Source organism: Ptychodera flava, chromosome 12 (genome assembly GCF_041260155.1).
Source record: "Ptychodera flava strain L36383 chromosome 12, AS_Pfla_20210202, whole genome shotgun sequence".
Taxonomy (NCBI): Eukaryota; Metazoa; Hemichordata; class Enteropneusta; family Ptychoderidae; genus Ptychodera; species Ptychodera flava.
This window is the reverse complement of record NC_091939.1, coordinates 42,441,839-42,586,017: the sequence shown is the minus strand read 5'-3', so window position 1 is coordinate 42,586,017 and position 144,179 is coordinate 42,441,839. Positions and strand designations below refer to the sequence as shown.

The following is a 144,179-nucleotide window of genomic DNA, read 5'->3' as shown; positions in this document are numbered from 1 at the left end:
TGACCTGATTGTTTACGGCCCTGTATGGTGTTGCTTTCACTTAGCTTGGTTGAAGCATGATGTCGAAGACTAAGCGAGTTACAGGTTGTCGCAAAAAAAAATCAACGATGAGACTGTAAGTTGTTGAAATTTAACATATTTTAAATTGTCTTTGTGCTTTTTGTTAGAGAAGATTTTTATAAGAATCCTCATCCGATCGATTCGCTTGACTCCATCAGTCACAGGCTCTTGACTCAATGCAGGCGAACCGCTAGCCGTCACTGATACAATAAAAAAAGATTTTTATTGTATCAGTGACGGCTAGTTGCCTGCATTGGTTCGCCTGCATTGATTTTTATTGTATCAGTGAAGGCTAGCGGTTCGCCTGCATTGAGTCAAGAGTCTGTGGACTCAGTCACCTTCTGGATGTCTCAAGTTTCCGGAAGATGTTTGCAGTTTAATCCCCTTCGAGTCCGGTTACTCGCCAATTAATTATTGATGAATCGCTGAAAGTCGACTGATCGTACAGTTTTGGCGCTTTGTAACTTTCTGGGCCCGAAGCGTTTGTCGATACGGCATCTGTACTTTTCTATCGCTGGGCTGTACTTGATAGATTAATATTGAAATCATATTCGCATAACTTTCACATTGATAACTTTCGGTGCATGCTGTCACTGTGTTGACCTTCGTCGTCGCGATCGGCTAACTTTGATCAAATTGTTGTCGTGAAACAAAGTGAAACATATTTCATTGACCCTGTTTATGCCGAGTCACATAATTATGTTTTATAGATTCTCAGACTGGAGGAATTTGATCGAGTGGTTGTGTGCGGCAATTTCATGTTTGGGTAATTCGGTACTGTAGTGCAAACTCCGTGGCAAAACAAAAAGTAAAATGTAATACTTTGATAATTTCCTTCTGTTTATCAACGACATCTCCTTATCCTACTCGTTATCAAGCTAGTACAGGCCTTGGCACAAATCTTACGAAAAATGACGTTGGAAAAATGATCACAAAATTGTTGCTGACATTATCGATTTAGCAAGTTCCAATTCAAAACGGTATTACCGTTGTAAGGCATAAGAAATCTCATGCAAATATGTCAGTGTTTTCTGTATGTAAATGTATTCTATGAGAATAATCAATAACTCGTGTTTTTATGACTACCGTAGACATATTTGTACTAATTCACTTTACAGCCACCTTTATACCGTCTAGTGTACGTTATCAATTCAAAGGTATGAATAATGCATAGTGCCTGCTTTGTCATCAAATCAAGTGACTTTCAATAGAACCTTCCATCCAGTGATTGAAGTTTAGGTCATAAATTTTAACTCATGACCCAGAGATGAGGTTTATGCCTATCACCCCATTTCCCTCTCTAGAGGTCAAACTTTGTCATAGAAAACGATGGGATTGGTTCAAACCACAATAGTGAAAGGATCAATACTGTGAATTGCTTTGAAGCATTGGCATTAGACGAACTAGACATATTGTCTAAATCGAGGTGTTGCCAACACTGTCAGGTGCAATTAACAGCTAAGCGGTAACATGAGTCGATCATAAAAAAATCAACTCTGCAAAAGTTGAAACATTGTTTAGCAGGAGGTCAGACGTAGTCAAAACAACACCACCCAATTCCACACACATCACATCTGCCTTGAACGCCAGTCACTTGTTGTTGCTCAGTTCAACAAAATATAACACTTCGACGAATTACAAGTACATTACAGCATTGCAAGTTTTAACCGGCACGCAATCCATGCACTGCAAACGCTAATAAATAAGATTATTGGTATTTCACTTCAACACAACAAACTTTAATGCTAAAGGGCTTTATGAAAAAGATACAACTCGTTAGTAACGATGCCTTAATTTCTTAGGCCTGAACAAAAAACTTTAAAAACCAAAACGTCTTCATAAAGTTTAGTCTTGCGCAATTTTGTGGAAAACGATGCACAGGTTAAGGGGCATCATCAAAAGTTCAATATAATAAATCTAACTTAATTGCTTAAGTTTGGCCCCAGAACCCCCCACCCCCCCTTCTAACTTAACTGACCTAAAATTGAAAAACATTGCGGACTCATACTCTGTACTATTTCTTTCAAACGACATACCAATGTACCATTGAATTAAATAAAAATCGAAAAACCATTATAAAGTAACTAAATACTTTTATTGCAACCCAGAACACAATAACAACAACAACAACAATAAATTTGCACATAAGTCATAGACTCTCCACAGTCGCTATGCCTTGATTAAAGGATCAGGCAGAAATCTCTACTGGTCGCTTGCAAGAATGTCAAGACGCTGAGATTCCGGTCTCCGCGTGTTCCAGCTGATACACAGGGAAGAATCAAATGGCAGGATCTCTTCCAGACTAATAAAGTCACTAAGTGCTTGGACACAGCTTCACTTCGGAATCAGCGAACCAACATCAGCCCCTGCACAATGCAAACAAATTAATATTATACAATAAATATTCAGAAATATGGTGCTTTCTAAAATGTATTAATAGCCATGGAAATATGAATTATGTTCCTTAACTTACAGTACAGTGTACTGGTAAGGAATATAATTCACAATTTCATAGCTATTAATTCATATTTTTCTCAGACATGTATCAAAATTTTGAAGGTTACATAGTTAAATTAGATATACTATGACACTGATATATCATCTAAGTACGTTTAGTGTTCGCCAGCACAGTTTGAATACTTGAAGGGTACAATGTATGTCCCCGCATGGACATGTGGGAAATAGAATACAGGCATTTCCCTCACCAATGTACATGTGAATTTTTTACAGGTCATTGAGCAAGTATCTAAAACTACTATTTATGTTGAAGCTAAATTTCCATGGAACTTTTCATGCAAGTTACTTTTACTGGCAATTTTAAACTATACTACAATGTACTACCCTATGCTACAAATTTCAGAATCCTGAGGAAATCCAGAACATAGATTAACATTCAAATATGTCGTGTAATACTATGCCAGAGAACTGACAAAGTATAACTTACCTTGTGCCTGCTAGAAGCTTGAAATTTGACATGCTCTCTCTCACTTCTGGTTTCACTGGATCATTACAGTGCTTCTTTTCTTGTATTTCTTCGCTCATAATTTAGAGTGGCGGGTGGATTGTCTCTCAAAGTGTTGTGTTTCCTGTTTGTGTTTTCTTAAACCATAGTAGGTTTGACAGCTGAAAGAAAATATATATATATATATTTGAATTAGTATCAATCATGTAAATATCTGCAATAAACAGTTCTTTTTTAAAAAAACAAAGATGACAAGTTTTTCATACCTAAACTGACACTGCACTCCATCCACCAGTCTAAATTTGCACACCTAGTCATGATCACTTCTGGTTTCATTTGCATTTCTCTTTCTCTCTCTTCTCTGGTTTGAAGCTCATTCTGCCTCTCATTGTAATGAACCAGGAGTTCATGTATTTCCCCATCAGTTTTGGATTATATTACATACATACAGCTCCGTGGACACAGCTTCACTTCAGACAGAGATGGACAACCAACATCAGGACCTGAACAATTCAAACAAATAACAATTATATAATAAATGTTTCAGAAATATGATGCTTCCTGAAATATATCAATAGCCATGAAAATATGAATTGTATGATTTTTAATTGCACTATTAAGAAATACAATTCATATTTTCATGGCTATTCATGCATTTCATAAAGCATCATATTTCTCAGACATGTACAAAAATTTTGAGGGTTGCATAACAAAATTAGATATACTTTGACACTGGTATAACATCTGAGTAGGTTTAGTGTTTTTCAGCGCATTTTGAATATTAGTAGGGTATATGTACAATGTATATCCCATGATTAATACATGTTGAATACATGCATTTTCCCTTACCAATGAACAAGTAAAATTTTAACAAGAGCAAGTATGAAGTTGAAGCTAATTTAAACTTTCATGAAACCTGTTTACTTTTACAGGCAATTTTTATAATATACTTTTGTTACAAATTTCAGTAGCGTGGGAAATCAAGCACACAAATGAACATTAATTCAAATCTGAAATGTAAACCTACACTACGCCATACAACTGAAAAAGTACAACTTACCTTGTGCCTGCTGTTTTAGGTGCTTGATATGATTGGTCACTTCAAAAAATGTCATGTAGTGACCACTATGGACGGCACTGAGAGTTGGGGTTGGTAGCTTGTTGATAGGGTTTATTGAACAGTGAGTGCACATTGGAGAAGTACATTTGGTGAATTCCAACATATATGTTCTCCTAACACAATGTCTTTGGAGAAATATATACTCTTTTCGAAGCCTTTCCAGAGCTGGTGTCGCTCTGATTTCACGGATTCCCTTTTTGAATAGCTTTTCCACATTTTCATGATCACTGTATGGTGTGTTTGTTTTCCTTCAAGGCACAGAAACTGGTATTATAGGAAAACCATCGTGATCTTTTCTCCAAAACTTATTCAACATTGAAATGGCATTATCAAACACATCTGCATTTTTTTTCAGTTTTTTCTGCCTCAGATAAATAACTCTGCTGACATGGAGGTTTACTTTCTCCAGGTAAAGTATTAGGGAGAGTTACAGACACCAACATTCTAGAAAGAGGGGACCATTCTGCATAACTGGTCGTCTATGACAGTTCTCAAGTGTTGGAAACACAAAACCATCTGTTTCAAAAGTGCAGCCTTTTCTACAGCTGTCTGAAGCATACCTTTAGAAATAGTATTTAATCTAAGCTTAGAAACGTTTGCAAATTGTTTTTTAGGTCAGATACTGCTGTGTAGATGGCGGTTTCATTTGTTGATACTGTTGTTGAACCCTTTCTTTTAGGGTAAAGTTGTATGTAGTCCGCCATGGTCTCCACGTATAGAAAATACGTCGCCCAACTATGTCCCACGATGGGGACATGAACGATTGGGCACCGACAACATCGGGGGTTAAAATTTAGGATGGACCGAGTTCTAAATCTGATAGGAAACTTTGAATCAATCGCAGTCGGCTCTCACTAGTAAATGCATCCTGTCGTGATTGATCAAAACGAACGCCACTGGTATTCGGGGCTTTTAGGGGTGTACCTTCCGCATTTGAAATGGGAGACCTTTCCTGACTACGCTCATCTGACTCACGATTACCAGTAGCCCTGCGTACGATGCTGTGTGTTCCGCTACAGCTAATCGCCCCGCTCACCACATGAGCGGGCGATTAGCTGTAGCGGAACACACAGCATCGTACGCAGGGCTAGATTACCAGCAACACGTTCATCGGAAAAATATTTCAAAATACCGGTAGACTGTTTCGGCTCGACCTCCTGGGACAAAAACTCAACCAAAGATCGTCGGTCATTTTTGAATTTGGCATGCCACAATTTCGTTGCGCTCTCCTAGATCCTGTGCATCAGCACGGGATTTTCCCTGTTGTTTTTTGATATTTAACTCCCAAATCTTGTTCGTTAGTTTCTGAAAGTCGTTCGTAGGGCATTTATACATTGTGTGAGGAGAACATATGCGAGAAAATTCGAACTCACCAAATGTGCCTCACTGTCCAAACCCGCAGCCGCTCAGCGTTTCTCAAGGCTAAGTAATGTGTGCGCACGTGCACGTACACACCGGAAACCACCGCGTCCAAGACCCCCATTTTGTAGCGCACATCTCAAATCTCGTATGCTGAACTTCGACCGGGTGGCTGGATCGATTTTAGTGTACAAAAAGCAGCCTTGAAATCGTAAAATTTGCCAAAAAGACGTTAAATCGTTTTTGACGGCACAGAATAATTTGGTCAAAAACCCCCCACCCCAAACTTAAGCAATTAAGTTTTTTTCAAACATCGATCTTTTGACGGCGTCCCTAAGAGCAAAAGATGCATTTATCGCGTTCGAAAAGTATCCCACTGTTGACAGTTCAAACATATCGTTCGTACGTGAAACAAGAGCTGTTTAATAGGAAAATGTTTATCAAACCAACAATGTCCAAGAAAAGCGACAGCCTGCCTTCCAGTTTACGCTTCTTCATCATCTGTCAAGGGTGGGGGAGGAGGGGGATATTGCTGATCTGGGGGTGGTTCCAGTGGCAATGGTGGAGCTGACCCGCCAGATTGGTGCGTACTTGCAGCTGATGACATCTTTGTGACGTACATCGAGGGAGTATGAGCTGAAGTGGTTGGTGAACTCCAAGCAAACTGGTACGGGTAGTATGGGTACACGTATGGTTGTGGGTAATACTGAAAAACTGGAGTTGTAGGGGTTGACATACTGCCATGCATGTAGTTTTGATCACCATTTCCGGGTATTTTCGTTGTTATTCTGTGGAGAAACCGGAGACGTTGTAGAAGGCAAGGTTGAAGTACGCACTGAAGGCAGCTGCAATCGGTACTTCGTGGGGTTTTTGTCAATCAGTATCTCAACTGGACTTTTCTTCTTTTCACCTCGTTGAAAATCAATACCTTCTGTGAGACGGCGAGTTTCGTTGTCAATAATGGTTTTGAAAGTTTTCATGGCTATATTCAAGTCGGTTGGAAGTCTGCCCTTGTAGTGTTTATTCAGGATGCCTATGTCAGTCTGCAATTGCAGATTGTAGAGACGCCGTCCTGAGCGGTCGACCATATACTTTGCAGGGTTGGAACGAACTAAATATGGCTCTATCCTCTTGTGAAAACTATTATTTACTCTTTCGTAGGCTTTCATTTTTACGTCAAGCTCCATCGCGATTCGCTTCACCTCCTTTTGTATTTTCTCCATTTCCTGATACACCGAATTAACTTCACTCTGTTCAGCCTTATGATTATCAATTTCTCCGCACTGTATGTACCGCCGATTCACATGCTACACTTGGACAGTTGTTTTTATTGTGTCCTGTACCACGTAGGTGGCAGTTCAGACAGCGTTTCTTGCGTTTATCAACATGAATAGCAGGTTCGTATTTTCGTTTTAAGCTATCATAGATCTCTCTGTACTCTCCATATTCAATTTGCTTCGTATTCAATTCAGTCTTTTTCATGTCGATGTCTATTTCCATTGGCGACCGATACGTAAAACATTCATCCGATTCAGACAATGTCGGGTCTTGATGTTGACGATTCACCTGTAACGGTGGAGCAGAGGACGAATGTTGCTTCTGCGGAAATAAACCACGGCGCGTTGTTTGGCATTCATCTTTTCCCAGATTTTGCGTTTTCTTGTTGAATGGAGACGCACCGTCCACAACGCGGAAATGAATGGTGGCAATATCAGATGACTGAGATTTGCGAGCAACTTTTAAGATCCTTGAAAAGGAAGAATCGGTTGCGTCGATCCAGAGTCCGTTGCTTTGATAGCATAACCGAATACTCTCCATGCGGCCAACATACGATATTCTCTTTCTCAAAAGTTCAGCGAATCCTTCGCATCCCATTTTTACAAGGTCCATGGCATTTACATCAAGGGGTGTACATCTCTCCTCGCCATAATAAGAATAATGGACGATGATTTCAATTTCGTCTTGCTCTACTCCCAATGCTTTCGAAAATGCCATGATTACTGGCATCGACAGGATCCGGTGTATAGTGTGGCTGTATTTTGAGAATGTCCCGCGCTAGACTATTTGCATAAATAGACCATACCATTATTTATTTTGGGAGGGATGCTCAGAGAACAGCTATTCAGAATACGAATACCAGATATAAAAAAAACAAACATTCATTCTGTTTCAATAATTTCTTTCAACACGGAAAGTTGTACTTTAACTATCAATTTTTAAATAGCTGATCTTCCTCTTCACCGATGGTGTGTATGCGGCCGGACGACAGAGGCCCATTACCTCATTTTAAAGTGTGATCACCTTCAAACCTGTCAACTTCTGCAATTCAAACAAGTGTCTCTGGCAGCGCCGCAGCGCTACACATGTTCTAAGCATAGACTGCGAAGCGGACTTCCAAGTAATGATGGAGCTGGTCTCGAATCGAGGGAGAAGGTACATTTCAGGAATCCCACTCAGTATAGACTATAGAAATATGGTTTTAAAATCGTTGCAGGAAGCCGGAGCAAACGCCATAACTGGAGAAGTCCCCAGAGGTAAAGTTACAGAAGTTGCGCAACAAACAAAAGTCACAAGAATGACCGTGATGAAAATATGGAAACAGTTTGTGAAGGAGGGCAACATCAACCCTGCACCGAGACGTCATTCTGGTGGGATAGCACAGAAGCTGACCGATCAAGATGTATTATACATTGAAATGTTGAAAAGGGAGAGACCCTCCATCACTCTGGCTGAAATACAGGAGCGACTATTCCTGAATGCGAATGTTAGGATTTCTACCTCACGTCTGTGTCGCTATGTGAAGTACAAGATCGGCGATAAAGAATGGACACGTAAAAAAATGTGTAAACTAGCCGTTGAGAGATTTACTGAGCACAACATGGCTTATACACAGGCATACTTGGACTTTTTGACACAGTGTGACCCATTTAATGTCAAGTTTATGGATGAAACGGGCATACAGATGCCAGCAGTAGGGATCGATCATACGGCCATTCGCCGAAAGGGGAAACTTGCATAGAACTGCAACGTTACGCTAAGTCCCCGAACAAGACACTTAATATGCTTGTTGGTATCAACGGAATCTGCTACGCTAACGTTATTCAAGGGCCATCAAATACCGATTCTTTCTTGCAGTTCTTTGGAGAAGCATCAAACGCAGCAGCACCAGACGGTGAGCCTGCAATTCGACCGGGTGACATTATCGTAGTGGATAATTGTCCCATTCACCACCATGATGGAGGCCGTGCACTCGCCGTGTTTTTGGATAACATGGGAGTAGAGTACGTTTTCGCTCCGGTGTATTCTCCGGACATAAACCCTGTTGAATATCTGTTTAACGACTTGAAAATCCGGCTGAAAATGTATCAATACAGAGACACGCTGCGACGGAACACCGAATTTGCTGTTTACCATGCACTGTCCACTATCGGTGCTGCAGAATGTTATGGATATTATAAGCATGTTGGAATCTTCCGCTTGTGACTGAGATACCTTATGGACTTACGAATTTCTTTATAGGATGCTTTCAGTGTTGGCCATGTAAATTCAACTGTGCAAATCTAACATTGCTTAAAAAGCATGCTATTACGTAAAGTGTTCCAATGCCAGGGAAATTCTTGCAGCCTGCAACTACATGGGCTGGTGGTAGAGTTACATGGAGTTCCACTGTAAAGCGACGCAATATATATACCAACACTCCGAGTTGTATTTTTTTAGTTTTCTCGCATTAAAGTTTGTGTGTTGAGAAAACACCTGCTTATTTATTGAGGATGCATGTGTGTATGTTTATGAGTTCCAAAAATTGAAAATGCGAAAGGCGTTCTGACCCCATACCTGGCAGCATACGTACACGTCCTGGGCAGTTAGCAAGCTGTGTGGTGTTGTTTTGACTACGTCTGACCTCCTGCTAAACAATGTTTCAACTTTTGCAGAGCTGATTTTTTATGATCGACTCATGTTACCGCTTAGCTGTTAATTGCACCTGACAGTGTTGGCAACACCTCGATTTAGACAATATGTCTAGTTCGTCTAATGCCAATGCTTCAAAGCAATTCACAGTAATTTCCTATGTTCACTTTACATTGGTTTCAGACAGATTACAGTACCTGTAACTTTTTAAAACATTGTTTCCACCACTTCATATACAAATTATTGAAGTGGAATGGATTGATCAGTAGATGACTAGTGATCACACATTTATTGCAAAAGGATATTTTCCAGTGAAATCCTTCTTGAAATTGGAAAGTGAAGCCTGTATTCCACAGGAGCAAGAATTAGTTATATTGAGGCAAAGTAAAATATGTATGTTTTGGTGCACCCAAGCTACCCTACATACCATCCTCTATTTTCTTTTCTTAAAAATCCAATATAATTTTGCCAAATGTTCAACATGTCACACTATATTCACAATAAAAAGTAAAATATGTTCCTAACCATGTATTCTTCCTATGTTCTGAAGGCATGTTGATGGAAATGCACATAATTTAATGATGGCTGTAGCTAATAAATGATAGGCAACAATATTGTTACCAATGTACCAATGGCATAAACAACAGCCAATAATATTAGTGTGTTTATCTATCACCTGTCTGTTTGATCAGTAGATTCATTAGGGAAGGATGTTTCAGGAAAAAAAATGTATTCTATGAGAATAATAGTTCTTTATATAAAGCCAGATAAAAAAATGTGATTGGTAACCCAACCTACTCTAATTAAAATCATCTGACTATAAATCTAATTTTGCATCTTTAAAAAGATGTATGATTTTGACAAAATTTTTAATGGGTGGCACCCAAGTAAAACAAGATAGCTGACAACTCACATGTATATCTGACTTTGTCTGTCTGTCCTGTCTGTATGTATGCTATTGTGTTATAGTTTTGTCAATACCAGTGAATTCTGTGATGTTATTGCTCCAGATTATTACTAAAAAGGTATCCGATTATCCAGTATTGTGGCCTCAGATGCTTTCTACATCTACAAATTCACTGGCAATACTAAAACTATAAAATAAGAGAATTTATGTACTTCTTCCTGGCCAATAATGGATTTTCAAGAGCAAACTATGCATTCTATGATGTGCCTTGTACATTAATCATCCAATGTTTGCTTTTGTTAATTATGGGCCGGGGAGGTGATATATTATTGCATCAATATCTGTCTTAGATTCTACAAGCACACGTCTCTCTGTCCAGCCAGTGCATTGTTCTATTTCTCCAACCATTCATTCCTTTCCATAAGATTTAATTGTTGTAGGGAAAGTAGTTTCAGCTCAGCCAAACCCGCTTTAATAATATAGCAATTTAGCAACTCTTGCGGTATGTGCTGTTCTTTTTCATCTTCCAGAAGTTATGCACTGAATTGAACTGATGTTCAACATGGTGAATGTTGAATCAGGTTCAGACACTGACGCCATTCAGCCAGTCCCTTGGCATGCCAAGGTAAGCAAATGTACTTCTCTGAACTTTCTGAACTATTTCATCCCCCCTCCCCAGAATACAGATCTGGTTGTAATCAATAGAAAAGAAAACATGACGGTAAACGGGTCAAACTCATACATGAGAAATCAGAATGGTAAAAGTCAATAGAGACACAGATCATATAAGATAAACAATTATAGTCGTTTATTAAATACATTCTGTATGTGTTTGTTCAGTTAAGACTAAGAAAAGTGACATTATCTCCAGGTTTCTCAAATCCAAACAGAAGTAAATACTGTCAGTCACCTTTTGTTTAACTAAATTTTCACATTTTACATCCATTTTGTAAACAGTCACAAATTTTCATGATAATATATCATTCATGTAATTAAGCTGTTTTCAACTTTGTTTGCACTGCATGAATCCATTTTTAGCCATGTTACTATATAGAGGTCAAACCCCCAGACAGAATTCCATAGGATAACACAGCAAAATTTGTATTGATGACACACGTTTGCATAATCCCAGAGGATGGTTTGTAAATCTACTGTAATTTTACTCCACACAGGTATTGGGATGGATCAGAAAGAACCTGTTATTGGTTCTGACAGTTACCGGGGTGGTGCTTGGCATCATCCTTGGACTGTCCCTTCGTACAGTCCAACCATCGGAGACGGCCATATTGCTCATTGGATTTCCAGGGGAGTTACTGATGCGTATGCTGAAACTCCTAATATTACCCCTTATAATATCCAGCCTGATTACAGGTATTGTTAGTTTTTTTTATTATTACATGTAGCTTGTGTACTGCTATGTACTTGAGTACATCTATGCAGCCCTATCTCTATAAACACATTGATTTTCTGTCATTCAATATTCAACAAATTCAGCACAATACAACAAAATAGGGTCAAGTTATTACAAAACACATGAACAGAGAAAATTATTGTGATGAGACAATACACAAACTAAATTATTCTGTGATGCCAAAATTATAGGTCATGGAAAGTATTCCAAGGATATCTGAAATGAAATTTGGCCATGACTAACACATCAGAGTTCGCTTTTAACTTTCAGTAGAAAAGTTTTCCATGCTGGCAACTGCATCTGTGAACAGTGCCCTCTACATGTATGTACAAGCACGTCAGTAGTGGTCTGGTGGTTGCAATGACAATTTTCTCTGCAGAGCCATAACTGTTAGGCATTAAAGCAATACTAAGATGTGAATACAGGAAAAAAATTGCATTATGATACAGATGATGAACACTCCAATCATTGACCTGAGTTGAAGTTTTGTAGTGTATGACCAGTGCAACAAGCAGCAAGATCCTCAATTCTTCTTGTGTTGTGCTTGTTTTAGGTTTGGCTCAGTTGGATACTAAGTCCAGTGGCAGAATGGAAAGAAGTGCCTTAGTCTACTACTTCTATACAACTATGTTTGCTGCCATAATGGTAATTATCTTGGTGGTTTCCATCCATCCCGGCGACCGTTAAAAGAAAGAGCAACTGGACATTGAAGAAGGAGATGAAAAGAAAGTGGACACCCTTGATGCCATTTTGGATTTATTACGGTATGTCCAAGATTTTGATCCAAGAAGTACAAACATAATTTCACAAATATGGCTGTTGAAAAAATTTTCATAAAAAGGTCTGTTCTTCCAGGCAAAATTGTTTGCAGAGATTACTTATGGCAGGTCTCTCCCTTAGCAGGTTTCAAGGGGGCTATTCTGATTCTTTTGATAAATCTATTGATATGTTCATAAGCATATGCAATTCTCTATTCACACTAAGGCTAGTCTACAATCTGTGTGGATCGGTTATAAGGCTTATGGTAAATGTCTAATTTCATAGGAAATATAATAATAGAGTCAAGATTTATGAAATATGATATAATAGTCAAGATTTGTGAAATATATATAGAACAGTAAAGGTAATTTGTTGTTGAAGATGAGGAAGCTGGCATATCAGCTATGTTGTCTTGCATTTCCTTCCAAGACTTTATAAATCCTCAGAAGAGTTCAGAAATTATTGTTTAACTGCATATAGCTATTTATTTTCCTTTTCAGAGCAAATTGCATTTAATAATTGAAAGATTTGTGTATACTAGTTTTATTACAACAATGTGCTTTTTCACATCACTCACGTCTTAAACTTGTCTCTTGCAGAAACCTGATCCCGGCAAATTAGTGCAAGCTTGCTTCAAACAGGTGAGTAAAAAGAAGTGCTGCTGAAAGATAAGTTATCTATCCTTATGTGACCCTTGAACCCTACCCATACCAAACTTGCCGATCTGCACTTAGCTGTCACAGATCATTTTCAGAGCTGTGGCAGTTCAATGCACCTCAAATGCTGATCTGCACAGAATATTTCGAGCTGTTATGTGTCTGCTGTAGACTCAAGTATCTCCAAAAGACGAAATTCAGCTTTGTGCAGCTCTTGGCAGATTGAGCAACAACCGTGCAGCTTAAAAATCATCTTAGGTACAACTTTGTCGACACTACACGTATCCACAGATCATGGCAGCTCAAAGCGGCTCTATGCAGCTCACTGACAGCGAGCTGGCAGAGGTGGCTGATGAGTTCGTATTTGGAGTCTAAAAGTGAGGTACTGGTATACATGTATTGAATGAATTCACTCCATTCACAAATGGAATTTCTATGTGTCTGTTTTTGCAATCTCAGCTCAGAAAATCAATCGTGAGTAAATTGTGAATCCACGTAAAATAATCTGCCGCGTATATAGCATAACGCAGGAAAGCCGAGCTAGCTACAGTAGCTGTGTTTAAGTTAGTATCAGTGTGCTTTCCTTCAAACAACTGTTCATTCTATGTCAGTGTTTATATGAAAAGTTTGCTTCATTTTACCTTTTTAATTTGTAGTTTCGAACAAAAAGCAATTCATGACAGCTAGGTACTTGGTCCGATGGTCCGGACATTGGTGTACACACATCGTGCATGCACCAGTGAATGTTGACGTGTATGCAGTCAGTTACAGTGACATCGTGCTCGTGACGTCATTTATCATGTGATAAATGACGTCGAAATGAGCACAGGTTACGAGATACAACAGTTCAAATGTCTGCCAGCTTCCGTGTTTAAGCTGAGGGACTCAAGATCAATTCAACCGTCTGATGGTTAATTGGAAATACATATAACTAGATGGACATGAACCACAAGTTTGTAGGCCCTCACAGTCTAAAAGTTAGCAGTATTTTGTTTTTGTAAAATGTGGTCCATCATCAGTCATTTGTCTGCCGAACATGAAGTTTACTGTTTGACTTTGCAGACAAGTAAACTCTCAGCTCTGCTTGTAATTGTAAGGTTAAAGCCCCAATAGCTGCTAATTTTATGCATTATTTTCATGATTTTATTTTCAAACCAAAGTTGGTTCATGTGAATGCGCTAACTAAAGGACGTGTATTGAAGTATCACTGCTCGCTGATTTTGACCATGCCTACAGGTTTTAACAGGTTTAATAATAAACGGGTGCCGCACCCATAAAATGGGGCCCCTGCGGGAAAATACAAAAAACAATATTTCCTGCACATACACATCATGATCATACCAGAAACAAGCATGATACTATTTACCTGAATGCACAACACACGATGGCCAACATTTTGTTGTTGTAATCTATATTTTTTCTGTCATATGATTAGTTTTTGAAAATGGCGGGAAATCTAAAGTGACATTAAAACCTTTGAATGTACATGCCTATTTTGACACTCATGGCAGCATTATACACTTTTTTTAGTCTCTAATAGGTTTTATTCAAAGAAAACTCTTGGAAAAGTAAGGATATTTTGGGATCGGTTTAGTAAGCATTTGCAGCTATTGGGGCTTTAATGATGTAAAATTAATGAAACACTTTGTAAAAAAGTTCCTCTATATATCTACTGGTGGCTGTTGCTTTTCTGTGAACTTAATTTGCAGTCCAGCCATGCTGCGGATGAATATTTCTCCGTATTTTCAACTCAACAGACACAAACTACGTTTGAACCTGTCCCCATCCTTGCACAACTTGCAAACTTGACGGACTTAGACAGACCTGGAGTATATCGTATCAATGGAACAAACATCACATACGTTGAAGAGACCATCACCTATGTAGTTGGTGAAACGACCAAACGGAGCCTTGTTTTATCAGATGGAATGAACGTGCTCGGTTAGTATGAGTTCCAAACACTGTAAAATTTTTGGTTGAAATATTAGAAAGTTCAAGTAGCATACAATATTTGTTTTTTTTTTTCTGGTATGTTTATCTGCTTCATATGATCTACTCCCCAAATCATTTTAAAATATTGTTAATTCAACTTAAATCAACACAGCCTGTATGTTTGAAGCATTGTTTACCGCCTAACTCTAATCTTGAGTGTAGTACAATTTCAAAATCATATTACACATAGTGTACAATGCATTCTGTTGAAGGCCAATAATTTGAGGAAAACAAGAAATTAATCCGTATGTACTTGTATTCAGAGCACAAGCAATGAAAATATTACTGAAAAAATCTGTAGCTTTTGTGCTTTTACTTTTCAGGCAATATTCTGTTGGCACTCATTTATTCCTCTCTGGATATGTTATGGGAGAGGAGGGGAGAGAAGAGAAACTTTTTTCAAAGTTTAATACAAAGGGCAAAAGGTCTACTCTGCTTTGCTTTGTTTTTCAGCAATAGCTGCAAGGAAAATTTGACACATGTTTGCAAAGTAATATACATCTCTATGATACCCTGAATGATGAACATTCTATGGACAAGTCATCGTGATGATAGACATCTTGATTTATTGAGAAAATGTTCCATTATTTAATTTTTATGCTTCATTCTATCTAAAAAGAAAACTGGCAAAATCATGATTCTTGTGACTTGCGTATTGATTTTCTCTTTTTTCTAGGATTGATTGTGTTCTGCATCGCCTTTGGTGTCTTGATGGCCAAGATGGGCAAAAAAGCACATGTTATGTGTCAGTTCTTTGTGATCCTGAATGACATTGTCATGCAGATGGTTCTGATTGTCATGTGGTATGTACCAAGAAGAATTTTTATGCTCAGCTGTCAGCGACATGGGGCTTGTCAAATACGTTGATTGTCCATCATCGTCTTTCAGCAATTGCCAACTTCTCTGAAACTGTATGTCCCATTGCTTTGAAATTTGATATGCATTTCCATTGGGGTATTGTTTCTCAAGAACTATTCATCTGATAACTTTGATATTTAGTATACAGGTTCCTACAGATTAAATATATATGATACATTGGAATTCTGATGAAATCAGCAATTTTGTATTTTTGGGGCGATTACTCATCTGATAGCTTTGATATTTGGTATACAAATTTCTAGAAATGATCAAAATATAGTGAAATTATGATAAAATCTGCAATTTTTATTTTTTTTTGGGGGGGGGGGGGGGGGGGGGGGTTTTGCCATTTTTGGTCAAAAAATTGGTATCTCAAAAACCATAGCTTTGATATTTAGTATACAGGGCCCTACTGATTAACTTAATGAAAAGTATTGAAATTATGGTGAAATGTTTAGTTTTGTATTTTGGGGCAATTTTTGCCATTTTTTGTCAAAAAATTGGTTTCTGGAAAACCTCTTGTCTGATAGCTTTGATATTTGGTATGCAGGTTTATAGGGATTATCTTAATGTGATATATTAAAATCATGATGAAATCGTTAATTGTGTAGTTTTACAGCTAATTTTGCCACTTTTATTCAGGCCATCCTGAAATGAGCTATCAAAGATTTCCACCTTCTTCATCAGCATGTGTGTCACAAACAGTTATTCTCTTCATTAGACAGTGGAGCTCTATCAACCATTGGGTTGCTTGTTGTCCCTGATATATGAATAATAAAGTTGCCTAAGATTTTTGACAGCCTGCATGTGTTTTTGTGCATGCCCACTGGTGTCTGTAATACACTGGTGCAAATGAAGTAACGAATAACAAAATATTTGTTGTGTCTTGCTAAAAATTGTATAGTTTTACTGTAAATATCTTATCATATTTTGTTTATCAATTTAGAAAATATATCTACTGGTGTTAGCTTCTCAAAAACCTCCCAAAATATTGATCAAGTATTCACTTCCTGCAAATTAATTCATGTTCAGGGCCACTTGGTAAGATTCCAACTGTGTATAACACAAAAATATCACTGCTATTTTCTCATCTCCACAAATCAGATCACTGTATTTTTGTTATTAATACACTGGTCATCTCCAGAGGAGATCAGAGTATTTAGGCAAAATTCACACTTCTTTCTGGAAAAGATGGTCTCAAGATTACCTCAACACATTGCGTGAAAGAGATCGGTGTAATATAATTTGGTTTGGAGCTCACATTGACACAAATGTTATTTTCCTGTAGGTATTCACCAGTTGGTATCATGTCCCTGATTGCTGCAAAGTTGCTATCCATGGGTGATCTGGAATCTGTACTGGCCCAGCTTGGCATGTATATGTTGACTGTGATTATTGGACTCGTCATTCATGGATTCATGGTACTTCCAGGACTGTACTTTGTGATGACCAAGAAAAATCCATTTGTTTACTTTTTTGGAGTGCTGCAAGCATGGATAACTGCCCTTGGCACAGCCTCCAGGTGAGTTATTTATCAATTTGCACTTACAATAGAAAGTCTTATGATGTCTCGATTTTGTGAAAATCAAAACTTGTATCCTAGAGTTACCATGTAGTAATTGGCAGCCATTTTTAATTATGTAGGGCTAATTAGACCTTTTGGTCGCATCAAAGGTTAAGATTGGAAATTTTATTTCTATCTGAAGATGTACAAGCAAGGCTGACATGGTCAATGATTGTATTGATTCATGATTAGTAATAAGATAGAATAAGATAGAATAAAATAGAATTAATTGTTTCTTGTTATAGTAGGACCACTATGAATTGCGTAAACAATTCAAACATCAAGTTATCCTCTGGTGCGAGCAGCTCACATGCTAAAACCTGGGCAGGTATATATTCTGTTTAGTCTGTCAAAAAGTTGGACATAAATTTGCAATTTTACCATAATAGCAATTAACTTATAGTGTCACTGTTTAATAACGGACGTGACGTATTATGCTATCATTATCATGTTGCAATAGCAACTGTACTGCCAACTTCCATGAGCAAGCTGACAACCAGCGTTTAGTATAGGAACTGGCAATTTTTGCATCTAGCCATTGACACAGAGGGCGCCCTTCAAATTCAATCCCAGCATTCTTGGTGTCAGTCCCTCATTCATATGCACAACAGATTTCTCTCTCTTTCTGTTTTTAAGGCGTGATAGTAAAGATATTTTGTTATCAATTACAAGGTGGAAAATAATATTTACTTGCTAATAGTAGCATTATATTTTATCAGAGTGGAGTTAAACAATAATACTTTGCACATTTCTTATTTGTTTCTTTATGTGCACCCAAAAAACCTGGCAGTGCCCATGAATTTAATTGGGTACATTGCCGGTTACTCGCATAATATATTGAACTGGTGCATGCGTAGTCAGCTGCTGGCGCGACTATTAATATTTGAAATTTAAGGTAACATGTTTTTTTAATTTAATTCATTGGAACCCTGTTTTCATTCTTGATTGGTTTAAAGAGAATGGTAAATTTCCTCCAGAAATGTTTGAGAAAAAGTTGGAAAAAGTTGAAAAAATTTTTCATTTCAAGGCACCTAACTTGTAAGACCAGGTTTATGTTTGATTAAGAAACAGTATTTCAGCATTGACTTAAAGCCCCAATAGCTGCAAATTATATGAATTTTTTCATGATTTTATTTTCAAACCAACGTTGGTTCGTGTAAATGTGCTGACTGAAGGACATGAATAGACGCATCACTGCTGCCTGATTTGGACCACACCTACGTATTTTAACAAGCTAAATAATAAACGGGTGCCGCACCCGTAAAATGGCGCCCCCATAGAAAAGTATAAAAAATGCAGTATTTTGTGCACATACACATTGTACTCATCCAAGAAACAAGCATGATGCTATATACATGAATGCGCTCACACGATGACCGACAGTATGTTGTCGTAATCTTTACTTTCTCTGTCCCATGATTGCTTTTTGAAAATGGCGGGAAATCTAAAATGATGGTAAAATGTTTGAATTTACAAGCCACTTTCGACACTTATGACAGTGTTATATACACCTTTTCAGTTTTTAACTGGTCATATTCAAAGAAAACTCTCGGAAAACTGACGACATTTTGAGATCGGTTTATTACACATTCGCAGCTATTGGGGCTTTAAATGCAAGAGAAATCAATGATTCTTTCTGTCATATCAGACATTAGGTACAGGATTTGTTGAAATTGAAAGAATGAAAAAAATTAATATTGCCATGAAATCTTCAGTGTATAATTATAAAGATTAGTGGTGGTGGTGATGAACATTGATGGGTTCTTTACAGATTTCAGAGTTGATGCTAACATGATGTTAATTTTAACTGTTGAATAATTTACCAATGGCTCACATGGCCACCAGCAATACTGTAGAGGTGATTGCTCAGTATGGGAGATGAATAATTCTACTTTGTACCTGTATAGTTCTCCACCTATTCTGAAAACATGGAAATCTGAAAGTGTTTTCTCTTCAATCTACACAACAATTAAGCTACTCTCTGCCAGCAATTACTCCACAATGACTTTATAAAAGTAACACACTGTGTTCATACAAAGCAATCAATAATGTTCATCTTTTTCATCTCACACAAGTGCGGGTACTTTGCCGGTGACATTCAGATGTCTGGAGGAGAACAACAAAGTTGACAAACGGGTGACACGCTTTGTCCTTCCCATTGGTGCCACAGTCAACATGGATGGTACTGCCTTGTACGAAGCTGTAGCGGCTATTTTCATTGCTCAGATGAATGGAATAAATCTTAGTGCTGGATCCATCGTAACTGTAAGGTGTGTATTAACTATACAGACAAGCTTTTTATTTTGGCTGGTTATGTTTTAATATATATTTATTTGAAGAGATTTATTCCAAATGAGATCAAACACAAAGAGTTGTGTCAATGAAATTCAATTGAAATGAAATACTTAGCACGTTATTTTTCTCTTTTCTGTAGTTTGACTGCCACCTTGGCAAGCATTGGAGCTGCAAGTATTCCAAGTGCAGGATTGGTTACAATGTTGCTAGTTCTGACAGCAGCTGGATTACCCACTGGTGATGTCACTCTTCTTTGGACAGTTGATTGGTTACTGTAAGTGTCAAAGATCATGACCTATTGACCTTAATGTTTATCATGCTTGACTGCAGAGTGACATCAGTAGGTGAAACGTATGTGAGCTAGGTGAATGAGAGATCAGATACAGAAGAGCAAATGATGCAGAAATTGTGTGAAAAAAAGCAGAACTAAAAGTTTTGTCATTTATGTATGTTGAAACTTTGAATATTGGTTTGGTGGTTAACAAATACTTACTTCAATTGTTTTCACTGCACTGTGATGCAAAAATGACGTGAGAACCTGCAAGTACCCAGATGGCCCACGAAAGAGAAATTTTGCTTCTTCCAAGTAATTTCCCAAAGCATAAGCTTAATGTAGAATTTAATGTGAAAGATTTAATTTTTCTCAAATTTTCTGCCACAAAACTTCCAACCATACTCTTACCGAATCAAGTGTAATAATCAGAAGTCACACATTTTGATGCTAAAGAGACAAAAATACCTGACATTCAACAATATTTCCAATTAAAAATGGCTGCCATTGTTGTGTTAACTCTAAGGGGAAAAAATAAAGTTTTGATTGTCACTAAATTGCAGCAATTGAAGTTTTCCTTATGCTCAAGGGGCTTCAAAACAACCCCCCACCCCTAGTGGTAGATCAGAAAAATATTGTAAAAGTTTAAGAATCTGCATAAGTGTCCCAGAGGTGCTATTCTATTTTAACCCATTCATTACCATGGTTTGCCATAAACCCATTGTTATCAATTGTGATTCCAAGCCAGTTTCCAGCAAATTGTAGCTGAACAGGTCAAGAGGAAAAAGCTGTACTTTCAAAGTATGTTCCTTTCACAATTAACCAGAAAACCAGAAAACCTTTCCCCATAAGGGTATCTCTTGTGTCAATAATAGAATGTAAATAGCTAGGAAGGGATTGTTGACAATGAATAGGAACAAGCTGACATATTTTGCTAAGTAAACAATCATTAACTGAAATGGTTTGATATCTTGATGTGTTTCTTCTCAGGGATCGCTTCCGTACTTCAGTGAACGTGTTAGGTGATTCCTATGGTGCTGGGATTGTTGCTCATCTGTCAACTGTTGAGTTGAAAGACATGGATATGATGGAAATGGAGGAAGGCATAGACAGTGATAGAATTGCCGACTCAGATGACAAGTCCAAGTTACAGCCAAGTGTCAGCAAGGGTGACTCTGATGACAAAGTCAATGGTATTGTCAATGCTGAAGATCAAGAGTCCATCACCTTTATCTCAGAGTGATATGAGTGAAAAGGCATGTCATATTGTAACGATGCCTGGCGTTACAATAAAAAGAACTTGAAGTGGCAGCCTAGTTTATGAATAAAATTCCCCCATTTCATGAACAACTAGGGGTTCCATTGTAACGATGCCTGGCGTTACTTGGAAAAGAAGTTTAAAAAGAGCTAGCTGTAAGTTTTATAGAATTTCCCCATTTCATGAACAACAATGGGTCCATTGTAACGATGCCTGGCGTTACTTGGACAAGTTAGAAGTGCTAGCATAGTTTTGAAGAAATAAAAAAATGATTAATGATAAATATTTTGGTCCAATGTGTGTGTGACTAATGATAAAATCCAAGACTACATATAGAGTGTCACTTTAGTGGATTCAGACCTTGATCATGTCTTCATAATTTTAGAAAATGTTTGAAATATTTGGAAAAGGGTATCAGTCTGTACTGTGTTTCATTTACAGCGAATGTTTTGATAAAATGACATTGACATTGTAGAAATTGTATACATGGAGATAGAAGTGTAAATTTGGCCACGATGCACAGAAATAACATTGATGGGTCATTTTCTGGTAACCATGTGACCATCATGTGACCATGGCAGCCTCCTAGTGATAGAATAATATTGATGGGTCATTTCCTGGTAGATCATGTGACCATCACGTGACCATGGCAGCCTCCTAGTGACAGAATAACATTGATGAGTCATTTTACGGTAACCATGTGACCATCACGTGACCATGGCAGCCTCCTAGTGACAGAATAATTTACCTTTATTGCAACAAGTCGACAAGTTTTAGCCTTCAGAAAAAATGCATAAGAAGCAATTTGGATTAATCCCTCTACCAAATTTTGTTGTGTGGTAAAAAGAGAATTTGGGGGAAAGGGATTTTATATGATCATTGGCAATCATGACCTGGCTATTGAAAATGGTGGACAGTCTCCAGAACCCTAACATCTGTATGATACTGTTACTATGATGAGGATTGTGAAAATGAAATACAGACCCTCTCACTCTCAGACTGTTCAAAATATAAAATTCAAGGACACCTCTCTCTCATTGAAAGTTTGTCCAACAAAACACATCAAAATCAAGTTATTTTTTGGGTGATGGAAAAAAATGCAAATTTCTTTTTATTGCAAGAGATTTATTTTACATTTATTCTTGTATTCCTTGATTCTTGTGTAAAAGTTTACCACAAATGCAAAATCTTGTTGTATTACTGGCAATTCTCATTGTAAGTATTAAAATTGAGGTCAGAAAATTTATAAAATGTAAATTAAAGTGCTATATTTTTATGTAAATTATTGTTATCATTCTAAACTATTAATGTTTACTTAGATTTATATTTTAAATAAAAGTATATTTTTAATACATATCCATCGTTACTCATATTTACATAGTCAGTTGAGTATGTCCCAGTAGGTTAGAGTATATGATAAGACACCATCAAATCTACCTGGTTAGACATGTTTTGAATGCTGCACCATGTGATTGCAGATATCCTTGAAATATGGCATCAAACTTTCATAATCTAGTGTATGATAGTTGTCATGACAACAAGCAGGTCTTTCAGTAGCCATTCATGTTTCCGGCTGGAGTGATCACTGATCCTGAATGTCCTACAGGACAATCCTTTTGTAAATGACATTCAAATAGGATTTATTCAATTCTGTCAGAATCATTAGCTTTTGGCTGTAGCTCTGACAAAATTATTCTTACCATTCTCTGAGAGCAAAATATTTTGCAAATTAATTTGCAATTAATCTTTGGACTGGTACTGAAGGAAACATGGTTTGTAAAAATGTCACATTTTGCTATTTCTAAAATTAAATGAAAAAAAATATACAAGCAAGCAAAATACATAAATAAATAAACACTTAAATCAATAAAATAAATCAATAAATAGGCCTAGCAATTAAGTTTACATGCTGGCTCATACATACATATAAGTAACGCACACTTACAATATCATTGAGTTTCCACAGACTTAGGACTATTACAACTACCAGCACTTCAAATTCGTAAATGAGAATCAATATCACCTCATTATCTTATCTATGTCTGATCAACACATATTTTGTACACCTTTCTAAAGTCCTATTAGACTGTCCTATTGGAAAACTTAAGCCCAGAATGCATTTGGGCGGCTGCAGTGCATTATGGGCTAGCATCATCAAAACAAGATGGCCGCTGCAGAACAGACAAAAGGCAGTTGTAGCTCTGAAAAATGACTGTGTGGCAGCATATCAGGGTGTTGTACAGCTTTTATATCACTGTAGTACAGCAAGGTTAGGTAGGACAGATTATTGTATGTCAGTGTTTTCCTTTTGAAGACTGAATAGTTTCGGAAATAGCCCGGTTTACAATAGTCCTTTGTCTACTTGCCTGCTAATGATCAGTGTATGCCCATTGTGTGACTTCTAGCTTGTTGACTATGGCATTTCAGTCCACACAAAGAATATAAACAGGAGTGAAGATTAAAGCTAAGGTAGTAATGTAGTTAATGATTAGATACATACCGGTATGGTCCAAAATGCATTGATATTTATGTGAGACAAAGGAGCAATGGAACAATGGGGTTGGACCCCCTGTTACATAACAAACAGGATGTTGATACCTCAATGATTTCTGCTCATGTATTGCCATCATGAAACCTGAATTGTTTCTATGCTGATAGAGCTCATTTGGCTATTGAATTATTAAAATTATGATACTGAAAATTGAATGTTTTGTGTTATAACTTTTGGATACATTACATAGCAGCATCAAATGAACTTAATCACCTAAAACAAGAGCCATATAAAACTGCAACTAAAAAATTTCATGAAGGCAGAACTTAATTTCTATGTGTAATAATTATGCTTCCGTAGTCTCAGCTATAATAGTTTAATTAGATAATTGTTACATACAGCTTTGTATAATATTTTATACTTCTCTTCAATTTCCTGTCATTCTTTCTGATTATAGAAATAAAGTTTCTTTGTTCAAAAGTATATCCATTGCAAGTTCTTCTTTGCTCCCTAATGAACGTTGAAATACCCGCTATATAGCTTGTCTTCTTAGCGTCTTTATGTGTAAAATGCAAATTGTTATTGTTTACATTTTAATTCTAGTCCAGACCAGAATTCATTTCTCAACAATAACAATGTCTACACATGTACACACTGAGTTCAATGGAACGTTCTAATGTTCCAATTGGTTTACCATAGGACTGTCTAATAGGACATATTATTATTAGACTACCATGGGACTGTCTAATAGGACATGTCTAATGATCCTATTGGACTACTATGGGACAGTCTCGTAGGACAGGTGTCGCATTCCTATTGGACTACCATGGGACAGTCTCATAGGACAGGTGTCGCATTCCTATTGGACTACTATGGGACTGTCTCATAGGACAGGTGTCGCATTCCCATTGGACTACTGTGGGACTGTCTCATAGGACAGGTGTCGCATTCCTATTGGACTACTGTGGGACTGTCTCATAGGACAGGTGTCGCATTCCTATTGGACTACCATGGGACTGTCTCATAGGACAGGTGTCGCATTCCTATTGGACTACTGTGGGACTGTCTCATAGGACAGGTGTCGCATTCCTATTGGACTACCATGGGACTGTCTCATAGGACAGGTGTCGCATTCCTATTGGACTACTATGGGACTGTCTCATAGGACATTGTCTCAAAATACTATTGGACAATCCTATCAGACTGATTCCTATTGGAGTCCAATAGGACTTTTTTGTAAGGGGAGGGCTCTTTATTGTTAGTTCACAATGTAATTGACAAACCTGTTACAGAAGGCTAGAATTTTTATTGCAAACCAAAGTAAACAAAAAAGTGATTGAAAACATTTTCATTCATTTCCATTATCACTTGTTCCAATATTTTGTCTTACACTTGCAAGTTAACAAATTGCCATTATTTTCATCAATACCACATGCCCAAGCAGCGCTCTCACTGACAAGATGTGCTGCAAACAACCCAAAATGGTTAACTGGGACACTTCCAACTGTGGTGGCGCTCTCACTATGAAAGTTGGAATGACGGTAAAATTTCAAAAAAAGAGATACTTTCCAAGTTGATGGGCCTTAAGGTAGTACACGCCTCGAAAGGGAAAGACTTAAACTTTTGTACAACTTTCCTAAATGAAACTTTCAACCATTATCTTACCAAATCAACAATAAAATCGGGGAGGGGTGGGGGAGGGGGTCACCCTGCAAAGTTTGGAACTAGCGAAACATCAATAACCCAACATTTTGCGATATTTGAAATTGAAAATATCCTCCACCCCTGTGTTAACTCTGTTCGGGAAAATTGAATTTTCGATTTTTGAAAAACTCAGAGAGTGAAAATTTTCACAACACTTAGAGCTTTAAAATAAACCCCCACAAGTGGTAGATCAGAAAAGTTTGCACAAGTTTAAGAGTCTGGATATCCGTCCCCGAGGCGCGATCTACCTTAAACTCAGTCGTATCCTTGAATTGCATCATTGACAATATGTTTATTCTCTTCTCAAAGACCGTCTGCTTTACAGAACATTCCTTCGTACACTTATTGTTTTCTATTGTACAGTTATGTAGTCTGCTTCTAATACATGTTGATAGTGGACATATCTACACCTATACCATCAAAAGTTTATTGGCGAGTAAAATTATCGTACAAAAATAAAACAAAACGTGGGAGTACAAATACACAGAATAGTACATCGCCCAAAGTTCATGAGTCTGCGTGTTTGGTCAAAGACACATACTAATGTCAAGGCTACACATGGCTCAAAAGTTTATGTTGTTGGGAACATATTTGCGTACCAGTGTGTTTATGAGTCATTTCTGTAGCTGAGGAAACAATTGACATTGTAGTAGTTTGTGGTGAAGTTTTCGACGTGTTGCAGTTTTCTACAACACGTAAGTTGGAAAATGGAATCATGACAGTTTTACTCCTTTATTTTTGTTCATGTTTCCGTAAGGCCCTGGTTTTGATTGCCTACTCCTTGACATATAAGCATTGTCGAATCTAATAAACAAGTTAGAAATTCTGACTTTGAGAGTTTTCCACTGTTTGGAACTAATCTGTACACATAGAGGAGAAACCTGAAACGAAACGTCAGGGTGTTTGGATTTTCACCCACTTTACCCACGTTTGTTCTGACGATGCCGGATTACAATAATCCGTTTACGTGGTAAACTGTTTTATAAATCATTCATTTCAGAGTATTATGCATATTCAGTGCAGAAAGGTCAAAGTAAAACAAAACCTTCATTACAAGAACACTTGAAATATAGAATTCTGATATTCGGGGAGTACATTGGAACCGTCCGTCGAAGGGATTGGTCAGAAATTAGGTGGGGGAGGGGGGGTAGGTCAGGTGTTTTTGAGGTGGGTCGCCATTTTTCCTGTAAGCACTTTAAAGGGTCATGAAATTTCATGCATCCCTTTGGGGAGGGTCATCTTTTTTTTGCGCAACTATCGCAACAATAAGAAGGCAAGATGTGGCCGATATAGTGCTTCACCCAAAAATCAATTCACAATTCATTGGAATATACTGGGCAAAATTTTAACAATATTCCCAAACAAAACACGCCATATCTGTACATTAATATGTTTGACAATTTATGAAAATGTACTTTGCTTTAAGTAGGATATAAAAAGTGCGTGTGTGTACAAGAAATCTAATTTTTGGATTCCATCAAAAGTGTTGATTCACAATACATGGTTGTCTAGAAAACTTTTCATAGACCTCACACGTCCGCCCTGATTGCGACAATGCCCCTGCCAGCTCTAAAGGTGTATCCCCTAAGGCCACAAATCCATCAATATCAGTATAGTATGACCAATTGGTCGGTGAGGTTGGAAAGATTTATGAAAGATTCCGCCGGTAAATAAGCTTATTCAAATCACTTTATTTCATTGCTGTTAGTCCTATATCGCAAAACAAATCGAAAAATGTTAGTCTCTCATATTCCCATCCCTGAACACAGTCTGCACAGGAAACCACGCAATCAATATTGCTGAAACATTCTCAATTTATAATATTTCGTCATCGGTTATGAAATACATTGATAATGTTACTTATTGACTATAAAAACTTCTTTATACATTCTTACATAGTTCATACTTCTGGAAATACATTCGATCAGTTCTCTTTGTCACGTGATAACCAGACGTCGCGTACGTGTAGCACAAACGTTCGGAACGTCAAACGACACTTCTTCGTGAAATAATAATTACGAGTAATATTTTTTAGATATTCTTGATTGTTTCTGTAAATTTAGACACGCAACCTCGTAAAGTATCGTTGAAAATTTGCAAACATCTTTGATATCAGAAAAGTTGTAATTCTTTTCAGATTAAGAAGTTATGTACCACAACATATTTTAATTTTACTATAGGCCCTATAAGGCTTTCATTCAACCCATTCTTGCATATGGTCTGGAAGTTTGGGGTAGCACTTACTCATCCTACCTTGAACCCATTTACATCACCCAAAAATGATTGTACGAATCCTCACATTCTCTGGGTTTCGAGAAAGAAGTTCACCTTTATTCAAAAAATTAGGTTTGTTAGATATATATATAAACTTCACTCGTAACTTTTAGGAAAGTTTATGTTTGATTTACAACATCATAATTTGCCACAAAGCTTGAGTGACTTCTTTGAAAATGTAGATCATTGTCACAAAACACGTTTCAAACAAGGTTCAAATTTGTATCTGCCAAAAATGCGTACGAGAACTGGTCAGTTTGCAATTTCGTACGCAGGCGCCAAACTCTGGAATAATTTACCACGTAATGTAAAAGCAAGTACTTCAAGAAATGCATTTACACATTCCCTAACAGAGCATCTTTTGAATATGTACAATATCACGTAGATATCTGTCTATTAATTTCTTGTCTTAACATGTTGTATCTTTACCAGTAACTGTCTCATTTAAGCCCTCGTATTATATAATGCAATTTAATAAGAGATGGGGCCAGACTCGATTAGCTGTAAGCTATTACTTCTGGCTTCCAATATTGCCAGTGTTATTTATAAATGCATATCGGATTTATTACATGTTTTGTAAAATTTTAAATTGGCAATAAAGTAAAGTTAAGTAAAGTAAATATTTCGTAGAGTTTGCACCAGTACAAGAATTACTTGCTATAATTTCCTTACATGAACGAAATGTTGTAGTCTCAGTCCACTTTTTATCTGACGCCAAGACAAGATTTCTTTAATGCCCATGAATAACTGTATAAAAGAAAATCGGTAATTTTAATTCGAGGGTAAGCTTACAACGATCTATTAAAATGAGAAAAGTCCTCACGTAGAGAAATTAACTTTTTTTATGTTTCGCTTGTTTCTGATAAAACATGCAGCAATTTTTTCGGGAACGCACAACTAATATAAATCAAACAACTTGAGTCTCACGTAAGCGTTGGCTCATACTCTTGTGAACAGCGAGGCTAGGTCTGGATGCGATGCACTTTAAAGGAACATTTGAAAAAACTACGCTGAAAGAAAATTACCATGCATCCTGAAGTCTGGAATTTGTCATATCTTACTATGAAAGCAGAGGGTATAGGTGTAGTTCCATACGTTACAACTCCAAAACTCGGGAAGGCTAAATGTTTTTATCATGTTTCTTATCTACTAAACTCAACCAGCATATCATATTTATAAAGCATGTATATAGATACAATGATAAGAACTTTAATTATGGTGTAGTCCTCAAATGTAAATATTGAGCAAGTTCCGGATGTACCAATCTGCACAAAGTTCGTAAATGTAGTATACGAAGAAAAAATAACTGGGAAGCTTTGTAACATCATGCATATTAACTGATATATCATTTTCTTCTTTCATCAAATAAATAATACAGAAAATTCCATTTTTTTAAATATACAATGGTGAGCAAACACTTTGATAAGAACGAGTGTAGTTTTTTAATCTTAAGCAATTTTAGCAATTTTTGTATCCTCTTCTGCGTACAGCGATGCAAGAAACGGTCAACCCCTTTAAGTTTACTGTACTCAAGCGCCACCCAGTGTGGCACTATTATAGTTTTCTGATGTATCGTTAAGTCAAATTTTGGACATCAATATTCATATAGAAATGATGAGACTCGTCATTATAAGAATGCTTTTGATTTTCTAAATGGCATTATGGGTAATAAATATTGTATGGCCAAGGTTAATGCAGAAATGTACTTAGGAATTCTATCCAAGGGAAAATGTTTGTGTTTTAGTAGAAGTTGATATGAATTTTAAATCAATACAGGTTCCTTTGAAAAGGATAAAACAAGGCCGATTCAAAGAGCGTTGTCAAGTGATACAGGTGAGTGTCCATAACTATCCATTCGGCATTCACTGGTCACAGTGATGTTAGCCCCGGGCTTTTCCTAGCGTATTTGTATCACTATATTGTGCGTCTCTCTCCAAACAAATAAGGCGTTTGTCAAAGCCGCGGGCTACATTACTACTGCTAGTCAGAATACAGATACCAAGATTTATGAGAGCTTCTTAAAGAATGCGAAAACAAAGAATAGATACCGATCTTTTTGAGAAACCTATAAAACTTATGTACACGCATGAGTTTTCTTACCTTTTTACATAGACTCTCGAGTTAAATCGAGGGTCTATGTTGTCAATGTCTATGTCGATTGCCTATGTATATATATATATTTTTATAACACGTGATTCCATGACCACCTGGGTAATGTTGTGAAACGTTTGGCAATAATACAAGGGAAAGGAGGTAAATGGAGTTTAAAGATAATATCAGTTTCATTTCGTGATCTGCATAATTAAAGCCAGTAGAATATTTCGCGATATTGACTTTACTTTCGGTCCTGGTTACGTACGTATCACTGCTGCCGAAGAAGTTTGCAAAGTGAACTAACAATTTGAATTTTTAGTCATTTCTGCCGACTTTCTTGTAATTATTTTCATGATGCAAACTAAAAGAATCAGATGAGATGTAGTCCTGTGCATGTATCCCCTTCATTTACTCATTGAATTCGATGTGATTAGAATCCAAAGATAATTTCAAAGGGCAAATAAACGTATGGACACTTTTATTTCCATACAACTCTTTTTAAGTTTACACTTTTGTGGAAAAAACTGTATCTCCAGCTGGATTTTGATTTCAGGTAAGTGTGAGAGATATAGATTTATAGCTTTAATATATGCAGAACACCTACCCGTATCTGATAACACATTTCTTCGCGTGTGTTTTAACAGAGCTATAGAACTCAATAACGATTATTTTTGGTTAATTCACTTGATAAAAGGTAATAGAAATTTGTACATCATTTTTTGTTTTACTCGGTCTTGCATAAAATCGTACGAAAATGATAAGACAATGCTGTTTGTAACTCATCCCATCTCGCGCAATTATTCCATACACCTTCGATCGCGTACGAAGGAAACAAACAACAAAGGCTTGACAAATGACATGTCAACATTTATTTTCCTATGTGACCCTTTGAAGGTTCTGAGGAAAAACAGTAACTGCAACAACACAAACTTTTTCGTCATTTCTGACTTTTCGTCCGACATTTAGGGTTCTTTTCCCTTACTCTTCGTTGTCGAGTTGAACGTTGAACACGCTTCGGCACCTGTAAAACACAATCAATTAAACACGTGAAAACTAGTTAGTTTCGCAGGGAAGCTTGACAGGGCAACTTTGTTAGTGTAAACTGGAAAATCCCTAAGTGTGAGTTTGAGTGATAACTGGAAAATTGAGAAAGATATGTCTGCAAGTGTTTTTAAAGAGATAAAGATGCTGAGAAGTTTGATGAGGACAGAGTGTGTACCACAGCAGGAGACGTGTAATTTTAGGACTTTATGAACACTGAAATATTAGAACTTTTTTGCCTAGAAGTTGCATTTGTTTGTTTATTTGCTTTTTTCGTTCACTTATTCACTTATTGTTTTTGCTTGCTTTGTTATTTCTTTGTTGATTGGATGTCTGGTTGGTTGGTTGGTTTGAATTTACGGTTGGATCTACGTCGTACCAGTGATAGCTGCGATTGAGCACAGTTAAAGGGACAAAGTCGGCCATTTTTCATGATTTTTATTGATACAAGATACTAGCTACTTATATTGTTTGACATGTTTAAAGATAATGAATGGGTGACCATGCATATATTTGATCCCGGTTTTAGACAAATTGAATGAAACTATCGCAAAAATGAATTAATGGTCATGGCCATTAATTCATTTTCGCGATGGTTTCATGTATCGTGTCTAAAACAGAGGTCGAATATGCATGGGCACCCATTCATTCAGTATCTTTTAACATGTCAAACAATATAAGTAGTATCTCGTATCAAACAAAAATCATGAAAAATGGCCGACTTTGTGCCTTTAACTGTAGAACAACGATCACAGTGGTCAAGACACGACAAAAATATCGACAGGAGAGAGATAAATAGTACGAAGCTATCCGCATGATAGTACCTGTTCAACAAGTCATTGATGACGTCGGCATCACTTATCCTGGTGACGCTTATCATAGTAACAATGAATACATGAAGTAATACTAGCACACTCGTTGATAGTGGTGTCGACCTCAGCGGGAAAAGCATCAAAGTCAATCTCGGTCAGCCAGCAAGGGTATGTCAATGCAACCAGAACCGTTGAATTGTACGCCATCCTTGATACATAGGCAGCAGGCATGGTCAACCTGCCACATGAACATACACATAAATTGTCATGCCATGTCAGTAGTCCGTAAGACACAGAGCAAGAAGTTTTAATAAGTCGGAAATTGAGAAAATTTGACAAAGGTTGCATAGATGCCTATAAAAATACACGGCACGAAATAAATATTAGGCTATTGAAATACTTGCTATAATGATATATTGATCCCAGTACAGAACATCATCTATTGCTTTATATTAGACTTATAGCACTAAGAGCAGCGATATTGCTACTACGTTACTACTATTACTAATACTACTATTGTGTTTGTTGCTATTTATGTCCAGTTGCTGTCATCGTTATTCTTGTTACCGTCGATTGTTTGTCAACAATGACTTTAATTACTGATGCTGCTCACCTAGACATCAGAACTTTCCCCAGGACATAAATAATCGGAGAAAACGTTCCAACCAGGTTGAAAATTGCTTGTTTCGCACGCAGTAAACGTCCATACCCACTTTTAGATTGGTGCTTTTCTATCATGGTTAAGAAAGGAGAACAAGTATTATTCAGACGTGGTCAAAATACACCTTATTGCGCCCTGTTTTCAAAGAGGAGAGATCAGATATCATTTGTGTTGTTCTTGGCGAAGAAAATCGAAGAAACATTGTGTTCTTTTCATTATTGTTGTTAATATTATCTATGCTCTTACTTATATTTGATGATTCAATGTAAGTTGTCGTTGCAAATGCATGTTTTGAAACATTAAGTTCATCAAAAGCGCCTTCTATGGAGGAATATGGTATACTGTATCCTTTTCTCGCACACGTAAGTTCCTGTGCACACTCATGGTCCCCCTTTCCACGTACAAAGAATGTCAGTGCAAAGGCGGAGAGTGTAGTAAAGAATCATTAAGATCACAGAAAAATCACGGTACTGGTCGACAGTGATAATGATACACAAGTAAAAAATAGTGTTCTTGAACTTGAAATCGCGACAACAACGATTTTGGAACGTGAAGCCTGTACTGTGCAATAAAGGTCCGAATGCCCTAGAGAGAAAACTAGAGCGAGAGAGGTCACCAAGAGATGAGAGAGCCTGGAACTACCTATTCTAATACTATCATAGGTGTTGCTGTAAAACAATTATGAAAAGCACGGTCCCTCCACAAAAGGTGGAGGGAACGTGTGAAAAGTAACAACAAATAGATTCAATGAAAACAAAACACTGATTTACGGATGCATTGCATGACTCACCCAGGTTTGTAATTTTTGTGGCGATGTAGTCAGTTGTTCCCGCAAGAGACATTTGTAGAAACGAGTAACATGCCGCTACAGAGATCGGGTATCCGTCAAGGTCAAACTCAAACTCCAAGAAGTCTTCAAAAACCCTAACATAGGCCAGAAAGGTCATCGCCATAGCCATCTATTCGAATAGATATCAAGGAAACAAAATTATTGCATTATTCTTTCATTAGAGGTCCAACTATGTCAGCGCAAACATGATTATGCCAATCCTAGATATAATTCAGAAAATTTATTGGCAAATTACTATACCTATTCTTCTAGCGAAGACATCAGCGATTAAAAAACCGTAGACTTACGTTCAGTTAACACAACGCCTACTAACAAGTGCAGAAAATGGGAAGAAAGTGCCCGCTGTCAAATTGTTTAGTTAAGTTCAATCTTCACACCACTCTTAAATTACGTATATACCAGGTAATTATCGTACAAGTGATGAGAAATACATAATTGCGATGATAGACATTGTCTTCTACCTAACACAACATAACATGATATGATATGATATGATATGATATGATATGATATGATATGTATGACATGATGCGATTCGATATTATACGATATGATATGATATGATATGATATGATGCAATATGAAATATTGTTTTCATTATTTTGCCCAATTGGATAGCCTACATTTTCGAGCGAGGTCAGAAATGCAGGAATTGTCACATATAAATTAAACTTACCATCATGACAAAGTGGGCAAAATAGCTGCACAGTGTAGAAGGCAAAACACGTGTCCATGAGATTTTTTCAGTCAGAAGTACGGCTGCCCGATGGTCCACCAAGCTGTCATCAACCTTCAACTGGTTAACCTGGACGACATTTTCACCATTATGAACCCTGTCATCAAATCCAGTCAACATGCAGCGAGGAACAAAGCAATCTGCCTGGAGGCTTTCCGCAGAAGACTTTCGGCGAGGAATTTGCTTTGGCAGGTCGGGATATGACTTGCACTTTGCCATCCTTATGTTAATGTTCATGACAGTAAGTGTTTTTTTCAGGAGGTCGAACTCTTCGGCTGACAGTTGGACAGGGGGCACAGAGTAGCGAGGTACGTAACCATAGACCCTTAGATGGGGCATGGACGACTTCTTACGGCCAAAAGACGGAAGCTTTGCTCGTTGTAGGTAGGGATGGGATTTGGATTTTGGCACGATTGGGAGAGCATGATAAGGTTTGGCGCTGACGTCACTCTTACCGACGGCTTGGTCATCATCATAAGTTTCGTTCACCGGATAGTCCAGGGCTTCGTCACAAACGGTCGGGGAATCAGCGATGCGTTCCAACACAAAGTCAATCAGACCGCTTTCTCCGACCAGCTGATCGCTCTGGTTGTTCCAAAGAGCAAAGGCACTGACAAGCGGAGTTGGCTCGTGTCGGGCAGAACCACCAGCGGCAAGGACCTCCAACTGCCTGTCCAACGGTGAACCCTTAAATTCAATCGGCAAAAGGTTTATAAACGGCAGCGGAGCTGGAGGCCTGACATTTTTCCTTGGTCGATCGACTCCAGTTCCTGACCGTGGACTGATGATCATCCCATGTTGGTCACGGGGGAGGAGATGCAAGTGAATCACTTCAACTTGTTCATCCGCGTCCCCTTGGTCTCTGGAGCGTACCTCCAAGATGGTACTTCCAGCATCTAGATCGGGAGGGAAATTAAAGAAGTAAAACACATTTGAAATAACATGATATACTTCAGGATGATTATAGCAGTTTGTGCCGTCGTATGAAAATTTATCATTCGGGCTTATAGATATTAATAATGTGCCTCTAGGCTATTTCAAGGTACATGTAAAAAACTGCAGAAAAATTTGCAATCACAGTGATTCATCTTTAAGATACTACTTTTAGTATGAGTACGTAAAAATTAACTAAAGGTTTTATTCGCATAGCAAAGTCGGGTATACCACACCGGAACATCGAAGCGTTCCGATAGGAAGTGTCATATGACAAGATTGCGACTTACCGTCCTGTACTGGCCATGGCTTGCCAGTCGTACGATGAAAGAGAAAGGTAAGATAGCTGATGATAGTGAAGAGACCCATGTCTCACACTATTAAAATCATCAGTGACTTAAACGAGATAAAGCGGAAGGCGGTCATCCTTGGATGAGAGTACGTAGGCGAATGATGTTTTTCGTTGCTGTAGAACCTTTTATATGCTCATTGTGACGTCGAACGCGCGGCCAGAACGCGCGCATCTTTGTGACGCAACCAATAGTTCGCGTGGTGCATGATGCCCACAGTCATTATCAATGGCACTGTGACGGATACCATCATTGTGCATCATCTCACGAGTTGTCACTTGATAAAACATATTCTAAACAGTACCCGTTTCTGTGTAATTCTCGATTGTTACGTTTTTAAACAACTTTCAAACAAATTAGTTTTGAAAATTCGTTCCTCGTCCCTTTTACAACGCCCTATGAAATATTTTTGACAATGCGATAGGCTAGTCAGAGTAGAATTAAGCAATAACCCCCGCCGCAGGAGGGTATACACGAGATTTTGGTACAATGTGCGACATATAGCACGAGCCGATAGGCGAGTGCTATATGGAGCCGGCAAAATCCAGGGCGGGGTCATCGACCCTCTTTACACAGTATCTATCTCTGTGCCTCATTGTCAAGGTGGCCCTGTTTCGTTTTAATTTTATCCCATCAAGATCTGATCATCAAACGTTTGCGGAAGAGCCAAATGTGTCAGTCACAGCAGGAAGTGACGTACATGATGATAAATGTTAGGTATCCTAGCGAATGGATGAGGTCGGTTGCTATGCCTACACAGACTTGTTGTTATCGGTCAGAAATGTGATCGCTGATTGGTCAATGAGGGAACGCTACAACATTGATAGTGACTTGGTCGGAAATATACCGTTAAGGGACCGTTCAGTTTTTACGGCCGGGGGTGGGGCCGGCAAAATCCAGGGCGGGGTCATCAAAATTTTGGAATCCGCGAAGGGGGGGTCATCGCTTTTTCACTGGTAGGAAAGGGGGGGTCACCACATTTTCAAAAACATAATACCTAAAATAAAGTTCACTTTATGCCATGGCCATGATCAACCCTCTTCACCGGCGGGCCGCCTTTGGCGGCCCACTACAATAAATATACTTTATGTATTACCCATGACCCTCTTAACGGGCAGACGCCTTTGGCAGCCCACTCCAATTAGGTTTACTTCATGCAATGGCCATGATCGACCCTCTTTACTGGCGGGCCGCCTGCGGCGGCCCACTATTATGACTTTATTGTAATACCAAATGACCATCTTAACGGCCGGACGCCTTCCGCGGTCCTGTCCAGTAAAGTTTACTTTATGCAATGGCCATGATCGACCCTCTTCACCAGCGGGCCACCTTTGGTGGACCATTAGAATAAAGTTGACTTTACGTAATGGCCCATGACCCTCTTAACCGGAGGGCTGCCTTTGGCGAACCACTCCAATAAAGGTTACTTTATACAATGTCCATGGACATAAGTTGTCTATGGAAATGAAGTTAAAAATTGCCTTACAGTCGTCCTAATTAATAGACGTTTGCATGGATGTGGCTGAGAAGTTTGTGCACTGGCATCTCTGCTACACAAATAAAGTGTGCCGCGTACCGGAGTTCAAATCCAAACTGTGCGGGAAAATTTGACATATGGGTTTTGGTTATTTTTCAGCGGGGGGGGGGGGGGGGGTCATCAATTTTTTTCGTCTGACAAAGGGGGTCATCTTTTTTTCACGAAAAATGCAGGGGGGCTCTATATTTTTTTGAACACCGGCGACAAGATTTTGCCGCCCCCCCAAAAAAAACTGAACGGTCCCTGAAAACCACTTGGTTTGACAAGATCAACACCAATTTCCTATTACGCAATCGAGTCAATATCTTCAACAAACGATATCAGTGATTTAGTAAAATTTCAGTCCCTTTCTAAATGTGTTAGGCTACGATATCTTGTCGGAGAATTACGAATTGCCATGCGACACCATTTACCGGAGAGATGTACTTCTGTGTAATGTGCGCGTATCTGCCTTTAATAATACATGACAAAGCAAATATTTAGGTTTTATGATTTTGCCTTTGACACATCATGACGAAATGTTTGTAATTTTGTTCCGCGTTCAACATAGACGCAATGTTAATTAACATGACACAAAATGTTTTATCGAAGCCTTGTAGTTTGACATGAGGGAAAAAGTAGAGTACAGGGCCATATTTACACCTTTTCATTGATTTATCATCAATGTGACCATTGTCATAGAAACAAACGCAACAAAACGTGAGTTCTCACCCTGGCGTCATTTCACTCCACGTTTTACTTTCAAGCAACTGGGTAACGACTGGTTGAAAGTATAAAGGCATTGGCATTTGTATACAATGGAATGCGAAGACCAGCACGCCATCAATTTTAAATAGATGTCTTTTAGTCATCTCAAAACCACTAATATTGTCACAGTTTTAACTCGAAACTTTGATTTAAAGATCAACGTGACGCAAGACAGAAAACAGATCTAGAGCGCTTTGAAGGGTCTATTGTACTCTAGCTGCGCATATCAATAAATATATTGGATAAGTTTAAATATATGTAACCTCGGCGGAAATATAACGAATAGAGCATCAACATGGGGACATAAACATGTATGTGGAACTTTTACTCCAATAGCTTGAAGTACAAGCTTGGATCTGTGTGGAGCGTTATAAACACGAAAAATTGGAGGTTTGTCCCTTCTCACAACACACGTTCCATTCCGAGAGGAAGCAACAAGTCAAATTAATAACAAAACGTTACTATCATCACATATTAATTGCCTGTTTCAAGTGCGATACAATTGCCAAATATAATCAAGACTTTATTATTACTCAATGCACTGTAAACCTCGGCCGCTCACACTGAACGACATGTAAACGCTGCCAAGGGGAAATGCCAGCAACAGCGTGCGATTACCTACTCCCTTCTGATACGATGAACCATGTCATTAAGATAATGGATGTGTAAAGACATGTATTTACAATAAGTACAGGTTAGTTTATGGTCCGCAGCACGTTTCTGCCTTTTATGGGTGAAATCGAAAATGACGTAATATAATAAATTTAACCAACTCGCGTGCACATAAACATCATCTGAATATCTATTACAAATCCAACGATGATATCTAGACATTTGAAAATGTTCGCAAGATCTCTTTTCCAGCATACAGTCATTATATTCTCTCTCTCTCTCTCTCTCTCTCTCTCTCTCTCTCTCTCTCTCTCTCTCCCTCCCTCCCTCTCCCCCTCTCTCTCTCTCTCTCTCTCTCTCTCTCTCTCAGACATAAAATTAATGCAACAATTACAGATAATGGAAAATAGATCTTTGTTCTTTTGTGTGTAGATAACTCAGTGAACGCTAACTATTGTCTAGGAAGCTCGGCAAATAAATTATGAACGGTTTATTCTCACTCAGACAGATTGAGTGAATAGTCGATTGGCTCATTAAAGGGCAGGGTAGTCGTTGGCGTGGTTCGCGGCACAGTAAATGATTGGGCGGATGTCACATCTTTTACTTTTGTTCATGGAAGAAAGTTAAGTTGCGATGGTAAATAAGTGTGCCCTGTGACGAGTATTTCAATACCATTGGAATTCAAACAAAACACTTTACAACACGTGCGAAGGTTAATTTGATATAAATAAATATATTGAAAGACTTCACTTGAATGTTGATAATGCAGTTAGTGCCCTTTTTTCTTCATACCGACATCTCTCGAGCTCAGTAAACCATACTACCATAAACGATCTACAATAATCTTACAAACTGAATAGATTTTGTCGTCACAGACATGCGCTGTTCAATCACAGTCACCGTAAACTTAGAAATCGAAGTTACGTATACACAATACAGTCTTGTCAACGCATGGATTCAACAGAGTGCTGACTTCATAATAACCTTCACAGACGTTTCCTATCTATATTTACCGACAAGATATGTCCACTGCGGATGGAATTTCACAAAAATTGCCCCCACGCAACAAATACCGTAAATGAGAATAAAAATCAGTAATCATAGTTTCAAATTCCACTGACTTAAAATTCCTTGTCACATACAGGCAGTGATACACCATAGCTAGACTCAACACATTCTTCAGTGATTTTAGAGAGACACATTTCAGAATAATTAGAGAAATTGACACAACCCCTTTCCTCTGGATCTTTGCTATTTCGTTAAATTTACAAAATGTATATTACTCATACATGCCTTTATGTCAGGATGGCAGTCCAAAGAGATCTACTTAGTCAAGTTAAAACTGTTGTCAACGAATCACAACGTCTAATGTACGAGAAATTTGAAGAAAACAGGAAGATCACGTATTGTTTTATAGTTGGATGACCCTTTTTAATAGGACGAACACGAGTCATTGTCAGCCAAGGCACAGGGGATAGTTTACATGTCCATCCCCAGGGGTTGGGGGTATCAGGTGTCTTGATGTTAGGTTTCTTCTTGCCATTGTTTATTGATTGCTATTATTTTATTTTAATACGTTTGACTATGATATGATATTGCCTATAAATATTATACTACAAACCTTGTGTCTTGATCTTATCTCTTTCACTGTGTCATGTGTTTGTCCTCTGACAATCTTACGCGAAGTTTTATCACTGTGTTGTCTATTATCCAATGTGTTTGATTACCTAATGCGCCAAAGCAAGCAAGGGTGCGTTAATAATCTGTGCACGTGTCACCAGATATAAACCACCGGTTTAACGTTGACAGAGTCAACAATGAACGAACTTGCAAGGGTATGACCACAGTCCCTCTTTAGAGGGACCATGGTATAACAGAGGAAATAATGGCTGTCAGCTGTGCAGATCGCATCGTTTTGATTTGTCTCTCTGTGAAGTAATGGTCGTCGGAAACATATTATAATTATGCCATCCACTATGATATTATTTTTAATCTAGAAGAATCGAAATGTCTTACGATTATTCCAGTTGGGTTTAATATCCTTCCTATCCCCCGTGTTTACATTGATGAAACTAGTTTTTCTTTTTCGATAAGCGTTTCTATCTTGGAGTAATTATAGATTTCATGGGCGATGATGACGATGACATTAAGCAACGTATTAGGTCTTTCCATGCTAAAGCGAATTATTCGTGAATTTTAAAACTGTTTTCAGCTTAACTTGTCAAAATGACGCTGTTTCAAGCTTATTGTTAGTCTATATATCATTCTCACGTATGGAGTTTCTTTACGAAGAATACATTGATAATGCTCGCGTTGCTTTATAGCAGCGTTTTTCGTACACTTCAAAGTGTCGATCGAAAAAGTCATTATCTGTAGTACTTATTTTAATTGTAATATAATTACTTTTGAAAGCAAACAACGTAGGTTTGATCTGATATCGAAACAAAGTGATAGTATCGTAATTAGTGCTGCTTTGTCTATGTTTGTACGTGTTAATAGTGCTTTTGAAAAAAAGATTTTGTAAAACTTGCGCTTACAGTGTTTTATGTATATTTTGTTGTTTGCAGTCTTGTTTTTCTTTTTATTGTTGTCATAAGAGCTCGTACTCGAATTAAAGCAATATTGCGATTGCTATGTGACAAACTTGTCTGCAAGTGGCTGTTCACAAGCATGGCATAGAATAACAGAAATGTATCAATTATCAGTCACTGAACCCTACTTAATTATATTTCGAGCAACAATTCCGGCAGAGATATTACTCTGTGATCGATATAAAGTAAATAGAACTTGAACTTTAAAAATCTATTCTTGGCAACATCTGACATCATCCGAAAATAGTACTGTACTGCCAGGACTACTTGAAAAAAGAAACCTTAGCTCCTTGCGCAATCCACTTTTCGCGTAGGTATATCACTTATGATCATATCCCGGACGTTGCAGATTGTTTGGTATCATGCTCGGGGCGCCCAATGCGGGTCGCGCGCTGGTCATCTTTTTGGAGCAGTGTCTGGTGCCCTGTCTCGAACTGACCGTCTTCCGACCCATACGCTCCTTGCGTTCTATCTACCGTTCCACAGTATCTCCCCACCGCCACCCTATTTTTTTTGCTTTATTTACACTTATGACAGCGAGAAAATTATTCACAGTGAAAACATGTGTAGATTTCCTGTCAAAGGAAACAATGGAGTGTGAAAATGAAACAAAAGACGCGTTAAAGTTTGGAATAACTGCAAACCACACATTACTTGCAGGACAGTTTTTGTAGTTTGCAAGAGACCCTGGTAAATGTTGTCAAATTGGTGATGATTTTCACTGTTTTTTTATGTTTATCGCTTTTCGACACCGATAGATGTCGGTATACGCAGTTTCCATTATATCTGAACCTGATGGAATTTCATTGTACAAAACTTGCGAATTGGCACATGACTTGGATATATTTTTGTGATTACTTTTGTCTGAGCGAATATATGTCGTGCACGTGAAACCATAGAAGGTAGTACCCTCTAATGTGTATGGTGAAACAAAGCATAACTTTGTAGAAATTATAGCGAGTGGCCTGAAATGAAATTATGGCAATTTTTCCTTCGAAAACGAGCACGAGGGCGCTCCCTGCCATCAAGGGAACCGATAGCAGTGAACGCCCAACCATACCTAATACGATTGAACGGTTAAAGGCGGAGCCTTCCTTTAAAAGGACGCCAAGCTATGGCGGCGTTCACTGTGTAAGTGGACACCAAACAGGCAACACACGGGCACTCGCTCCAGAAAATGCCACTTTTTAGTTTTCCCCGGCTGCAAAAAACACAGACAGACTGCCAAGCGGTCAGCTCAAAGTTGCTGCTGATCGAAATCTGTGGTTATATTCAAGGTCTAACGCGAGTGGAAGACAATTCTTTAGGAAATTCGAGCGTTTGTGGAGGGGAATCAATGACCGTTGGCGAGTTGAACCGACCCGTCAATCAAAAGCTTGCATAAACTCTGTTTGCAGGATTAGCAAAATGTGACAAAAGGTTGAGATCAGTTTGTGTAATTAATCTTATAGAAATCAAACATCGTACTGGCCAGGTGTTTGACTAGGAGGAGAACTCCACTAATGCGAGAACCTGGGATTGAAAAGTGCGGTGTACATATAGGAAATTAAAGTTACTGGCCCGCGTCTTTAGGAACAGCAGGGCATCTCCGCCATGGAAACTGCTGGTCTCGGGCCATTGGGTTACCGTGAATTTCGCACGCTGGCAATAAGACATTAAAATCAAGGGTACGTGGTATAGTGCCACCACAACTCAGTAATATAATTTAACATATAGTCAACTCTTTCGTGAACAAACCCGTCGCCAGTTTCCTGAGCTCTCGACCATTGAAATCCACGCACTTTTGGTAGGATAGCTCCTTCGCACTGTAAATAACGGCATAATTCCCATTTACAAACATTTAATTCCAATCCACGCACTTTTTGTACGGAAGATTTCGCCCCTAACAATCTGGCACTCTGCCGTTTGTGCCGGCCGCTGGCTATTGAAACAAACCATGGAGGTAGTCTCTCTTTCTACCTCCATGAACAAACGTACTTTTTGTACGGAGGATTTTCAACCAATTATCAGTTACATCTGGATGGGTGGATACATCTATTGTCTGGTGCTCACCGATGGCCATTCAATTCCACGCACTTGTTGCACGGAGTATGATCAGTTTTTGGCACCCCGTCGCCTGCTACACGCTGACAACCATCCCAATGTGATTCCAAATGCACACATTTTTCACAAGAAGACTATCAGTTTTTCATCTTTCACAAGAAGACTATCAGTTTTTCATCGGACATACCTATTATCCTGTACCAACAACTCGTAATTCCAATCCGCGTTGTCATGTCAATGATCCAGCGAAAGAAGCAATTGGCGGAAACGTTGACATCATGCAATTGACATGACAGGCCAATTTCCTATCAACGAAGACTGCACTCACCTCACCATCCGTCGCGACTGCATCTGCTAGCCATCACCTTCAACAGAACCGCACACCGTTATCATCCGTCACTTCTCAACCTGTTTCTGGTCAACAGTCCAAACCAAATAGAAACATTGAGTACACAATATACGCAAATTGTCCGAGTTGAAGTAGAAACTATAAAAAATCAGGTGGTAAACACAATTATGAAAAGCCTCCGCTGGACAAAATATTGTGAAAATTCTAGCCTTTCCCCAAGACTGTTTATATATGTGTGTGTGTTTTTACTGTTTATATATGTGTGTGTTTTTTTACTGTTTATATATGTGTGTGTGTTTTTATTGTAAGTCAGGAGCTTTGTGGTGCCGAAAGAAAATTTTCCATTTGTGGATGTGCGTGTTTCATTAATGGACAATAAAGTAGTTTGAATTGAATTGAATTGCATGTGTATGAAAGTTTCGTGTGGACATTTAATGGAAAAATGCACTAAATGTAAAAAATGTATTTCGTGCATGAATAAATCTAATAATGTAAAAAAATGCAGGATTCTTGACTACCGACCATGGATCCTATTTTGGAATTAAGAGTCGGACAGAGGTAGTCGGATGGTCAGATCTGTTGGGTGGTGAAATCTCCGATATACATCGGATATTTTCCCACGATTTGACAAAGTATCGTCTAGTATCATAGTTATCGGCCCTACTAGTCACAGACAGTCAGACAGCCAAGCACTCATTAGCATATACAGACACTATCAACCGATCGCGAGTGACGTGCAAAACTTTTGAATACACTGTAAACCGGGCGATTCGGATTTGCCGTCGAAAATCTAACAAAAAGATGCGCTCAAAATACATGACATTTACCACATACGTAAATTACATGTTGACCTATGACGCTCATTGATTTTATTCCAAAATTTTCCTTTCAGGTATTTTAAAAATCATGTCAAACTGAGCACTCTCTGACACAAATTCATCAGCCGGGTTCTGGGCAATTTACTGCAAATCCAGAAAGATAGCAGAACTCAGAATTAACTGAGAGGTAGTTCCATATAAGTTCTATCGAAATAGGTACTTTCTAAGTCTTTAAATGCTTGCGTTATGGTAGGTGTCAAAATTAACGATCTGATTTCCCTACAAACTGAGAGGCCGCGTTGGTCGCCATGCTAATCAGACGAGACTAGCGATCCTGGCAGGCAGGCTATGACCTCTGCCTATTCTTAGTTTAATGTTAAAACCATAAAACCAAGAAATCTAGTTGTTGTTGTCTGTGTTGTTGTTTATGTTTATTAGCGTGATGTTGTTGTTGACAAATGAAATTCAACTAACATAAACGTTGTGTTGTGGCTGTTTCAAACGCAATGTAGATGTCATTAGAAACGCTACAAGGACACCATCATTCTTTGACACGATGTATGCCAACGTACACTCTCTCCATGTGCATGTGCACAACCCTATGACGTGAAGGAAAGACTTTGAAAAAACACTTTATTTTCTCCTGACATGCATCGCCGGGACCCCACAGCCTGTCATGAAGGAAAAACTTTGAAAAAATATTCTATTTCTCTCGACATTTATCGCCACGACTCTACGACCGGTCGCGAAGGAAAAACTTGTAAAAATACTCTATTTTGTCCCGACTCGTATTTTATCGATGTCGATACGGTCATATACTGTGAAAATATTGTATGACTTGATGATTTAGGCATGGTGCAGTACACAATATACGCAAATTGTCCGAGTTGAAGTAGAAACTATAAAAAATCAGGTGGTAAACACAATTATGAAAAGCCTCCGCTGGACAAAATATTGTGAACGACCTCCCAGAAAGTTATTATAAAATCTGAAGTTGTCGGCGATCTTTGAATCTCAAGGAATCACTCATCAGGCTGTACATAGGTAACCATGCTTAGAGGCAATCTGAACATTGCTAAAATGTCCAGTGTTTTTGTAAATTGTTCTCTTACATTAATTCGATTGTAAAGGATATATCCTTGGGCCATTTCCCGATTTTTATGATTTCAATTTGTTTTGTCAGACAAGACGACTACATATTTAACAGGCTAAAAAAAGTGCAGAGAAATTTTAAACAGTTGAGAGCAATTTCAAAAGCGCAAAGAATTTCAAACAGAGCGAAGATTTTTACACAGCGCGGAAAGTTTTGAACAGCGCCGAGATTTTTACACACCACCGAGATTTATTTTAGACAGCGCGGAGATTTTTGAACAGCACCGAGGTTTTTACACAGCGCGGAGAATTTCCAAGAGCGCGGAGATAAATTTCACAGAAAGTTATTATAAAATCTGAAGTTGTCGGCGATCTTTGAATCTCAAGGAATCACTCATCAGGCTGTACATAGGTAACCATGCTTAGAGGCAATCTGCACATTGAAATGCCCAGTGTTTTTGTAAATTGTTCTCTTACATTAATTCGATTGTAAAGGATATATCCTTGGGCCATTTCCCGATTTTTATGATTTCAATTTGTTTTGTCAGACAAGGCGATCGTAACGACTACATATTTAACAGGCTAAAAAAGTGCAGAGAAATTTTAAACAGTTGAGAGCAATTTCAAGAAGCGCAAAGAATTTCAAACAGAGCGAAGATTTTTACACAGCGCGGAAAGTTTTGAACAGCGCCGAGATTTTTACACACCACCGAGATTTATTTTAGACAGCGCGGAGATTTTTGAACAGCACCGAGGTTTTTACACAGCGCGGGGAATTTCTAAGAGCGCGGAGATAAATTTCACACAGCTTGGGGATTTTTACACAGCGCGGACAATTGTCGTTTTCGCCCATCATAATCGAGCGACACGATGACATCGTACAAACGAGGCAACGCGACGGGCAACTCAAGTCGCTCGTTGCACTCCGTCGATAGGGTCGATCGGATATCATCGAGAGTTTGGGAGGGCCTAACACGAAATACATTCTTTACATTTAGGCGTAATACATTTTACTCGATGATTGGGACTTGGACAGAGGACCGATTGGACATCATCATCAGTTTTGGCTGGTCTTGCGCGAAATACATTCTTTAGGCCTACAACAATAGACTATACTAGATTTTTCAAATAGCGGGTAAATATCCAATATATATTGAGCATTCCTCACTTTACAGATCTGAGCAAGCCCGATATCCTAAGTTCGACCCAAACTTCGAAAAACAGACGATATTATAGATTTATCAAATCGCGGATAAATATATGCTTTTTTTTTCAGGTATCGCAAGCTGGTAGATAAATACAATATCCCTCTTCGACAAATGATCGCTGATGGCATCGGTGACATTGGGCCTTAGTTAGTGACCACTACCTATCTGACTTACAGATTGATATATGGCCGGTGCCACATGTTGGGCAGGATGCGCTTACTATTTTCGAAACACCTGACATCACTTCTTGGTCTTTTGGGCAGAGGTCCATATATCTTTCTTTCATGAATTTGACTTTGTTTGTGTACCGTCTATATACTGTCTGTTCTGTGCTGTTTTGTGTCTATGTTTACAACTATTGTCTTACGAATTCTGACCTAGTGTTATTGGATTATGGAGGTATGATTGCGATTATTATCCGATATGTCAGCGATTTCGATCTGCCAAAGTTCGATTTACATGGTAACACATACAATCGGTCAATCATTCCGTATCATTCACAAACCAAAAATTAATATTAAGCTACTGATGAACAAAACTGTTTTCGAAATGTAGCGTTGAGGGATCGCAGGGTCACTTCAACTTAGTGTCTCCAATCAAGTTCGGGGTCTTTTACAAGTACAGTGGCTCCCTCCACGGAATTATACACAAAACGCAAACAACCAAGATATGTGTGGAGATGCTTTCCCAATATTATACATATCTTGGTTGAAATTGGTATGGTTTGATTTCAGTAGGGGAAAGTAATAATCGATGTCAGAAATATACCTGTCCTAACTCTCTATAGTCGTCTTACGTACGCTCTGAACTGTTGACGCATATTGACAGTATTCCTCTCCCTGATAGCTCCAATCGTCTGTATCGCCGATGACGTCAAGCACGCTGCTACCATGAGCCCTTTCGCAATTAGATTCCGAGCATAAATGTCGTCAACTTCAACTTTTCTTTTCATCGCGCCATAGTTGTCAGCGCGTGCAAGTATGTGGCAAATTTGAGCTGCTTTTTATTCAAGGGTTCTATCAGAAGGGATAAATGATGAAAGTCGCTGAATAGGTTTCCCTTTTATGGGGGCTTTTGGCACATACCATTATCATGTACGTATGGCAATTATCAGTAGTGGCATCCCTAAAAAACCTATTGAGGCGGATCTGAAAACAAATACCACCGTTATTTGTGAACGCGGCCTTAGATATCATTCTAACAGACAGACAGACGGATAGACAGATAGACAGACAAGACATCGGATCAGACAACCGCCCAGGGTTGTGTAAGTTCAAGAGAGTCGCGGGTTGAAAAAAAACTCTCAAAGTCGCCTGGTAGCGTATCACACATGGCATATCATTCTACATAACATTCATTACGTGTGATAAGACCAAACTTCTATATATGTACACCGAGTGGCAGATGAAGAACATGAAATTCCTTCGATATTTTGAGATATTTTCCGCCGTTCATTTTTCTCACAAAATTGACATAATCATGTAATTAACCCGCCGTACCTGGATTAACCTGAATCCGGTATCCATTGGGAAAACGCAGAGAGGGCTTGTTTACGTTGCGTAAAACTTACAAATGTATATAGTCTTTTACACTCAGACGCTTGATGTCCTCCCTTAAGGTGACCGCCCTATGTTCCGACTCCTCCAGCGAACTATAGTTTTCAGGTTTTCAAGTGCTATTTACAGTTAAATAGATAAATGTGTAAAAAAGTTTTAAATGTTACTGTAGATGCCGGACTTCAATTTTTGCCGCTGGTTGGTGGTCGTGGTCCAACAGACGTAAATCGTATAAGTTTGCACCGGAATAAAGATTTGATCCATTCCTGATGATCCATATTTTATGATCTACTCTTTCGTAAAGTAATGGGAGTTTGACCTCTACAAAGCGATTACTGTGTCATATTTATTTGCGAAATAAAGACCACACTGCATTTGATTGTAAAGTAATACAGCAGAATCCACTTCATCTCAACATATTCGTGTCATAGGGACACCCTTCTCATCAAGATTAGGATTATGAAAAAATAAGAAAGCCATAGGACCTACTCTTAATCCGTTATTTTATTTTACGGCCAGTTGCATCTGTGAGCTACTAACTGAAAAGCGGTACTGGTAAGTATCAAGGAAACATTTGTTCAATTAAGATATTTTACCACGATACGTATTCTACATTATATTGTATATGTTGATACGTTGACAGTTACTGATAGGACTTACGTTTTGTTTTGTTCTTTTGTTTTCCCTTTCGATTGTGTTATGTTATTTTTCGCACAGCGAGATATTAATTGCGAAAATAATCATTTTTATCAAAGCCACATCGCCGAACATGCAGTCACTGTTTCTTCAAGTTGCAAGTTCTAGATATTTTTGCTTTGTTCCTTAATCGGGCCCAGTATCAGATCGGGCAATTAATAAAGCACATAAACATTTACTGCAAGGAGTATTTTTGAAAATACAGTGTCGGGGATTATGCAGGGACTTTAATCACGGTCAATAGTTTTGTCATAAAGGAAGAAACTGAATATCACCTGTCAGGGCTCGAAATTAACTTTTCTCCCTGGTAGTCCACTTGGGCTACCATTTTCTGAAGTTGGTAGCCCAGTGGCAATGACTAGTAGCCCATGCATATTTGGCTATTTTTCTTAATTCTGCCCATGAAGTGAATTTTCTAGTCATATGATGTGATTATTACATGCTTCATTTAATATCGAAAGTTGCGCGCTCCATAGGATTCGATGTTAACTCGACGGTGACGTTGCGGGCCGCATACTTATTATTTGACTTAAAGTGAACCGGAACTATTTTCAGCATGACAACTTCGGGATTTAAAAAAGAATAAAATTACATGTTTTACATAGGAAATACTGTTTTCACAAAATTATGCGAAAAAATTCGACAAACCGCATAACAGTGATATAATATATCAATGTGCCGTTCGATGATTAAAATGATAAATTAGAAACAATTTAAAGCATATAATTGTCATATGTATGTGACCAAAAAATTTTTGAATGGAAATTATGCAAGAGAGGCATGTAATAAAAATATCATAGCCCAAAATAGGGACTATGTAAGCTCGGGGTAGGAGACCATTTGCCCTCCTTATGTCGGGCAAATGGTCACATACCCTAGGGCACATAGTCCCAATTAAGTTTGTGCAATATTTAAGCAATAAAGCACACCCAGCGATGGTATACCACGAGATTTTGACCAGTTCACCACATTTATGCACGAGCGTTAGCGAGTGCATATATGAAGTGAAATGGTCAAAATCGAGTGGTATACCGTCGCTGGGTGTGATTTATTGCTATTATATCTTGACAGTATATTGAAATTCTGGCATGGAACGTCATAAAAGGACTTTACCTCAAGCCGAGAGCTAGTGCGTATGCCAGCCGTGGTATATCGCCAATATACCACGGTTCTTTTCGCGTCTCGACCAATCAGATCGCTGTATTTGCACCATCAATATACTGGTGTGATATAATATATAATATTGAACATCTTTAATACCCGTTTTACTCTCAGAGTTGAATGCCAATTTTGATAGTCGTCATGACAAAAACACGACCTTCTTTCTGTGTCCAGCTCAGTTTGACTGCATTTTAATAGCTCACCCCAAAGTGACAGACCGGGCATGCCATGTCAAGTACTGACTGAATTTCAGGTCTCAGGCTTTGGTAGTCCGTGTGGACTACCATTTCATGGATTTTGGTAGCCCCAGAGAAAAGTTGGTAGTCTGTGGACGCGGGACTACCGCTAATTTCGAGCCCTGCCTGTATATCAAATATGCACCCCTTATAAAATCCTAGGAATACTTGTGTTTGGGAATCTTTACATTGAAACATTATCACGAGAATTACTTCAATGTTCTCCCTGTCTATTGTATGGTTCCCATTTGTTAAATTTATTTAATTTTACGTATAATATCGTCAAGAATATCGTTCTAACATATCTCAATGGAATTAATTTCAGCCTATTTCTGGGTTTGATTTTCACAACAGGCACAATCGGATGCAGTGGGCATGCGTTGTCTGTTTTGAAATCGGTAACAAAGTCCGCCATGTATACATCTTGAAATCGATTTCTGTGAATATCCTAAGTATAATCATCTCTTTTTGATGTAATATCTTAACACTATTGTTTGGGTACAGACCGCTCTAATTGAGTATTTTTCTGTACATTTATGTTTTTAAATAGAACTGAAAATACTTAAATTTGGTACAAATGTATACCCGTCCTCTAAACATGGACTTTCCGATAGGATTTTACACATTTTGACACTATGTGTTGGAACATAGGGATGTCGCGTGTCGGAACATAGGGTTTTGGGAACATAGGGGTGGAACTCCCTGAGAGCTGACAGCATCTGATTCGATAACGGCCTTGCTCTATCACACTGGGGCCTGAAATAAAGTCTTCAATAGCCGCATCATCATTGCCTGCAAAAACTCTACCCGTTGTAGTGAGCGATGTTGTGCCGAACACGTATCGCTTGAAATCACCTATCACCGAAGTGTCGGACGTAAAAGAAGAGTCGGTGTCAAGTATTTTACGCCGTTTATAGGCGTGTGGTGGCATCCTGATCAAAGCATCGTGTTTCTGGTGTTTGTCTGTTATGCATTCGCTATTGCTATAATAATAAGAAAACAAACGATGACAATGTATACCTATAAACGGGACATTCAAAACTCAACTGCAATGCGCCATATGTCAGAGGTCAACAGGTCAAGTTCATGGAGCGCAACATACCACAGTCCCTCTACTCATGCCATAGCAGGAGGGACTGTGAACACACGGAACAAAAACACGTATTTATCGACGTGTACATTTGTTTTTTTCTCCATAAAGTGAAAAGGCGAAATATTTGTATCCAAAATAAGACAATAAATCAAAAATCTCTGCGTAACATGAGCCACGACCTTACGATCGGTCGTGGATTAAAATATCGGAGAAAAATTCAACACTTTACAGCTACTACCCAACGACCCGTTTCGAAGGGAAAACTTTGAAATATTATACTTTTAATAAATAGAACGAAATATTCTGTCCGAACAAGATATGCACACCGATTCAAGGTGAGTAAATCAGATTTACTGCTGTGTAGCTTTCACACGGTTAAGTTTTGATGCACATGATGTGGATGTAAAGCAATAGCAGAGCCGTTGAATGTTCCCTAAACGGTATATCGGTGTCTCACAATCATACATGTTAGTTATATTTTGTCGGTATTTCTTCAAGTGCAGCACGTTATCGGCACCCTGACATGTACTGACGCCATATAATATGCGGATTTATTTCACCTCTCAGTCGTACTCAAACTCTACTTTTCTTGCCGGTCATTACATTCGTGCCGTAGCTTCCGAAGTCGATAAATTGTTCAAGAGGAACGGGGAGAAACTCGCTGTTCATTCATTGCCAGTGGCAATGACGTTTTCTTGAAAACTTGTAGTGGTTTTATAAGCCTTCCTGTCCCTCACCTTGATGTTACCGAAGTAAAATAATCGTCGATGAGTCTGAAATAAATGATTGGTTACTTCACCACAGAAATATCTGTGCTTTTTCCTAAAAGGACACTGATGAATTAATTTCCACAGCGTAGGTTTACTGCGTCTTGTTTTATGACCGATTCTATTGCATCCCGCATTTCTTCCGCTGTCTTGTGTGTGAAGTATCGTAGCATTCTGGCATGATCGTAGATTGCAACGTATTCACTCCTACAGAATTTCAAATAATTTCCAAAAGAGTGATTCTTCTTTCAACATTGTCATATCGTCTCGTGCGAGCCAATATACCGACTCCATGGCTGATATGATCTCTTTATGATTTTCTGATTTTCGAGAGCCTGTTGTACTGAAATTTTGCCACAACGCAATTTCCTTGATAGCTTTTGTGATCAGCAAGTGTCAAATTACTTACAAAATTATCCGGTTTTCTCTGTAAACGCACTTCATATTCCTTGTCAAGGTGTAACTTGCAGGACATCAGCCAAGGCGAATACTTGTCTTTCGTCAGCCGAGTTTCGTCAAGGTGATGATGCAGCCTCCATTCTGTCATCATCATAAAATGACTAGGATCACAGTAGATGATGGGGTCACGTCAGGACATTTATTTGATGGAGTACTGCTGTTTTCACTGTATGCGGAAAAGAAGCCAGTGATCCGCCTCTGGTTTTCCGTACCCACCATGGTCCGATGTTCTCAGTACGCTGTTTGAGAAGATGCACATGACTTCAGGTAACAAAAGCCCAACAATAGTAACGCCGCGATAAACCTGTGATTAGTCAAAACCACGTCAAAGCCTAATCAGAAAAACCCCTACGGCAATGTTAATTACGTCAACAAAACTGTCTCTAGTGCCATGGTTACAGTGGCAGAAATGTCAGTGCAACGGTTGCTATGCTTCGTCCAAAATAAACTTGCAACATCATTACGTCTTGTATTGTATTGTACAGAAACAATGAATGCCAAGCTCTGAGGGCTCCAGAGAGCATTACGCTTAAAAATGCGGGACAAATCATCAAAACGAGGTGCGTCTATAAAACGGAGTGTGACCGCAACACAGACGAGGCCTACTATTTACTGACTTGTGACTGCCCGGGGCATATCAGAAAGCATAATCAATATAAGATTTAGAAATCTCGTTACATATGTGTACGTAACATTTTGTGCAAAATTAAAGCTAGCTACCTTGAATTCATTATTGCATAAAAATCCTACAGTAGGCCTATATAGCTATGTATTAATTGTAATGGATGTTTCTGTTACCAGTATTTATTGAGCCGACTGCCACTAAGTAATAAAGCATTTTTTTCAAGAAAATAGTAAAAATTGATCAAAAGTGACAGCTTCTGGTCCTTTATGTATACTTCATTGTAACTACAACTGTGCCAGACACTCTAACTCATGGAAGTAACTTCCATGCTCACGTGATACATGAACAGATGACTTTGACCAATAAACTACAATCAGCGACGGTATACCTCGAAATTTTCACCAGTTTCTAACGTAAATGCGCGAGCGATTCACATGTAGCGACTGTAAATATGGAGTGAATTGGTCAAAACTGGTATACCTCATGTTGCATGTGTTGAGGTATTTCATAGATGTTAAAGCCAGGCAATATATTGAAGTTCTGGAGTAAAAAGTTACAAATACGGATATTTCTCCAAATGAGAGTTCTTTAAACACTGCTATATCCTGAATTAAGAACGAATTTCTCAACTAATCAGATCACGTGTATTTCCCCGACCATATACCAGTACACTATATTATGGTACTCGAATCTAGATTTCTAAAATGCATTCTATTGGTGCTATAGTGTTAGCAACAATCAACAGGTGGTTGTGGACACCCTGTCCAGGCATGCAGCATTTATCATCATTGTCAATTTTCCAAGCAAGCTAGAACACCCGTTCATGTATTTGAGGTTTCGCTGAGTCAGTTAACCTTAAGTTTGATAAAAAAAAAGAAAACTAGTGTGAAAGAACATTTTAACAGTATATTTCTTTGACTTCTTGGTAACAGTAGCCGTGCTGCAATGTATTTTTACTCTTTTCAACTGGTAATCGAATTATGACTGTGATGACTCAGCAAAAACTGAATGAGCGAAACCCAGAATACATGAGTGGGTGTTCAGAATAGAATGCAGACTGGGGACAGATATTTGGACTAAAATTTTGCCAATACTTTTCAGATCTGCCGATTATGGGAGCTCCTTTTATCTTAAAGCTCTTGGAGTAATAATTTTCAGCATCTATATTTTCTTAAAATCGAAAATTATATTTTCCCCATAAAGCTTAAACACCAGGATGACGGACATTTTGAATTTCGATTATTGGTACATGTCAGATATTTTGTTTTTTCCAGTTCAAAACTTTGCACGATGACCTGTGCTTTTTAAACTTGATTTTCTAAGGAAACAACTGAAAGTTTAATCGTGTGAAGAACAAATATTTAGTTCTTTTGTTTCGAAGCGTATATGATCCAAGTTCCCTTTCTTTATAATTGAAGATGATTTAAAATTTCTTTGCAATCCCCTTGCCAACGAGTTCAAGATATAATCTTATTTGATGAAAATTCAGAAAAACTCCATGTTACAAAATTCAATTTTAAGATCTAGATGAAAACTGTGCCAAGTTGAAGAGTTGAGATTCTTAAAAGTAACCGAAACTCCCTATTTAAAGACGATGTGTAGATGAACTGGCCATATTCTCTTTGCAGTACAACGTTTGGGTAGACTTTTGTTTTTCACGAAGACTGAAAATTGTGAACACACTGGTCAAGTAGACCAAGCATCAAAAACTTGCTGTAAAATATTTAGAAGTCTTTAAAAAATTGACAGCGTTATAGCTTGCTTCGGCTGCAGGAACATGTGGTGGATATCACGTTGATTTGAGTTTCCTCTTGATAGTGAACTGACATTGTACAATGCCTCCAACGGTGAAAAACATCAAAGTTGGTCAGTGTAATTGACCTCAAGACCCAAATGTCATGACTCCTAATATATAGTCGATCAGAACGTTGAATGAACTTGTGAATTATCAATGATATGGAACGTTATTGCTCGTTGTTTGTTTGGTTGGGGAGAAAGCTGTCTGTTTTCTACTCAACAGTCATTGTGGTGACATATCGCTTGGAATTCGTTGAAAGCTAGTCAATATGTTGTTTTCTACTCAACAGTCAGTGTGGTGACATTTCGCTTGGAATTCGTTGAAAGCTAGTCAATATGTTGTTTTCTACTCAACAGTCAGTGTGGTGACATTTCGCTTGGAATTCGTTGAAAGCTATTCAATGTGTTCATAAATCAAAAAACCACATCTTTTTTACTTATCAGAAAATTGAAGTTAAGCGAGGACCAATCTGTCTGAAAATTCTACTCAAACATAAGCTTACACTTCAATAATTGGACTGGACTTTTCGACGCCTTACTTCGGTCATAAAATAAAACTTTCGATAACATTGAATTTACCGTTTGGAAATGAAATGGAAAGTAAAGATATATCTAAGTGATGAAAGGAAAGGCAAAGGGAGGAAAGGTCGCGCTAAGGAAATCAGAAATGGAAAGATGGAGCCAAGGTTAAAGGGTCGAAGTTAATCACAATGGTTTCGTTCGAGGAAATGTCGGCCTATGCCTTTTATAGTTCTTGGAAGAATATAATTTCTTGATAATGTTAGATATTTTAAGTGAATATTTAGATATCCACATCCATGTGACACACGCCTTTGTCAGAAGGAAAACCTGACGTATGGAATGATAATGCTTAACTTAAAATTATATGGCCTGAACTGTGAGGATCTTCGGTAATTTGATGACAAATACTACCAGGCATATACTGCAAAAATAGCAGAAGCCAATCTGAGCCATGCTCGTCACAAAACTCAACCTTGGTAGACTGTTCTCTAACAATTAATTAATTAAAATAATTTATTAAAACGTTTCTTTATGTGATGATTCCCGGCAACTTTAGACAGGTTTGGTTACACTTATGACTATGACACGTTCTATATTATTTTCATAACAATAGAGAGGCTAGAAATTTGTGACTAATGAGGGCGTATATTGGTGTCAATTTGGGGGACAATTTTGTATCGTCCGGTCAAAACTCTGGCAATATGACGACGGTCACTACAGACGACGCTAAGAAGATGAAAATTCCGTAACTTCGAAATTTTCTCAAAACTACGAACTCAACCCGCGGTCAAAGATTCAAAGATACACCTTGAACTTGTGGTGCTCACCATATAGTTAGATGTGAGATCGATAGCGGACGACGACTGCGTGAAACCGCTTGCTGGACGGAGAACAGTCTCTGTTGACGGCCGACAAGAAATATTACCCAACCAAAACGAAATTACTCGGAGTTACAACAACCTAACGATGTTGTCTAAGTTCAAGATTTCTGATATTTTTGTTTCTTTAATTTCAAACTGTTCTCGGAGTAGGTCTCGGCTGAAGATTTACAGACACGATCGCGGTTATAGCCTTTACAGAGACGGTAACATCGTTCACTACTGCACTGCATGCCTCAAGCCAGACGTACGCACCATGGTATCTACGTAATGAATGTTCAAGAGATGAGTGTTCATGAGAACCCCTTAGCTACCAAACCTGTTATCAGAGGAAGGTGATGTAGTGGCCCATGGATGTACCTGCGTGGCGTGACTATCGATTGTTCATGGGTGGACCATTTGATATCCGGGAGTGGGGCTGGAAGATTGATGAAGAAGCATTATTTTTTTCCTGATCCATTGTACATTGTTTTCTCCACTTTCCCAATCCTTTTTATCAAGTCTTCTAGCTGATTTTTTTTCATTGACATTTGCTGAGAAATTTTGTTTTTCGAAAATCTTCCCAGAACTCCCCTAGGATATCAAATGGTCCATCCCTTATTTTCTCATTTCCCTCATGTGCCAGATTGAAGTGAAATCCCTGACCGTTCGGTTGCAGTTGTAAAGTCAATGAATCCTCTCTCACATTAAGACCAAGTCTGGATCAGATCTACAGTTTAATTGGGTACAGAAAGATAGACAGCTTAAATGAATATTCAACCATGAAAATACTTACCCAAATCTCAGTAGTCAGTGCAGCAATGTGAAGAGACTGCATGGATCGTACCTAAGGTCAGTACTCAACCTCAAAAGCACAGTACAATAAATTACCCACAATTCTCTTTAATTATCATTGCATAACTTCATTAATATGCAAGCCACACTAACCAAAATCTAATCAGTTCTTGCAAGTAGCATATGGTACCTGTGTACCAAATCTGACTTGAATCTGTTCAGGTGTTTTTAAGTTATCGTGTAAACAGACAGAGAGACAGACAGACAGACAGACACACAGATAGACAGAGAGCCATCACTATGACATTAGCCAATGTGTGAAACGAGCTAAAAAGCAATATCCTTTTGTTTCATAAACAAGTGCAACTAGTCTCCCACTTTCCAACACATTATTCTGTATGGCTGAAGACACAATCAGTGAAAATTTTACAAAAATGCTATCTCCTTTCTCAATCATGCATTATTTTTTCAAATCATTTAAATGAGAATTGAGAAGAATAGTGTGCTTAAAAACATATTTTCAGAATTTTTACAACTAGTCTATGAATTTGTCTACACATGGGAGATATATATGGTAGACTTCACTGAGGAATCTTCAATGATACAAATCATAATGAATCATGGGAAATCTACAGTACTGTGGAAAGTGACATGAGCCAGCTGTTCTTGTTTGTTTATAGTTACCGGGCAGTTGTTCGTACTTGGGAGAGATTTGTTTCAGTGTTGCAATATTTTATTATTACCCTTTTTAGACAGACCTTAAGGTAAAAGGCCAATGACTTTGTATTGTGATTTTGTATTCAGTGCAGAGGTCTGGTAAAATAATGTTTGTTTACTCAGGAAAATTCCAAAACAATATGATGCCGAATAAATACATATATAATACCTAGGAAGATCGTTATTGTCAAAATAAATATACTGCACTGGCATAATGTTTCTTTTCCATATATTTCCTTGCAGTGAACATGGAAGTTGTAAACACTGTGATGCTTTGCTATTCCCTCTGCAAGAATGTAAGACTGCCACTCAGATAGACACACAGCCACTGGTACTGATGTACTGGGATTGTCCTTGACAGGAATCAAGCTCCTTCAAGTAGATGACATTGATATCAACCACTGTGACAGCATCTCATCAGCACAGCCAACACTGAGCAAATTTAATCCATTATCATGTCAGTCACATATAACTGATGAACAAATACTTTTCATAATTTCATGAAGGGTGATGACTGACAGGTTAATGATTTTTTAAACTGTTACATTTCCCCCGCAAACACTCACTGTGCAATACCACAGCTTATCAGTGAATTTTGTGGACTCAATGAACTCAGGGTGATATCATCAAATTTTACAAGAGAGTACTATTACAGCACAGCACACAGCAAAGATTCAGTCAGAAACTGTCAACCAGAGGAATTCTCTGCACAGGCATGATCTGGATTACAGCTACAGTAAAGCTGGTGACATTCTTAAAAAATGTCACACCAGTAGTGTAAATTTTGATGGAATTTTGTCAGAAATATTGGGAAACAACAGAAGTTTGTAAAATTAGGCCTTGATTCTGAACCTGTGACAAAGCAGCACTACCGGTATATTAGCAAATATGCCAAAGAACACAAAAATGCAAAGATAGATGATATTGGTGTCTGTCAATGTTAGCTATCCCATCATAAGTGTCAGTCCAGATGGCAGTGTTAGATCTGACTGTTGTAAGGGACTACATGTAATGTGAATATAAAGCATCACACACCCCGGCATAGCACTCCATTGGGATGATCAAAATATGATACATTGAAATTATTATGAAATCTACAATTTTGTATTTTTGGGGTAATTTTTGCCATTTTTGGATAAAAAATTTGTTTATCAAAAGCTACTTATTTGATAGCTTTGATATTTGGTATCCAGGTCCCTACGGATTAACTAAATGTAATACATTGAAACTATGATAAACTGAAATTTTGTATTTTGGTGGCTGTTTTGCCATTTTGGGTCAAAAACTTTGCTGGTTTCTATGCTATGTACATCCTTTAGTAAACACCCATTGCCTGGTCATGAGGGCTATAGCGCCCGTATATGACCCCGAGGGGCCGTGTGTTACCAGAAACACATCGCTATTCCCAAGGCCGTAGGCCGAGGGGTATTGCGATGTGTTTCTGGTAACACACGGCCACAAGGGGTAATAGACGAGTGCTATAGCCCGAAGAAAGGCCAGGCTATAGGTGTTTTATAACACACCACATGCTTATGTTGCATTGTTATATAGTTTTTATGTGTTTTGATATTTTGCACCGCAACAATCCATTGTGACAAGTTTACTGGGCGATGTTTCCACAGCGGTTTCAGTTGTACGTGGTACCACTTTCTTTCAAAAAATATGCTAAGCATACCTAACGGCATAAATAGTTACACTTTAATCTTTTCCGTCAATGAGCTGTTCAAGTTCCTATGCTGTTGGAAAATGTTGTAAAATCTGTTTTAGAGAATGTGTCGTCAACTATCCCGGACGAACATCACGTTGTAGTCACCCGCCATTGTTGCAAAGCTGCAGAGGACACTACGGTCACGTTACCGGGTACTTTTCCTTATTTAGTCAGAACTATTTCCCTAGGGAAATAGCTCTTCAAAAAAATACCTCTGACATCACTTTTGTCGATCCGGTGGAGACTAGACTTATCTATTTTCTCATCACGTGACGTATTCTGACAAATCACGACACGGAATGAGCATGTGGCGTGTTATAATTCTCTATACCATCCAAGTCTGTACTAGCTTCGGGGATATTGGCCTTGTGTTTTGTGTTTCATGTCAGAATGTCAATATACTATTATTGTATGATAGCAATACATGTTACACTACCTTAGCAATGAGTATATGATATAATATGTGATTTTGACCAGTTCACTTCATATATGCACTTGCTCTCGCTCATGAATATATGTCTTGTTCAGGTCAATATCTTGAAGTCTTGCAGTAGCTTGGCAGGGTTTATTTCATTTTATGACATTTACTAGACCAAAATTCCAAAAGAAGATGAGTTACATCCATTTGAAGATCGTAAAAGTTTGAAATTAACTTTGGCTTGATTGTTTAGTATCAAACATTGTCCTATTGTTGTTACCATAGCAACACAGTATAAACAATTGACTTCTGCATTATTAACTTCTACAGGTCCACCAGCTGTCATCATTTATTCAAAGGCACTGAGTGTATCAGGATATGACGTAAGTACTATATTATGGTATGCATTCGAGGGCTGTATCATTTACAGTGCTCATACTAGTATACCTGGGTACAATTTTTGAATTGGAATTTTATTGCACAAAATCATATGCATAAATAAATTTCATAAATTACAGACCAAACACAGGAATTGGTTGCTTATACCAGGCTATCTCTGTGTCTGCTGTTAATTCCATGGTAACTTAGATTTTTGTGGTCAAAACGATACAAATTGCAATTAACATACAGGTATGGTTTGCACTCCGGTAGTAGTGTTTTGATGTGTTGTTGTGAAACTCAAAAGTTACAAAGAAAACTGTGTATACTGTACAAATTTTCAGGTGCAAGAGTGCTTGTTTGGAAATCTGCTAATATTAGTAACTGTGTGTAGTTTTCTTCAATACTGACTTACCTCTCTGTCAGAATCGTATATATACCAAAGAGACCTTACCGGTGCATGTATATGGTAAGTCTGCGGCGTCTGTGTGTACGGTATGTTAATATGTGCGGATGTACATGTATGTCCGTCCACATCAAAAACTCCTAAACTGCAGCACCTACCATCTTAGTATTTTGTGTACAGGTGCACCCAGGGGTGGAGATGTGAATTTCTCAAAAAAATGCAAATGAGGTGAAAAAAAGGGAAAATCCTGAAAATTGCTAAAACTCTGTAACCACAGGAAAGATTTGGTTGAAACTTGATATGCAGGTTCTTTATGGTGACTTTACTTATATTTATTCAAATTGTGGTGAAATTTTGATAGTTGTATTTTAGGAGCAATTTTCCCATTTTTTGGTCAAAAAATCATTTCTCCCAAAGTACTTGTTGGATTGCTTTGAAACTTGATACACTTGATCCTTTGGTTGTCTTCTGTTTGATTCATCAAAATTATGGTGAAATTTTCATATTTGTATTTTTGGGGCTTTTTTTTGCATTCTTGGTCAAAAATATCATCTTCTCTGAATTAACTATTCTGATTGCTGTCAAATTTGTTATTCATTTACCTAGAGTGTGTCTCCACATTGTGGCGAAATTTTCATATTTGTATTTTTTTGTAAATATTTGTCCCATTTTTGGTCAAAAATCATTTTCTCTGAAATCTCTCACCTGATCACTTTGTAACTTGGTATGGATGCTCCCAGGGGAAAACTTAGTTAAGTATATTCACTGTGGCCTGCCTCATTGAACCAAATGTGAGCCAAGTTGTCACTGACGCCATGTTTTTGCATTGTGATAAAAATATGGCCTGTAGAACATACAATTCTACTGAATATCTTTGTATATCATCACAGATCTACATGTATCTGAATGTTTACAATACTTGTACGGGATTTTACATGTATCAGTGAGACAAATTCTTGTGAAAATACTCACATCTGGAATCTTGTGAACCGATGCATAGACCCTGTATCAGGCCCTGTATTTTCCACGCTGATTGAAGCTATACAGTACACAAGCGTTTCTGATTAGAAAGTGTTCAGTTACTATGGCCAGGGGTGCATCTGAGTCACAATAGGTAAACCCTCCCCACCCATTGCCCATAAAAGTGATAACCCCTGGCCCTGTCAAGATGGAAAAAATTTGAGCCGAGGCCCCCCCCCCCCCCCAATTACTTGAGTAAGTATTGATCCAATTTTGAATGGTAACACTGGTCATCTCCGGATAACGAATTCATGCAGAGAATCAGTTTTATTACCAAGAACATTTTTGTACACTGAAAACTGTTTTTTACAGGATTGAGAAAATCAAGTGACTCCCTCCCCCTGATTTTTCCAGCCCACCTCTGGCTTTAATAACTGAGTGCTTCCTTACTGAGCTTGATATAGTTAGAAATTGCATCACTGTATCATATAAATAAACCTCAGATATTATAGTTATTGGCTGGGCTGAGTAAATACTTTTTTCAAATCTGAATGAGAATACAGTCCCTTCTTGAATTTTTTTGAATTTTTTTGCATATACAGTTTAAACTGTAAACATTCAAATTTCCCAACCATGAAAAGGATCTTATCAGGAGCATACATGTACCCGGTATGCTACCTCCAAGATGTCACTCCTGCCACATCTGAAAATTTCAGATTACCCAGTTTTAGCTAAATGAGATACAATTTTAGCATTTTTAATTATTGGCACTGGAGAAAACATCGATATGGTATGCCATGCATTCATAATATTGCTGCCGACATATCTTAAATAAAGACAGGGAAAGCACTGTAGAAACTGAAACAGTGTAGAAAGTAAAACAATTGTAGACTGATAAACTTTTTTTTTCCATGTACATTTTCAGGGTGACCCCAAAATTTGCCATGGCACCATTGTAGGGAAACTTTAATACCACAGAGTCGCAGAATTTCTAATATTCCAAACTGTGTATTTTACAAAGGAAGTGATGCAGTATTAATTTCTAATGTTGCATTATTCTCCAATGCAAATGTTTTGATCTTGAGTTGTTTTCTGACAAAGAAAGAAATACATTTCTGCCAGATTTCTGTTACATATTAACACAAAAATAAGATATGTTTCAGTTTTTCTTCTTGGCCACAAATATGCATTTCCCATCACTTAATGGAAAAGTTGTGACCATGCTTCCTGTGACTAGGCCTCTATGGAAAATCTTCCAATTTAAATCATTTACTGAACTGCTAACAATTCCTGTTGAATTAAGACGACTGAATAAAGTAGCTTTGTAATTGTCAGTGAGAGTAAGATTCAGCCCATTTTGATCAATTTGACCTTTGACTGCATGCCATTTCTTATCAACTAATTTCCAATAAAGTGACTTGGTTTTGACCTCACTTTTTGTCAGACCATAATTCTCTTAAGTCTAAAATATCATAGTTTTCTTCATTTTGGATATTTGAAGTGATTATTTATTTGGGTTCACCTTGTAGCCTGTCAGCAGTCAAAAGTTTCGTGATAAAGAAGTGTTAATTTATGCTAATGTATGTAAATCACCCAATATCCTGGCTTCTTTTTCCTCCCAATTTTGAAATTTTTAAAGAATTGAACTCCAGACTCTGGCTGGGTCAAATTTTCTGAAATTTTCACATTATGTTTTTTAAATGCTATATAACAAATCATTATTTTGTTTGGCAATAACATCCTTACATTTTGAATAAGAGGCATTTTAATTTTGTTTATCATGATTTTAATCAATTTTTTGAGTGTCAGTCTTTCAACCCTTGCCATTTCACAATGATAGATTATGCCAAATAAAAGTTTTTTTCTACATACACTCTTCTTTCAAGTGAAATATTACATTTCAGAAAATAGCGTCAAGTTTTTGACTTAAATTTATTTTTATCATTAATATCACAATTGAGGTTTTTACCCCAAATATACACCCACTTCATCCTTTGAGTAAACTACTGCTAGCATACTAAACTTTAGAGTCTTTGCTTTTTGAAAATATTATATGAGGGGTTTCCTTGTCATCTTAGATGAGCCACAATCATCATATCTTTGAATAAAAATGCCCCTTTTTATAATTTCTCATATGCCTCTCCAAATAAAATTCCATAATTTACTATTTGCTTCATTATTTTATTTTATTTTATTTTATTAATAATGACTTCCACAGCCGAGGCCATTTATGGAAGACTGTTAGTAAAAATACAGATACAGAGTTAAAACATGAAGACAAGACGAACAAACTTTAACAAATACTGAGAAAACAATGTTTTAAAACATTTTTAAAACCATTTAAATTTACAGAAAATTACTTCTTTAGGTATGTGATCAAATGATGCCATTAACATAATTTTGATGCAGCCAGCATATTAGCTACTGTTGCCCTGCCTAAAAAGGACAAATTTCTAGTATTCCAGATCTTAAGTTAAGGTAGTATGCGCCTCGAAAGTGAAAGACTTAAACTTTTGCTCAAACTTTCCTGACTGAAACTTTCAACCATTCTCTTTCAAAATCAAGAATAAAAATCAGGGGTCACCATGCAAGTTTCGGTACTAGAGAAATAAATAACCCAAGGTTTACCGATATTTGAAATTCAAAATGGCTGCCATTCCTGTGTTAAATCTATGGTAAAAAATAAAATTTTTGAATTTCGAAAAACTAAGCCAGTAAAAAGTTTTCTTTCACCAAGTGCCTTAAAATGAACCCCTATAAGTGGTAGATCAGAAAAGAATTGGAAAAGTTTGAGAGTCTAAATATCTGTCCCCGAGGCGCATTCTACCTTAAGGCAATTTCTAATTTTTTCCATCACTGTTTGCCAGTTTTCTCTAGACATACTATTGTTTCCAAACCCAACCCCCAAGATCTGTAAAACCTTGTTTAAATAATCAATCTATTCCAACAAATCACTGCAGTTTTTTAAACTCTCTGCCCATAAATCTTTAGATTTCTTCTTGTTCAGCTTTGCACCTGTTGCTTTTTCATATTTGCTGAACATTTTCAAAGACTGTAATGCTTTCTATATTTATCAAGTATAAAGTTGTTTCATCTGCATAACTCTTAATTTTGTCTTCTTGTTTGTCTGGCACAATGAAACCTGCTAGCACAGTCCATAGGGACTGTGCTTGCTATACTGTCATCTTTACGAATATTTTTGGCTAACATTTCCGCTGCCATAATATACAGTAATGGTGATAAGGGGCACCCTTGTCTCACACCCTGATGAAGTTGAATACTGCAAAAAAGAAAGCCATTGCACTGAATTTTGCATGTAGTGTTGTTATAAAGAACTTTATCCACTTGATGAAGTCACTACTAAAGTTGAATTTGTCAAGGACTTGGAAAAGGAAATCTCTATTTAGCCAGTCAAAAGCTTTGTTTAGTCAAGACTTATGACAATAAGAGGTTTATAAGTAATTTTCGCATATTCTAAAATATCTCTGGTGAAGACAATATGATCACCTATCTCCGGTCTGGTGATGTATCCACACTGATCTGGGCTGCATATTTTGCCAATTACCTTCCACACCCTATTAGCAATTACTTTTGCAAGAATCTCATAGTCAACATTGAGGAGACTTATTGGTGTCCAATTATTATCTATAAAGTCTGCCTTATCTCACTTTTTATAGAGCAAAGAAACTAAACCAAGTTTCAGTCGCGACGCAGATCCTTGAGAACAATAGAATCCATTTGCCGTCGTGGGGGCACGCATACATGAACATTAAATTCAAACAGTCGGTGGCCATTTTCACATTCTAAATGTTCATGTTTGTCGTGGAATTTGGCACCTTTAAATGATTTCATTTCCCATTCTTAAGTGGCACAGTTCAAAAATAGAACATTATACTTAATTACACTGGTCAATTCAATGGTTACCTTATCAAGAACCCCCAAAAATTGGCAGGCTTGAGAGACAGCTTGCTTGTATGTGATGGGTATAATCATGTATTTACCAACCCAACAAAGCAGCAAAACCTCAGTGTCCAGATTCGAAAATGCAGTGACCTACTAACAGATTGCATTTTTGACCAAATGATTCACTTTTTTACCACATTTTGTTCCTAGGACGACTGTGCCAATACGTCGAAACAGTCCCTGTATAGAGTACACTAAGCGATGCAGCCCAAAAGCGCCCCCAACGGCCACAAGATCAACACTTACCTTACTTCTGATTTACACTCACACTTTTTTTGAAATTTAGCTCCTTTATCACCTGAATCTGACACTTACAAGATTTTTTCATCTTTGTGGCTCATAAAAAAAACAAGATTAAGCATGGAGGTAGTGGTTTTTGGCGTTTATTCAAGCATCCATGACATGAAACAAAGTCCAAATTAGAATTCAATATTATCACACAAAGGAAATTACACACATTTTTACATGTGATAATCAAAACGTGAATATAAATCTGAATACGTCACAAACATCTTTAATGTGTAAGATGTTCTTGCATTTAACTTTGTATGGCCGTACAAATAAATGTTATAAAAGCACAAGTGGAAAATACCGGTACATCCTACAAATTTTCATTAAAGGCACATTGGCTGTATCTTTTGAATTATTTTTAATATCACGATTTCAAATCAAAAGTAACTCAAGTCAAAGTTCTTCCCATAGAGTGTCCATAGAAACTTTGAAAATGTTGGTGAAGAACAAACAACTCAGATTCAGATTTTTAACCATAAAAATAATTTTTAGCTTGCAAGCCAAATATGGCTGAGCCAGGGAGGAAGCATGTGTGCTTGAAATCGATAGACCCAGTCTGTTATCCAGGACTGCTAAAGTAACATTTTAGACGTAATATGACTTGATTACAGAGACTCCGAAGCACATTTTTAAAAATTTGAATAAGGTATAGTGCTAATGGCCCTTTTAAACGATCAAACAATTTTGATATGATATTAAAAACTAAATGAACAATTTCTGCATTAACAACAAATGGATATGTAAAAAATAAACTTATTCATTAGAAAACATTTCGCTTGTGTCAACATGATAACTTTACTTATATGTAAAAGACTAAAAATCAAATAACTGCATGGATACAAGTCGAACTCATTTGTCTTGAAATTATATACAAATGAAGGTAACTGTTAATTGGTTGTTTCAATTTTCTTGGGTAAACTCTATCTTGTCAAATCACTATTCTGGTACAATGCCATGCAGTCAGTCAACAGATCAAATTATATGCATGCTTCATTCTGTAAGCCAGAAAAAGGAAAAACATTTAACAATCACATGGTAGCCTATGATAAAATTTGTAAGTAAAAAAAACAATGACAACATTTAGGAAAGATTTTCTACGTAGTCTACTCTTTAAATAAAAACTATGTAATATTGCTATATTAATGTAGACACAGTAACAACAGGCGAAGGTCTGCAAAGAAATAAAGATGTTCAGGCCAAGGAAAATAACAAATTTGTTTCTCATCCTTGACATATTGCAAAAATGATGCGGTGACGCGGGTTTTTTCCTCCAAATTTTTTCTTATTCTTCAACCAACAGGAACGTGCAAAACATGAAAACACATAGGAATGCACGTACAGATAAATGCACAGCAGTGTTGCTTTACTATTTTTGTATAGCAACAGTTCTGTGGTTTGATTTTAGTGCAGCAATGCACAGTTACGACAGCTTAATGTAACAGTGACATATGTGTACAGCTTTGAATGGAATGCTAGTGTCAGTTATTTTGTTTACAGTTCTTTCTATACAGCACTGGTTATGCATTATCGTTGCATATTTTTGCATTTATTTTTTTTCATTTTGTTTCCTCATGAGCAGAAAAAAAATGATTAGGAACAAACTTTTTACTTTTCTTGGCCTTTGTCATTTTAGTTAAGTTGTGAACTAATTGATAACTTGATATACTGCTGATGCAAGAAGAGTCATACACTCCCTACTACTTCCTTTGCAAGTTTTCACCTGTCCTATCCAAAAAATGACAGGTTTGATCAACTTTTACGACAAATACTGACCGATTCTAGGAATCTGCTTGCATGGAAATTGGATAGGTATAATGACACTCTTGTGCAGTCTTCTTCATTGTAATGCCTGTAACAGAGAACAATGATATAAAGATGTTAAATACACAAAACATGCATGTATATACTGAACGTTAAAATTAAAGGCTGGGCTCCATCCTCTAGGGTATTATTTTTTATTCTACAGTAACTTTGCAGTAATATGGAATAACAAGGAAGCTTCCATTGTAAAAATGTATGCACGGCTCAATTTGTCAGATTCCATTGACAGACATCACTGCTAACATGAAACTTGCTTTTTAAACACACAACTGTGTCACATAATTTATTGGCAATATTTCAACTGTTCTGAAAATTTGTTGATATACAGGACATATTCTGTAATAACTGAACTAAAGTGACTGACAATATTGTTAGTCAATAGACAGTCAAACTTTGGATAGAGTCACTTATGGACATACCGGTATGTCACAAACCATTTTCACCATCATCATCATCATCATTCATATCCTCTGAGCATAAGCTTTCCTCCTCTTCATCAGATATGATTTTCTGGCAATGATCAATCATTTCTACCAACTGTAGTCTTTCATCCTCATTCAATTCATCAACAATGGCATTATCAAGACATTTTGCTACAATATCATCTTCATCATCTATATCAAGTTCATCAAGGTCAGACTCAATCTCCTCCTTTACATCAGGTCTATTCACACAGTTCTTACACCTACAGCCAATCTGATAATATTGATTATTTGTTTACATTTGCATGTACATGTCGACACTTTGACTTTTGGCATCCACATCACTTTCTAAGTCTTTGCACATACGCCTGCACTTTTTCCATATTTTCCCTTGTACCCCATACTACATCAAGCTTTCCACTTTCAATTTTCCATCCCCAATCAGTCAGTGGCTGTAAAGTAACCTTATTCTTATCTGCTTGTGACCACCTCCACCAATGATACTCTAAAGCCATATCTGATGGCGTTAAGCCATCTTCTTAGTCATCTCTAGCCCATTGTATTTCACATATATGGGATGGAAACTGTAATATGCAGCACCAGTGGACTTAGCAGTACTACTGGCATTCTCAAAACTGGAGAATAGCTCCTCTGGTGTTCTTACCTGGAAAGTAACTGTATGCTTTTGGAAGTATACAGAACCAATTAGTCTATATAATGCCAGAAGCACCTCAGTTTTAACTGTGTTTGTATCTGTGTTACTCAGACTACCTGGTCTACCCTCACCTGATATAAAGTGTGCATTGGTGTAGAAAGCATTTCAAAATGCCTTCTTTCCACACCCACGAAAGTACGACACATAATCACAACCATTGGCAATATACAACATTTGCAACACTTTGTTCAACTTTGGAATTCGTTGCAGATTTACATCAATGATTCACACAAAGTATTTATATCAAGGTACAAGTTATCACATGCCTTAGCCCTAAGTTGTACATATACCTGCTGCTGTTGGTTAATGATATGGGCAAACCAACCAAGAATGTGTCAGTATTGGGACTGTATATCAGCACATACCGACAGTCAGTCCTGGCACAATACAACCATACTCTACTATCTCCCTCCTCATGATTACTACGATAATAATCATATTTCTCTACCCAAATTACATCACCTTGATGGGATTTGTATGCTTCATCAGACTTGCCTCCATCAAAACCACCAGCAAGTACTACAGCTTGACCTGTCAAGTCCATGCTGAGGAAAGTTTCTGATATCAAATTGATGCATCCTTTTCTGTACACATTGTCTGATGAATTTTTGCAAGCTACTTGGTAAGCAGCTTTCACATGTCAGAATTTGATACTCATCTTCATCAGTGCTGGCAAGAGTATCTCGCCGCAATCTTTCAATCTCTTTTGGCTTCACACCATTTCTTTCAGCATGATCAAACACTATGTGACTTCAACTGCTCCATACATATTTATATATTGTATTACCCACCGTTTGAACAGAAATTCTATATTGTCATAAAATGTTTTATGGTATTCAACTGAGTTAGTATTGATCATGAACATCCCTCCTAAAATGACACACAGATCTCTGCTTACCTTAGCGGTTTTTGGCAGCTCTGTATCAAAGCTACCCTAAGCCTTGTACTTTGCCCGAAGTACTTGAGTCATGTTTGACTTTATCCCCTTTTCTTGAAGGCCCATCGCGTTACACATTGCCACAAGTAAGGCCACAAACCATCCAAGCTCAACCTAGGGCAGCCACCTGTTGGTTACTAGCCTTGCGAAAGCCAATTGTTGCTGAAGACATGAAATAACAAGTTTCTGATCTTTTATTTCTCTGTACTGTTTTGATACAGTTACCTTGGTTTTTGCAAAAGTATTTATGTTCTTTTTCTTTCTGAGCTGTACATGTGTAAAAGAGCCAGTATGCAAATAAACTGCTTTCACATAATCCTCCATGGCTACAATGCCAAGAACACGCACAGCCATATCTTGGTGTTGCTGCTGTGTCAATTGCCTTTCTTCCTGAAAACAGATGTTTCAGTGACTTACCTGTCTCATTGAAGAAAGATGTGACTAGCTTCTCGTGATACTTTTTTACATTTGCCTAATCGTTGACAATACTAGTGGGTCTGACAACTGAAACCGACCCATCTTTTCCTTCAGGATACAGCTGTGATTTCAAATTCTTGAGAATTCAGGCACGAAATGGCAAGTAGTGTATAAATCGGCATAATGCTTTCTGAAATGTTGAGTGTAGCACTGATTTGACATCCCTGTTGATGCACATTTCATGTGCCTCATCAAGTTATACTGAGGACATTTCCTTACCTGATGTACTCACAGCAAAGGCACCATCAACAAAATGCTTGTGTAATGACTGTGGCAACATCATAAGCTCACACAAGTGATGACGTACAATCATGGTCCTATCCATTGCATGAGGGGGTCACATTTCCATAAGACTAGCCACTGTCAGATTCCAATTTCTCCCCCTCACTCCTAGATACAAACCAACGTATGCCATCATGTCAACGTTTATGAATCTGGACCACATATTGAATCTGTGACTGATTGGCTACAAATCTAGTAAATCCATCACGTGAGTTATTAAACAGTCTCTTTCATTCTCCAGATTAAAAGCAGCTGCTAGTTTACCTGTATCAGTTATCTGGAGATTGTCTCTGATATTTATCATTTGACTACTTTGGCTATTTTCAGGGCAGTCTTTGAGAAACAGCTCATACTGATACCTGTACATTGCTTCCCACATTTACAGTAGGAATTGATGTGTCAGACGTATACCTTTATTGATATCACCAAATTCATATTTGCCAATGGTATTGACAAAAGTCTACTCTGTGTCTGATGTAGTGGTACTATGTACAACATCTAAAAAAAAGATTCCCAAATTATTTATGCCTAACAATGACTTACCATCAATAAGTTGTTGCTGTGAGCTAAGGAGATGGTCTGACTGGTTTAATTTTAGCACATTTATTGCCAGCAAGTTGTTCAATGACTTACATTTGTCACCATTGGCTGACACTTTCACCAGAAAGCCATTTACTTGTACAAATACATTTACAATTCTTCTCAAGGCAAATGATGACATCATGATTTCCAAAGTGCTAACTGGTTAAAATTCTGTATGACTACTTCAATTCTATGTAATAAACTCATGAATGGGCCACAATCTTTGTCAAGGAAAGGGGAAAAGGCCACTTCCGTTAGGGTTTCCAAGTATTCAACATTTTTATACAGGAGTGTACTCACGTGATGTCTCAGCTTTCTTACAATTAAAGTCTCAGTTTCCTGTAAGCTGCCACTCACACTCTCATCACTTCCTGGTTTACAAGTTTTCAATGTATGATTGAAATGTGCAGCAACTGCCCTGTAAAAGCTGCTGCTATCTGGTTGACAATTCAAGCCCCTGTAGTTGTAACTCTTGAAATTTGTTGACCAGAAAAAAGGCTTTCTATTTTCTGTGGTTTTCTTTTCATTCTACAAATTTAAAGGATATAGTCCTTTCCTACTGAAAAATTGGACAATTAAATTTGAATTTTAACCGTTGTTTTGATTTCCCGCCATTTTTAAAATCTGGTAATATTACTAAGAAAGCAAGCACATGATGTCCCAGTGGAAAACATTCAGCACTATGCATTATATTTAACTACTCTGTTGTTTCTTGGAAGATTCCAATGCATATATGCAAGACGTAAAGTGTTTTTGCTTTATTTGCTTGAGGGCGCCATTTTATATTTGGGCAAACGTTTATTATTTATCTTGCTCAAAATTGCACATGTAGTCCCAGTGGACAGTTTATTCTACCTGTATAAACACCCCTCAATGAGTACATTCCCATGAACTTGTTTTAGTTTGAAAGTAAAATCATGAAAATAATGCTAAAAAGATACAGCTATTGGGCCTTTAATTACTTTAAACCATACACCCTCTTTTGAATCAAGTGACTCTCCATGGAATCAGGTGTATTCACTTTCATCATTTTTTACACTGTCTGGAAGAGCACTAACAGCCTGAATTGATGTTCCATGAAAGCTTCTTCCCTGTTGCTCAGATGTGACTGCAGCACATACAGTAACTACTCAGCTTATCAATATCATTCACTGAAAGGGTTACAGACGATTCCTTTGCCCATTCCATGCCTTCCTCTATCCTACCTGTACATATTTTGGTGACATGCCTCTGATGCTTGCTAATTTATGTAAAATTTCCATGCACTCCCTGCTGGAGTTTGTGAATTTGTCCATGTGTACCACATCCCAAAGTATAAGGTGACAGGAATAATAGCACTGCTCATTGCATGTAATTAGTATGCAGGAAATGATGAAAAGTCTTCTTAAGATGCGAGTCCTATTAACATGTTCAAAACCCTACAAACCTGCCACAAAATGTTCATCCCACTTGAAGTTACCATTCTGAAAAAACTGCTTTTCCTCACCATCCTAAATCCAGTCTCATTACAAAATTCCACAGCACTGGGTCAACACTTCGCACTTCCGTCAAAAAGGCAACACTGTCCAACAACATGTCTTTGCCTCTGGCTATTTGACCTTCACATATTCTGAAAGTTTGACTTTCAATTTTGCTAAAACGCAATTTAAACTAAAAATTGTCATGGTCTGATGACACTAGCTGGTCCATTGTCTCTCTAAGACCTGATAGATGCTATCTTCTTGTCATTTGTACTTACCTGCATACCGGGTATTCTGCATAAACCACATGCAGACACGAGTACTCTTCCAAGTCTGTCCCCAATCTATACGCTAGTATCAAGTGACCTATTGCTACTTACATGTGTTTTCATACGTGGTTTAATGCCAGATTTATGCAACCCAGTAACCATTTTTGAGACTTTTTAACATTGTGAACCTGCTCAACAGAGAGGTCAACTTGAAGCTGTTTTGTCATTGAAGTCACAAAGTGTAGATATTTGTTGTACAACTCTGACAACAAAGTCACCTTATCATGTAACAAAGTGTCACCTCCGTGCACACAAACTGTGCCACCACCGCACATACTGTATTATTTGTAATAATGTAAATTATTTATTGAAGACAGCTATAAATATTTCCCATTGTTATTAAAGCATTCCATCAAAAATTGACAAGCATTTTTGCTCTAGATGTTTGAAACTTCTGCCATAACAATTAGCGACTGTGTAGGTTAAACCAGTCACCATACAGGCAGAGTTTTACTGCAGAATTTTTGAAGTCTTGGTGGATGTACTGATTCAATTTTTCACGATTTCATAACACATTGATGACAAAACACGTTATTGTTGATGGTTTGGTAATTGTCTAGGACGGTTTTGAAAAGAATCGGTAATAATATAAATAGCAAGTTGCTGGAGTTACTTTGACAGGCTGTAAACCAGTAGGTCGATGTTATACATACAAAAATTATGCATTCATACAATTATCAACGTCGTCTGCTATCCATACTTCGTAAATTAGATCGCCAGATCAAATGATGTTGGGGAATTTCAACAATTTCTAACCCATATTACTTTAATACCAGACTTTACTGATCGATTCGCCATGACCTGTCGTGCAACCTGTGCAGAAAAGATGCACAGTTCCAATTAACTGCCAAATTGCGGAACTTCGTCGCAAACTGTTTCTGGCTATTTGACAGTTCCACTGAATTAGAGCAAGTGTTAAATGTTTCAATAAGGTCAGACCTTAATGCCAGAAGCATTTATAGAATTCCACTGAAAGGCCGCCAGAACCTGGTGACTTATTTTTGGCCATTGTCTTTTAAGCATTGAGAGCTTCTTCCTGTGTAATTTGACCTTCATAACTCTATCTTGAGTACTTAAAGCAATGTTAGTTTTATCTATTAATTCCTCCTGTAGTATGGTGTCAACATTTCTTTTTTGTACAGATCTTCATAAACTTCAGCTTGTATATCTACGGTACCGCACGTACGGTACAATAAATTACCCACAATACTCTTTGACTTGTATCCTTGAAGGTTACTTTTCTAAAAACTTTTTCAGTTCTGCATGTAAGCACTAGTGTGCAGCATCAGAATAATTTTTAAATGATATCTAGTAAAAGTATGTTTAGATATTTCAGTGAAAGTTTGAAAATAACCACTAAACAACCATAAAAATCACATTCTGCAGGTACTACAAATGCCATACTTTTTAGGCAGTAAGTTATGGCGAACTGAAGGGGTCATTCTCTGAGAAAACTTAGCACGCAAATTTATTTTGTCACTTCCATTGCAAAAAATCAATATCCTTTTTCATAAAACAGGTGCAACTAGTCTCCCTACTTTCCATCACATTATTCTGTATAGCTGAGGACATAATCTCTGGCGAATTTCACAAAATTGCTATCTCTTCTCTCAATTATGCATAATTTTCCAAATTATTTAAAATGAGAATTGAGAAGAATGGTGTGCATAAAAGTACGTTTTCAAAATTTTGATAAATAGTCTGTGAATTTGTCTACACATGGGAGACATAGTAGACTTCACTCAGGTATCTCCGAGGATACAAATCGCAATGAATTATGGGAAATCTACAGTACTGTGTACCGTAGTATAAATTCTATATCAGAGACAATTTTGCCATTCTTGTCTCTAACCTCCTTGAATAGTTTTTCTTTACCTCTCTGTTTTTCTAGATTTAGGAAATATTTTGAAGACTTCTGCCCTTATTCAACCCATGATTGAATTTTCTGTCTTTGTATTTGAGCTAATTCATATGATTTTAACTGGTTTTTAACCTCTTCAATATCACTTGAGTGTGATTGATCTGTTGTCATCATCATATTTGCAGCCATTTTCTCAGCAAATTTTGATGTTTCTTATTAATTCTGTTTCTCTGTAAACTATATTTAATGCCCAATTTTCAAAGTTTATCCCGGCCTTTGTCGCACCAAAATGAAATGTCATCATTAAGTGGTAATACTACTGTTTACGTTTGAAAATAAATGGCGCCCCCGTGCAATAGCATTAAGGAATTCCCAATCGTCTCCAGTTTGACAAGTATTGTTTAAACCCCCGTGCTGACTTAATCCAAAAATCTAGCAACATATTTATATTAATGATTGCAATTTCAAAAGAAGACAAAAGACAGAACTGCTTCTAATCTTCTTCACACCTCAGTTAATCCTGAGCCTGGGCCTTTTCGAGCCGGGGTATAAGCAATTATTATTGTCATCAATTTAAAAATGTTGCCTCTTTCTGTTTTATTTCAGTTACTGGATGGACCCTTGTTTGAATTGACAATGGATAGCAGATTTTATCGTTTTAGAAACTGTTTCTTGCTTCTTTGACTTATCCAGGTAAGTGACTGAATATTTCAAAATTGCAGACATGCACTTCAAGATCAGTGTTCTATATTTTAAAGGACCAGTAGCTGTAATGGATGATGGCTTTTTACTGGCATTTGTTTTTGTTCATCAATAGCAAGTTCATACACTGCTTCCCAAGGCATTCAAACTCATGCAATTTTGCTGGTCAATGCAGAGCTTATATGCAAAATACATTTATAACTTATTGTTTTCATAGTTTAATTTTAATCCAGACCAGAATTCACTTGTCAACAGTAACAAGGCAGTTTACTCAGCACAGTCTGAATTCACAAGCTGAATACTGTGTTTCAATGTGCTTTGGGGAGTAACACAATAACTTGCTACAGACATGCTGGCCGTATAAAACAAAGTTTGTGAAAAAATAATCTACCAGCATAGTGACTTGAATTCTCTCTATGACATTGCTGTTCACTTCCTTGTTTTCTTACCCTGGGCTGTATAACAATGGTAAGTTCATCGTTTAAAAGGCAGAACCTGTGATGAACTTTTCATATCTTTTAAAGAGTACACTGTTTCCATAGAAAACACTAAAAAACAACTTGAATGTAATCTTTGTCAGTGTTAATAGGTTTGAGTAGCCATACTCTAGTATACTGTGGAAGTTGGTGTTTTGTATAGTTTTCATAGACTTGACTGGCAATCAGATGTATGTCAAGAAAGCTTGGAGAGTAGCTTTTTATTCTGCATTAAGGCAGAATGTGCCTTGGGAACTGATATTTAAACTCTCAAAATTTTACAATATTCTTTTGGTCAACCACTTGTGGAGGCTTATTTTGAAGCTTATAGAGTAAATAAAGTTTTCACCCGTTTTCTTGAAGTCAGGAATTTTATTACACCCCCAAGATAATACAGGGATGGCGACCATTTTGAATTTCAAAACTAGTAAAAATTGGGTATTTTTTTGTCTCTAAGCGACCCTCCAATTTTTTACTCTTGATTTTGAAAGAGAATGGTTGAAAGTTTGCTTGAGTAAAGTTTGAGCAAAAGTTGAAGTCTCTTACTTTCACGGCACAAACTACCTCAATTGAATTTAAGCTGTTTTTCCATGGTCTTTATACACTGCTGGTTCAATCTAGTTAAACATGAACTTCCCCTATAAAAGCTGGATTATTGTAAATCTATGCAAATAAATGTAAATCGGACGTGCCGTGTTTGGTCCCATAATCCCATAATTTTGCCATGTTTCAGGCATTCATTGTCATTGAATCTTGCATATGATGTCTGTGAATATATAGCAACTAAACTTGAGTCGAAAATAAACAGTAAAAATGTCAGTTTGTTGTCGGAGAATGCATATGTTTCAAAATGTGTTCCCTGTATGACCATTTGAGCCCTCTTTGCATATGTCATTAAAGTGCCCATCATGATTATTCAAATTTATCAAACGGTCAAAGCAATGCTTATGAGAATTCAAAAACTCCCACTCAGTGTATGCAAGTGGCTGCATCATCATTAATCCCCCTATTGTGTGCCCACGGTCCTGTAACTTTCCGTTTAAGGGCAATAATAATAATAATAATAATAATGGGTTCTTATATAGCGCACATATCCACAAGTACATGTGATCAAGGCGCTTTACAATTATTATTACCCCTGGTCACATAACCTAATATAATACCACTCAACTCCCTGGGGAAGCAAACAACAGCTCACATGTGCAGCCAATCAGCGCAGCAGAGCTAAACGCACACATAACAACCTCTGTCCTACCAGGTACCCATCACTCCTGGGTGGGGAGAAGCAGTGAGGAATAAAGTGCCATGCTCAAGGACACAACACGATAGCCAAGCCAGGGCTCCAACTCGCCATCCTGTGATAGTGAGTTCACTGTGCTAGCCACTGACCCATGCATTCCTCCTTGTGGTATCTGATGTTTTCACTTTTATTATTATAGTTTCTTGGTGATGAGATGGTGAAAGACAAAAACCTGGCTTGTAAGGGTGGAACTGAATTGAGGCACAAAACCATTATATGGAAAATACACATCCTGTAATATATTGAAACTGCTATGACTTTTTGGTTAAATCAAACTTTAGTGTCCTTGAAAGGTGACAAATTCATCAGACTTTTTGCTTTTTGAGCATTTTGAAATGTAAAAGGGAGTGCAAACAATATCAGACAATGAGGGCGATATTAAAGGGTGATATTACTTGATCAGATATAATGTAAGTATATGACATACTTTGTGAGAGCAAACGCCTGATATCTTATGTTTTCACTTTTGTTATTATTTCTTGGTGATGAGATGGTGAAAGACAAAAACCTGGCTTGTAAGTTTGTAATTGCCAAGATACCAGAAGATGCTTCTGTCACAGAGCAAATGATCCTGTTGGCTATCATCCAACCATGGTGTGATGTGACTCTACCAGAAGGAATGGCTATTTTCCAACCATGGTGTGAAGAGACTCTTTGGCTACAAGTCTTCCTCTACATATCAGATTTTGACATTAGAAATGTACAATGGAATAATGGACTGTAATCATGAACAAAACAACTACCAGTTAAGGTATATACAATATATGTGCAGTATATCTAAAGTATAATAATGTGCAATTTTTACCAGTTTTGATTTAGTGTGTGTCAGATGTAATGTCCAGTTGCATGTCAGGAAATAAGTGTCGGTCTAATAGCCACTGATATTTGAAAAAATTCATATGAGTGAAAGTGTGTTTTCAAAATCTAAGGCATGTTTTTCAAATGTATGTTTGTTTATAGTGAATTTACTTTTCATGAAAAGTGAACAACCGAAGATTTTCATCAATGATGTATTATAAGTGATTCCTCAATTCTCACCAAATATTATACAATATGATCAAACTCACAAGTATTGAAATTTATTCTGATATTCCACGTAGATCTCGGAGTAAATAAACAGTTGCATATAAAAGGCATATTTAACACATAAGCCCACTGATTATGTTTGTAAGCCTTAAAATGATTTGATAGTTAAAACGCTTCAAGATTTTGTGACAGATCAGTAAAATTAGAATTTCCGCCTTTCTGACGTTAGACTGGCAATACTACATTGAACCACAGACAAACAGTTCTCCTTGTCTGTCATTGAACATCTTGGCTGTGCAAAGCAGAACACCATAATTCCAGTAATGTGACAGCTGGTGTGAGTCATTTGAACTGTCTTTCCATAGTATTTATTACGATGTACTCTGTCAATATTGCATGCTGATGCAGATACCATATTGAGGTTATGACATCATACTGATTGTTGAATTCCAGTTTGAGAATTAATCCAGAGTATTGTCATTTGTAGATTATTTTAATCAAACTACATGATCTATATCTATTATCATTATTTTATTTGACATGTCTTCTTTGAAAGTATAAGCTAACACTGATCTATAGTGAATTATTTTATCTGCTTAGAGTCAATTAAGATGGCTGTTAAAATTTTTTTTTTGTCGCTCCGTTACTGCTTGACAGCTAAGTTTCTCTGATGAAGCATCAGAGTTATTCACATCATCACTTTAGATCAAAATGAATATACGGTATTGTTGACTCTGAAACTTCATGCAACACATCTTACAAAATCAGCAAGTGTTGCCTTTAGCTTGTTATGATTTGAGCAGAAATTGTAGAGTGTGAATTTATCAGATAGTTATCACTTTCATCAAAATAGTGAAGTAAGAACCTGATGGAGTTGTTATAATTTACTGCTGGACAGGGATTTCAGAAGAATTGACGGGTGGGTTCACTTAATAAATCAAAAGCTACAAAGAAGATTTACTCAAAATTGTCAGGATTTAAAGAGGATTGGGAGATGTACAAATACCTTTCCCTGCATAATATGGTGTTTGGCAAAACAGTTTTGATGAAATTAGTTCTATTGCAATTAATACACAACATATCTCGTCAGTGCTACAAAGATTTTCTCAGTTAAATTTATCCCAATTTGATTGAATTCATGTTATGTGTTGGGACTAGCAGCTTGAGTATTTGTACAATGATGTGACATAATCAGAAGTATTAATAGTTCAAGTCTGCATCACTTTAATGCAACCGTACCACATGTAGCTGAAGTGTATATAATGATGTAATTGTGTTTTGAAATGTGACACAGAGATGAACTGTTACGTTTTACAATTTACACATGACAAACCAAACTTTCCTGTTTTCCAATTTAAGATGGCTCCTGCCTTTGATTAGCCAGCCCTAACCTTACCATAATAACTGAATACTTCCTTAAAACTAACAATTAGTCAAATCAGACGTCAGAGAGTCAGCAAAAATGCTTTTCAATGGACATGTTTCCTCACAGTGTGGTATTGGTTTCCCATACATTTCAATGTGCCCTAAAGTGTATTCAAGTTAAGTCTAGAATTCAAGTGTCAGCAATAACATTGAATTTTACACATACAGGAACTGTATTGCAAGCCAGGCAAGCTAAATAGTTGACGTTGCAACATGCTTTGAAGAGAAGAACAAGAACGTGCAATTGACATTCACCACAAAAATAATGAAAAAATAATCATCAAAAGTTAATGTAGAATGCGCCTCTGGGACAGATATTCAGACTCCGAAATCGTTTCAATACATTTCGGTCTAGCACTTGTCAGGGCTTATTTTAAAGGTCATGATGTCAGAAAAATTGTCAGCATCTTAGTTTTTTGAAAAATACAAATTTTATTTTCCCACAAAGTTAAGACAGGGATTGCAACCATTTGGAATATTGAGTACTGGTAAACATTGATCAGGTAATGTGTTTTTCTTGGGTCAAGCTTTGCATGATGACACCTGATATTTTTAATCATGATTTGGTAAGAGAATGGTTGAAATTTTCATTTAAGAAAGTTTGAGCATTGGTTTGTCTTTCATTTTTGAGGCGCATACTACATTGTACCTTAAGAACTACTTACCCTTTCATGCATTGAGTTGTAATCTATTATGCGCATGCTTGTGGCTGCTCAGTGAACTCTTGAGGACAAGATCAATTCTTCATAGACAGAAGTCAACATGGTGCTAATTTGTTCAACCTAAATGCAATAAAGTTTAATAAATGCAAAGAATCATGGTCACTGGAGATGTTTCCTGTCAGTGTGGTGATGTTTCCTGTCAGTGTGGTGGTGACTGTGAAAGAATATGCTGTTGGCTTCTACACATGTCGTGTTTGCACTTGCTATTATTCAGGGAGTACGGGGCTGTTAACTTTGCTCTCTCACTACAGACCACTGGGGGCGCCCTCCATGAAAGTATATCTCAAACCACAGGGGAGAAAAACGTTCTGCGCATGCCTCACCGGAAGTAGCGTTCATCAGCTGTGTTTTCAATCAGCTGGACAACTCGGCCGCCGATTTCTGCGGGTTTTTTTAGCGTCATTCCATTACTATGTTGAGGTCACTGTACCAGTGATTATACTATGGCTTGCACTATCATTACACCTCTCGACAGAATTCCTGTAAGCGTTTTTTATTCTACAAACCTGTTTTTATTTTCTGAATTGTGTGATTGTTAGCACGTTTTTGGCCATACGATTCGGATTACGAGATGTCCTCACTCCTGTTCTTCCCACAGACGCTCGAAACATCGCTACGAGAGACCCATGTGTTGCAACCAGAAAGGGTTGGTTCGAGTGCCTGCGGTTCTTCCTGCCGATTTCCTGTGTGTGAGCGAAGGTACAGGTGTTTTTACAGTCTGCCTTTTTGCCTGAGGCGACCGGGGCTGTGCTTCGTGCAGCGTGGGAAGTGTAACTCACAACAAAGAACCATACGGGTTGCATACCCCCGGTACGACCCCCATGCATATCTCCTGTTGAGTTGGCTGCAGACGACACATGTGCTGATGAGTTGAAGGGACTGACACTAGTTTGATTGCAAATGTCCTTAGAAATTAATTGACTGACATAAAGGTAAGTTCCACAGTAAAGTTTTGTTTATGTACATAAATGTCGTCTTCACTTTAAAGTTGTGAAATCTGACTTGTGAGAAGGACATATAGAAATGAGCAAACATGTAAATGTTTGGTTTGAAATATGAGAATAAATATGCAATTCAAAGTACATTAGTGTATTGTACATATTGTATACTTATACAGACATTAAAAAATTGCGGAAAATTCAAAAGCACTTTACCATGCATGACCTATGTATGTCACATATATATCCATAGAAAAATTGTAGTCCGAGTGTCAAATATTTACACAAATGAATCTGCACATATGTAAATGTAATCAGTTACAAAATGGAAGAGGAAGAGTTTAATTCAAAGGTTTTGACCTTAACTTAGCGACTTGTAACAGTAATGCCTGTGACACAATGAATGGTGACACTTTAAAATTATTGGTGTTCTCCCCAGAGCAATGAAACAATATTGGACCTACTCTTTATTTTTTGGGGGGAAACAATGTATTGGCTAATTATCATAAGAATTGGTTGCATTATAATGCCAATTAGCCAATACAGTTTCAGAAATTCATGGGGAGAACACTGGTTATACATCAAAATTGTTGCATGTCTTTCTCTAAGTGTGTATAGTTCATTTTTAAATACAATTTTCATTCTGTCCTTTATTGCAGAAAAAGCATTGCACTACTACCAGGGTGATAAACTGGTAAGCAATTCAAGAGATGGATGCACTTGAACTTTATTAAGGTAGGATATCATCAGTTGTCTTCTCTCTTACATGGTGTTGTGAGAGAAATATGGTGTTTTAGCAATTCATGAAAACTTAAATAAAGTCACTGTACCAATATTATGCTCTCCATCAACCCCAATGAAACTATCATAAAACTGAAGCAAATACTTGACATTTGAATGCTGTACCTGGGCAAACAGTGCACCATTCTGATCCCCACTGTGTGTATGTGAATCAGCAAGTAAAACATAGCCTTGATTCACAATAAATAAAATTGACATATTTCTTCTTACATATACTAAAGCCATTTTTGCCCTCTGTTTACAATAATCCAAGTAAAACTCCAATAACCCTTGTCTTGGTTCAGACATATGATGAGTATAAACTGGTCCAATTTCATTTGAATGAAAACTTAGCTTTAATTTATTTCCTAGCAGTCTCATTCCTTCTAAGGGTGAAAGGTTGAGATGAGGAGATAATTCATTCAAACGATAGATGTCATGAGCTTGATTACCAAGAACACAGGACATAATAAATCCAACCAGCCATTCCTGTGGAAATACTGATGATTCTGGTAGGATCTGTATTGAACACTCTTGGTAGTACCATTGTGCAAGCAGTAAACAAATCAATGTACATGCATTACTCCCTGATCGCATGTTGTTGCTATGCAATGATCCTTGTGAAATGACATTGTTACATGACCAGTAACTTACACATCCATGTGACTGTGGTTTTGGACATAAACATACCAAATGTCGCAAGTGGGCATATTTGTGAAGTTGAAGGGAAGATTGACTCATTGATTTTCTGTTTTGCTTCTGTTTTATTTGTTTGTCAGAGACAGACTGCTGCTGTACAGGTATTGAAGAAAGGGTTGTCTCTGTCTGCAGTAGTGCTACATCTGGTGGTACATTGTGCCTGGAATGGGAAGTTTGTGTATGCGGAAGTGCTGAATCAGATGGTGAAGGTAAGTTAGCTGTTTGTGTCTGTGGTATTGCTGCATCATTCGTTGAAGAGGGGGATATCTGAGTCTGAGGAAATACTGCACCATCTTCTGAAGACCTAGCTGTTTGTGTCTGTGGTATTGCTTCATCAGTTGCTGAAGGCTCGGATATCTGTGTTGGGGGTATTGATGCATTAATAGATGAGGAATGGGATGTTTGTGTCTGCTGTGCTGATGTATTTGTAGAGGGAGAAGAAATGTTACTTTGTGTGGTGTGTGCATTCATCTCCTTGTGTTGTTTGTTTCGGAATTGGCCTGTCTGTGCGTTTGGTATGAGAGAGGCACGGTTTTTTATGTCATCTTCAAATTGCTGTGTTAGGTAATATTGTATGTCATGAATTCTGCAAGATGTTGGTAGAGTGTCACTGTCAGTTGTTTCAGTGGATTCATTAGAAGGCTGGCTGTGTATGTCTTTGATGATGCTTTCATTCCAGCTGTTAGACAAGTGGACAACTTCAGCAGTTAGCAGAGGAGAACATATTGGACAGCCACTTTGAGATAAGCAAGTTATGTGAAAGGTGTGACCACAAGTGAGGCGTTTTGACAGATTGGAAGAGGAAGAGATAGAGCAATTCGGACTATCACAAATGAGATCTTCACTTGGCCGATGATGGTAGGACCATCTGAATCCAAGTGGAAGGCACTTTGCTGTGATGTCTGTGTTGAAAGTTGGAAAATGATATGTGGTGCTGTTGACTTCTGTATGTTGTTCATGTTCAGCTGCAGACTGCATTACCTGATTGATAATATCAAGAAGTGTCTCAGCACTTCTGCCAGCTAACAATGTGAGGTCATGGTCATCTTTACCATGGTTATGGTGTTGCAAGAAATCTCGAATGAGAGTGTTATGTTTTGTGTGGTGTAGCATGTGTGCTTGTCTTTGTATGGTGATGCCGTCATCGTGAGGCTGTATGTGGTGTCTTAGTGATGAATGAAATAGTTCAACTTTCTTCTCAGTGATGATGTGTTGGTGATTTTGTGTAAGATGATTATAGCCAGGTAAATGGGATGAGTGATAGAGGTCATCAGAAAGTAAGCTAAGAAGAGACTTGTTATAATGGTGTCTATTGGAAATTATAAAGTATATTTCTAACCGCTTTAGTACTTTGAGAAGCATGTTTCGGTCTTTACCTTGAACAAATACAGGATAATGAAAATATACAAGGGGAATTAATTCATCTAGAAGATAAAGCATAAACTGGACTTCCACAGATTTACACATTGTTAATTTGCTGATCACATAACGACGAATGCGAATCCATCCACTGAAAGCCAAAAAAATACAAAGTGACACTTTGTAAGGTTTTGGAGATTTTGCTAAAATGAAACGTTTATCAAAAACCCCATTGCAGAGTAACTGGAAGAAAAATCTTGCAGATATGACAATATCACGAGAAGCGTTTAAAGTGATATGAAATTGACCAACAGTTGGTACAAAGGAAAGTATTTCTGTGGGAATACTTGTATCATTATCACTGAAAGAAGCTATTATTTTTTTACCAAAGTACCACACTGGCCAGTCACCAGGTGCTAAAATAGCTTGCTTTGAGGTATATGTCTTCAGCTGTGGGATATCAAGAAGCATCATCCACAGTTTGAGAAGATCTTGTTTTCTCTTGAGTGGCTGCTCAATCTCGTCAACCAGTACAGTGGTATTTAGAGTATGGAGTTCTTCCACATCAACATCAGTGTATGGTCTTTAAGGCAGATGAAATTTTAAAAAAATAATTTACATTGAAAATATTGGTACACAAAACAATGTTATCACTCAATATAATTGAAACATATGATATTTCTATTTTCAGAGAAAGTGTACCTTTCCTTGTATCTCATCAGGGACACATTTCATCGTGAACAGGTAAGTATTACTATTACTCAAATGATTTTGTTTATATCTATTCATCTATATTCAATGTCATGTGTAAAATTGTATACACATATTGACAGGTAATTAATGTAATAGCATATGTTTGTTTACATGAGGGACTGTAAGTACATCCCAAAATAGTTTGTTTTCCTCAGGTTTTGGCCATGGGAAACAGACTTTTTTGGGAAATTCACAGGTTTTAGTGTACACAAAAGGTTTGCTATTACCCAAATATTGCCAGTCAATATATGCTTTGTAACACACCTCATCTTTTGCCTCATGACTTCTTTTGAATATATTATAAATTAAGACAAATCTTTACTGTCACTGTCTGCACTGCGGATGACATTTCCAGTTTTGTGCAAGTGTGGATGGGTTGTCAAACTTATCCAATTAACTGATTCATGCATCAGTTCCAAAATAACTCTTCCCATAAGAACATATGTTGAGGAATTGCATAAGCGATTATGGATCAGATGTGTTGTAATACATAATAATATTTCTTTAAAATTGTAACACAATATACCACATGTGTATGTCAGTGCCAGTAGCAAAACCAAAACAATGTCAAAAGGTGACAGCCTTGTCCCATCAAATGTCATTGTTATGTGATAAGATATTGGAATCCTACCTCATGTTCTTAAGGGAAGAGATGGCATGTTGTGTATCCAGTTGGTGATATTGTATCGGGAGACTCTCAAGGAAACTCAAAGCATAGTCTTGCATGAACAATTTGAATTCCTTTCGCATGACATGGGGTGCTATCCCTCCTCTCACAAGTATCTGCTGTCCATTTTTATAGATAAATATATTTCTATAATACAAAAAATAGTACCATTAAGTGCACTTCATAATCTCTTTAAATCCTTCATTTCTCAAATGTTACATGTTTGGATATGAATTCGGTGCAATAATTTAATGCATTATGAAAACATTATTGACTAATGATTGTTAGCAGTGCACGATATAGTTTCCCTATCAAAGTCAGGTCATCATAAATTGACCCTTTCATACAATTGATGTTGGAGAAATTTTTTTCGTATAGATTATGTAATACACATTTCACAAATACAGTGTGTGTGTGTGTGTGTGTGTGTGTGTGTGTGTGTGAGTTCTACAACAATTACAATGATGAGTCTGATATAAATTTCAATTTTACCTGTGTATTGATTCACCAGCTGGCAGATCGAGTGACTCTACAGGCAAGATATCCAGCATTGTTGTTGCCATATGTACAGCCTGACTGGTTTTCAGTTCCTTGTGTCCAGAGGCCATCGATTTAAATCCATGGATATTATGGAAATCATCAATAAGAGCGAGGATGAATGCTTTACCTCTTGACTTAAATAAATAGACAAACAAATAATTTTAGAAGTGAGGTAAATTACTCACATCTATCCAATTTCAGGCATGCATTCAATTATTCAATATGCTCACAGCAAAATATGAGAAAAAATTATCTTCAAAAACAATTTGGTTTCATGATATCAGTGCAGTTGATATTTTGCATTTTTACTTGAAATAAAAATATTTAAAATGTATTTAAAGTGTTCTTTGTCATGTATTGATTACTGTATATATGAAGGTCAATCATGCAAAGCTAGAAAGTAGTATTTACTTGTAACTTATTCATCAGGTATGTCTTGATTCGCTTCCCATGTTCTCCGGCAATCTGCTGTCTCTTTTTCAACAAAGTGCGGGGATGTTGAGACAGACCAAAAATGTGGCACATATCCTGCGCTTCTTGGGATAAGCCCTGCATATTAAAATATATCCCCATTGCCTCCTGGAAGCCTCTTGTCTTCTGTGATCTGAATGATGGAAATGGCAGATTCTATTCTATATGCATACATAACAAGAACACAACATTAAAAAAAAATAAAATGACACTGAAGAGATAAAGTTGTCTCTTGATATTATTTGTTACTCCTGATAGACTGCACCACTGAGTTTTTCTAGAGTTTACTGAAATATTCTGTTCTATCAGAGCATTGCTTTCAGCCTTTTTTTTAACATCAAATTATTTTCAGATTCCAGTAAACTGAAAACAGTAAGCATCAGTGTCACGGGATATACCTTCATACATCTGTGTTTCTATAGTTACAATAGTAATACTTATAGCAATGTCATTTTAGACTACTGTAAAGCATCAAAAGATATATAATCAACCTCACTAAGCTTTAATTTATGTGTCTGCACTCTATATACTACACTTCAAAGCATGTGACTGTGTCCAAAGTAAAAGAGTTATCCCTAAATTGCAATTGTGTTTCACCTGTAATATGCAAGTAAACTCAGGACAGTCAATATTCTCTTCTCTTGTTGCCTTTTTCTTTCCACAGACAATGATGGGTCAACTATTGCCCTGTAAATCTCCTGATAAAGATCTGGGACATATTTCTTGGCAAAATATTCCATTTTTTTCACATCAAGGAACACACCATTTTGTTGTGACCTGTACAGCATTTCCTGCAGTGTTTTCAATTGTTCAGAAAATGTTGAACCTGCATGAACAAATTTAAAAGGTACACAATTAAATAAATTTCATTAAAGACACTTTAGCTGTATCTTTTTGAATTATTTTTAATATCATGATTTCCAATCAAAAGTAACTCAAGCCAAAGTCCTTCCCAAAGTGTGGACACAGAAAGTTTTTGAATATTGGTGGAGAACATATATTATAACTCAGATATTTTACAATAAATAATTTTTGGCTTGCAAGCTACATATGGCCGCCACCAACAAGAACACATGTATGGGTTTGAATTGATGGACCTGGTTTGTTGCCATGAACTAATAAAGTAACATTTTAGAGATGATATTACTAAATGGCAGGGAATCAAAACCATAACTCTGAAAATTGGATGATATATTTGTTGATAAAGCAGAGAATAGAAAAGATACAGCTATGGGGCTTTAATGTTTTTGATAAGAAGCCATTGAAAGATAGTGACACCCCCCCAAAAGTACATTCAATGGGATTGTTGCCAGTCATTACTTTGTCCGCTTCGAGATTTTTTGTAATTTGGTTGAATAAAGTTTGCAAAGAATGACTACAGTGCAGTAGGATGCATGGTGTATGACTTGTACAAATTCAAATAACTGTAGATCTTAACCAGTCATCCACTCTTAGTGTTTCAAATGTTTTTTTTCAAAGCTGAGAAAAGTATGTATACAATAAATTATACCAACCTTGCAACTTGGAAATAATGCCATTCCATTGAGTTTTTGACAGCAACACATGACCCTCATTTGTAGAAAGAACGGTACCACAGTACACGGAATCAGTCTTATTGAAAATTGTTGTTTGCTGCTTGCAGGAGACAAAATAAGATACAGTTTAGTAGAAATACCAGCATTATTCACCTGTTGTAATTTTGGGGAATCGATGTGTATACAGAGTTCTCCTTGAATAAGATAAAAGGGGCGTTGGGGCCCTCTTATAAATTCTGAGAGCCCTCTTGTGAAAATGCTTTGCAACAAATAATTTTTCAATCGCTGCCGAGAAAATTCACAAAAAATCATGGCCAAATCAGTGATAGTGACATTAAACAGTGTTTACTTTCTGGTTTTAATTTGAATGTGTGCCGGAGCATTCATTTGATTTCTCATCAATCCCTGAAATCTCCTATGTGTGACCGCTTCTTTCTGCAGTGCTTCACAACACATGAGCCCTATTGTGAAAATTTCCTACGGAGAATTCTGTGTATACCCAATCAGTGGATAAAAACATATGCAGGAGCTTGCATTTTTTTTTGGGGGGGGGGAGGGTAAAATTTATATTTTTTTATTTATTGTTATCAGTATCATCATTTTTGCAGAGTGTGGCCAGCCTTAAAAAAACGCCTTGTTAATTACTCTGTAGTTAGCTAAACTCACAAACCTATACTTCATGATTTTGTGCAATGACCCCATTAAATGATTATGTTTTTGATAAATTGAAGATTAATTACTCTTGACATCTTTCAGTTCACAATTTTTTTCCCAATTAAACCACCAACAGTTTAGTGCGCCCTCATGCACCAGTTCTCAATATTTCAGGTCAATAACCTGGAGTCAATACAGCCGAAAACAACACCGGCCGAAGAACCTGTCACAACATACCCTCGCTGTTGTTCTCCATTTACACTTACCAGTGGAGACCTGTCTCGGATATTGCTGTTCCCGATATTGCCGCCTGCGATTTTCTTTGGTGGAAGGTACTGTGAAAACCCGGGAAAAAACTCCAGATCTGCTTTTGATTTGCATCTGGTACACCATCGCGTCCCCGGGACGTACTGTTCATCTTTTGCACCAATTTCATCGAAGACCTGGAATAGCCTTGATGGGATTGGACGCTCACATATCTTATCACTGTGGGCCCATGGTGCCGGACAGGAACATAGTCGCCTGTTTCTTCTGATGACTGCTTTTAAATGATGTAAACAAATAAGATCACCGGGACTTTGACAACACCGTCTTAATTCCACTGTCAAATGACATAAATTTCCTGTGCAAGTGGTTTTCGCACGCGTTTTACCGGCAAGTACACACTCAGACATCTTGAACAACACTTCATTGAGTTTTAGAAGAACAATTCGCGCCAATATTTTTATCGTCTGCTGCTATATCATATGTGTGTACAAATGACAGTTTCACGGCTCTGGTATATACTGTCAGTGGATAGATCATGTAGAGGAAATAAATTCATTCTTGAAAAAATGGCAAGCGCCTTTATTATGTGCAAAGCCAGTAAACTAGTAGACAAGTGCATGTTGTCGCATTTGAAAGTTTGCACTACTAGCGATTGAAACTGACGAATGTAAACAAACATGCGTAAATTTAGCGCCACCCTTTTTCAAATAGTGTTCCTATTTTTATCCAGGATCGGTTTTTTTTAGGCAAAGGGTATGTTGTAGTTTATAATAAAGAGAGTTGTTGTACACATTTATAGCAATCCCTTTTGCGTATTTTTCATCCCTTTTGAGAAAAGAGAAGACCTCCGTGTATTTCTATGCATGAAAACTACTTCCGGTGAGGCATGCGCAGAACGTTTTTCTCCCCTGTGTAATCTCAAATACTGTGCACCTCCAGGCTGATTCATATTGAGAGAACAATATCACAGTACTATAAACTACCCACAGTTCTCTTTGATTTGTAGCCTTGAAGGTTGCCAGTCTAATAATTTTTCTCCTCTACATTTTAGCAATAATATGAAGCACTCAGCTACTTATTTAGCTACATTCAATAAAAGTGTGTTGACAAACTGAATTGGTCATTCTGTCAGAAAAGCTTACTGTGAAAATGCTGATGGAATTGAATTTAACCTCATAGATTAATGACCAAAGTCTCATGTCTCAAGTAATGATGATGTTTCATCAAGTCATCTGTAGAGTCATTTTGATGTCTTCATTCAAATTTGTCTGGACTTTTCTCTAATTTTGTGGTTTTTTATTATAATTATATAAATCACATACCACATCATATATCATATATATAAATCAATAGTTGCTGCACTTTTCTTCATATTTCAAGTTTAGGTTCAACACAGATATTCAATTTATCATTGTTTTTTAGCAAAAATGCTTGTATAGTTATAGAGACTGCTAGCTCACTTGTTTTAAATGTCAAAATGACAGATTTCAAGTATTTTTGATCATTGAACATTCATAGTTTCTTAAGAAGCCAAAAATATTGGAAGTTGTCAGTTGAATGAATGTATTTTCTGTGTGAGTACACGCTTTATTTGTTACAGTCAGTGTTGCCACTAACAACATTTATGAAACTCTGAATGTCAATCTGAAAATATCATTACATTAGTTTTGCAGCAGTACATGTAATATGTGAAATTTTCTTGTATCATAAAGAAGTTTATTTAGTAGATTAGCTTTGATGGTGCAATGCTGTTGGTGTGGCTGGTATTTGTAAAATTTGTTTTCTTACTTCTGTAATTTCTTAACCGGGTACAAGTGACAATAAGTCAGTTGGAGTTGCACAAACACCCGTCAACACCAGACAGAAGTTGCAACAGCTGTAAAGCATTCAAGTGTCTTCACAGAAGAACCATATCGTTATCCAGACTTCATCAAAAAGTCAGAAGGAGAAAAAATTAAAACTTGCAAACTGAATAGTGTTAGGTATCTTATTATACTGAAAAAATTGAACTAAATTTGAGGATGGAGCAGTTAGCAAAGACTCTGCTGAAAACCATACACATTGTAAGACTTAAAAAAGACAAAGCCTCTCATTGTTGACACTTTCCATCATGAAAGAATTTTTTTCTCTTTTTTCTTCATTGTTGCTATGAAAAATACAACTGTCTGTATTTTTTTCTCACAAGTTTATTTTGTGTAATTTATTTTTGTTTGACTTCATTTGTTTCAGAAGTTTTTATTAACACAATGTGTACATCAATTTGATTTCCAAGTTCTCTGAGTCTCACATATCCTCCCTGCATGTTGTGAATATTTTCAATGTCTCTACACTCATCAGTGTTTGTACAGCCATTAACGTCTTCCCAGTTCACATCATATACATGTATTATGTGTATGCATATCAAGCTTTCCATCTAGTAAATTTTGTCATTTATGCTTAACTTTGAGCATTTTGAAAATAAAATTTACCGATATTAAAAAATGGTGTTTGATTACATGATAAGGTGAAACATTGAATACTGATCATTTAAAAATAACTAGAAACTCAGTAATGTTATTTTTATGTCACATGATTAACAATTTGAACATTTCAATGTTAAAAAAGGATCTGTCAACCCGTTCGGAAGCTTTGTAGATTTAATCAAGGAATTCAATTGTGACAGAAACTATAAAAGCAAGACCCTCTTCAAAGCATGGTTTTGTTGAGTGTAAATGTATTGTTCAAGATGTATAGAAATCTCTCTGATAAGAATGATCATCACATCTGGGTCATGTTTTTAATAAAAACTACAAAAAAGTACCTGTGTTGGTTTAAGACTTGTATGTTATTCAAAGCTATTAATTATTTATCAAATATCCGGGACTTTGCGGTAAATTAAAACAAAAAAATAACTAATGGTCCTCGAATTCCAAGAAACTGAGAGTTCAAAAGTTCGGTACGGTGAAAACAGAAAATACATGCATGGAGGTGCAACATCATTATTAAATCTTGCTGCCTGCAGCACAAGCGGCCCAGACGTAATGAGTTTTTCTCAGTTTTCTCTATTAGTTCCTCTCCTTTACTTCATGCTTTGACTGATCGTAGAAAATAAAGAAAAATGACTATATAGAGCATGAAAACACAGTCCCTCTATCCATAGAGGGACTGTGATGAAGAAAAGGAGAGGAACTGATAGAGTAAACTGTGAGAAACTCAATAATAAGCTTATTAGTAGTGTCTGGGCCGCCTGTGCCTGTAGAGGGCGCTAGACAGCCACCTGTCGATCACAGGATATCTACGTTACTGGAAATTCAAAGGTTGAGTAATGGCGTGAAGTTGAAAGTCATTCGAGTGTATCTTCCATTACTTTATGTCACAAATTCCAACGCTGTGCCCTCCTGGCCTTTCCCATTTGTTAGTAAATTTACGAGTTTGGTGCGGAAAAAATGAGTAAGCACAAATGATGTAATGCTGACCCCCTTCCCAACCGCCCTACCCATTTTCATGAATCTCTTCTGATCCTCAGTGAATGGTTTTAAGGGGACGAAAATGATGAACGTATTCATGATAGAAAACTTGGGAAATCAGACAAAAGCAAATGAAAAATCCCTTTTTTTACTACTTAGAGTATGCTTGTATTTGCACTGAACACTCAAATTTTGATACGCATTTTCAAAGATCCATTGCATCACAGTACATCATGGTTCATGAATGCTTGTAACATTTAAATTTCTTCGTTACTGATGGATATCCTCTACTCAATTAAGTGTGCCATTTTGGTAAACTGGCCCTTGAATTTTACAACATGTCTCCTGTTTTTCATACCATAAATTCGGAAAGCTCTGTGCCCTTGAAAGTATGCATGCCATTCATAGGTGGTGCCTCCATAGCTGCAGTCATTATGCCATGTCCAGCTCTGAAACTATTTTGAGGCAGTACGCGCCTCGAAAGCGTACGACTTAAACTTACGCTCAAACTTTCCTCAATGACTCTTTCGACGTTTCTCTTTCAAAATCAAGAATAAAAATTGGGAGTCACCCTGCAAGTCTTGGTACTGAAGAAACAAATTACCCAAGATTTACCAACATTTGAGATTCAAAATGGCTGCCATTGCTGTAATAATTCTATGGAGAAAAATTAAATTAAGATTTTGGAAAAACTATGGTGGTAAAAAGTCTTTCTTACACAAAGAACCCCCACGAGTGGTAGATCAGAAAAGAACTGGAAAAGTTAGAGGGTCCAAATATCTGTCCCCGAGGCGGCATTCTACCTTGGGCTGATCACTGCACTTATTATCATTTGGCAGTAAAAAATGTTCACTTTTGTTCTCTGCAGGTTCGCACAAGTTTTGTCTCCGTAATACACTGCAAAGTTAAATGCAAGAGTAAGAAACTGAAACTGGTGATCCTGCTAATGCTTTCTTTTGGGAGATAGTGATATTTTTTAAATACTGCAGACGATCGTCATTTTGTGGTCTGGATAAGTTCTCGTTGTATAACTGTGCATAGCATTGTCCCTAGAGCATCAAAGAACACTATCAGTATTCATAACCTACTGGTTTCTTGTAAAATATTTTGAAGGAAAACCTATTTAAATTGGCAAATTCTCTGAAAATGTAATCGGCAGCTCCTCAAACGACAAATTTATGATCGACCAACTAAGATATCCTGCTAATCTCAATCTTTGCCTGTACTATGGATCTGGCTCTACCTCCATGCAAAAACACAAACTTGGTGGTACTTCTTTCGACCAAGATCCGTATACTAGCTCTACTGTCTTTGATCTCTTCCCGGCGGTTTCCTGACTTCCTACTTTTTCATTTCAGTTGCCGTTTTCACCTCACGTTTCTTTCCCAGCTGACGATGCCATCCATCTAAAGAACTTGTTACTGTCCGCTTCCTCAGTTTCAATCCATTCGGAAAGTTGACATAGTGTGAGTGTTTGGGTGTCTCGAAACTACCGTGATACAAAGCCCACTAGTAGAGTATACGTCTCGGGGACCTTGAAACCTTTCCACGCACGCTCATTTTAGCTCTGCTCAAAGTCCAACGCTATCACTTGCTCAAGAACTTCGCTATTGATCAACAGCCGACGACAGGGGCAGGATAATCTTTGGAAAACGAGATATGACCCCAGGAATATGACACAATATCTTAACCTAAAATGATCGTTCAAAATTAACAAAAACCTTCGTAAATCTCCGATTGTACTTTCATTATTTTTCGTTATTTTTCATTTTTTGTCGTAATTTACGACCGTTACGAGCGACGAGAGCACCGTATCAAACTCCCGGGGGGGGGTATTTCCACTACTTGCCAATATGTATACGTGCCGCCCAATGGGGTGTGTATTTCAGCAACTTGGTCTAAAATGGGGGTATCAATTCACAGTAAACCAGGGTCTAAAATGGGGTCGATTTTTGAGTGCCACACAAGAACAAATTCGAACTGTCAGTTCACGTCTTCCTTGCAGGGTTTTGAGCTGCACTCAATAAGCATCGATATCTTTTTGTGTGGCAGGGGACCCATTAAAGAGACCCCTGGCTTTAGCCGAAGTAAATATAAACTTTGTTTTAAAACACTGTCACTAATTGATCAGAACTCCATATATGGAAGAATTTTGCCCAATAGAAAATATCGAAACAAAGTGGCTCTACTACTCCTATCATACAACAGGTCGACCATGGGAAAACTGGCAGTGCAGTATAGTGGTAGGCTCTGCCGGTAACTCGGCAAATTTTGCACCCTATGACTTTTTACCTGGGTCAAAGGTCATAAATGGGGTCCTAAAATAACGAGATTTTAGGTCTAAAATTGGCCCCGGGTTTTTTATGTGCGGCCGCACACCCCTACCACATTTCAGAGCAAGTACCCCCCTCCCCGGATTAAACTTGCCGACATCGATTAATCACTATCTGAGAATTGTTAAACCCTAGATAATTTTCCTTCCAACTTCGACGCATTAATCCTACATTTGTTTGCTTATTTCCACTGTCATTACCGATTTCATAACTGACCATTCCGAAAAGAGTTCTTCTTCTTCTTCATCTTCTTCTTCTCAAAACACCTATATTCAGTTTGTCAGCACAGAGACTATACAATTGTTATTGTCTATATATTTGCATTCCAGTCCGAACCATAATTACCTTGTCAACAATAACGATGCAGTTAAAACATGTATAGGCTGAGTTGTCGACGAACACTGTATCTCAACATTCTTTGGGAAGTAGAATAACCTTTAGATGACATTAACACAAAAATAATGAAAATATCATCAAAAAGTTGCAGTTGGTGTCCTTCAATACGTTCAACTTGTCTAACATCGGTCTTAGACCTCTTACAAAGAGATCACTTTTGTGTCACCTATGTTCTATTCCGCTCTGCGTCTGTGCGTGTGTCCATATGTCTGAGAGGTAAATACGTCCTTGAGGCGCAGAGCGGAATAGAACACAGGTGACTGTGCTTTTGCCCTAAAAAACTCCGCCCGTGATATTTTAAATTTCTTTATCGAGCTGCTTTAGTTTTCGCCCTGACAAACGTAATTTTGCTGTCACTATTAGTGATAGAGGGATCGTGGTTTAACTACAGTCTCCCACTGAAAATTACTACTTGAGAACGTATACTTCAAAACTGCTTTTGGTAAACATCATCAGTAAGCTATAGGGCCTAATATTCTTTGATAGCAAAACTATTTCCGTCACACCTATCAGTTTCTCCTCTCTTGTAATCCAATCGTGGTACCCTACACGATTACTTTACACAAGGCCAAGAATAAAATAAACGGTAGCAAGTAGTCTCCCGTGCAAGACCAAGAACCTGCGTCTGTGCACAGTGGGTGGAAGGACTGTGGTCCATGCGTCTGTGCACAGTGGGTGGAGGGACTCTGGTCCATGCTTTTAATTTGCGCCGCGAAGCCGCAAGCAAAAGCAAACAGCAGGTTGCTGTAGTAGCTCGCGGCTTGTCGCTTTTGCCTCAAATAAAGCTCAGATAAGCGAGACTCGTTAGTACCAAACCATACATATACATATAGGGTATCAGGATGCAGAAAATACGTTCTATTATCACCGGTATAGCAACATACGGACGTCCCTAGACTTGGTTCTAGCACAGGCGCTCCTTAGTGGTTAGTCTGCTAAGTAGATCGATTTTCGGCTCGATTTATCGATCCCGCAGTCGATATGCCCCGCCACTGCAACCTAAATACTCACAAGGTGTGCAACACAATCACTCAAAAATCACACCACCCAATTTGTCAACTGGCCGTGCGCTCGCACAAAACATTCAGAACTACACTCTCATATACCTAGTTGGATCACAAATTTAACCATCTCCTCAAAATCACGCAATGAACGTTTACTCGCGTCATCTTGAAGAAATCGGCCGTGTTTTGAGACCAAGCGCAGTGAAATGTGGCCTGCAGAACGATTCTACCATATGATGTAATTTATTCCACTACTGATTGGCTAATCAACGGCCAAAACAAGGTCATGGCAAGACGTCACTGGTGCAGTATAGTTGAACCAATCACCAGTGGGAAAAAATGACGTCATATGGTAGAATCGTTCTGCAGGCCGCATTTCACCGCGCTTGGTCTCAAAACACGGCCGATTTCTTCAAGATGACGCTAGTAACACGTTCATCGGCGTGATTTTTGAGGAGATGGTTAAATTTGTGATCCAACTTGGTATATGGGAGTGTAGTTCTGAATGTTTTGTGCGAGCGCACGGCCAGTTGACAAATCGGGTGGTGTGATTTTTGAGTGATTGTGTTGCACACCTTGTGAGTATTTAGGTTGCAGTGGCGGGCATATCGACTACGGGATCAATAGATCGATCCGAAAATCGATCTACTTAGCAGACGACCCAGCTAAGGAGCGCCTGTGGGTTCTAGTCTGTGATTTGTGAATTTTTGAGTGGGGTGAACGTGATGATTTGTGTTCTGTTTTCATGTGAACCGCGTTATGGGTGAACGCGAGGCCGGGTGAACGTTATATTGGAGGGAGTTTCTCCCACAGGTGTCCGGAGTTGCCGGTGTACATGCATAGAGAGAAGGGGAAGGTTTGACACGATTTTGCCCGCCGGACCGTGAATCCAAACAAATATGGAGTTTAGAGTCAAATAAAAGGTCTACGCCGATAGCGAAATACCTCTTGCCCGAAATCGGCCCGAAACTCTCTAGTTACCCCGGTCATCAGGCTGTTACGTACAGCAGCACCGCGGTTCTCATTAGCATTCCAGATGAACCCGTGACCCACAACCGCTAAATTTAAATCCGCCATTAAACGGGCTACAGATACTGATGTACAACGTCCAGCTTTGCGTTTTGAACAAACCCAAGTCGTGGATCCTTTACTATCATTAGCTTGTAAGTATTTTAGAAAATATTTTAGCAAAGGTCACGAGTTCAAATATAACACCAATTAATCCACACTGAACTATGGGTAATTTGCCCAACTCAAAATGTCTGACGTACGTAAGACCCTGATAATGTACTTGACCAGCAGTTTGGGGCCAAAAGTGGGACTTAATAACGATGAACGCGTCTCAGAGTTGGACATTAAATATCAAAGGTATTTATCTACCGAAGGACGGTAGTTTTTTGACTGCATGCGTTAATATACGTGGATTTTTATCGTCTACAGGAGGGCAAAATCGTGTCAAACCTTCCCCTTCTCTCTATGTATACTACACGGCAAATAACGGACCTGTGGTTTCTCCCCGGTGAATCCGGCATAAACTAAATCCCTACTGCGCAGACTCAAAGGTAACGCCTTCAATCGCAAGGGAAACCCCCTTGCCTGGGCTGCCAAATTTTAGATAGGTTTGTATGAAATGGAAGAGACACAAGAGAAACTATTACAAATGATTTTATTTTTTTTTTAATTCACTGACTTGAACCAAGTCTACAACGCCCCTAAAGTCCCTATCAATTCCCACACATACATGGTATCCGTAGTACGTATGCGCAGTACGTCCTACTGCCATTGACAGAAGCCACGAGACTATTATGTAGTATTCCCGGTGGTAGCAGTCCCCGGGTTGGTGGGTACCCATGCGCGTTACCAAATTCACGGAAAAGGGGGTGTTTTTCTTCAGTCATCTCGGAGATTCTAGGTCCGTGAAATCGAGAAAAAGGGGTACTTTTTCACAGTAGAGATTGGGGGTAGTCCTTTCATAATCTCCCTAGGACACTAAATCTGGTCTAGTCTCACTCTAGATGATTGTGTATGAATGTGACTAAAATCAGGTGAGGACAAACATTTGTGATGTATGTACATGTATACAAAGTCAACCTCCAGGGTCAACCCTGGAAGTCAACATACTAACCTCCTAGATTTCGAAAATAAGGGTATGTTTTTTACAGCTAATTTCTCCCAGATTTGCCACAAATAGGGGGTGTTTTTCTCAGAAATATTCTAGGAAAGTGGGTACTTTTCAAACTTGGGTATAAACAAGCATGGGTACCCACCAACCCGGGGACTGCCACCGCCGGGGTAGTATTACAATTCACAATTTTCTGCCCATCGGGGAATCGCCATGCGAGAGATCGTTGGGTAGACTTCGTTCAAGTCTGTGACGTGTGAATGTTTTAGTTGAGTGAACGCGATGATTTGTATTTTGTTTTCATGTGAAACGCGTGAGTGGAATGGACACGATGAGTGCAGTGGACTCAATAACAGGCACTACCGTAGTTGATAGCGCTTTTAGTGTAGTAGAAATTTCTACTACACTTTAAAAGCGCTATCAACTACGGTGGTGCCTGTGGACTCAAAGAGTGGGGTGAACGTTATACTGGGGAGTTTCTCCACGGTGAATCCGGTAGAAACTAACTCACTACTGCTGCGCAGACCCATAGGTAACGCATTCAATCGCTGGGAAACCTGGCTGGCCTGGACTGCTAAATTCCGAATAAGTTGTACGAAATAGGAGAGGCACGAGAGAAACTATTATAAATGAGTTTATTGTTTAAAAATTCACCGACTTGAACCAACTTGGAGTATTTAGGTTGCAGTGGCGGGCAGATCGAGCACGGGATCGATAGATCGAGCAGAAAATCGATCGTTCTAGCAGACTACCAACCAACAGGCGTCTGTGGTTCTGTGCGTATTGCCAGAGGCTAGTTCAGTGATGAGTGTATATAACCACAGCGTGCGGAGGGACTGTGGAATAGGCCTAATACAGCTACAGTATCACTGAGCAAGCCCATAGCACGGTCACTCGTGATCAGTCTATTCCGCTCGGTGTGTACAAATGCCTGAGAGATGTTTTTCTCAGGCATATGTAGGGCTAGCTGTGGGTCCATAGCTGTGGTGTTTTCGGACGGGATTCCTGCCTTTTACGGGCTGGTTTTGACTTTTACGATTTTAACCCCGCCACCACAGCTATGGGAAAATGCGTAGAAAAGCGTCCATGTTACGCCCGACAGCACCCTTGTCGCAACTTTGTTCGGCGATATTTCGAAAAGTTTCCATCCAAATTGCAAATTGCCAACACTCATCGACAACTTGGTTATTAGGGACTTACCACGACCAGAAATCCGCTTAAAATTCACTGAAATATCGCCGTTTTTCTAGCGTCAACCGACATGACTACCCCGAGACCGCCATTTTGCTGGCGTAAAACTGTTGTTCGAGGCTCTCTGCAGAACGTCACTACAGTGACGTAGCTGTGACCTCTCAACTTACAAAAACCATGGAGGTAGTAGAGACTACCTCATGCAAAAACAAACTGAGAGATTACAGCCGGCATCCGCGCCGCATAAACAATCACAGATCCCAGGACTGAACTATTTTTTCCCAAGTTAAAGTTTGATTTCAGTTATGTGAGACTGGCAATGTCCATAGGACAAACGATGGTCATCGATATCACACGATGAATGACCAACGTAAAGTTGGCGTCATCCTCATCCTCATCCTCAGCCTCAGGTGACCTTTCTAGCTGACGCTGAAAATGACGCTACTCAGCGTCAGCTTCAGCGTCGTATCCGAAGATTGCCGAAGTGCGCTACCCGATGACGGATAAATGATAAAATTCGCCCAAAACTTAAGAAAATAACAACTCCATTCTTTCTCAACTTTCTTTTGAATCGTAAAACTGGTTCGCAGGTAATATTTTATCGTTAGAATATCTCATATAGACTAGTTTTTTGGAAATGTTCGTAATTTTCAGTCCATGGATCCGTGGATGTGTTTGTTGGTATCCTCTCAACTCTTGCGTTAAGATTTTCCAAAAATTGGTGCCAAAAAAATATACGTGGTCCGAAATGTGTAAAAATCGCCACCATGAAGACGATATGAAAGCCCTAATTATTCAGAGGATATATAAAACAATTAACTGGTATAACTATGACTTGAGGCCTGAAAAGTCAACGTATTAAACATACAACCTTTGAACTTTAAGGAAATTAAGGGCTAAGAATGTTGCGTTATAACTACATCGTGAGAAACGGATATTAAGAGGAGAGGTTACTAAATATTATGAAATACATACCCACTGTGTTTGATTAACATTTACAGTGATATGAAACTTGGAGCACATTTTTAAAGTCGCTTTTACACTTATCTATTCCATCAGACGCATTCGGGAATGATCGGATTGACGCCGGTGAAGCTGACGCTGTAGCGTCATCCTCGTCCTCATTTTCGCGTGACCCCTGAGCCTGAGGATGAGGATGAGTATGACGCCAACTTTACGCTGGTGATGAATACTCAGTTTGTTTTTCTATAAGTTGAGAGGTCACAGCTACGTCACTGTAGTGACGTTCTGCAGAGAGCCTCGAACAACAGTTTTACGCCAGCAAAATGGCGGTCTCCGGGTAGTCATGTCGGTTGACAGCTAGAAAACGGCGATATTTCAGTGAATTTTAAGCGGATTTCTGGTCGTGGTAAGTCCCTAATAACCAAGTTGTCGATGAGTGTTGGCAATTTGTAATTTGGATGGAAACTTTTCGAAATATCGCCGAACAAAGTTGCGACAAGGGTGCTGTCGGGCGTAACATGGACGCTTTTCTACGCATTTTCCCATAGCTGTGGTGGCGGGTTAAAATCGTAAAAAGTCAAAACCAGCCCGTAAAAGGCAGGAATCCCGTCCGAAAACACCACAGCTATGGACCCACAGCTAATGTAGGGCCTACACACGTCTATGGGGGCATAGACGCCGAGCGGAATAGACTGATCACGAGTGACTGTGCTCATAGTGCGCCTTTTGTGCCCAATATGCACACAACGCTGGGCAAAATTATATTGGCAACATTTCGACACAGACAAGGTGACCACATTGCATGCATTGATTGGCAATAATGCAACGCCTGTGATTTGATCTTCGCAGAACGCGGCCTCGACGGCTGATGGCGCACTTCAACTTGCGAGAATATATACGAGACAAGCGCCATTATTCAAGTTACTACCTACAGCCATTGTGAGTTTTGAACTACGTGTGTTCCGCCAATTTCCGACTCGTACTTTCTGGACATTGCTGCTTTGTAATTTCCGACTTGTATTTACCCCTCGATAAAATGATGTTTGTATAATGATGCTACACGGCTTTCGTCAGGCGCTAAATGCAGAAGATCCGTCTTTCTGAGGACTGTACATCGACGCTCCGGGAGTGGATCTTCACCTCCAAGATGTGTCTCGGTAAGTCATCTTTCGATTTTGATAACACCGTATACCTTCTCGTGAAAACAGTTATTGGTATCTGTATCTTGCGCATGTCGTACACGCATGTAGCTACTGTTTTACGTCATGGTAAGAATGAATGATGGTACGCTAGAGTTGTACGTAGGCCCTATTGAGATTTTTCAGTCATGTATTCCATTTCTCTCCATGTTCCGATGAACGAAATTGTGCTCTGCATGTGTGTGTAACATCAACTGTTATTGTTTACAACTGGAATTCATTTGTCAAAAATAAGCAATTGCGATATTAATAATGCTGTCTGATTGTTATTTGTCATGTTAACATTTATCACCATACTAGTACATGTACATTGACCAAAACTATCAGTCTTGAAAAATGAACCTTGACAATTCCACATGTTGGTCATCATAAAAGTTGCAATAACTCAAGAATTTCTTGTCTGCATTTTAAACCGTCATTACAATTCATTTTGATTTGAGGTTATTTGCAATGATGTACATTTACTTGTTTTAATTCAAAATTACTAAAAGTTTCCATACAAACAACCAGTTTGATTGTCCACTGTGGAAGCTGGTTGATGGTTTGTGAACAGCTGTAGTAAAACAGTAAATATCAAATTGCCAACTCTCAAGTAATGTTAATTCTATTGTTTCTTCCAGGGCCCAGACACTACCTTGCACCAACATCAGCAAGGTCATTGGAGGTATAGCGCCGCATTTGGACCTAAGGTTTGTGTGGAGTGTAAGTGGTCATGACTGTTTGGCAAGGGACCCATATGGTGAGGGGGGTCCAAAATGATGTTTGTGAAACTTTCTTGAAGTATGACAGTATTTTGAACTTACAGTGTATTCACTATTTTTTGAAACCCATCTGCTTTTTTCACTATGCTACTAGATACTATAGACAAATTTTCTTCCCAGAATAACATTTTGCTGCAATAATTGTAAAAAATTTCCGTTCAAATGAAATAAATAAATCTCATCAATTCAAACACCAATGCAAACATTTCTATAAACTTATATCATTTATGATTCATTGTTTGTTACAACTGGAAACCAGATTTGTTTGAAAATGCCACACACCATACCCTATTTTATGCAACAATTCTTACAAATTCTCACAAATTTAAGTTTTTACAACAAAACTAGGTATTGTTTATTCAAACTCGAAGAAACTAATGTTGACAAATTGATTTCCCCTGTACTTGAATTTTCTTTACCAATATCCTCCCATATTAAACTTTTTTTTGAATTATTCATTATTTGGTACTATGGAAAACATGACTGTTTAGAATGCCACAACAAGCCCTTTGTTTTTACAAGAAGTCAAAAAAATTGGCAACAATCTTAAATGGAAATTTCCCATGATCACTTCGGCACTCATTTTACCAAATTGTCCCAAGTATTATCGACTTGACCAAATTGTATGAAGTATTATTTGTTTATCCATTACTTTGGAAGTGCCACAGCTGACCTTATTTTATGTAAGTATTCTCATGAATTTTACCATAAACTGTTACTACACATATATATATATAACAAATTAATTTATAAATATTCCCACTGTCTTATTGAGTTGACCCACAGTCTGTAACTATCACTATTGTAACTGATAATACATGTTTGGTATGAATGGATTTCTTTGAAAATAATGCAAACTGGCCTGGAAGTCTATCAATTTTACAAATTTGAATTTCTTGAATTTATACAACATGAATGAAAACAAAAAGTGAAACAAGTTAAAGATAAAACAAATTATTAATGTTTGGTCTAAATGGAGACAAAAATACTGTTTAAATGCGGCATTGTGCTCTTCAACATTTATTTTCACTTCTTTACTATTTCCAAATATTACCATCTAAAAAACCATCCATTTGAAATTGTAGTGTGAACAAATTTGGCAGATTCTCACCAACTTTCCCATACATTTTAGCACAATTCTGATTTTATAAATGCCTATTAACAATTGATGGTCAATGTTTTGCAAAATGTTATGAAAATAAAATTGAGATTTCAATCATATTCTTACAACTTTGGCAACAAACGAAAATGAATACCATTCTTAATTCTGGCATTTTTTTTGCAATCAGTGATTCAATTTTGGGGCCACTGAAAACTTGACTAACTTAAGAGGTGCCTCTCAATGACTTTGAAGGGCTTTATTCACACAAATTTGGTATTTTTACAATTTCTACATGATGGCAAAGCTCCCTGTGCATGTGACTTAAACTAATCCCCAAAATGTTGATAATAGGTGGATGCATGGCAATTGCTATGTGTCTGGTATTACTGTGTAGGATACTGGAGATGTTGTTAATGTCCCAGGATGAATTTGTCAACCATGTGACAAGAGTAATATTGAGACTGTGACTGTATTATTGAAACTTGCCAGCTGACAATGTCTCAACATTGTGAAGTAATCAATAATGATGTTGACAGTCTCTTTTGATCATGTTGCTTTTGGTTTTTTGTCTCCATTTAAATTTTCAAAATTGACTCTTGTAAAGATGGTTGACAATTGCACCTTGGGATATTGCCTCATTTCCACCTCCTGTGCATGTGATACCATTTTCATATTTATTAGCATACATCCAGTTATTGTCAACATTACATAATTCAATTGGCATATATTTACTAACATATTTTGGCATGTTTCCCCTGTTTAATTATTTAATACAATTTTTCACATGCACTTTGATCAATTTATCAGCAAAATTTATCATTTGGCTTTAATTAAAATTATCGGTCTGAATTTTAAAATTTACATTGACCATCAATTGACAATTATACTCTAAAATAATATATTATTTTTTTGGTTGCTAATTATTTCCATACTTCCAAATTGTTTGAAGGGCACAATCAATTGTGCAAAGTTTACCCATGCCTCACCGTTTTATAGTTCACATTTTGTTTGTTTTATCTGCCCAATTATTTTTGACTTTTAATGTTCATGAAATGAAGCATTACAAATTTATTTTTAAATATGACTCCAATTGATAAAGGACATCATTTGGCATATATGAAGTCCCTGCCCACTGAAATTTGAACTCTTCAAATTAAATTAACTGTCCTTTATGATACCCAAGGGATGTGGCATTTTAAACATTCAGTTTTTGGAACTAAACATTACAAATTCTCTTCTGGTCTTTTCGGAAATTATTTTAAGAAATTACATCCTTAGCCCTTTTCAATTCCACATGTGTAATACAAGAAGTATTCAAAATAATTTAATCACCCTTCAACATTAAAATCCCCCAGCTGAGGTGGCATTTTCCATCGTAAAGTCATTAAACTGAACTAAATTTAAATTTACTTTCAATAAATGACTAAAATTTATAATTCATGAATATATCATACTCAAAGAAAGTCTCAAAAACATCAAGGTTTCTCAAAAAATTTGAAAATGATTAAACAAAAACAAAGCTGTACTAAATTGGGCCTAGGGAAATGGACAAGGGGATTGCGTTAGAAAGGGGTTTGGCAACCGTGATTAAAGTCTACAGGAACACAAAAAATCCGAATGATGATTAATTGCTACATAAAACATGGCACCTCGGAACCGCGTTTAACGAAAAATGGAACTTCGGAACGACTATCAATATGTACGGGAACATGGAAAATTGGAATGATGATTAAGTTCTACGAAAAACACAGCACCTCGGTATCGTGATTAAGTTCTACGAAAAACATGATTAAGTTCTACGAAAAACACGGCACCTCGGAATCGTGATTAAGTTCTACGAAAAAGACGGCACCTCGGAATCGTGATTAAGTTCTACGAAAAACACAGCACCTCGGAATCGTGATTAAGTTCTACGAAAAACACGGCACCTCGGAACCGCGATTAACAGAACATGGAACCTCGGAACTGCGATAAATATGTACAGGAACATGGAACTCGGAATCGTGATTAAGTTCTACGAAAAACACAGCACCTCGGAATCGTGATTAAGTTCTACGAAAAACACGGCACCTCGGAACCGCAATTAACGGAACATGGAACCTCGGAACAGCGTTTGATAGACCACAGAATCTCGGAACCGCGATTAACGGCACACGGAACCTAAATATGTACAGGAACATGGAACTCGGAATCGTGATTAACTTCTACAAAAAACACGGCACCTCGGAATCGTGATAAAGTTCTACGAAAAACATGGCACCTCGGAACCGCAATTAACAAAACATGGCACCTCGGAACAGCATTTGATAGACCACTGAATCTCGGAACCGCGATTAACGGCACACGGAACCTCGGAACTGCGATAAATATGTACAGGAACACGGAAACTCAGAATCGTGATTAAGTTCTACGAAAAACACGGCACCTCGGAACCGCGATTAACGGAACATGGAACCTCGGAACAGCGTTTGATAGACCACGGAATCTCGGAATCGCGATTAACGGCACACAGAACCTAAATATGTACAGGAACATGGAACTCGGAATCGTGATTAAGTTCTACGAAAAACACAGCACCTCGGAATCGTGATTATGTTCTACGAAAAACACAGCACCTCGGAACCGCGATTAACGGAACATGGAACCTCAGAACAGCGTTTGATAGACCACGGAATCTCGGAACCGCGATTAACGGCACACAGAACCTAAATATGTACAGGAACATGGAACTCGGAATCGTGATTAACGGAACATGGAACCTCCGAACAGTGTTTGATAGACCACGGAATCTCGGAACCGCGATTTACGGCACACGGAACCTCGGAACTACGATAAATATTTACAGTAACACGGAAACTCGGAATCGTGATTAAGTTCTACGAAAAACACGGCACCTCGGAATTGTGATTAAGTTCTACGAAAAACACAGCACCTCGGAACCGCGATTAAGGGAACATGGAACCTCGGAACAGCGTTTGATAGACCACGGAATCTCGGAACCGCGATTAAGGGCACACGGAACCTCGGAACTGCGATTACTATTTACAGGAAGACAGAAACTCGGAATCATGAGTAAGTTCTACGAAAAACACGGCACCTCGGAACCGCGATTAACGGAACATGGAACCTCGGAACAGAGTTTGATAGAACACGGCACCTCGGAACAGCGATTGACAGAACACGGAACCTCGGAACTGCGATAAATATGTACAGGAACACAGAACTCGGAATTGTGATTAGTTCTACGAAAAACACGGCACCTCAGAATAGTGATTAAATTCTACGAAAAACACGGCACCTCGGAATCGTGATTAAGTTCTACGAAAAACACAGCACCTCGGAACCGCTATTAACGGAGCATGGAACCTCGGAACTGCGATAAATATGTACAGGAACTCGGAATCATGATTAAGTTCTACGAAAAACACAGCACCTTGGAATCGTGATTAAGTTCTACGAAAAACACGGCACCCCGGAACTGCGATTAACGGAACATGGAACCTTGGAACAGCGTTTGATAGACGACGGAATCTTGGAACCGCGATTAACAGCACACAGAACCTCGGAACTGCGATAAATATTTACAGGGACACAGAAACTCGGAATTGTGATTAAATTCTACGAAAAACACGGCACTTCGGAATCGTGATTAAGTTCTACAAAAAACACGGCACCTCGGAACCGCAATTAATGGAACATGGAACCTCAGAAGAGCGTTTGATAGAGCTTTGAATCTCAGAACTGCTATTAACGGAACACAGAACCTCGGAACAGCGTTTCATAGACCACGGAATCTCAGAACCGTGATTAACGGCACACAGAACCTCGGAACTGCAGTAACTATTTACAGGAACACGGAAACTCGGAATCGTGAAAAAGTTCTACGAAAAACACGGCACCTCGGAACCGCGATTGAGTTCTAGGAAAAACACGCACCTCGGAACTGCGATTAACGGAACATGGATCCTCGGAACAGCGTTTGATAGACCATGGAATCTCGGAACCGCAATTAACGGCACACGGAACCTAAATATGTACAGGAACATGGAACTCGGAATCGTGATTAAGTTCTACGAAAAACACGGCACCTCGGAACCGCGATTAACGGAACATGGAACCTCGGAACAGCGTTTGATAGACCACGGAATCTCGGAACCGCGATTAACGACACACGGAACCTCGGAACTGCGATAAATATGTACAGGAACACGGAAACTCAGAATCGTGATTAAGTTCTACGAAAAACACAGCACCTCGGAATCGTGATTAAGTTCTATGAAAAACACGGCGCCTCGGAATCGTGATTAAGTTCTACGAAATACACAGCACCTCAGAATCGTGATTAAGTTCTACGAAAAAAACGGCACCTCGGAACCATGATTAACAGAACATGGAACCTCGGAACTGCAATAAATATGTACAGGAACATGGAACTCGGAATCGTGATTAAGTTCTACGAAAAACACAGCACCTCGGAATCGTGATTAAGTTCTACGAAAAACACGGCACCTCAGAAACGCAATTAACGGAACATGGAACCTCGGAACAGCGTTTGATAGACCACAGAATCTCGGAACCGCGATTAACGGCACACAGAACCTAAATATGTACAGGAACATTGAACTCGGAATCATGATTAACTTCTACGAAAAACACGGCACCTCGGAATCGTGATAAAGTTCTATGAAAAACACGGCACCTCGGAACCGCAATTAACAAAACATGGAACCTCGGAACAGCATTTGATAGACCACTGAATCTCGGAACCGCGATTAACGGCACACAGAACCTCGGAACTGCGATAAATATGTACAGGAACACGGCAACTCAGAATCGTGATTAAGTTCTACGAAAAACACAGCACCATGGAACCGCGATTAACGGAACATGGAACCTCTGAACAGCGTTTGGTAGACCACGGAATCTCGGAACCGCGATTAACGGCACACACAGAACCTAAATATGTACAGGAACATGGAACTCGGAATCGTGATTAACGGAACATGGAACCTCCGAACAGTGTTTGATAGACCACGGAATCTCGGAACCGCGATTTACGGCACACGGAACCTCGAACTACGATAAATATTTACAGTAACACGGAAACTCGGAATCGTGATAAGTTCTACGAAAAACACAGCACCTCGGAATTGTGATTAAGGTCTACGAAAAACACGGCACCTCGGAACCGCGATTAATGGAACATGGAACCTCGGAACAGCGTTTGATAGACCACGGAATCTCGGAACCACGATTTAAGGCACACGGAACCTCGGAACTGCGATTACTATTTACAGGAACACGGAAACTCGGAATCGTGATTAAGTTCTACGAAAAACACGGCACCTCGGAACCGCGATTAACGGAACATGGAACCTCGGAACAGAGTTTGATAGAACACGGCACCTCGGAACAGCGATTGACAGAACACGGAACCTCGGAACTGCGATAAATATGTACAGGAACACAGAACTCGGAATCGTGATTAAGTTCTATGAAAAACACAGCACCTCGGAATCGTGATTAAGTTCTACGAAAAACACGGCACCTCGGAATCGTGATTAAATTCTACGAAAAACACAGCACCTCGGAACCGCTATTAACGGAGCATGGAACCTCGGAACTGCGATAAATATGTACAGGAACTCGGAATCATGATTAAGTTCTACGAAAAACACAGCACCTCGGAATCGTGATTAAGTTCTACGAAAAACACGGCACCCCGGAACTGCGATTAACGGAACATGGAACCTCGGAACAGCGTTTGATAGACGACGGAATCTCGGAACCGCGATTAACGGCACACAGAACCTCGGAACTGCGATAAATATTTACAGGGACACAGAAACTCGGAATCGTGATTAAGTTCTACGAAAAACACGGCACTTCGGAATCGTGATTAAGTTCTACAAAAAACACGGCACCTCGGAACCGCGATTAATGGAACATGGAACCTCGGAAGAGCGTTTGATAGAGCTTTGAATCTCAGAACCGCTATTAACGGAACACAGAACCTCGGAACAGCGTTTCATAGACCACGGAATCTCGGAACCGCGATTAATGGCACACGGAACCTCGGAACTGCAGTAACTACTTACAGGAACACGGAAACTCTGAATCGTGAAAAGTTCTACGAAAAACACGGCACCTCGGAATCGTGATTGAGTTCTAGGAAAAACACGGCACCTCGGAACTGCGATTAACGGAACATGGAACCTCGGAACAGCGTTTGATAGACCCACGGAATCTCGGAACCGCGATTAACGACACACGGAACCTAAATATGTACAGGAACATGGAACTCGGAATCGTGATTAAGTTCTACGAAAAACACGGCACCTCGGAATCGCGATTAATGGAACATGGAACCTCGGAACAGCGTTTGATAGACCACGGAATCTCGGAACCGCGATTAACGGCACACAGAACCTCGGAACTGCGATAAATATGTACAGGAACACAGAAACTCGGAATCGTGATTAAGTTCTACGAAAAACACGGCACCTCGGAATCGTGATTAAGTTCTACGAAAAACACGGCACCTCGGAATCGTGATTTAAGTTCTACGAAAAACACGGCACCTCGGAACCGCGATTAACAGAACATGGAACCTCGGAACTGCAATAAATATGTACAGGAACATGGAACTCGGAATCGTGATTAAGTTCTACGAAAAACACAGCACCTCGGAATCGTGATTAAGTTCTACGAAAAACACGGAACCACGATTAACGGAACATGGAACCTCGAAACAGCGTTTGATAGACCACAGAATCTCGGAACCGCGATTAACGGCACACGGAACCTAAATATGTACAGGAACATGGAACTCGGAATCGTGATTAAGTTCTACGAAAAACACAGCACCTCGGAATCGTGATTAAGTTCTACGAAAAACACGGCACCTCAGAAACGCAATTAACGGAACTGGAACCTCGGAACAGCGTTTGATAGACCACAGAATCTCGGAACCGCGATTAACGGCACACAGAACCTAAATATGTACAGGAACATGGAACTCGGAATCATGATTAACTTCTACGAAAAACACGGCACCTCGGAATCGTGATAAAGTTCTATGAAAAACACGGCACCTCGGAACCGCAATTAACAAAACATGGAACCTCGGAACAGCATTTGATAGACCACGGAATCTCGGAATCGCGATTAACGGCACACAGAACCTAAATATGTACAGGAACACGGAACTCAGAATCGTGATTAAGTTCTACGAAAAACACGGCACCTCGGAACCGCGATTAACGGAACATGGAACCTCGGAACAGCGTTTGATATACCACGGAATCTCGGAACCGCAATTAACGGCACACGGAACCTAAATATGTACAGGAACATGGAACTCGGAATCGTGATTAAGTTCTACGAAAAATACAGCACCTCGGAATTGTGATTAAGTTCTATGAAAAACACGGCACCTCGGAACCGCGATTAACGGAACATGGAACCTCGGAACAGTGTTTGATAGAACACGGCACCTCGGAACAGCAGTTAACAGAACACGGAACCTCGGAACTGCGATAAATATGTACAGGAACACAGAACTCGGAATCGTGATTAAGTTCTACGAAAAACACAGCACCTTGGATCGTGATTAAGTTCTAAAAAAAACACGGCGCCTCGGAATCGTGATTAAGTTCTACGAAAAACACGGCACCTCGGAATCGTGCTTAAGTTCTACGAAAAACACGGCACCTCGGAATCGTGATTAAGTTCTACGAAAAAGACGGCACCTCGGAACCGCCATTAAGGGCACACGGAACCTCGGAACTGCGATTACTATTTACAGGAAGACAGAAACTCGGAATCATGAGTAAGTTCTACGAAAAACACGGCACCTCGGAATCGTGATTAAGTTCTACGAAAAACACGGCACCTCGGAACCGCGATTACGGAACATGGAACCTCTGAACAGCGTTTGATAGACCACGGAATCTCGGAACCGCGATTAACGACACACGGAACCTCGGAACTGCGATAAATATGTACAGGAACACGGAAACTCAGAATCGTGATTAAGTTCTACGAAAAACACGGCACCTCGGAATCGTGATTAAGTTCTACGAAAAACACGGCACCTCGGAATCGTGATTAAGTTCTACGAAAAACACAGCACCTCGGAATCGTGATTAAGTTCTACGAAAAACACGGCACCTCGGAACCATGATTAACAGAACATGGAACCTCGGAACTGCGAGAAATATGTACAGAAACATGGAACTCGGAATCGTGATTAAGTTCTACGAAAAACACAGCACCTCGGAATCATGATTAAGTTCTACGAAAAACACGGCACCTCAGAAACGCAATTAACGGAACATGGAACCTCGGAACAGCGTTTGATAGACCACAGAATCTCGGAACCGGATTAACGGCACACAGAACCTAAATATGTACAGGAACATTGAACTCGGAATCATGATTAACTTCTACGAAAAACACGGCACCTCGGAATCGTGATAAAGTTCTATGAAAAACACGGCACCTCGGAACCGCAATTAACAAAACATGGAACCTCGGAACAGCATTTGATAGACCACTGAATCTCGGAACCGCGATTAACGGCACACAGAACCTCGGAACTGCGATAAATATGTACAGGAACGCGGCAACTCAGAATCGTGATTAAGTTCTACGAAAAACACAGCACCATGGAACCGCGATTAACGGAACATGGAACCTCTGAAACAGCGTTTGGTAGACCACGGAATCTCGGAACCGCGATTAACGGCACACAGAACCTAAATATGTACAGGAACATGGATCTCGGAATCGTGATTAACGGAACATGGAACCTCCGAACAGTGTTTGATAGACCACGGAATCTCGGAACCGCGATTTACGGCACACGGAACCTCGGAACTACGATAAATATTTCAGTAACACGGAAACTCGGAATCGTGATAAGTTCTACGAAAAACACAGCACCTCGGAATTGTGATTAAGGTCTACGAAAAACACGGCACCTCGGAACCGCGATTAATGGAACATGGAACCTCGGAACAGCGTTTGATAGACCACGGAATCTCGGAACCACGATTTAAGGCACACGGAACCTCGGAACTGGGATTACTATTTACAGGAACACGGAAACTCGGAATCGTGATTAAGTTCTACTACGAAAAACTCGGCACCTCGGAACCGCGATTAACGGAACATGGAACCTCGGAACAGCGTTTGATAGAACACGGCACCTCGGAACAGCAATTAACAGAACATGGAACCTCGGAACTGCGATAAATATGTACAAGAACACAGAAACTCGGAATCGTGATTAAGTTCTACGAAAAACACGGCACCTCAGAATAGTGATTAAATTCTACGAAAAAACACGGCACCTCGGAATCGTGATTAAATTCTACGAAAAACACAGCACCTCGGAACCGCTATTAACGGAGCATGGAACCTCGGAACTGCGATAAATATGTACAGGAACTCGGAATCATGATTAAGTTCTACGAAAAACACAGCACCTCGGAATCGTGATTAAGTTCTACGAAAAACACGGCACCCCGGAACTGCGATTAACGGAACATGGAACCTCGGAACAGCGTTTGATAGACCACGGAATCTCGGAACCGCGATTAACGGCACACAGAACCTCGGAACTGCGATAAATATTTACAGGGACACAGAAACTCGGAATCGTGATTAAGTTCTACGAAAAACACGGCACTTCGAATCGTGATTAAGTTCTACAAAAAACACGGCACCTCAGAACCGCGATTAATGGAACATGGAACCTCGGAAGAGCGTTTTATAGAGTTTTGAATCTCGGAACCGCTATTAACGGAACACGCAACCTCGGAACAGCGTTTCATAGACACGGAATCTCGGAACCGCGATTAATGGCACACGGAACCTCGGAACTGCAGTAACTACTTACAGGAACACGGAAACTCTGAATCGTGAAAAAGTTCTACGAAAAACACGGCACCTCGGAATCGTGATTAAGTTCTACGAAAAACACGGCACCTCGGAACCGCGATTAACGGAACATGGAACCTCGGAACAGCGTTTGATAGACCACGGAATCTCGGAACCGCAATTAACGGCACACGGAACCTAAATATGTACAGGAACATGGAACTCGGAATCGTGATTAAGTTCTACGAAAAACACGGCACCTCGGAACCGCGATTAACGGAACATGGAACCTCGGAACAGCGTTTGATAGACCACGGAATCTCGGAACCGCGATTAACGACACACGGAACCTCGGAACTGCGATAAATATGTACAGGAACACGGAAACTCGGAATCGTGATTAAGTTCTACGAAAAACACGGCACCTCGGAATCGTGATTAAGTTCTACGAAAAACACGGCACCTCGGAATCGTGATTAAGTTCTACGAAAAACACGGCACCTCGGAACCGCGATTAACAGAACATGGAACCTCGGAACTGCAATAAATATGTACAGGAACATGGAACTCGGAATCGTGATTAAGTTCTACGAAAAACACAGCACCTCGGAATCGTGATTAAGTTCTACGAAAAACACGGCACCTCAGAAACGCATTAACGGAACATGGAACTCGGAACAGCGTTTGATAGACCACAGAATCTCGGAACCGCGATTAACGGCACACGGAACCTAAATATGTACAGGAACATGGAACTCGGAATCGTGATTAAGTTCTACGAAAAACACAGCACCTCGGAATCGTGATTAAGTTCTACGAAAAACACGGCACCTCAGAAACGCAATTAACGGAACATGGAACCTCGGAACAGCGTTTGATAGACCACAGAATCTCGGAACCGCGATTAACGGCACACAGAACCTAAATATGTACAGGAACATGGAACTCGAATCATGATTAACTTCTACGAAAAACACGGCACCTCGGAATCGTGATAAAGTTCTATGAAAAACACGGCACCTCGGAACCGCAATTAACAAAACATGGAACCTCGGAACAGCATTTGATAGACCACGGAATCTCGGAATCGCGATTAACGGCACACAGAACCTAAATATGTACAGGAACATGGAACTCGGAATCGTGATTAAGTTCTACGAAAAACACGGCACCTCGGAACCGCGATTAACGGAACATGGAACCTCGGAACAGCGTTTGATAGACCACGGAATCTCGGAACCGCAATTAACGGCACACGGAACCTAAATATGTACAGGAACATGGAACTCGGAATCGTGATTAAGTTCTACGAAAAATACAGCACCTCGGAATTGTGATTAAGTTCTATGAAAAACACGGCACCTCGGAACCGCGATTAACGGAACATGGAACCTCGGAACAGTGTTTGATAGAACACGGCACCTCGGAACAGCAGTTAACAGAACACGGAACCTCGGAACTGCGATAAATATGTACAGGAACACAGAACTCGGAATCGTGATTAAGTTCTACGAAAAACACGGAAACTTGGAATCGTGATTAAGTTCTAAAAAAAAAACGGCACCTCGGAACCGTGATTAAGTTCTACGAAAAACACGGCACCTCGGAATCGTGATTAAGTTCTACGAAAAACACGGCACCTCGGAATCGTGATTAAGTTCTACGTAAAACACAGCACCTCGGAACCGCGATTAAGGGCACACGGAACCTCGGAACTGCGATTACTATTTACAGGAAGACAGAAACTCGGAATCATGAGTAAGTTCTACGAAAAACACGGCACCTCGGAATTGTGATTAAGTTCTACGTAAAACACAGCACCTCGGAACCGCGATTAAGGGCACACGGAACCTCGGAACTGCGATTACTATTTACAGGAAGACAGAAACTCGGAATCATGAGTAAGTTCTACGAAAACACGGCACCTCGGAATCATGAGTAAGTTCTACGAAAAACACGGCACCTCGGAACCGCGATTAACGGAACATGGAACCTCGGAACAGAGTTTGATAGAACACGGCACCTCGGAACAGCGATTAACAGAACACGGAACCTCGGAACTGCGATAAATATGTACAGGAACACAGAACTCGGAATCGTGATTAAGTTCTATGAAAAACACAGCACCTCGGAATCGTGATTAAGTTCTACGAAAAACACGGCACCTCGGAATCGTGATTAAGTTCTACGAAAAACACAGCACCTCGGAATCGTGATTAAGTTCTACGAAAAACACGGCACCACGGAACCGCGATTAACGGAACATGGAACCTCGGAACAGTGTTTGATAGACCACGGAATCTCAGAACCGCGATTTACGGCACACGGAACCTCGGAACTGCGATAAATATTTACAGTAACACGGAAACTCGGAATCGTGATAAGTTCTACGAAAAACACAGCACCTCGGAATCGTGATTAAGGTCTATGAAAAACACGGCACCTCGGAACCGCGATTAATGGAACATGGAACCTCGGAACAGCGTTTGATAGACCACGGAATCTCGGAACCACGATTTAAGGCACACGGAACCTCGGAACTGCGATTACTATTTACAGGAACACGGAAACTCGGAATCGTGATTAAGTTCTACGGAAAACACGGCACCTCGGAATCGTGATTAAGTTCTACGAAAAACACGGCACCTCGGAACCGCGATTAACGGAACATGGAACCTCGGAACAGCGTTTGATAGACCACGGAATCTCGGAACCGCGATTAACGGCACACGGAACCTAAATATGTACAGGAACATGGAACTCGGAATCGTGATTAAGTTCTACGAAAAACACAGCACCTCGGAATCGTGATTAAGTTCTACGAAAAACACGGCACCCTGGAACTGCGATTAACAGAACATGGAACCTCTGAACAGCGTTTGATAGACGACGGAATCTTGGAACCGCGATTAACGGCACACAGAACCTCGGAACTGCGATAAATATTTACAGGGACACAGAAAGTCGGAATCGTGATTAAGTTCTACGAAAAACACGGCACTTCGGAATCGTGATTAAGTTCTACAAAAAACACGGCACCTCGGAACCGCGATTAATGGACATGGAACCTCGGAAGAGCGTTTGATAGAGCTTTGAATCTCGGAACCCCGATTAACAGCACACGGAACCTCGGAACTGCAGTAACTATTTACAGGAACACGGAAACTCGGAATCGTGAATAAGTTCTACGAAAAACACGGCACCTTGGAATCGTGATTGAGTTCTACGAAAAACACGGCACCTCGGAACCGCGATTAACGGAACATGGAACCTGGGAACAGCGTTTGATAGAACACGGCACCTCGGAACAGCAATTAACAGAAACCGGAACCTCGGAACGGCGATAAATATGTACAGGAACACAGAACTCGGAATTGTGATTAAGTTCTACGAAAACACAGCACCTCGGAATCCTGATTAAGTTCTACGAAAAACACGGCACCTCGGCATCGTGATTTAATTTCTACGAAAAACACGGCACCTCGGAACCGCGATTAATGGAACATGGAACCTCGGAACAGCGTTTGATAGACCACGGAATCTCGGAACCGCGATTAACGGCACACGGAACCTAAATATGTACGGGAACATGGAACTCGGAATCGTGATTAAGTTCTACGAAAAACACAGTACCTCGGAATCGTGATTAAGTTCTACCGAAAACACGGCACCTTGGAACCGCGATTAACGGAACATGTAACCTCGGAACAGTGTTTGATAGACCACGGAATCTCAGAACCGCGATTAACAGCACATGTAACCTCGGAACTGCGATAAATATGTACAGGAACACAGAAACTCGGAATTGTGATTAAGTTCTACGAAAAACACAGCACTTCGGAATCGTGATTAAGTTCTACAAAAAACACGGCACCTCGGAATCGTGATTAATGGAACATGGAACCTCGGAAGAGCGTTTGATAGAGCTTTGAATCTCGGAACCGCGATTAACGGCACACGGAACCTCGGAACTGCAGTAATTATTACAGGAACACGGAAACTCAGAATCGTGAAAAAGTTCTACGAAAAACACGGCACCTCGGAATCGTGATTGGGTTCTACGAAAAACACGGCACCTCGGAACCGCAATTAACGGAACATGGAACCTGGGAACAGCGTTTGATAGAACACGGCACCTCGGAACAGCAATTAACAGAAACCGGAACCTTCGAACGGCGATAAATATGTACAGGAACACAGAACTCGGAATTGTGATTAAGTTCTACGAAAAACACAGCACCTCGGAATCCTGATTGAGTTCTACGAAAAACACGGCACCTCGGAACCGTGATTAAGTTCTACGAAAAACACGGCACCTCGGAACCGCGATTAACGGAACATGGAACCTCGGAACAGCGTTTGATAGACCACGGAATCTCGGAACCGCGATTAACGGCACACGGAACCTAAATATGTACGGGAACATGGAACTCGGAATCGTGATTAAGTTCTACGAAAAACACAGTACCTCGGAATCGTGATTAAGTTCTACCGAAAACACGGCACCTTGGAACCGCGATTAACGGAACATGTAACCTCAGAACAGTGTTTGATAGACCACGGAATCTCGGAACCGTGATTAACAGCACATGTAACCTCGGAACTGCGATAAATATGTACAGGAACACAGAAACTCGGAATTGTGATTAAGTTCTACAAAAAACACGGCACCTCGGAACCGCGATTAACGGAACATGGAACCTCGGAACAGCGTTTGATAGACCACGGAATCTCGGAACCGCGATTAACGACACACGGAACCTAAATATGTACAGGAACATGGAACTCGGAATCGTGATTAAGTTCTACGAAAAACACGGCACCTCGGAATCGTGATTAAGTTCTACGAAAAACACGGCACCTCGGAATCGTGATTAAGTTCTACGAAAAAGACGGCACCTCGGAACCGCCATTAAGGGCACACGGAACCTCGGAACTGCAATTACTATTTACAGGAAGACAGAAACTCGGAATCATGAGTAAGTTCTACAAAAAACACGGCACCTCGGAATCGTGATTAAGTTCTACGAAAAACACGGCACCTCGGAACCGCGATTAAGGGCACATGGAACCTCTGAACTGCGATTACTATTTACAGGAAGACAGAAACTCGGAATCATGAGTAAGTTCTACGAAAAACACGGCACCTCGGAATCGTGATTAAGTTCTACGAAAAACACAGCACCTCGGAACCGCGATTAACGGAACATGGAACCTCGGAACAGCGTTTGATAGACCACGGAATCTCGGAACCGCGATTAACGACACACGGAACCTCGGAACTGCGATAAATATGTACAGGAACACGGAAACTCAGAATCGTGATTAAGTTCTACGAAAAACACGGCACCTCGGAATCGTGATTAAGTTCTACGAAAAAGACGGCACCTCGGAATCGTGATTAAGTTCTACGAAAAAACACAGCACCTCGGAATCGTGATTAAGTTCTACGAAAAACATGGCACCTCGGAACCGCGATTAACAGAACATGGAACCTCGGAACTGCAATAAATATGTACAGGAACATGGAACTCGGAATCGTGATTAAGTTCTACGAAAAACACAGCACCTCGGAATCGTGATTAAGTTCTACGAAAAACACGGCACCTCAGAAACGCAATTAACGGAACATGGAACCTCGGAACAGCGTTTGATAGACCACAGAATCTCGGAACCGCGATTAACGGCACACAGAACCTAAATATGTACAGGAACATTGAACTCGGAATCATGATTAACTTCTACGAAAAACACGGCACCTCGGAATCGTGATAAAGTTCTATGAAAAACACGGCACCTCGGAACCGCAATTAACAAAACATGGAACCTCGGAACAGCATTTGATAGACCACTGAATCTCGGAACCGCGATTAACGGCACACAGAACCTCGGAACTGCGATAAATATGTACAGGAACACGGCAACTCAGAATCGTGATTAAGTTCTACGAAAAACACGGCACCATGGAACCGCGATTAACGGAACATGGAACCTCTGAACAGCGTTTGGTAGACCACGGAATCTGGGAACCGCGATTAACGGCACACGGAACCTAAATATGTACAGGAACATGGAACTCGGAATCGTGATTAACGGAACATGGAACCTCCGAACAGTGTTTGATAGACCACGGAATCTCGGAACCGCGATTTACGGCACACGGAACCTCGGAACTACGATAAATATTTACAGTAACACGGAAACTCGGAATCGTGATAAGTTCTACGAAAAACACAGCACCTCGGAATTGTGATTAAGGTCTACGAAAAACACGGCACCTCGGAACCGCGATTAATGGAACATGGAACCTCGGAACAGCGTTTGATAGACCACGGAATCTCGGAACCACGATTTAAGGCACACGGAACCTCGGAACTGGGATTACTATTTACAGGAACACGGAAACTCGGAATCGTGATTAGTTCTACGAAAAACTCGGCACCTCGGAACCGCGATTAACGGAACATGGAACCTCGGACAGCGTTTGATAGAACACGGCACCTCGGAACAGCAATTAACAGAACATGGAACCTCGGAACTGCGATAAATATGTACAAGAACACAGAAACTCGGAATCGTGATTAAGTTCTACGAAAAACACGGCACCTCGGAATCGTGATTAAATTCTACGAAAAACACGGCACCTCGGAATCGTGATTAAATTCTACGAAAAACACAGCACCTCGGAACCGCTATTAACGGAGCATGGAACCTCGGAACTGCGATAAATATGTACAGGAACTCGGAATCATGATTAAGTTCTACGAAAAACACAGCACCTCGGAATCGTGATTAAGTTCTACGAAAAACACGGCACCACGTAACTGCGATTAACGGAACATGGAACCTCGGAACAGCGTTTGATAGACCACGGAATCTCGGAACCGCGATTAACGGCACACAGAACCTCGGAACTGCGATAAATATTTACAGGGACACAGAAACTCGGAATCGTGATTAAGTTCTACGAAAAACACGGCACTTCGGAATCGTGATTAAGTTCTACAAAAAACACGGCACCTCGGAACCGCGATTAATGGAACATGGAACCTCGGAAGAGCGTTTGATAGAGCTTTGAATCTCGGAACCGCTATTAACGGAACACGCAACCTCGGAACAGCGTTTCATAGACCACGGAATCTCGGAACCGCGATTAATGGCACACGGAACCTCGGAACTGCAGTAACTACTTACAGGAACACGGAAACTCTGAATCGTGAAAAAGTTCTACGAAAAACACGGCACCCTCGGAATCGTGATTGAGTTCTAGGAAAAACACGGCACCTCGGAACCGCGATTAACGGAACATGGATCCTCGGAACAGCGTTTGATAGACCATGGAATCTCGGAACCGCAATTAACGGCACACGGAACCTAAATATGTACAGGAACATGGAACTCGGAATCGTGATTAAGTTCTACGAAAAACACGGCACCTCGGAATCGCGATTAATGGAACATGGAACCTCGGAACAGCGTTTGATAGACCACGGAATCTCGGAACCGCGATTAACGGCACACAGAACCTCGGAACTGCGATAAATATGTACAGGAACACAGAAACTCGGAATCGTGATTAAGTTCTACGAAAAACACGGCACCTCGGAATCGTGATTAAGTTCTACGAAAAACACGGCACCTCGGAATCGTGATTAAGTTCTACGAAAAACACGGCACCTCGGAACCGCGATTAACAGAACATGGAACCTCGGAACTGCAATAAATATGTACAGGAACATGGAACTCGGAATCGTGATTAAGTTCTACGAAAAACACAGCACCTCGGAATCGTGATTAAGTTCTACGAAAAACACGGAACCTCAGAAACGCAATTAACGGAACATGGAACCTCGGAAACAGCGTTTGATAGACCACAGAATCTCGGAACCGCGATTAACGGCACACAGAACCTAAATATGTACAGGAACATGGAACTCGGAATCATGATTAACTTCTACGAAAAACACGGCACCTCGGAATCGTGATAAAGTTCTATGAAAAACACGGCACCTCGGAACCGCAATTAACAAAACATGGAACCTCGGAACAGCATTTGATAGACCACGGAATCTCGGAATCGCGATTAACGGCACACAGAACCTAAATATGTACAGGAACACGGAACTGAGAATCGTGATTAAGTTCTACGAAAAACACGGCACCTCGGAACCGCGATTAACGGAACATGGAACCTCGGAACAGCGTTTGATATACCACGGAATCTCGGAACCGCAATTAACGGCACACGGAACCTAAATATGTACAGGAACATGGAACTCGGAATCGTGATTAAGTTCTACGAAAAATACAGCACCTCGGAATCGTGATTAAGTTCTACGAAAAACACGGCACCTCGGAACCGCGATTAACGGAACATGGAACCTCGGAACAGTGTTTGATAGAACACGGCACCTCGGAACAGCAGTTAACAGAACACGACGGAACCTCGGAACTGCGATAAATATGTACAGGAACACAGAACTCGGAATCGTGATTAAGTTCTACGAAAAACACAGCACCTCGGAATCGTGATTAAGTTCTATGAAAAACACGGCGCCTCGGAATCGTGATTAAGTTCTACGAAAAACACGGCACCTCGGAATCGTGATTAAGTTCTACGAAAAACACGGCACCTCGGAATCGTGATTAAGTTCTACGAAAAACACAGCACCTCGGAACCGCGATTAAGGGCACACGGAACCTCGGAACTGCGATTACTATTTACAGGAAGACAGAAACTCGGAATCATGAGTAAGTTCTACGAAAAACACGGCACCTCGGAACCGCGATTAAGTTCTACGAAAAACACGGCACCTCGGAACCGCGATTAAGGGCACATGGAACCTCTGAACTGCGATTACTATTTACAGGAAGACAGAAACTCTGAATCATGAGTAAGTTCTACGAAAAACACGGCACCTCGGAATCGTGATTAAGTTCTACGAAAAACACGGCACCTCGGAATCGTGATTAAGTTCTACGAAAAAGACGGCACCTCGGAACCGCCATTAAGGGCACACGGAACCTCGGAACTGCAATTACTATTTACAGGAAGACAGAAACTCGGAATCATGAGTAAGTTCTACAAAAAACACGGCACCTCGGAATCGTGATTAAGTTCTACGAAAAACACGGCACCTCGGAACCGCGATTAAGGGCACATGGAACCTCTGAACTGCGATTACTATTTACAGGAAGACAGAAACTCGGAATCATGAGTAAGTTCTACGAAAAACACGGCACCTCGGAATCGTGATTAAGTTCTACGAAAAACACGGCACCATGGAACCGCGATTAACGGAACATGGAACCTCTGAACAGCGTTTGGTAGACCACGGAATCTGGGAACCGCGATTAACGGCACACAGAACCTAAATATGTACAGGAACATGGAACTCGGAATCGTGATTAACGGAACATGGAACCTCCGAACAGCGTTTGATAGACCACGGAATCTCGGAACCGCGATTAACAGCACACGGAACCTAAATATGTACAGGAACATGGAACTCGGAATCGTGATTAAGTTCTACGAAAAACACAGCACCTCGGAATCGTGATTAAGTTCTACGAAAAACACGGCACCTCGGAACTGCGATTAACGGAACATGGAACCTCGGAACAGCGTTTGATAGACGACGGAATCTCGGAACCGCGATTAACGGCACACAGAACCTCGGAACTGCGATAAATATTTACAGGGACACAGAAACTCGGAATCGTGATTAAGTTCTACGAAAAACACGGCACTTCGGAATCGTGATTAAGTTCTACAAAAAACACGGCACCTCGGAACCGCGATTAATGGAACATGGAACCTCGGAAGAGCGTTTGATAGAGCTTTGAATCTCGGAACCGCGATTAACGGCACACGGAACCTCGGAACTGCAGTAATTATTACAGGAACACGGAAACTCAGAATCGTGAAAAAGTTCTACGAAAAACACGGCACCTCGGAATCGTGATTGAGTTCTACGAAAAACACGGCACCTCGGAACCGCGATTAACGGAACATGGAACCTGGGAACAGCGTTTGATAGAACACGGCACCTCGGAACAGCAATTAACAGAAACCGGAACCTCGGAACTGCGATAAATATGTACAGGAACACAGAACTCGGAATCGTGATTAAGTTCTACGAAAAACACAGCACCTCGGAATCGTGATTAAGTTCTACGAAAAACACAGCACCTCGGAATCGTGATTTAATTTCTACGAAAAACACGGCACCTCGGAACCGCGATTAACGGAACATGGAACCTCGGAACAGCGTTTGATAGACCACGGAATCTCGGAACCGCGATTAACAGCACACGGAACCTAAATATGTACAGGAACATGGAACTCAGAATCGTGATTAAGTACTACGAAAAACACAGTACCTCGGAATCGTGATTAAGTTCTACGAAAAACACGGCACCTCGGAACCGCGATTAACGGAACATGGAACCTCGGAACAGCGTTTGATAGACCACGGAATCTCGGAACCGCGATTAACGGCACACAGAACCTCGGAACTGCGATAAATATGTACAGGAACACAGAAACTCGGAATCGTGATTAAGTTCTACGAAAAACACGGCACCTCGGAACCGCGATTAACGGAACATGGAACCTCGGAACAGCGTTTGATAGACCACGGAATCTCGGAACCGCGATTAACGGCACACGGAACCTAAATATGTACAGGAACATGGAACTCGGAATCGTGATTAAGTTCTACGAAAAACACAGCACCTCGGAATCGTGATTAAGTTCTACGAAAAACACGGCACCTCCGAACTGCGATTAACGGATGATGGAACCTCGGAACAGCGTTTGATAGACCACGGAATCTCGGAACCGCGATTTACTGCACACGGAACCTCAGAACTGCGATTACTATTTACAGGAACACGGAAACTGGGAATCGTGATTAAGTTCTACGAAAAACACGGCACCTCGGAATCGTGATTAAGTTCTACGAAAAACACGGCACCTCGGAACCGCGATTAACGGAACATGGAACTTGGAACAGCGTTTGATAGAACACAGCACCTCAGAACAGCAATTAACAGAAACCGGAACCTCGGAACTGCGATAAATATGTACAAGAACACAGAACTTGGAATCGTGATTAAGTTCTACGAAAAACACAGCACCTCGGAATCGTGATTAAGTTCTACAAAAAACATGGCACCTCGGAATCGTGATTAAGTTCTACGAAAAACACGGCACCTCTGAATCGTGATTTAAGTTCTACGAAAAACACGGCACCTTGGAACCGCGATTAACGGAACATGGAACCTCGGAACAGCGTTTGATAGACCACGGAATCTCGGAACCGCGATTAACGGCACACGGAACCTAAATATGTACAGGAACATGGAACTCGGAATCGTGATTAAGTTCTACGAAAAACACAGCACCTCGGAATCGTGATTAAGTTCTACGAAAAACACGGCACCTCGGAACCGCGATTAACGGAACATGGAACCTCGGAACAGCGTTTGATAGACCACGGAATCTCGGAACCGCGATTAACGGCACACGGAACCTCGGAACTGCGATAAATATGTACAGGAACACAGAAACTCGGAATCGTGATTAAGTTCTACGAAAAACACGGCACCTCGGAACCGCGATTAACGGAACATGGAACCTCGGAACAGCGTTTGATAGACCACGGAATCTCAGAACCGCGATTAACGGCACACGGAACCTAAATATGTACAGGAACATGGAACTCGGAATCGTGATTAAGTTCTACGAAAAACACGGCACCTTGGAACCGCAATCGACGGAACATGGAACCTCGAAACAGCGTTTGATAGAATATGGCACCTCAGAACCGCGATTAACAGAACACCAAACCTCGGAACTGTGATAAATTTGTACAGGAACACAGAACTCGGAATCGTGATTAAGTTCTACGAAAAACACGGATTCGCGTTTAATAGAGCAAAGTTAACAGAACACTGAACCTGGGAACCGCGATTAAGATGTATGTGAAAACAGAACCTCGGGACCACCATTAAATCTACTTGAACACCGAACCTTGGAACCGCGATTAAGATCTATAGGAACACAGAACCGCGAACTCTTGGGACAGCGAGACCCTCTCCTGGGGACCTCTTTTCTTTCTTGATATTTCCGTATTCTTTCTCTTTCTTCTGTTACTTTCCTCTTTCCTTTCTGGGAATTTCTTATCTTCCCATGTACAATTTTCGGCGAGCGTTGAGGTAAATTTTAAAATAAAAGACCAAAATTACAAAAATGGGAGGCAGGAAACAAAGCTACGTTCTTCTGACTCCCTCTTAGCATATTAGCATTTTTTCTGGGTTTTTTTTTTCCTCTAAAAAAGAGGTTTTTTATCCTGGATTAAAGCTGGACAGCTAATATGCATTTTTCATTTTGAATTTCTGAAATCTGTAGCAGTTTGAAACATTCAGGCCCCAAAACACTATGCTAAAATTACACCCTAATATTACATACTATGTCACAGACTCCACAGAATTGGTACTCAAACAGAATGGTGAATGCTGTGGTTAATGAATGAACAGTAATCGCACAGTAATGGCGCCACTACACAATAATGTTTAGTTGCACTAATGTAATTCTCACATGCACATAGGCCAAGACACTCATTGCATTCACCACTCTTATTGAGTCTGACACTTGCAAAGTCTGCCTGACAATAGTGTACAGTTGGCCAACAATGATATCAACTCAGGCTGTATTTAGGTTCCAAATTTAATTTGTTTGGCATTCATATTGACATTTTTGTTCAATGATGCATGTTGTCAGCTTGAGAAGGGTAGAGTGGAAAGATCTCACGGTCTGAGAAGGTTCAAATCCTTCACTACCCATGATTTATGACCTCATGTCAATCATTGGAGATGTTGATATCTGATAAAACACACCATGACCACAATTATTGGAAATGTTTATATCTGGTAAAACACACCGTGAACACAATTGAAAACACATTATCAATCAAATTATACCATGCATTCTGACAGGAAATGAAACTACTACAAATCTGGGCCTAACTGAACAATTCTGATATTTTTGAACTGTAATTCAAGATTCATGGAACTGCCAAGTCTTCGTATCTCTCTGTTTACTCTGCTATATGCCGTCTCTGGCACCTTATGTTTCTTTTCCTTTGCAATGTGTCATCTCTTAATTAACTTTGAGATTGAGCTCTGTCATCTCTTGTTGATATCCAAACTTATAGCCCTTGTAGTTGCCATGGTACCTGAAATAATGTCAAAGAAATTTCTATGTGTTCGCTCCATAATGGTCAATACAAAAAACACTTGTGGTTGCTGAGATAATCCAATTGTCATGCAAGGTCATCAGGAATTTCAGAGGAAAATCTGCCATCTGCCGCTGTATTGTTCAATATCTGATGAAAACTAACCCAGTTTCTTTTGTAGTTTCTAAAATAATTGAAAGTGAGTCAAAGGTTATCCAAGGTTATCCTAAGTTTTGGTGGATAAAGTTGAGACAATGACCATCAGCTATTTATTGTGTGGATCTTGTGGTTACTGACATATATGAAAGTGAAACAGGCCATGCAAGGTTATCGGAATCTTCCTTACCTTGTTACTCCTAAACAAACTGAGAAAAAAATCATATAAAATCATAAACTGTCAATAATACAAAACAATCTTCTTTCCCTTGTAACTTCTTAGTAAAAAACACAGGTCAAAGGTCATTTCAAGGTCATCTTAAATGGAAGATATAATGCACAGTTCATAAATTACCCACAATTCAGTTTGATTTGTACACATGATGTTAGAATTTTTGTAACTTTTTCAGTACTGCCTAAAAGCAATAATACAAAATCTCTAGATAATTGATTAAAATTTTATCTATTGAAAGTACGATTAGATATTTAAGTATAAATTTCAAAGAAACCATTAAATAACCATAAAAGTCACATTCTGCAGGTACTACAAATGCCATGCTTTTAGGCAGCAAGTTATGACAAACTAAAGGGAAGAAAACTTAGCATGCAAATTTCTTTTATCTTTCTGTTCGGAAAAAATCAATATCCTTTTGTTTCATAAAACTGGTGAAACTAGTCTCCTTACTTCCCATTGTTATGTAGGTCATTTTTCCCTCACTCATGAGCTGAGTTTAATTAGTCTAGAATATTCTCAAGGTCACTCACTGTCCTTCACGAGTTCAATTTGTCATGTTTCGAATGTTCTGGAAATTTAATTAGTCATGTGACAGAGGTAATTTTAGAGCAGTAATTAGCATGTCAATAGAAGTTCTAGATTGTTCTTATATTCTCTTATATAACCACTTGAGTATAAATATGGGACCAGCACAGCTTGCAGTCAGACATTAGGAATCGTGTCTCTTGTGTGTTACTTCAAGACTTTGGAAACTCAAGCAGTATTAATTTCAAGACTTTTCAGGACCTTCACTGTCACACTGTATTTATACTCTGGACTTTGTGCAACCTACATGCCTGCAAGCCAAAGGACTGTTCATTCACCGACTGACTGTTACAACTCTGAGACTGGAGCTTTGCCGTCCCAGCTGAGATAAGTAGCCTGTACACTTTTACAGTTTGTATTCTATCCCTTCCTTAGCGATTAGTTTTATTTTTCGTAAGAAATTTCGTGATCGACCCAGACGTCTTTTCGAATGCTCCTCCCGCTCCGGCTGCATGACAAATTTGCAGAATCCGACCCAAAAAGAGTTTGCAGAGGTTTAATTTAGGACTAAGAACATATATAGAACCAACAGAAACAGTAATGCCTCCAAGAGCGGATAAGAAAAAGGGAAAAAAAAGAGAAAACAGGCAAGTCAGTTGAACCAAGGTTATCTTGACTGCGTGGAGCCACGTCACCGCCAAGTCTACATACGCAAGAAGAAATGAGCGATGAAAGTGTTGAAGAAATTCAAATGGAAGAAAACGTAACGATTGAAATGGTATTCAGTCTTCTGCAAAAGTTGGACAGAAAGGCAGATAAACAACACAAAGATATAGAAGCAGCCCTGAGAAGGCTGAATGAAGTAGAAGAAATTTTGTTTTATGCGGAAATTGTTGAGTTCACCTTTTGTTCGTTTTTTCTCACGTAACGCCATTACATTATTCTGTATGGCTGAAGACACAATCAGTGGAAAATTTTAGAAAAATGCTATCTCCTTTCTCAACCAAGCATACTTTTGTAAGTCATTTAAAATGGGAATTGAGAAGAATGGTGTCCTTAAAAGTGCAATTTCAGAACTTAAAAAACTTGTCTGTGAATTGTGTATACATAGGAGACACAGTGGACTTCACTGAGGTGTTTCCATGTGTACAAATCATGATGAATTATGGGAAATCTCCAGTACTCTGTGGTGCCATTTTTGTCAGTGCTAAATATCAAACAAATCATACTCTTGCCCCTGTAATTGCATATATATATATATATATATATTATATATATATATATATATATATATATTATATATATATATATATATATATATATATAATATATATATGTTAACTTGTGTAACATGCTTTAAAACATACACTGCATTGATTATGATTGACCAGTCCCAGAAGATTATTATGATTCTGTCATAATTGCTTACATTCAATGCCAATTACAGCAGATGGTATCATAGCAAGAGATCACATTTGATCCTTTTGAGTTTATGATACAAACATTGTTGAATTACAGTAGATAATATGCTAGCACTGGAGATCACAAATGATCCTTTGAGAGTTTTGTGATATAAACCTTATTCAAATACAGCAGATAATATGCTAGAGTTTGTGATACCAATGCAATTTCATTCCTATCAGAAGGTTATTGACTTTAAGACTTCTGTTCTTCAGTCATGTGGATGACTGATAGTAAATTTAAGGTGGTTGATTCAGAAATGAAAACAAAACTCCTTGGACATTGAAGCAAATGTTTATTACTCTCAGTGATTCAAAACAATGATACAAAATATCCACTATTAATTGTCTTAAAATTGACACTTTTAAAGCAATAAAAGCTGTAACGTATGAACATAATTTCCAGTTTTTTGTATCAAATGTACATGTAGCATTTTTCTCTAGTCTCTATAATATAATGGCCAACCAACAGTATACACACAACTGTCAACATAGCCTGCATATATCTACCATGCTGTTAATTGTTGATATTCACAGTCAGATTTTGTCGTTTTACATGGTACACATACCAACAGTATGGTCATCAGTTGTAAACTTGATATTTCAACACAAAGTAATTTGTAAGTGTGTACAACTGTCAACATAGCCTGCATATATCTACCATGCTGTTAATTGTTGATAGTCACAGTCAGATTTTGTCGTTTTGCATGGTACACATACCAACAATATGGTCATCAGTTGTAAACTTGATACTTCAACACAAAGGAATTTGTAAGTGTGTACAACAAAATCTGATTATGAAACCTTGAATAAAATGCAATGTATATATCAAAATTACCAATTAAGTCATCACTCTCTAAGGTCTATCTGTAGGACATATGCACAATATGAATATGTTCATTATAATTCATATGCAAATTTGATTTGCTCATTTGAAGCATATTAACAACAAGTATGACCCGATGTTGTGAAATGGAAAAGTAATTCAAACATTCACAAAATATAAATATCATTCATGAGACCCAGTTATAAAGTAGCTTTTGTAAAATTTCATTTTGAGAAGTCCTGGGTTGGAATTCAACTTGTTTGGAATGGAAATATACAACTGTCTCTTGTCAAAGCTGAATTGTACCTTGTCCACTGGTTGTTGTGGGTTTTCCTACTGAAAATCTATATATTGCAATGGTGTGTGCAAGATATACAAAGTGTATGCATGTCCTTAAAGTGTTCGTTTATACAACTTAAAATTGTTAATTGCAAGCAATGCAACAAGCAATCTTATTGTAAAATATTGACAAACTTTGGACACTGCTTTGCTATTGAATAAGCAAAATCGCTTTCTAGTAAATGTTTTCTCAAAACTGTAATCAAAAAATAAAAATGCCTGCCTGCTATTCAAATTTTGCTTTAATCTTCTTGGCTAAAACAAGGATGTTACATATCGATGAAAATCCTTCAAATTTATAGAGCAAATATCTGAGGTATCTTACCCCATTAATGGTTTTACCTTGTGAAAATGTTTGAATTTCTTAAATTAAAATGTTTTTGCTTTACCAATATTGGATCTATAAAGGTATTTTCTGTATCTCTGATAGGGTCTAATCACTGTTGATTTCCCCTTTGAGTACCGAAGTAAATTTTGGCTGCCTTGATAAAATATAACCCAGACAAATTTTTTCAGATATATTCCAAAGTTTTGACCAAAAACTGAAGCCAATGAAACATAATGTCCATTTGGTCCAAAATTGTCAAAAATTTACAAAAAAATAAAAAATGGATAAAGTTTTGCAGAAAACTTAGGCGGGAAAATTGACAGCACTCAAAGTGTTACAGGAAATTTCAGATCACCCTGTAATGTTACTTTTCACTTGTACAGTTGCCTTTCATGGATGTAATTGCTTTCTGAGCTAACTTTACACATTTTTTGCATAGCAAGCAAAGTATACTCGATTACTTTATATTTTACCTGATTAAAGTTTTACAATAAATTTTGCTCAATTGTAATGAGTAAAGATGGATGTATAGAATGCAATGAGCATTGAAAAGTGTGATAACTGATGAATGTGATTGGAGTTTGCAGAGACAAATACTGATGTGAACAGACTAATGTGTCCATGTTAAGAGACTGTAACAGCCACATGATGAAATTATGCTTTTTCATGTCTTTAATCTCTGGTCGTACGTTTTCAGTTTTCATATGACATCGAGGTGGGATAAATATGACCATCTTATGGCTACTAAGGTCGTCAAATATTAAAAAAGAGAAAAGCATATCTTATAAGATGGACCTGCAGAATTCTAGACATGTTGGACTTTCTGGACTATGTAGGGTGGTTGACTATTGGTTATAAGAATTAAACAAAGTCTAGCCCAAAACTGGTTTTTGGCCCCTTAGAGCTGAGAGTGCACTTTTGAGCCAATGTCATCATTCTGTCAGTCTGTGTCTGTCTGTCTGTCTGTCTGTCTGTCTGTGTTTGTGGGGCTCATAATCCAGAACTGACAGTAATCTCATACTGTAGCTGTGGCTTGCAGAATCATAGAATTTTACCTATTTTTGTCACTTTTGTCAAAACACCAAATTTCTCAGAACTGCTAGTTCAAAAGGATTACTAAGGGTCATATGACTTGTGAAAATTAAGCAATTTGCATATGTAAACTTTAAGGGCAATGTCTTCATTTTGTCACACTGCGATATTTTTTACTTCAGCATTTTTAATTCAGCCAAGTCATGATCAGCATATTTAACAATTATCATACATCTACCATCGAGAACAATACAATGCTGTACGGAACGCCCATTCCGTAACATGTACCGTTTCCAGGTGCCCCAACCCCTGCGGCTGTATCTGTGCATTAACTGTTGACTGGTTTCAAGAGACTCATTGGACGAGTGCCAGAACATGTCTCCCACGCGCTCTGTACATACGTGTGTAGTGCACACACACTATCCTGAACCTGCAAAAGCGCGTCCGAGATAGCATTGCATTGTACATTGAAGATACTATGACATAACATTATTGAAAGTTATTAGACATTTTTTACTTTAGCTGATTCCAAATTTGCATATTTAATAAATTGTCTAATTAAGGCTATATATCTCGATTGACTTGAGCAAAGTTGACGAAACTTGCTACGTACATTGATGATACTATGATGCAACATTATTCAAAGTCATTCAGCATTTTTACGTCAGCCAATTCTTATTAGCATATTTAGTGAACTTTCCTAATTAGCGATATTTATCTAAATTGATGAGACCAAAATTGATGAAACTTGCTATGTACATTAAAGATACTATGATATAACATTTTTGAAAGTCATAAAGCATTTTTCCTCCAGGCAATTCCTAATGTGCATATTTAATGAACTTTCCTAATTAGTGATATTTATCTGACTTTACTTGATCAAAGTTGACAAAACTTGCTATCTAAATTAAAGATACTATAATACAACATTATTGAAAGTCGTTAAACATTTTTATGTCAACCAATTCCTGATTTGCATAGTTAATGAACTTTCACAGTTTGGCTGTCAGGTCTGTAAGCCAAACTGTGAAAGCTTATTAGATATGCAAATTGTAAATTACCTGACATGAAAATGTCATCGCTTAGGACCTGTATACCAAATACTTAGGCTATCAAACCAGTTGTTGAGAAGAAACAGATTTTTGCCCAAAAATAACATAATTTGTTTAAAAAATACAAATTTCCATATTATATCAAAATTCCTATAAATTTGATCATGGTTATCCCTGGGGACCTGTACTCCATGGAATAAAGGAATTAGAGTTTTTTTGAAGAAGATTTGAATGTAAAAAATTGATGAATGCTGGACGACAACACACACCCACTTATTAGATAAGCTCGGTGGAGCTAAAAACATGAAAGATGAGGTAGAACTGAAACATTTAGGTAAATGGGTTCAGCATTGATAAGAAAACACATTATGAAATACGTGTCTCAGTCACTGGCTATTTTGCAATTCAACGCACAGACCATATGAAAATGAAAACATAGATCTCCACACAATTATTTGACGAACAGATCATATCTTAAGTTATAAATACATATACGTTTTAATCACATCATAGTTGTTGTTGTTGTTTAATAGTTTTGTTCATGCTGGTCTGACAGACTTGGCTTGCTTCCTCTAAGCTTTTTGCTTGCAAATAGTTTCTTCATAGTTTGGTTCACGCTGGTCTGATAGTCTTGGCTCCCTCCTCTCAGATTTTTGCTTGCAGAGATAATATTCCAAAAATTCCTGCCTAAGCTTAACCCAGCAGTATACTCACACAAGGTAATGATTAATGAATTGCACTGCTATAAAATATCTGAATCTGTTTTAAAACTGCAATGACTTTTAAATGCACAGGCTGAGTGTCAAAGTCATGATTTCAACCAATAGAATTGTCCCTTGTGAAAGGAGATCTCTGTAAATACAGAGTCCAGATTTGTTTGGTCCATTTTGCTTTGCTATAGGACTAATTGTGGAAGTTAAGATGTAACCCTCTGTTGCAGCACTACTTCCAAAGATGGTACTCAAGGTACATGACAAATCCTGGTAGTGTGAGATCAACATAATAAGGTCATCATTCTGCTTCCCTGATCACAGCTGTTCATGTTTGTTGACATTAAATAATGCTAAACTGTTGATTGACCATTTGGCACACTGTCAAGCATAGGCAATGCATCTCATAAAGGTTGTCTCTTATAATTTCTTGCAAGGTATCATAGGTATTAATGATCACATCAACATAAATTGTCTGCTTGAATGAGCTGTCTGGTGATACCATTATCAAACAATATCTTGATGGTGTTATGGAACTTGAAAATTGCCTGATTGGTGAATACATATTCTTATAGATTGCACCCACAGACACTGTGGAACATTTTCAGCGTGCTCATTCTATCTTGATGTACTTTCCAATCTAGAAAGGGCTCCTTGGCAGTCGTATTTTTGTTCTTCAAGCCAGACACGGTGCTCCTCTTTCTTTTTCATTCATCTTCAGTTTCAACACAATTTTCTAGAATTCTTCTTTCAACTGGATGCAGAAAGGAGTACAAAGAGAGGTTTCAATTGGGCAACTGTGGTCGTAAAGAGGGCGCTGTCACCATAGCAGACAACCTGAGGAGTATCACAACAATGGTCGTTACTGACTGCATGAGAAATTGTCCAAAACTTTTCTGAGTATTACCAAACTTTCTATTATACAATGTCATTATTGATATAGGAACACACATATATCAATGCCTTAAACAGGAAATTACACGATCTTGGGCGCACAATAGGGGGATTACTGATGATGCAGCCATGTGCATACACTGGGCAGGAGTTTTTGAATTCTCATAGCATTGCTTTGACGGTGTGATAAATTGAATAATCATGATGGCACTTTCATGACATATGCAAAGAGGGGTCAAATGGTCGTTCCGTGAACACATTTTGAAACATGTGTTCTGCGACAAAAACGGAACATTTTTTCAGTTTATGTGTGACTCAAGTTTATTCGCTATATATTCACAGACATCATATGCAATGTTCAATGACAATGAATGCCTGAAACATGGCAAAATTATGAGATTATGGGACCAAACAATGCACTCCTATCAGTAGCGTGGCTTTTTTTACATTTGCATTAACAACATGTTTAACAACAGTTAGGGGCCGTGGATAATAAAGCATGTGCACGGTAAACAAAACTAAATGTGTTTGGGCTCAACCCCCTCTAAACGAAAGTTTTGAAGTGCAAAAATCCAACCCATCCTCATTCTGTATCATACCTACAATCTGTAATTACATCACTATGAATATACAGTATTTTCAATTGGGTTCGAACCCACAACATGGCATCAAGTCACCTGGTGGAGAAGCAACAGACAGAAATACTCAGCCAGATCATGGCTCCTAACTCTAAAATCAATCTTTGTATGCCAGTGGTGGTGGGATCGTATCCATGGTATCTGGCAGTCACTGCTCAATGATTTTTTGAAAAAATCTATGACAGTCAGTGTTTATACTCACCAAAACTGACGCATTTCTTGTCTGTGTTTCCTATGAAGTCTCAGCATGGCTAACATGCACAACATAATATACACGAGCTATAGCAAGTGGAAACACAGAGTGAAAACTGTGGCAGCTAACCATGACAGTTCTGAAATCATCTTGGCTATACTACACAGGGATATCTGAAAGAAAGGTCAAAGGTTATTATTCTGAAGGTTATAACGTGACCAACAAATCACAAGGTCATCTTTGATGCATTTTTTTCAGCGTTTCTTCCACAGGCTAGTGACTTTGTTCCCTATTAACCTCATCTAAACAACTAAAAAGAAAGACTGGTGTATTGTTATCATTGATACAAATATTCATATGAAACAATGATAAACACGTAAGGGAGGATTTCATCACTGGGATGATAGGTGTCCCATTTAAGTACACTACCATTCTGCTGCTTTCATATTGTATGGTATGTATTGATACCTTAAAGAAGATATTTGTTGTTTCAATTTTTAATTCTCGATCAATATGACACATATTGAAGTTCTTGTTGACAGCAAAAAATGTCTATCTCAACCAACAGCAAAAGTTAAAGAGGAAGCCATTGATATGTTAAGAATAGCAGCTACCAGAGATCAAATTATGTATAAAGCTCCTTGAATTTCAATTTTTCAAAAATAATTCGTTTCAGTTTGGCATTTGTTTCGTTCAACGCAAATTTTGACCAAATTTCAAAGTATTATTAAGAAAAGACATGGAAATGAAATGACGTACTGCAAATAATAGATTATACTGAGTGCTTAGACATTCAGCTCATTGTGATATTATGGAAATTGACAATCACTGAACACTGCATGGAAAAATGTTGTTTGAATTCTTTTAGCTCACAGGACTTGAAATTCCTGGTAGCCCCGCATCCACAGACTACCAAAGTTGGTCGTTGGGCTACCAAATTACACACTTGGTAGCCCAGATGGGATACTGAATTTTTTCAGGCGATCAAACCTGTCAAACTTGATATATTTTTTTTCATTACTATGTACACGCTGAGGGAAAAATACTGTTACTTTGTTAGAACAAGAACAACTAACTTTTCACAAAAATTATGGAGCTTGAAACAATGTAGCATAACTTTATTTATCACCAACTTGAAAATGAAGCAGTTCACCTACAACAGTCACTTAAGAATTGATGTATTCTGACATTGACACAGCATACATCTGACAGCCCACTAAGAATGGTTGCTTATCTTGGATGCCTATGTGAGTATTTGGTCTGCTTGAAGTTCATGACTTCTCCTAAAAATATCAGCAACTTTCAGAATTTTGGTGGAAAACAGATCCCTTCCTGCTAAAGTGGCATTTCTAATTGCCTTTTGAAGAAGTCTCCAGCAACATTCAAATCATCTGTAGCTGATTGGACAAAGACCCTGCCATGCCTGAAGTTTGAAGGTCACATTATACTGTATGCTAATTACTTCCATGTATAGTCAAGACCCCCCTGCTTGATTGTGGCTGATCTCAAGGAACCAACTAGCTTATGAAAAACAATGCTATAGCAAGTTATGCTTGTAGGGAGTTCTTCCAGATTTTTGGCGCTTCAATCTATTGTTTTGCAGTATTCATGCAATGTCTAAATAAACAATACAACAATAGGGAACTTTCTATCAGCAGTGTCACAAAAAGAAAAGGATTTTTATTGTCTTAGATCACTTATAGCAGTCATTGGTATATTGATTCATCGTCTCATTTATAACCTTGACTGGCAAAAATCCTGCTAAAATAAATGAATAAAAGACACTGGGAAATTTGACCACTGGAATGTACCGTAATCTTTTAGTATTTAAAATTATAAATACAAGACCTCTTTGTCAAAACCTTACAAAGGAGAGGTACCCCACAACCTTAATTTCCAAGTGAACACATTTAATTATCATCAGGTAGAAAATGAAACCCTGAACACAGCTAGAACAGCATGTGTGTAAAAGATCCATAAATATTTCTAAGGTACAATTTGCAAAGAAGTAAAACCAAAATATGCAAACATTGTTATGAGCTACCAGTCTGTAACTTTTGGCTACAAACTTGAAAACATGGTACCAAGACAAAAAACAAATTTCGAGCCCTGGCTGGTGATAGACAATGAGAAACAAGGTCAAATCAAGGGCATGATTAATTCAAGGAATAAAATCTTCTCTTATCAGATGCCTTTGCAAAAACTTTCTTTCTTTTACCGTACCTATGTCAACAAAACTGGACTTGGTCAACTGAAAGTAGTCTCTGTCAAGAAATACAAAGAGATGAAGAATGAACCACAGGCACTGATGTTGGAATCTTGTCTTCTAGTTTCTACTATTATAAATTATGAATTTTAAATTAGTTTTACAATGGTAAGAATAAATGCAAATATGATTTTGCAACTTTTTCATAACTTGATGGTATTTTGCCAATACTCTTCAAATGGTTGAAAGGCTTTCATACAATTCAGAGCTGGGCTAATTATAATTCAATTTATGTTTACAAAACATGCCTTGATATTCTCCTACCATTCTTTTTAAGTCGGTGCGCCCTCTTGGGGTGACATCTAACAAATCAGGTGAGGTGAGTTCAAGGTTGCTATACATAAGCCTTAAAAATATTCTACAGTAACAAATGACTTGGAAAGTACATGCTTTTGCACTTGATTTGCATTCTAGGGCCCAGTAGACGTATAGTGGCTTGCCTTATAATGAGCCTATGAAACATCGGGTGTAACAAAGTTCTTTTTCCTTCAGTGTTTGCATTCTAATGAAAAAAATCAAATTTGACATGTTTGACTGTCTCAAAAATAAGCAATAAGCTTTATGGGCTACCTAGTGTGTAATTTGTTATCCCACAGACGTCATCTGTCTGTCGACTCTGGACTACAGTGAACTCATTCTGATTAGAGACCCACTGAAGGGACACTGTTTTCAATTTTGTGTCAAAAGATGCAAGAATGTGGTCAGGGAAAAACACCGTCTTTGTAATGTTTTGGTTTGAAAATATTTTGATTTACCAATTATAAGATATCCTTGTTGTACATACAAACATTTTGTCTGAAAGTAAACAATCAAGATTCTCCAGAGTAGGATCCCCTTGAAAATCTTTGAGGTTTTAAAGGGTGTAATCTTCAATAAATTATTGGAATAACATGCTAGATCTCTGAACCTTTGATCTTAAAAGCAGAGAATTCAATCTTACAGTGAGACTAAAAATTTAGTAAAGTGTTCTGACATTGTGAGCATCATATGTAGAACCAGTCCAGCATCCTATAGACTGCCAAATGTATCTTGTATAAGAGTCTGGCGAAGGATTTTACAGTAAAAAGTCACCATTCTTGCAAGAATTGGTGATCAGGCTGCAAGGATTGACAAATATTGTAACCTATGGAGAAAAACAAAATATGCTGAGATGAATGACTCTTTGGTATTTAAAAACTTGATGAATATGTTGCACAGATATTCTTGGAGCTCCTGTCAGTAAATGAATAAGGAGATGTTTTGTTCCCACAAACCCTTTCTCAGATGCGGTTTAGTAAAAACCACTGATTTTAACCCTTTCAGGCCTGACTTTCCAGTAACTTACCAGAGATACCCCTATATGTACCGGTAGGGTTAAGGCCTGAGAGGGTTAATCATAAAAATAAATCTGATACACAGACCTACAGCATTTTCAAAATTACTCTGAAAGTAGTGGAGGGGTTTATACATCAGCAAAGGGTTACACTTGGTTTAGTACAGTAGTACTAAATATAGGAGCTAGGTCAAAATTACAAAAAGGAACATATTTTCAGTTTTTTTCATTGTGAAATAAATGTTTGTTCAAGCCATAAAAACAATTGAAGACTAATTATCAATAATTGTACTTTACAAGCATCACAAAAATTAACTCCCCTGTTTGTGATAGTATTTTCAAAGGAAATGAACAGAAACTCACCTGGCAAACAGGTTGTTCAAGTCCAGCAACCTGAACATGAACATGTATATAGTTTGCATTAAACCACAACTGGTTGGCAGAAATCTTCACTCAAGGACTGTACAGCATTGGTTGAACTCTGTTAAAGATATACAAAAATACCTTCATTACTTCTAAATTTGCACAACTGCATTTTAAAAGTTAACAGAGGTCAGGTTAGACAATAAAAAAATACAGTAGCTTAGAAGGTGTAAGCTGATAAGTTTTAAGATTTAAATGATTAACAGCAGTTAAAACAATCTGAAACTAAGGGTATTATGAAGTTGACTTGCATTTTTGAAATGATTCATACACATCAATGATCAATGATATTCATACACATCAATGATCAATGATATTAATACATATCAATGAATGATATTCATACACATCAATGATCAATGATATTCATACACATCAATGATCAATGATATTAATACACATCAATGATACATATGGATGATATTCTCTACCAACCAATCAGCTAGAGCTTCCAAGACGCTGCACAATGCCAGAATTTCTTGAATGCATTGAATTTCTATTGAAGCTGATTTGCGAATGTTTCTAAAGTTTTTATTAATAAGTAAATATACTAAATAACTTCTGAAACTCAGTGACTGTGTCATCACAAGTACTGGTATACATAGTGTCATCCACTGACACACTTTCAATTCTTTTCCTGACAAATCTACACAGCAAGATAAACTTGATAACCAGCTGAAAAAAATATTTTATAATGCATATTTAACCAGAGCTGACATTGGAAAGAATTTGAGCTCTACAAGTGGAGGATAATTCTTTCACTCTCTTTCGGTCTGCTTGGTTGCTGACAACTTTAAACACCACTGAGCAGTTTCGTAAGATACGTTTTTCATTAATAGTATATTTCTGTTCAGTAAGAACAAATGCACATATCATGCAATGAAGTCAGTCACAATTGTACCCACTCTAACTTGACATAATTTGTCAAGTGTTACATTGACACTGGCATACATACTTTTGCAAGGGTCAGGAATTGGTGTACATGTGCAACCATTAACACTTGAATTTGGATAATACTGACTCACATCCATTGTCTTTTTCAATTTGAAAGAAAGTTGGTGGAAATGGTTGATATGACCAATGGAATTGATATCAATAGGCTGTTTCCATGACAACTACCTGACCTGACAATCCTTCTATGCCTAACATTGTGAATTTTGTTATTCAAATTTTCCTCTCAAAAAAGTCAATTCGAGATAAGAACGCATTGAAGTTAGTACCAGCTTTTGATATGAAAAAAGGTAATGTAAGGCAGAAACATCCACATGAGAGACAGTATCATCAACTTTTGAATATACCAGTAGCACAATTCCTTATCTGTACCATTTGTAACCATGACAACATCACAATATTCTGTTTGTTACCATGACCACAAGCATATTTGTAAAAAGAAAATATCTCTCAAGCCATATTTTGGTAGTTGTACATTGCTTTGTCATCGTAGAGCAAAGAAAAGAATATCCACTTACAATTAGGACATCCAAAGAGAGAGACAGTACAGCTACTGCAAGGTTGAACACAGGTTCCTTGGTTACTGTATGACTGGAGTAGAAATACAGCTGTGGGGGAAAGACAAAGTTTTTGAACAAGTTAAAATTACATATCGTACATTCAACATTTCTTGAATTGAGATATGAAATTCCTGTTCCTACAGTACCATACTTGTTAGCATCATAATATTTATAGTAATGGAAACTTTAAAGGGACAAAATCCGCCATTTTTTCATGAATTTTGTTTGATATGAGATACTACTTATATTGTTTGACATGTTGACAGATACTGAACGTATAGGTAACCATGCATATATATTTAAACCCAGTTTTAGACGCAATACATGAAACCATGGCGAAAATTAATTTATGGTCATGACCATTAATTCATTTTTGCAAATCGTTCTATGTATCGCGTCTAAATTGGGGTCAAATATGCATGGTCACCCATACATTCAGTATCTTAAAACATGTAAAACAATATAAGTAGTATTTCGTATCAAACAAAATTCATGAAAAATGGTAGACTTTGTCCCTTTAAAACCAACAATCATAGAAACGCCTTAATTTTGTGGAAAGGCAGCAGTATTTATCCTCAAAAACGTAATGAAAGTAAACATGGCTACAAATGGACATTATCTTGGGAAACGACTTTGGCGGGAAATGTTGATGGAATTATTTATGCCATCATGATTGCCTAAAATTCCATTAATGCAACACGCGGTCAAGGTGTCCCCTGTTTGTACCTTTTTCACAGTAAAACCAAAATTGTTAACTTTGAATACCCCAGAATCCACAAAATCATGGAAGAACCCAAAGGCAAAATGCGGCAAAAATGGGAAACTCAATCAAAGTGTTATGATATGTGCCCACTACATATAGTTAGAACACTTTCATTTTATAATTATGGTAGTGACTGATCATGATGGGACTGATCACATTCTTGGCCTGGGTGTGCACACCCAATGTAATACGTGTGTATTACATTGATCACACACCTGAAAATTTCGGTTACGCTGATGACTTTACTCAGTCCAAGTGTGCAGGGCTTACGCCATCTTCTCAGGATATGTGAAGTGTATGGCAAGAAATATGATATAATTTACTATTATTATTATTTCTTGCTCAGGCAATTGAAAGCTTTTATGAGTTTTCTACAGTGCTATACATCACAAACATTTGATACATGAAATCAATCAACATGTATCCAATTACTTTTGCAGAGCATGCCTTCAATCCTCTGCAGAAAGAATTTCATTCTGAATGTGTTGTTTTATTTTCAAACTCATACATTTGATTGACAAGTGCTATTGGCAAGGTGTGGAGGACAGAATATGCTGTGTAGATCATAGATGACAGTGTTTATCTGAAGTTTTAAACAGAAAGCCTGATGTAATGTACTAGGCTATCACATTTCAACAAACTATTCCATCATAAAATGATGGGATACTTTGATTGTCTATTGAGATAAAATGACAAACAACATGAAAAATAGTTCAGAATATTTAGTTTTAAGGGTCTAGCTGCTTTATGAGATATGTGAGAGCAGCTCAAACCCCAAACTGGGACTGCAAGTTGGTTCAAAATGCACTCTGGGACCGCTTCCGCAGGCTTCTAGGACCAGCCCAGTTGGATTTTAGGACAGGCCCCATGCCTGTTGCAGTCCCTGGCAGTAGCTTTCAGGACCAGTTCCAGTTGGCTTTCAGGACTGGACTCAGTCTGTTTCCGGTTTCAGTTCACCTCTAGGACTATATAGACCTAGAGGTGAACTAAGGTGTAACTGAAACCATATGAAATAGGAATTCCACCCCACCACAATGTCCTTTATATAAGTATGCATTTCATTCATTCCTGTTCTGTGTACATATGCTGTTGTAAAAACTGTATAATATTGTTTGTGTAGGAAAGCTATAATCTCCCCGTTTCATTCTGGGACAGTGTGGTCTTGTTCAATTCTGGGATGCATATAAATTACATAGAGCTATGACAGACACACAGACTAAAATCAAAAAACACTGAGACAGCAATTAACATTTATATGCGTCATATCTACTAGCTGTCAATGAAGTTTTGAAGCAGTGCTTGTTGTTAACTTCTAAATTAGTATATTGAAAACCCTTTGTCTTAAAATATTATCACCTCATTGATGTTTCCTCCCATAACAGGAAATGATTCTGCTGTACATGCATTTCTATTGTTATAGACCTAACCACTGATGATTGCCTCTCTCTTTATGTCATAAAACTAGGTCCAAATTAAGATATCAATCATACTTCTGCCTTCAAATGAACTGCAATTCTATTAAACATGGCAAGTTTTTGTTTAACATTTTGTTTGTTGTTTGTAATATAAATTTTTCCTTGAGTTGCTAATCTTGCATATTTATCTCTCTAAGTTTCTTCTTTTTTCTTATGTACACAGTCTCTCTATCACCATGATCAGTACACAGTCTCTCTATCACCGTGATCAGTACACAGTCTCTCTATCACCATGATCAGTACACAGTCTCTCTATCACCATGATCAGTACACAGTCTCTCTATCACCGTGATCAGTACACAGTCTCTCTATCACCATGATCAGTACACAGTCTCTCTATCACCTTGATCAGTACACAGTCTCTCTATCACCATGATCAGTACACAGTCTCTCTATCACCATGATCAGTACTGAGTCTCTCTATCACCATGATCAGTACACAGTCTCTCTATCACCATGATCTTTACACAGTCTCTCTATCACCATGATCAGTACACAGTAGGGCCGTTCACATTAGCCAAAAAAGACTAGGCCCTTGTCCTAGCCAGGTTCGTGGCCGACCAAAAAAACAGGTGTGAACGGTTCTGGCCGGCCACAGTCCGGACAATTTCTGTCCTAGTCGAGAGGGGTGGTTTGTGGCCGACCCAGGTCTCTGGCCGAGCAGTAAACAGCATATGTGAACGCGTTTTGTCCGACTCAGGTCCAAGTTGACGCCCTCTGTAGTTGACATGCAGTGTAGTCTTTGACCTATTCGACGATTCAGTATCATTTTAGACATGGCGAGTCGAGGAGTCAACTGGGCTATGGAAGAAATCAAGTGTCTTTAAGGCATTTGGAACGAAGATATGGTGAAAAATCTGATGGAGGGCACGTCAAGGGATCGAATCGCCTACAATATCATCTCACAGCGTTTGTCAGAGCATGGGTTTGATCGTAGCCCAGATCAATGCAAGCGTAAGATGAAACATTTGAAGTCAGAATTCAAAAAAGTTTCTGATAATAATAGGACAAGCGGTCGGGGAAGAAAGACCTGTATGTTTTACGAAGAACTTAGCCAGATTATGGGCAGCAGACCTGCAGTAAATCCCGCTGCAGGCTCGGTTGTGGACAGTTGCAGTTTAGGCGAAGAATTGCAGCGACAGCGTTGAACGTAATGTGAACGCGGACAAAAGATTAGCTTATCTTCTCACATTCTGCCGGATTAGTTCTGGCCGGCCCTGGGCCTAGATGTGAACCCCATAAGTCTCTCTATCACCGTGATCAGTACACACAGTCTCTCTATCACCATGATCAGTGTCTCTCTATCACCATGATCAGTACACAGTCTCTCTATCACCATGATCAGTACACAGTCTCTCTATCACCATGATCATTACAATAAGATTTCCACACACACCATGGCACAGGACGTACTACTGCTAAGAGCATGTAAATCACAGTTCGGCCAAAGTAATCAAATTCTTTGTTTT

At 38.5% G+C, this 144,179-nt stretch overlaps 2 protein-coding genes and 4 long non-coding RNA genes across 9 annotated transcripts in view; 3 read left to right on the top strand and 3 right to left on the bottom strand.

The window, feature by feature from the left end:
• Window positions 1-2,133: 2,133 nt before the first annotated feature.
• Window positions 2,134-5,570, bottom strand: LOC139145944 (uncharacterized). Its single transcript, XR_011555058.1, has 4 exons — window positions 4,083-5,570; window positions 3,289-3,525; window positions 3,005-3,183; window positions 2,134-2,426 (listed from the first exon to the last, which is right to left on the bottom strand). It is a non-coding gene; the product is annotated as an uncharacterized lncRNA (long non-coding RNA).
• Window positions 5,571-10,849: 5,279 nt separating this feature from the next.
• On the top strand, window positions 10,850-21,560 carry LOC139145980 (excitatory amino acid transporter-like). The gene is made up of 12 exons (XM_070717428.1): window positions 10,850-10,942; window positions 11,490-11,688; window positions 12,282-12,373; window positions 13,087-13,128; window positions 13,435-13,503; window positions 14,206-14,209; window positions 14,800-15,084; window positions 15,812-15,938; window positions 17,282-17,515; window positions 19,633-19,827; window positions 19,992-20,126; window positions 21,114-21,560. Exons 1-12 carry the CDS (start codon window positions 10,871-10,873, stop codon window positions 21,364-21,366), a joined length of 1,707 nt encoding a protein of 568 aa, XP_070573529.1. The 5' UTR covers window positions 10,850-10,870; the 3' UTR covers window positions 21,367-21,560.
• A 38,500-nt stretch (window positions 21,561-60,060) lies between these two features.
• Window positions 60,061-80,216, top strand: LOC139145943 (uncharacterized). Its single transcript, XR_011555057.1, has 3 exons — window positions 60,061-60,114; window positions 75,222-75,308; window positions 77,584-80,216. It is a non-coding gene; the product is annotated as an uncharacterized lncRNA (long non-coding RNA).
• Window positions 80,217-80,559: 343 nt separating this feature from the next.
• On the top strand, window positions 80,560-89,721 carry LOC139145942 (uncharacterized). The gene is made up of 6 exons (XR_011555056.1): window positions 80,560-80,748; window positions 80,865-81,198; window positions 81,864-81,939; window positions 84,734-84,786; window positions 85,974-87,320; window positions 88,837-89,721. It is a non-coding gene; the product is annotated as an uncharacterized lncRNA (long non-coding RNA).
• Window positions 81,156-99,774, bottom strand: LOC139145941 (uncharacterized). Of its 3 annotated transcripts, XM_070717395.1 has the most exons (7): window positions 88,929-89,336; window positions 87,988-88,105; window positions 87,071-87,299; window positions 86,414-86,606; window positions 85,955-86,136; window positions 85,427-85,609; window positions 81,156-84,625 (listed from the first exon to the last, which is right to left on the bottom strand). In XM_070717395.1, exons 1-7 carry the CDS (start codon window positions 89,334-89,336, stop codon window positions 82,006-82,008), a joined length of 3,933 nt encoding a protein of 1,310 aa, XP_070573496.1. In that variant the 3' UTR covers window positions 81,156-82,005. The 3 variants fall into 3 exon arrangements, with proteins under 3 accessions (XP_070573496.1, XP_070573497.1, XP_070573498.1); XM_070717396.1 differs by lacking the exons at window positions 87,071-87,299; window positions 88,929-89,336 and adding an exon at window positions 99,431-99,774; XM_070717397.1 differs by lacking the exon at window positions 87,071-87,299 and having other exon boundaries at window positions 88,929-88,971.
• Window positions 99,775-130,600: 30,826 nt separating this feature from the next.
• LOC139145940 (uncharacterized) overlaps window positions 130,601-144,179 on the bottom strand; it is a 15,952-nt gene continuing 2,373 nt past the window's right edge. Inside the window, exons 2-5 of one of the 2 annotated variants that reach the window (XR_011555055.1) lie at window positions 140,431-140,520; window positions 138,902-139,019; window positions 134,970-135,133; window positions 130,601-134,072 (exon numbers count right to left, since the gene is read on the bottom strand). This is a non-coding gene — a long non-coding RNA (uncharacterized lncRNA). The remainder of the gene's footprint in view (window positions 134,073-134,969; window positions 135,134-138,901; window positions 139,020-140,430; window positions 140,521-144,179) is intronic. The other variant, XR_011555054.1, reaches the window with a different exon arrangement.

Coding starts and splice junctions, on each gene's coding strand:
- LOC139145980 (XM_070717428.1), top strand. CDS start 10,871: ATGTTCAACATGGTGAATGTTGAATCAGGTTCAGACACTGACGCCATT. Junction 10,943..11,489: donor CAGTCCCTTGGCATGCCAAG/GTAAGCAAATGT, acceptor TACTCCACACAG/GTATTGGGATGGATCAGAAA. Junction 19,828..19,991: donor GGATCCATCGTAACTGTAAG/GTGTGTATTAAC, acceptor TCTTTTCTGTAG/TTTGACTGCCACCTTGGCAA.
- LOC139145941 (XM_070717395.1), bottom strand. CDS start 89,336: ATGTCTGAGTGTGTACTTGCCGGTAAAACGCGTGCGAAAACCACTTGC. Junction 87,300..87,987: donor CATTATTTCCAAGTTGCAAG/GTTGGTATAATT, acceptor TTGTTCATGCAG/GTTCAACATTTTCTGAACAA. Junction 86,137..86,413: donor ACCTGATGAATAAGTTACAA/GTAAATACTACT, acceptor TATTTATTTAAG/TCAAGAGGTAAAGCATTCAT.